This window comes from Pezoporus occidentalis, unplaced genomic scaffold (genome assembly GCF_034315485.1).
Source record: "Pezoporus occidentalis ecotype Australia unplaced genomic scaffold, CSIRO_AGI_Poc_V1 ctg34, whole genome shotgun sequence".
NCBI lineage: Eukaryota > Metazoa > Chordata > Aves > Psittaciformes > Psittacidae > Pezoporus > Pezoporus occidentalis.
This window is the reverse complement of record NW_026915376.1, coordinates 2854741-2998919: the sequence shown is the minus strand read 5'-3', so window position 1 is coordinate 2998919 and position 144179 is coordinate 2854741. Positions and strand designations below refer to the sequence as shown.

General features: G+C 40.9%; 2 protein-coding genes and 2 long non-coding RNA genes across 7 annotated transcripts; 1 reads left to right on the top strand and 3 right to left on the bottom strand.

Annotated features, from left to right (window-relative positions):
• Nucleotides 1-37175: 37175 nt before the first annotated feature.
• On the bottom strand, nt 37176-40152 carry LOC134169206 (uncharacterized). The gene is made up of 2 exons (XR_009966815.1): nt 39959-40152; nt 37176-38559 (listed from the first exon to the last, which is right to left on the bottom strand). It is a non-coding gene; the product is annotated as an uncharacterized LOC134169206 (long non-coding RNA).
• Nucleotides 40153-60323: 20171 nt separating this feature from the next.
• On the top strand, nt 60324-109242 carry RMDN2 (regulator of microtubule dynamics 2). Of its 4 annotated transcripts, none has more exons than XM_062629545.1 (11): nt 60324-60466; nt 61000-61466; nt 68003-68195; nt 69119-69221; nt 71327-71387; nt 84569-84644; nt 86329-86406; nt 95305-95403; nt 97094-97147; nt 97242-97322; nt 108542-109242. In XM_062629545.1, the coding sequence occupies exons 2-11, from the start codon at nt 61012-61014 to the stop codon at nt 108593-108595; spliced, it is 1254 nt and encodes a 417-aa protein (XP_062485529.1). In that variant the 5' UTR covers nt 60324-60466; nt 61000-61011; the 3' UTR covers nt 108596-109242. The 4 variants fall into 4 exon arrangements, 2 of the variants coding, with proteins under 2 accessions (XP_062485529.1, XP_062485528.1); XR_009966811.1 differs by lacking the exon at nt 60324-60466 and adding an exon at nt 107894-108051 and having other exon boundaries at nt 60528-61466; XR_009966812.1 differs by lacking the exons at nt 60324-60466; nt 97094-97147 and adding an exon at nt 107894-108051 and having other exon boundaries at nt 60526-61466.
• On the bottom strand, nt 103918-106351 carry LOC134169205 (uncharacterized). The gene is made up of 2 exons (XR_009966814.1): nt 105485-106351; nt 103918-104371 (listed from the first exon to the last, which is right to left on the bottom strand). It is a non-coding gene; the product is annotated as an uncharacterized LOC134169205 (long non-coding RNA).
• Nucleotides 109243-128997: 19755 nt separating the features above from the next.
• On the bottom strand, nt 128998-136089 carry LOC134169203 (cytochrome P450 1B1). The gene is made up of 3 exons (XM_062629543.1): nt 135186-136089; nt 133415-134425; nt 128998-131784 (listed from the first exon to the last, which is right to left on the bottom strand). Exons 1-3 carry the CDS (start codon nt 135203-135205, stop codon nt 131172-131174), a joined length of 1644 nt encoding a protein of 547 aa, XP_062485527.1. The 5' UTR covers nt 135206-136089; the 3' UTR covers nt 128998-131171.
• Nucleotides 136090-144179: the final 8090 nt, after the last annotated feature.

Genomic DNA, 144179 nt, shown 5'->3' with positions numbered 1-144179 from the left:
TTGCTTTTTCTTTGTTTTTTTTTCCCCTGGACAAAAATACTCTCATTTGAAGAATATAACTGTCATTAACCCCTTCTCTCCCTTCTTCACCATATATAAATATGCTGTCATCCTAGAAGACTACTTGGGAAGCAGCAGGACTAATCTTTTTAAATGTGTAACAGCCTACAGACTGGTGATTAAATACAGGCAAAAAGTACCCTGCTAGTGTTGTTAAAGCCTAGAATAAGAAAACTCCCACTTAGTTCAGTAGGAATTTTGCCTGCATTAGCTGAGTCCAGAACGAGGTGTTTGGGGAGAATTTTGAAATATTTTAAATCCTATTCTGTTTGAGCTAAATTATTCTTTTTGAATAACCTCTTAAGCAAACTGGAATGACTGGAACACATATTTTAGAGAAGTCAGATGTGTATCAAACCTTAATCAACAGGCTTTCTGCTGAATGGCATAATTTGTTTTTCTTAAGTAACCGCAATACTTAACAGGTTTTTATTTGGGTTCTGGTATGTTTAATGTTGGCTTTCTTCTTTTTCTTTTTTTAATCTTGTTTACTATAGGTGTATTACGCTTACACTTATGTCTGTAAAAACTACTGGACTGGAACAAATAGAGTCAGTTACTAACATCTGCCATTTTAATAGGAAGACACAAACTGTTTTTATTACAACATTTCCATTACTTACAGCAGCCAGAACTCTGAAACCTCTAAGAACAGCTCCTTCTACTTGGTCTAAATTTTCAGGTTTCTACACAGAGACACATGGTAACCCAAACCAGGTCATACATTTGCATTGATATCATCTGATCATGTAATTTAAAAAAAAAACAAAACACAATAGGCCAAAAGTTTGTCACAAGCCCTCCTCTAAGTGCATACAATATAAAATCTAACAAACCTTCCCGGGTCTGAGCTAGCACTGCATACAGAGCAGAAAACCACACCACTTTCCAACCATTTGTTTATTCAGCCTGTTTGAATACTTACAAAATCCATTGCATTATTTTTGTATTTGACTTAGGTTTTCTGTTCAAGGCTGCTGAAAGACAGAAAAATGTGAAATTGCTTTCAGATATCTATTGTGCTTCAATTTTGATCTGATTTGTAAGAAGTGGGAGTCTTTTTTCCCATCAACTTTGAGTTCCTTGCAAGTATTTCAGGTGGGTTTACCAATCTTCAATTTAATATTGGAGCCACATCAGCTTAAAGCTAGTACTCAGCTTTGGATTTCCAGCTATGTGTGGCCATCTTGAGTTTCTATTCTTGAAGATATAACTTTTCTACTCAGTTAATTACATTTTTAACTGGACTCCTAACTGATGTGCCAATCTCAGTTGCATATTTTATGCAGTACAGGTGCAACTTTTGGAGGAAAGACCTTGGCATCATCGAAAAATGTCATGTAATGACTCGCTCATGACATATCCAACTATAAAAAGAACTACTTTAAAAATGCATCATTGAAAAATAATACCAGAGGAGATTACAATAAATTCCCCAATGGATTCCATCGCAAAAGGAAGGAGCTTTAGTCAGTGTTTACTCATAGCCAACCAGTTCCTGAAGTCCTGAACAAAGATTTACTCAGGCTCTGACTTGGGAGAATGTGCACGTGGAGATGTGGAGGCAATCCTTCCTGAAGGGATGCCACAGCTCTCAGCATTTCCAGTGGTGTAGAGAAGGGAGAAAGGTATCAGCTGGCAGAAGACAGAGGAAGGGATCCTATTTTTGCATCTCAATGTTTTCATATTTACCTTAGTTTGGCCTTCTTGCCATTGTGTCGTGTTTGTTTCAAAAGTGACTCAGAATTAATGGAGCCTTTCAGGAGGATGTCCAGCAACTTGTGATTCATGACATCCTGCAGAAATTGCATGCTGGTTAATAGTACCCTCTCTGAGCTGTGAAACATATGAAGTGCTGACAAATCCTTCTAACCTAATTCCATCAAAGACGTATTTTGTCATGTGCAGCCTTTCAGACTAGAGGTCTATCCCCGCAAAAGGCTTCCGGAGTGTTTGGTGGCAGCTCAAAGGCCCCACAGAGCCCACCCTTACACACACACTGATCTGCAAGAAATAAGAGGGTTGTATTTAAGGAGCTTACACACTTGGATTCTATGATATCTGAAAGACTGTTGGATTTTTAAAACACAAGCTTCCAAATTAAAGGTTTAGTCTGGAAAGCCAGTCACCATTCCCAGCACTTCCTGCTGTGGGGCAGTCCCAGGAATTTTGCCCGGGAGTGTTATCTTATGGCCCACTTGAGTTCAAAGGAAAGTTTGTTGACTTCAGGTAGCTTTCTGCCTGGCAATATGCCTAATAAGATTTACAAGTTTGAAGCATGTTGACGAGCAAGTTATTTATACCTAATTTTAAATTACACTGTTACTTAGGGTGAATAAAATGACACACTATTAACAAATTAACATTATTAACACCTAGGGAAATTGATTTTGAAATATGCAGCCTCTTAGAAGTGAAAAGGAAATTAAAATGCTGGAAGGAAAATGCCATTAAAAGCAAGCTACTGTAATGGTGCAGCATGTGAGCAGGTGGGCTTTATAGTTCATTATGAGTTCCCATGGAATTTGCTGGAACTTTGCTGCTGAGATTTGGCAAAATGTGCCCTTAACAGAAAGTCCTGCCTGGACATCAAACTGATTTATAAGAACATAATAGCAATGACATTATTATACATGCCTTACAGTTCGGGGGATTTATCTTCTGTAAGGTAAGAATGTTTTAGTATCCTCAACAGGAATTACCTGAAAGGAATATATTGACCAGACAGATAAATACTGATCTGAACTGTATTACCTCACAGCTCAGTAATAATTTCTGTGGGCGGGCACATGACATCCGACACTAGAGAAGGATGAAGAAGCACCGAACTTCTGCATTCCAGCACTTCTCATGTCAGAGTAGTGTTGCCATTTGCTGTAAATAGCTGTGGCTTCAGCTGAGCAGTACAGGATATTGTAAACTGAAACACTTCCTAAAGAACACAATGCCTGCACAGGTGCAGTGGGCCAGCGGGATGACATAAAGAGTTATTCTGTGACGCTCATCCTCACAAATATATGTGTCTCTTGATCCCTGTGGCCATAAGAAACCTTTTAGTCACCTTTTCTCTTAGCATTGAAAACTTCAACATGTGAAGAATGTTTTCAAACAGGATGACAAGGCTACATCCTGCTCGGATTTGAAAGGAATTGATTGCAAAGAGCAGGCAATAGCCCATAATATCCTTCCTGCTCAGTTGGCCCTCCTATCGCTGCTGATCTCAATATGGGGAAGTCCCAAATAAATAGGAGCTTTAAACTTCCTCTGTTGTGCCGCATTCCTATTTGGCATCTAAACCTCTATTATTTGCTATCCAATGGGGAGACAAATGGATCATCGATTAGCTCATGGTAGGTTTGAATTGAGGAATGTGAGTACGTGAAATTGCAGCACCATTAGATCACCCTGGGCTGATAGCTGCTACAAACAAACCTCATCCACTGTTTTTCAAGACTCTTTCCCATTCCCTGTGGAGCACAGGTATCCCCAGTCCCTGGTAGATGCAGCTGGCACATCCAGGCTAGGCTGTGTCTGAGGGCAGAGACCTGTTTTGGTACCCATTCAGGATCCTGGCCTCCTCATGGCATCTCAAGGTCTTGTGCTGAGCACTTGGCAGCTCTCTCCTCAATTTCCATGTTGCCTCCAGCAGAAACCCAGGGCAGGGAGGAGAGAGCATGTGTCTGAGTTTACCTCCAGCAGGCAGCTGGGAAGTGTCTGGGCTGTCCTCACCCAGGGGATCGGAAGTGCTTCTGGAGCCACCAGTTTAGACAGGCCTCAGGCTGGTTCTACAGTGATCGTTTGGTTTGACCGTGAGAGTCACCCCTCACCAGGTTCAAAACATGAGCCACTCCTCACTCTTGTTTGCATCTCACATCCAAGGTCTTTTCCCAGTGTCCATATGATGCTTCTTGACCTTCCAGCAGTAATGACCACATAGTAATCAGCCTTTCTGTCCCTTCAGTCCTTACCTGTAATTAGGGAGATATTGGTGAGTGGAGAGTGGGTGGCAGTGGGAAGGCAGGAATGGGGCATTGCCTAATTGCTGCTTGCAATCAGTGCAAGCAGTCTTTGCTCTGATGGTGTGCAACCCTGGGGTGTTTCACACAGGGACTCCCTCTCAGGTGCCGGCATCCTTCTGGCCATGGGGTAAGGATCTGCCAGGAACAAAGTGAGGGATTTGCTGAGGACATGGGGGGAGGGTCTGGCAGAAATTCACGGTCTGGTCAGCCACTGTGAGGCTCTTGCTGTGGGCATCTCAAAGGGAAAGCAGGGGCCGGATTAAATCTGTGGCTGACTACACAGATTTATGTGTTTTCTCTTAACTGTTTCTGCAGTTACCCAGTACGTGTGTGACTTTTATGAGGGCGGTTTGTTCTTCCTCACAGTTCATCCATGCCCTATGTTTTCACAGTGTTGTTTTTTTTTTTATCCAAGTTTCACACAGTGAAAAGAGAATTTCATGATATTTTGTGGGACAACAGACTCCAGTAGTAACTGTGTCTTTTGCTAATATGCTTTTTTGCCAGCAACCAAATGTGACTATTAGTATTCATTTCCATAACGTAGGTCTCATAAAGAAAATGGCATAATCAAATATAATGCAGCATTTTGTATTGCTTAATTAATGGAAGGGAAAGGCTAAGACAATTTGCCACTTCATCATCCTCTAAATTAAAAGTCTGGTGCTTGAGGCCTCTAAGCAAGGCTTCTATTTGTTACTATTAGAATAAGAAAAAAGGATTTGTTGACAGGACAAATTTTTTTAGAGGCTGATTCTGCTTTCGTTAAGGGAAGTGTAAATTAGAAGGAAACTCCACAGGTATCAGGGGAGCTGTAATGTGAAAACATCAGTGATAATATCTGGATCTTGGACACTTATAAGAGAAGACGTAATGTTCATGTCTGTCCTATGTTTGTTGATAGTTGAGTTTGAAGAAGAAGGTGCAATCCAAAAGTTTAGCCTGACAGTGATTGCTTAATTCCCATTTTCTTTTCCAAATCATGTATGTCTAGATTTTCTGCTATCTTGTATATGGATAATTCCATAAATTCATGAATAAAAGAGGTAATAAAAGAGTCTGAACTAAATACATAACATAGTTCTTTTTCTGTAAAAGCAAGTCCTTAATATAGCAGACTAAGCTAAGGTACTGACACGAAAATCAGCTTTTCAGTGAAGATTAATATGCTTTTTTAGCATTCTCAGTAAAATGTCCTGGATCACCAAATGTATCAAAGGAAGCAGTTAATTATTTTTTTAGCAATTGCCACGTGGTTCTAGATAAAAGGCTTAAAACTGGACTTTGAAGGTATTCTTGTTGTTGTTAATTGGAGGGATGACCTGGATCAGAGCTGATGAGTCATTGCAGGAGCCTGCTGGAATGTTGCTCCAGCTGCGTATCGGGATCCGCAGGTGCAGATTTCTTGGCCTGAATATTCAAAATTAATAGGGAGGCACTCAACGTTTAGCAAATTCTTACTAGATAGAGAATGTTTTCTCTGAATGAGAAGGGTATGGTAGCCAAACTCCTCATGGCAGCATGTAGTACAGATTACAGTATGGAAATACAGTGATTTCTGACGTGCTTTGACTCTCTGCCTTGCCTTATTTTTTAGCAGTCTAAACACAATAATGCACCAGTGAGCAGGTCCCAGTACCAGGAGAGGTCTTGAATGTTTTCCTACTTTTTTTTTTTTGCCATTTTTGCCTCTAGAGTACACTGAAAGGAGAGTGAACATCCTGAGACTGCAGCCAGCCAAAAGCAGGGGGACTTCTCACCTGCAAGTTTCTTGTGGAGCAAGGGGAAAGCATGTGTAAAAGATGTGAAGTATTGCCACTCAGTTTGTAACCAGAGAGTCTGCAGCCAGATCCATTGTGCTCTGCAAAGGACTGCCTACAACATTCAGCTTATGCTACTGGCAACACATTGCATTTCAAGTCAAAAGCATTGAAAATTCGGTTTCCTTTTAAACACCATGCATTTTTAAAATGTTTTGTCGTTTTTATCACGTATCTTGTAAGGTGTTTGGTTTTCATTATGAACAAATACTGAGGGAATTTCTCAGCATGTCTTATCCCATTCCTCCTAAGATTTCCTTTAATCCTAAACAAGAGAAATTATAGTTGTTTGTCTTTAATAAGACTTTCCTGACCTAAGCCACAGAAAAAGGTGACTGTAATCATGGAAAATTTTGATGTGAATCTGAACTGAATATGATTCAGCTCTAGTAATTAATACATGATATAATCAGACTTTTGATTACATGATTTGATTAGTCAGTAGGAAGACATGCTTATGCAGAAGGACTTGAAAAGTTTTTATTTTCATACTTTCTAACAGCAGTAGCATGCATTAACAGCTGTGAATGATACAGCAAAAATGACATTCCTGGCATGCCCCCTGGTTTCGTGTTTGCTTTCTGTTTCCCATCATGTGCCCTCTTCCTGCCTGTAAATCTTGCCTGGGCAAATTTGGATCACTTTCTATATTTGTCTGGGATTTTCAGACTTCCTAGAGACTAGTTATTGGTGAAAGGTCAGATGCTGTTTTGCATATGCCTTGTACTGACACATGAGCTGACAGTTTTGGATCTAGCTGGTATACAGAGGTCGAAGAAAACCATAATGTGTGGACACACAGTAAGGATATATATCTCATTCATACAGTGCCTGGCGGTTTGGCAAGACTGGAATATACCCCAAGTGCATTATGAAGCTGTGCAATTAGTTTGATACTTGTAGGAAGAATCAGCTTTAGTTACTGGGGTGGTGTTGCAGAATTAGTCTGTGGAGGGGCAGTGGGTCTAGGAAATCCCAGAGGCAGATAAAGTAGTGTCACACAGAGATAAAGCATCTGTGGTGGAGTTCAGCCGGTGCTATCCTCAATTGCTATTTAATTAAATATAATTCTGTACTTTCAGTTAATTAGCTGTGGCTTTCTTGAGTGTTTTCTCAAAGACAAGCTCTCAGTGGAGATTGTCTCGTTCCTCACTCGACTTGGCTCCAGGATTTTTTTCAGGACTATCAGAGATTTTGGACACTGCCACCTTTTGTGACTTAATATATTTGTGAATACTCATTAGACATTAAATTCCTTTTGGGATTTCAAAGAACTCCCAATGATCCCCCATGACAAGATCATTCATTCCGTGGCCCGCTGAGCATATGAATATATGACCTTCCATGGTGTAGCTGAAACACTGAGGTACAGTTTCTTTTTCAAGTCACTCACCTTAACTGGAATTTAGAATAATCAGATATTCTATGTTTTAGATTTATGTAATTATATAAGCACCACTAAGACTACAAATAAAGCTTCAGATCATTGTGAAACAGCGATAACAGTCCAAGAAAAACTCCAAGTTACCAGAAGAATGTTCACTTATGGAAGGAAAGATAAATATTTCAAAGACTCACATCATAATTTTAGCTATATCTGAAAGAGTATTTTTTTTTTCTCAGTTTATCTTTTACCTTTGGTAATTAGAAGTTATGGTTCTTGCCCTGAGGAACTCCAGTTTCCATTTAGCTTTAATTTCAGTGCATGAATGGAATGCAGCCCTCTATGCAAAACACACATGCCGCCCCATGGCTTTCTCATCACTGAAGATGTGCTTGTCTGACGTTTAAAAAAAAAAGCCCTGCATTTAGGATTGTGCAATGTCCTTCTCTTATGGATGTATGGAATAGATTTGTGCATAGATAGGGCTGCTGGTATCATCTCCATGTAGGTAAGCTTGCCAAATATATGATTACCTTTTAATCATGATTGTGTTTATACTCATTACATGGTTTTGCTTCATTAAGTTTCATTCTGAATTTTCAGTTAAGAAAGGGTTCCCTATCCATTCGTTTCCAGAAATAATGTAATATAGGAACAAAGATAAATAAACATTAAAAATGGAGAATCATCTTTCGCCAAGATTACAAATCCTAAGGAATTTATTAATTTTGTTTGACTAAAATGTTTTCTTTAAAATAATAACTGCTTTTATAGCACACCAGCTCTCTTCTCACTAAGCTACTTCAGGATCTGTAAAAGCAGTTATTCTAACAGATAGATAGATCATAACAATTAAAATTTTATCATGCAGTTTATTTCATGCAATTGAAGAACTCGGGCATCCAAAAGTTGCAAGATAGTTTTCCCCCAAACCACAAGATTTAAGTAATAAAAATGTTGATGCTGTTTTTATTCCTTGATGTTAGATATACTTCCTTTGACCTTCTACCTAGTATGTGTCAAACCTTGCCCTAAAAACAGCGCATAGTATTGTGTTTCATTCTCCCTAAAAGCCCACGATATTACTGGGCATTCAGCAGATCTCTCTGACATATCATCAGTTTCTGTGCAGTTTTACTAAAATCAAAAGTAATTCTAAATAAGAATCATTCCATATGTGCATTAAATTAGTCAGCACATTTTTTCTCGTTAATATAGTGTCTGCTTACACATACACATATTAGCAGTCACTACTATGAAGATTTAATGCTGTTTAAATATAAGCTGCATACTGCATTTCTTCATTTAGCCTTGCCAGTCCCAGCATTTTGCAAAAGAGGCATCAAGCCTTGAGGTCAGCCTGCAAATCACAGTATTAATAAATCAATAAATATTGTATTCTGTCTTTTTTCTTTGGCCTTTATTTTGCATTCTTAGAATGTATTTGACAGCAGCATGTGTTTGTGCTTTTTGCAGCACAGAATTACAGGAACTTTTTATAATGAAACATGGTAAATATCATAGCACTTCGGGTGAAAGGCTGGGTTGGCAGCTGTGCTGCTATTGTAACCTCATTTAAAGCTTTTCTGCTTTCCTCCTCTGCCAACTATATATAAAGACACTTAAAATGATGTAGGAGGAAACATGTAGCAGGCTGGCTACAAAAGGCTTGAGAAGCTGTCACAAAATGAGTGTCTAGCTTGAAAAAGAAGTTTGTCATTTTAACTATAGATACCACATTTTGGTATGTACTTAAAAACGGAGTGAGGAAATCTAAATGAACAATGAATACTGGACTGAAAAAAAGATTAAAAAAGCAAAACAGCATATCTTAAATTTTTGGCTAGTGTCTAAAAACGACATATACACTGCACTTAGCATGGAAATAGGCAAAGGAGTAAGTTAGAACTTCTAATGCTGCTTGTAGTCCAGACATACAAATGATTGTAGGTCATTTATGTTATATACAAACATTGGAAACCACTCAATTTTGAAAAATACAGTAACAGGCCAGGGCAAGATTGCTTCCTCCAGCAATAGCTAATACCAATTTCTGCTGGCTGACGTTTGCCTGGGACATCAGCGTGTTGCATAAGACATATTCAATAAAACATAAAAGTACAGAACAGTCACTGAGAAGTTTTACAAGAAGACATGGAGATTGACTGGTATTGAGTTGGAGAGGACTCTGTGCAGGCTCTGGTATGCACACATCACCCCACCATGTCACAGCCATTCATAAAGATCTAAAACTGCAAGCCCACAAAATAGCTAAAGTACCCCTAAAACCCCATTCCTCAGCTGAATGTTCTGACTGGACTAGATGACCTTTGAAGGTCCCTTGCAACCCAAACTGTTCTATGTTTCTGTGAAGCCTGCTGAATGCCATTGAATTCACCCAGGAAAAGAGGTATTGCCCCAAGTGTGGGGGTTGCCTCGGCATTTTAGCTTAACTTAACTCGCACGTGGTGTGGGGGGAATCACATTTTAAAATTGTAATGGAAATGTGTTTTTTACTCTCTGAAGTTTGGTGCCAAAATCAGTCCCGTTCTTGTGGTTAGACAAACCTGTGCCCGCTAGAGGGCTCTTTCAATTGTGTCAGATTGAAAATTTGACTAAAATAGTAAAATAAAAGTACAGTTACATGGACTGCTAGAAATGGAGTCATATCCTAGAGCTTACCTGGAGATAAGTACTGATAATAGTACTTAGCCTTTTCTTTATTCAAAGCACACTTGATTATCAACTAATTACATGCTGGTTATCAATTACCTACTAATTTATCCTCTTTGACATAACAGTGGCTTCCATTTGATGCATGGAGTAATTTGAGTAGATCAGATTTACCCGACACTGGATTCTGATTCAATGATGCAGTAAAGATCAGACTTTAAATTTCTGAGCACATTGTCTTCCCACAGGCAAACTGTAATTTGATAAATTTCTATAGTAAATGCAAACAAATCTTTTCAGTAGCCAACTTGCACTGTAGAGAATAATTTTAAATTCATCTATTATGGATTGAATTTTATCTATCTGACCCTGAAATTCGCAGCCTGGATTTTCTCAGAGTTTACATGGTTTCTTCCACCAAGGGAAGGTGGAGAAAAATTGCTCTCAAGTCAAAAGTGCAGCATTTTGCATTCATTGTGCTATTCCAGACAAGAGGAAGTGATTCCACAAGTGATGTGCATCTCTGGACATGAATCCTTATGCTCTAATCTCAAGCTGCAATGTCATGCACCTTACATGGTAAGACAGATGGAGTACACTGCATTGCTCCAAATGTAAACTCTGGAAAACGAAGACTATAAAAGTGTGGTTGAAGCTGAACCCGGGACGCAAGGCACACATCATCTCCGCAGTGCAGAATTACCTCTGCCTTTCTGCAATGTTGGCACTACATGCCAGAAATGCAATAGCTTTACAAATGACATGGGGACACTTCGGGAACCAATGCCACGGCAGAGCCCTGAAGGCCGAGCCCTTACCTCTTCTCTTTGTTCACAGAAATCTCCAGTTGAGGTCAATTACACTGAGTAGAAGACACTTCTTCACACAAGCCATCTCAAAGTCTGTAAATGTTACTTTTCTCCCTTTTTCCTGCTCTCAACATTACTTCTGGATTTCTGTGTCCTTTTGATCCTCACTAAACCTTGGAGTCCTTTCTGCAGGATACATCCAGCTCGCTGATAATTTCTATGGTGGTAGTAGAGCTGGTATACCTCTGCAGGCACAATCTACAGAACTAAGTGTTGCCAAAAGCCTTGTTTCATGTACATGTATATTTCCTCTCTTGCTGCAGTCACAGCTCTGGGGAGCTGTGCTCAGTTTGCTCACCATTCTCTACAGTTAGGTACAGCCCAGTGGCTGCAGCTGGACTGAATGCAGAGAAATACTTCAGTTTAAACCACTAGAACACAACCCCAGTAAAAGCAATTATTTCAGCACTTCTACAATTTACTTTCCAGGTTTTGGACACCTCTGAAATTAAGTGAGACCAAGGGATTTCCCTGAGGAAGGACAAGCTGGGCCAGGGAAGGTGCTCCCAATTCACAGCCCATTTTGGTGGCTATGGTGAGCAGGGGAGGATGAGGGAACAGGTTCAGATACAAATAGGGTGTGTGGAGCTGCCCTCCCCTCTCAGCTCTGACTGCTCAGTGTTTTTTCACTACATTTGGCTCTTGCAAAGCAGGAACTTCTGACCTAATCATTCAGCAGCTTTATTTGACCACACTCAGCCTCTCTCTTTAGGAAACATGATTACTAGGTCCTAAATGCTTCCTACAGCCTTTCATCTTTCCTCTATCTAATTAATGCTAATTTCCTTGATGGTACTCCTAAAGTACAGTTGGAGCCTGGATGTAGATTACAGAGCACTCTACAACATCAGCAGTAAATCAGACAGAGATTGTGAAGCACATATAATATGCATTTCCTGAGACTTGTGAAGGGTGGGATTTTATCTTGCAGTGCATTAGTGCCCCTAAGATTGTGTAACACTATAAGTCACTCAGTTATCATGACGCTTGGTTGCCTGGAAATCCTCTTCCTCTACTCCATATGCCTATTTCATTTTTGTAGACAAATCAGTTTGACACATGTTAACCTGGGACTATAACTTTTGTCTTTCAGACAGTTTTCACTGAGTGATTTTTCCCAAAGATGAAAATGTATGGTAAGTATGCTGAGAGAAATGAAGAGGGACTAAAATCATCTTCAGGAGGATTACACTAGTATTTTGAATCCAGAAGTGTACCTAAGACCCAACAGAAGAATGCATATTAAAACTACAAAGGTACACTCAACTTGCACTGTAACAGGCATGATACTACTGAATCCATGAAGAGAAAATTATCCTCCATTTTAGAGTTACTTGCCTCCAGTAAGAAAAGTATATGGTTTAATTTTCAATGTGATGTTAGACCGCTTGGCTATATGACTTAAGTCAAATCATGCAGCCAGCATCATTCCATGTATTATTGAGAAGTCTGTCACATGGGGATATCTGACTGCTTGCACAAGCACATTTCAAGGTATATTTGTCGATGTACATGCAGAAATGCAGGTAGAATTTGGAGGTCAGGTTCTAAAGACATGTCCTAAATGCTCTAAAAGTCAAACCTATCTGGTTCCAATAGCCACAGCGCTTCATCATCTGGTCACTTCCAGTGATTGAAAGCAGATATGAAACAAGATTCTTTTGGCTTAGTAGTGTTTTGTCATCCCCTCCTACTGATTACCCAGGGATCTGATCAACCCAGGGAATTCCCACAGATTTCATCTCTGCTATTCTGAACTGTATTTCTTTGCTGGCAATCCATACCACCCAGTACAATTTAGAACTTCATTCACATTACTGGTATAATTCTCAGTTAAAAAAATGTATATTGAGCTTTCTCCAGAGATGTTTTTCTGAGCTACCATATATGAAAATCAGTTCATTTTTTTCAATAAGAGCTTACCTTCACTGACTACAGTGACCCAAACACAAATTATTTTCATTGTAAGTTATGTTACCCACATTGTACAAAACCTATGTGTTATTTAGTTTAAAATCCTCCTCCCTTTAAATGCAATACAGTAGCTGGCACTTCTACTGAAAAATTCATTAAATATTTCCATATTGGCTTCCAGCTTGTCTGGTGTTTTTGCCTGGCAGAATACAGTGCATCTTTGTGCGTTATTAATGGGCTGAGCTTCTGGACAAGGCCGTGCTTTTTGCCACTGCAGAATTTTCTTACAAACTATGCACTATAAAATGGACAGAAACTTTCATACATCCACAGGACTATTTTTGACAGAATGAGTTAAGTCACTTTCATTAAACAAAAGTTGAAATAGAGATTTCTTCCCTTCGAAGTATAAATGAAATATTTTAAAAAAATCCTAGGCATTTTAGCAGTTGCAAAATGGGGAGGAATGTGGGAGGCTGCTAGTCTGCAGATCTGGACTTTGGCCTGTACAAGTCCTCCCTTTCTTTTGACTCTAAGATGAAGGATAACGGTATGAACACTGCATATGCAGAACTACACAGAAAGGTTGCCAGACGTGGGTGGTGCAGACAAATCACTGTCAAGCATTAGAGACACCTTTCCAGGAGGGCTGCAGGCTCTGGGCTGGGAAATGTGCCATTTGCAACAGCACTAGGAGCCTTGTGCAATGCTGATACATCACTCAGACACTCCGGAGGTATCCCATGACCTTAAGGTTGAGTGCTGAAATACAGCATTTCAATACTAGGTACCCTCACTGCCCTGACGCTCAGGAATCCTCTAGTAGAGCAGTGCAGATGTCTCTGAGGCTCAACTAAGACCTTTCTGTACTTCATAGCAGGCTCAGCACAAGTGGTGGAGGAGAGCAGCTGTGCACAGCCCTGTGCCCAGTGGGCAGGAGCTGGTTGAGCTGGTTCCTCTCATATGGAGGAGTTAAACAAGAGGCTTCCTTGGCTGTGCATCTGTCGTCTTAATCCTTACTCCTACAGCTGAACATGTCTTCTGAAATGAAGGCAGTACAGAAAACTGTCTAGGAAATGTCAGCTCTTTGAGATCTTTATAATGCCAAGACAGTTTTGGGGAATCTGCCAGATATCGTCACCCCTGGAGCAGAAATAAACATGTGCCTTGTTCTCAGATGCAATATGTCATAAACCTGGGTAATGTGTAAAACCGCTGGTGAAGAGGGAGGTGCGCTATTGAGCCAGCATGTAAATTGTTAGGGAGGTAATGACACGATTTCCTTTGTGCTGTCTCCCTGGTAGGGGGCAGCTCTGGCAGACAGACATAGAGGAATTTTCTGAAATTAACTGATCTAAATTTGCCAAATGAGACCATGCCCTAAATGACAACAGGAAGGTCTCATGGAACTGAATATTTTATTGGCAGCATTTCTGGCTTCCTTCATTTCAGAACGATTGGGATTGGGATAAAACCAGACACAGACAGACAAATTGGTCCCCTGAATCTCATATTTATGAAGTTTAATACAGTAAAAGACCAGGCAAGAGTCACTCCTTTAAACTGCCTCGGTCACATTCACTGAATTTATGTATTTAACTACCAACAATCTGAATTATTTCAAGTGTGCTCCTTTTCTGACTTTCCATTCACATCCATCCAAAACCTATCCTTCTACTCAAGACTTCTAGGTTTTGAGTGAAGAAGAGTGAAGGTCTCCTTCAACTCAGTACAGGATGAAAAATTAGAGAGTGTCCCTAACCTTGACCAGGTCACAGAGCAAAAGTCATATAAAGATGGGAGACTATGTCTTAGGAGTTTTAGTGTTAATTTAGTGGGAAGGGATGGGGATCTGACCGATAAGGACTTGTATTTCCTGACTGCTTGGCAAAAGTGAATCTTTCAAAATGATTTTGTGCACAGTGGCTGCCTCATGCTTAGCAGTCTTATATCCTGGAATGAGACATAAAGAAATGAAAAAGGAAGCAGCAGTGGTTAAGAACAACAGGATATGAGAATGGGGGTTGGAGGGTTTAAGCAAGAATAGTTTGGAGAAAGTTCTAACATCAGGCCTGCAGTGAAGGGAAGAGCATGTCTTTGATATCAAAGTTATTTTCCCCTTTTGCTGAAAGTTCTTTTCTCAGAATTGCAAGAAAATAACATGATTTTTAATCTATGCTAACAAGTTGAAAATCCAGATTGCTTTTTCCTTCAGCTGTGTGCGCTCTAACACCAGCAGCCACATTCTGGGAGCAGCAACCAAAGCTCCGGTCCACGCTGCATGTTCTTCAGCACCACCTACTGGCACTTTCCCTATCTACCACTTGGGCATTGCGTCATCTGTAGCCCTTGAGACACCTTCAGGAACAAAGAAAACAAGTTAAATCCTCCAAAAGACTGTCCATACATAGTGAACTTAAATACTAGCATGGCTGAATTGTGCTTAAATAAATTTTTGGTTTTATTAGAAACATAGTACAAATCCATCAACTTAGAAGCTGTGCAACTGAGCTAATGGTGGTACATGTGCCCTGACAAAAGCATAATGGAGGCCAGTTACAAAAAGACAACTCCTAGCAAAGCAAAACCCATGAGGTGATGAAAAATCAAGATGAGCTTACCTGGGCAGAGAAATAATCCACAGGAAATGTAAGAAGATATTAACCTGTGAAGGAGCTTTTGGAAACAGGGACTGGGGACAGTACGTATTTCCTGAGATCTGTGCCTTAAGAATGGTATTCCTGAACAGGCTTGGACTGTTATTCTCAAATTTTGCAATACTCCTGTTTAAATATAACGCTGATTAAAAGGGAGGGATGACTGCTTTTAAGAATACTTTAGATAAATAAGCTCTGACCCCTCTGACTTGAGCAGCTCTACATACTCCTTCAGTGGGACAGATCTGGCACTGGGTTTATTGGCAGCCTGTACTGTCTTCAGAAACAGTGACATGAAAACAAAAAGGAAAACAAAATTTGGAGCACATCTTGCAGACATTGTAAATCAGTTCAACTCACCAACATCAAAAGCACTTACTGATTTGCTGAAGTGGAGGAACCTTTCCCTCTGTTTGACGCCTTTTCTGCCAGTGGAGTAAACCTAAATTGAAGCAGCCACTGGGTGATTCCTGAAATATATTCAGTAAGTTGAATAGCGTTCAGTGCTAATTTCAGTATTTATTTCACTGACAAAAGATGGCATGCCAAAGGTATTCTAGGTAGCCATGACTGACTTGTTCCTAATGTTCCTGAACATGAAAAAACAAGAGAGAAAAATGGCATGACAGAATGTGCTACTGACACATTGAGATAAATACTCATTAAGCCTATCTAAGGTGTTGGGGTTTTTTGTTTATCTACAGCTCTATCTTCACAGATTTATAATAGTTCAGTGAAGCAGTACAGAGAGAAAAGTATATTCTCCTCAGCATGGAAGTTAACCTTAAAGTCATCCAGTCCAATAAAAAAAAAGTTGCTAAAAGGCTTCTATACACAACCTTCTATTCACAATCTTTTCTTTTAAAAAACTTCCTTATTAACATTATATGGAATTGCAATGTGAACAAAATATTGACAAAATTAGCATTTCACAGCATCAGTTTGCAGTATCTATTTTGACGGCAACACCTTCTGAATCATGTTTCAAAGTTGTCAGTTTGGCCTCTTGAGAACAAAATTTAGGCAAGCACTCGTTTAGCGTGAGTGCTAAATGAGAGCTATTGTTTCAAACGTAAATGCCTCCAGTTGCTAAAGACAGGATAACTCAGTATCCTTTTGGGGATATAAAACACCCAACAGGCTCCCCCATTGCAGTACCATTTAATGAGGTTTCCAAATTTAGTCATTGTAGCAACTCTGAGCTCAGAAAGTTGCTACCGTACTTAACTGCAGATCTGAAGTTGGCAACACACTGTTCCAGATGGCTTTTAGACATATCCAGGATGCCCAGCTAGAGTCAAAGAGAGTTTGCTGAACATATGTGTGAGTTGCTTGTCGATTTTGAAGGATGTTGATAGCATCACACTTCTGGCAAAACACGAACTACTTGTTCCCATTTAGAAGAAATGAAAGCCTTGAGAACTGTTTGTTTTGGATGACAGAGGGTAGAATGTGCACCAAAGAATTTCCTAATAGCATCTGTAGCTGAGGTAGAACAAATCCTACTACTCTGGGATAGAAACAGAAAACAATGAAACCCCACAGGCAAAGTGCTGGAGCTGGAATTTGGCTGGGATTTAGAGATGTAATGATCCTCATATCTCCTTCTAAGGGCTGCAACTCAGTGTATCAGGCAGTGTTACAATTTGGTCTTCAAGTGCAATCCAAAGTGCTAATTCAGAGCTACCATGTCTTCCATCCTCTAGGGACAAGTCAAAACTTGACATTAAAGGAAGGTGCTATTCCTTGGTGTGAGGGTACTCAAAGATAGCTTCAGAGGACTGTAAGAGTTCATACCTGAGCAGATGACCTGTGGCAGTAACAGATTTTAGCTCATGTTTCCTTCCCATTCAGTGTTTTACACATGGCACACACGTATCTTTTGCTGGTACTGACATAATAGGCTCTGCATGCAAATGTAGAGTAGCAAAGCCCAGAATAAAACTAAGGAAGAGTAAAATGTGCGTCCCACATGCACACGTGAGGGACAGGTTTTTTCCGTGTGTATCAACGAACTTATCCAAGAATGACAATGAAAGGAATGTAACTTCCTGTTAATAAGGCCAAAAACTCATGGCAAGGAGATTTTATAAATAATCCAGTGCCAAGACTCCTACATTCGGTTTGTGTGGAGACAGCTGTGCACCCAGAGGGTGCATACACAGAAGTAAAAGAACTTCTAGCTGGACCTCACCCCATGCTGGGGGCCCAGCCAGCCAGTGTCCCCTCCCCTCAGCTGCCCCGTGGTAAGACCTGCATAGAGGTGTTTGCCCTCCTGTCCCACGTGAAACCCTCAAGCAGTTAGCTGTGTTCCACAACTGGGGTGCAGGTCAGACTCCAGTCCAGAGCAAGCTTCATGTGTTCTTTCAGAGGAACTCATGTGCTGTCAGCACTGAACATACACCAGTTCTAGTGAAAGCTACATCCACTGCTGAAGTAGCCACTGAAAAGGTGGATGGGGAACCCTAAGAGAAAACTCAGGTGATGGGTAGGGTCCTAAAGCTCGGTAAGCAAACGCATCATTATAGCAGTGAAGTAACCATGCTAGTAGCTGTATCCTGTATCAGTTCAGCTCTGTTTTAAATGTGAAATAGTGGATGACTCTCCAGAGGAAATAAGAAGAACCAAGCATCCAATCACCTGCTTGAAGAAGCACAGCGAAGTCCAAATTTCTGGGTAATTCAACTATGCTGTCTTGCTGCTGGGTACCTGAACACCATTTAAAGATGCAGGGTAATTACAGCTGCGTCCTAGTGCCAGATGCATTTTGCTGTTGATAGATAGGATACAGGAGAAACTGGAACAGTTCTTTAGGAAGCAGCATTAATAAGAGAGTGGTTGAGGAGATTCTGTTGGGAGAGCATGAAAAACACTGCCTTTGGGAAGAAAGTGAAGTTGGAAATTTGTATTTTGAGTGATGGGTAAAGGGCTAAGTCTGGACTACTTGCAGAATATTCTATAGTCTTTAGTCACTGGAATTCAATAAACTAGTATTCACTGAGTTTTAACTAGCAATTTATCCTTCTGTTAGTCTGCAGAACTGCCTCTCAGTTTTCAACAGGCCCATGTGCCCTCTTGCTCCAAGGCAAAGGAGCCCAAAGGAATGCCATTTGGGGCTCTGCAGGAAAAGGAGAGGAGTCAATAAAAAGTATATGCAATGCCCACTTCAGTCAACAGTGCTATCAAGTGTGATTTTATGAAGCTGGAGAATATACAATACCATTTCATATTTATGTTTTAATGAGCAGATCATCTTACCCCAGAGGATTGTTCAGAGTCACAAAGAAAACTGAATTTCTTACAGTCATTGCAACTGTGCTGTAATACATACTTTAGTCACAGTGTACAATGATGGCAAATCACTCTCCTGCATATGTCATATACAATAGAATTATAAGTTACCTAATGGAAGTTTTGTCTCACCTGCAGTTGTTTCATCTATTTAGGATTATATTTGGGGAACAGAGAAGAATTCATTCAAAAAGAATAATCCATTTGTGGAAATGAAGAGTACTGATTATTGCATAAAAGTTACCTGCAGTAATAGCAATAGAGTAGAAGACACCAGTGCTCAGTACAGTTCTGCTTGTAACTCCTAGAACAGGTATCTGAGGCTGTTTCAGGCTGATGATGCCTGTGAGTTATAGAAGACTTACAAAAATGAGCCTGTAGGCTTAGCTGAAGCATTAAACCTATGCTTAAAAGCCACTAACTCAGCTGAAACTTTTACTTAGGCATTCAAGCACACCATCCAATATACAGCTAAGGCACAGCACCACTAGCGTATCATAGCAACTGGACAAGGTAATTTCAAAGAACTCTGAATTTAGAGAATGTTTTGTTTTGCTTTTATTTCCTAGCTACCTGTAGAGATTGGCTTTTTGCCTTGCCTTTGACTATGCTTCATTAGCTCTGAATAGGAGCTTTATTGCCTGTGCTTCATTAACTATGAATTGGAGCTTTGAGTCTCAAAGGGACAACAATCTAGCATTTATTAAGCACTAAAATAAAATATTATCCTGAAAAAAAATATAAGCCAATCAAACTACTATTTCATTGTGTGACAACATTACTGCAAAGTCCAAAGCACTTATTCAGAAAAGTAGTCTCTGTCTTCAGAAACAAAATATTTTCTTGTTAATTCCATGGTTCTACTGAGCATTTTCAATAATACAATTTTTGATTTTATTATGTTTCTAGAGAACTGGAAAAATGTTCATAATAGTTGGAGCTACCCTGCTAGGATGGGTAAGTAAACAAATTTTGGCAAACTAAGTTGTTTATTCTTCTTCTTATAGTAAGGTAATTACAATTCTTGTATAGGGTGAAGAACAAAGACTTTCAGAGGTATTCAGTAGATTTTAATACCGAAGTAAGAGCATGAGAGTAAGCTTTAATGATGTTGATCGATTCAACTTCAAAGAGTGAGCATACTGAGGTAATTTAATCAAAAACTGACAGAATACATGGCTAGGATAGGCTCTTGCCTGGTTGTTAGCCAAGGCAACACATAGATAGCCAGTCTGTAAACCAGTGATGTGAGTCTTCTTGAAGCAAACCAGTAACAAAAATGCTAGCGTTGAAAACTTCAGCCAGAAGGGAGCTACTTTTTATTGGAAAGAAGAGAAGATCATCAGACAACCCTTGGCTACTTCTGTGCATATCATAGTTTTAGCTGAGAAAATACCTTCTGATATGGTCCATGTACCTCAAATGCAGACTGGAAAGCTAAAAGCCAGTTTAAAGGCTGCCTTCTCTGAGACAGGAAACAAACCCAAGCAGTTGCAGTTTGACTAGGAATATAACTGTTGAGGTACTCTGATAGAGACTGGGAGGACTGGACATACACTGCTAACCAGAAGGTTACAGGCAAATTTTCCAGCTGTGACAGATGTATCTCTCACCCTATTAACTGGGAGAAGGAGAGAGACCAGTGCGTTTTTTAAAACAAGGCGTCCTCTCTCTATTTTACCTAAAGGTACTCTCCTAACTACAGCAGTCATACTGCATTCTAAGCAAATGCTCTGACTTTATTCATATTCTCCCAAAAGTTTTGCTTTTAAAAGATGCTTTTGAACAGAGGCTTTTATGGGTCAAATCACAATGGTGTCTCCAGAGGGCTGTTTTCTGTTGCTTCGTGAGCAGTACAGTGGAGTCAACATCCTGTGAAGCATGCAGTGAGAGCAGGAGCAGGCTGAAGGCAATTGGGAAGAGAGGCATGGCACAACTCTGTAAAGACAGGGATTATACAGTGCTGCACACAGCAGTAGCTAGAGAAAATGGATTTCTATGAAGGAAAAGGCCAGGAGAATGAGATCAGTGCTTAGGGCAAGAGAAGTGCCAGAAGAAATGTAGGGGTAGCCTAGAAGGTTGTCCTGTCCAATGTAGCAACTGGTGGTTTCAAATATACATGTGAGATAGAAAACCGGAGTGTAATATCACTGCTTAAAATTGAATGCACTCCTGCTGAGCAGGCCTGTGCAAATTTTGTGCACCCCACCTCTCACTTGCATGGCAGTTGGGCAAAGAGCATGGTGCTTGGCTGACCCTGGGCCAATGCATCTCGAAGAGTTAAAAGTTGAGTTCCATCAGATGGTGGCTTGGTGTCACACGAGGTCTTGGAAGAGGTATAAACCAGGGAACAATAAACCCAAAATATATCTGTGAAATATTCATCAACAAACATACTGAACCAGATTGTGATTATCCAGAGAAGGGCTGGTACATCAAACAGCAGCTTAGCTTTCTGAGGAGGACAGCTTGTTGAGTGTGGGGTCTTTGGCAGCCTTTTTTGTGGGAGACAACAAAAATTGCCCAGAAGAAAATACAGAAGTGCTATTTTCAAACAGCTCAGTGACTCCACAGAAGCCATTTGTGGCTATGATTTCTCTCATATTATTTTACTGCATTTTTTTTTGTTTCAACAAGAAGTATATTGTGTGTTTGCATGTGGTGAGCTGCAGATGTGCTGGAGAAGAGGAAAAGTTAATTTCAAACTTGAATGTTGAAAAACTTCACGCAGTGTGAACTTATTTTCTTTTTAAACTAAACATATATTTGTGTACGTTTAAAAAGTGCTGATTTTAACTGGTTTTGTTTCTGACTGGGGAACCCAAAGGGCAGTCATCTGAACAAATTTTTGCTCTCTCTGAGCTATTATTACACCTTAAAAACCTGAACGGTTCCAGTGTGTGAATTTGAAGGTAATTTGACAAGACATGTGGAATCTAAGGTAGCAGAAGTGCAGATAGAGGCTCATTTGAAAAAGGTTCAGGGTATAACCTGACCTGAAATGCCAACTCAGCAACAAGGTGCCACAAAAATTTCTTTCCAAACATTGTGGCATCAATTAATGCCAGAAAACCTCACAGAACTTAAAGAATGTGATTGAGAGATTCAGAGTAAGATCCTGAATTCTGCTTCAAGCTCTGGTGGTGACAGTTTCTGGTATGTCTACAGAAGAAAAAAGAAGCATCATCGTTATACAGGTAGGTCTGTTTACCTTGCCAGCAAAACAGCATGGGTGACAATAATAATGAAGACTCAGAAATCTGACATATTGGCTAATGACAGCAACTACACTAACAACTCTCCAAGAATTCTGGCCATGTATTTTGCTTTCCAACATGTCCCAAAGGCTAAGCCACCGATTCTCCTTGGCTGTCTTCCGCCCTTGCCTGCTGATGCTAGCCCACGTCTGCCAGCACAGCCTGCAATCACGCTCCCGCAATTTGCTGTGATGCTACTATCACAAAGAACATTTAGATACATAAATTTAGATCTCTAAAAGAGGGAAATGCATTTGCGTTTCATTTTTATGGTTATCTGAACCGACTATCATACTCTGGTGAATTAATCACAGTGCTTGTTTTGGTCACAGGCAGCTGCACACTCCCACACTCTTTCCCTGTATCTCTCCCTGTCTTAGAATACACTCTCTGTAATCACTGGGTGGCCAGTGATGTTGGTAAATGAAAGGGGCATTTCATACTGAGTACACAGAGATGGGGAAGTGTAAGGTAAATGGGTAATTTAGAAATAAAGACTAGGTAGATGTTCTAAAGCAATAGTTATGATTTGTCATCTGTAAAATCCTCTCACCACATCTAAACCAAGGAGTGTTTTGGAACACCTGCACTTTGCTGTTGGAAGCTCATTTGAGCTGGAAAATTCTTCCTCCGGAGGCAATTTATTACCCATGTAACGGATGCTATTCTGTTAGATGTGTAGCATACTGAGGTTTGGCTATGAGTTTCACCCTTTCAGCACAAAGGGAAAATATGGAACTTGTGGGTTTAGAAGAATTTCTTATTGATATGGAAAACTGAGAATTTAACTGGGAAATTCTTTGATTAACTCCTGATATTGTTTATGCAGGGAAAAGACTGTTAATGTTGGAAATTAAGTACAAATATATTCGATAACAAACTCCCTCCTTCAAAGGCAGCTCAAAATGTCTGTCTTTCAATTGGCTGCTATCATGAGTTTACATGTTTTAAAATTATACAAAGTTACATATTTTACAAATAGGAAACGTGAAAGCCTGAAAGGCTAAAAGGGAACATTTTCTCTGTCCTACTGCTGTGGTTTTAGATTGTTGAGAACAACTAAGAACCCAGCAACTCTGAAAAAAAACATGTTGAACTGTGCCTTGAATTACATTAAATCACTCGATTTTTCTACAGATGACTTGCAGTATATTTCCACACTTTTTGAACACTTCTTTTGAATGTGTGCCTACCATTCTGACTGAGCTAGAAGATCAGAAAAACTCCAGAACTAGAAATCTATTCACTCTATCCTTCCTTCCTTTAAATCGTTTTTATCTGAAAAGGTATTTTAGTTTAATTTTGCATTTTAGTTTCAGTAAGCACAGGAAGACGGGAATGACTGTGCTCATTTTGTGTATAGGATTGTTAAGGAATTACCATAGTGCTCACATCCATCTGGTACCTGAGATTTCAAAAATTTATACAACAAATTGTGAAATACGCTGCTGTGAAACAGTTGTGGAGATGTCACCTGTCTTTGAATTTCAAATGTTCCAAAGTGTTTAGGATTTGTATTCCTTGTTCTAGTTTGCCTCAAACCGCACTTAATTGTAGCAGTTTTGATGTTGTTCTTAGTTTTGAACAGGACTAGCGTATGCTTGTGAATCTTTTTCTTTTCTAGTGAAATGTAAGGTTTGTTTTGTTTTAACCGTGAATTAATAGAAGTTAGTGAACAAAACCATTGCTCAAGGTAAATCAGTTTGGTATTTTCCTGGTGTTGATAGCTGTAGCCCAGATAAGTTTTTGTCTTGAGGTCAATCCCATATCAATCCTAAAGGAAGGACAAGATGTGTGCAAATGTTCTAGGGAAGTGTCAAATCTGCAAAGACAAACAACAGGTATTACTATTTCTGCTGTAAAGCTTAAGACTATATAATGGAGAGTCATAGAATCATAGAATAGTCAGGGTTGGAAAGGACCTTAAGATCATCAGGTTCCAACCCCTCTGCCATAGGCAGGGACACCTCACACTAAACCATGTCCCCCAAGGCTTCGTCCAACCTGGCCTTGAACACCGCCAGGGATGGAGCATTCACAACTTCTTTGGGCAACCCACTCCAGTGCCTCACCACCCTCACAGGAATGAACTTCCTTATATCCAATCTAAACTTCCCCTGTTTAACTTTGAACCCATTACCCCTTGTCCTATCACTACAGTCCCTAATGAAGAGTCCCTCCCAGCATCCCTATAGCCCCCCTTCAGATACTGGAAGGCTTCTATGAGGTCTCCACGGAATGACAGGCAGTTTGTGCAAGTGCAAAGTGGAAGGAAATATCTCAGAAGCCTGCACCAGGTCTTGCAGCAGATAAACTTAGCCATAAAAGGGTTGCAGAACCATTTATGGGCTCTTGGGGTTAAGGGTTGAACTGGGCATTGGTGTATTCATAGAGTTTGTTGCTACTGGGAGAAAAGGAATAACAATAGTACACAGTACTGGTCAAATCTATTTCTTGAAGGTGGTCAATACTGAAAAACTATTAGCCCAAAGGGCAGGAATGTGGTGACATGGAAGTGGTTTATCAGAATTGTATCGTTCTATAAACAAAGTTGTGTAACTCTGGTTTCACAATGACTGCTTCAGACATGGCCTTTCCACTGAAGTTCAAACCTGGTTAGTATGGAAGAGACAAGTTGTACTTCACAAACTGTTTATCAAACAAATACAAAATGTCAAAGCTATAGGTTTGTTTAGCTTTTTTTCTTTCTTTTTTTGATTCCCCCCCCTTTTTTGATGCTGTATTTACAAAGTGAATTTCATGTTGACTGGATGGATACTTTAGCATTCATATTTGGATTATTTGAGGTCCTTTTCCAAGGCTTATTATCAAAGCAACTGATTTTCTCACAGCTAAGGTGACTGCCCCATTCCTGTCACTGAGGCTCTCTAATCACTGCCTTCCAAAAACCTTGGTCAGCAGAAAACAAAAAGAGAATGAGACCATGATATGAACAGCAGGGTTCCCTCTTCCATACAAGCCTCCATCTGTTTCCTGATTTAGACAGGAGTGGGGAGAATTGAGTCTGTCTGGATTTTGCTCACCCACCCTCCAGTTCTTACTTTAGTTTCTTTCGTCAGCTGTGCAATTGAAAACACTCTTCTTCCAGTCTCTCAGCATGAACAGCAGGAGGTATGAGAATCCTAACACATGAGAATGCCAATTAAACCTCTATCCTGTATAGTTACCTTATCCATCTTTAAGTTGCTCCTTCCATCTTGGCTGTAGGTTCAAATGGGACCTTGTCTTGTTGCATGGAGCTGGTGGCACAAAGCAGCTCCAAGGCCAGTTTGGGACTGGGACCACAGACCTGATCTGGGTACAGCGACTGGAGTCACCTCCTCATGCCTGAGCTGGACAGTGAATGACTTCATTTTTCTCCACTCAGCATTGTTTTCTGTACTCCCATTCAACTGTTCTCCTGCTCCCCTGATTAGGGCTGCTCTTGCAGTCCTAATCCATTTGCACACTCTTTTGGGTTGGAGGTGGCCACTAGCCTTGACAGGTACAGAGCACTCATCCAGACACCAGTAATTCTTCCAGGTTTGGACACACAGTAAATACTGTATATCTGTGATTAGTATACAAAATGACCATGTGATTTATCCCAAGTCACCAAAGATGCTGATGGTAGACCCCCAATTCCAACATCCCAGGTTGCTTCCATAATCTACTTGGTGATTTCTCCCACTTCTGTGTTCACATTACTGCTGGGAAGGAAGTGGTGCTGGGGCTGCTCTTCTGCCTTACTCATGTGATGGGAGCTCCTTCCCTACAGCTCCACTATTGCCTCATGTACCCCCCCCCATACAGGGCAGAGCTTTACCTCAAATAAACTTCTTGACATTTAGTAAGTAAATCTCTGATCATCTTACAGCACTCTTGTGCAATGACATAAAAGTTGGTACACATTTTTTCTTTTATGAGCTTACCTCCAGGAAGATGAGAAACCACAAGGAATCTGAGAGCTTTGAACATAGGCTTTGCATGGAATTCCTACCTTCTCACCCGATAAATCCTTGGAAACAAAGTTATTTTCATATATCCCCAAAGAATCTTTTCATCAGATTGCTAAGATCATGAATAGCTTTATTGATGAGAAATGTTGCCAATTGCCTGATCAGCAGTGAGGAAAAACAGTAGCACTATTTTTTGGCCAGATCTTATAGATATTTTTTTCCTCACCATGAAACCTGCAGGCTTGTCTCTGGCACACATGAATGAATTAACTGTGCAGCCCTTTGCCACTGCCAAGATCCTTCTTATCGTGCTTTGTAGATGAAAGGATGAGGAATCTATGGATCTGCTTTGCATCTCTCACTGCAGGCAAATGTCCCCTTTATCACCAAGAAACACGCCGAGACTCAGTTAAGATTTAAGGCACATTCTTGCTGTGTTCAAACTCAGGTCAGAGCTCAGCAGGCAGTTGGCAGCTGGACCTAAACCTCATGACCACTTTAGTCAGATAGGCAGTATTTAGTCATAGTGAACATACTAAGCTACTGTGACATTGGCATGTTTGTCTCTTTTTGGTGTCAGTGCTTCCAAGCTAGTAAATACAGTTGTGAGTCTAAGTCTTGAGCTGGATTTTAAATTCCACAGCTAAACAAAAGCTGTGTCTTCGGTATTGAGGTAGTCTCCTTATCTTGACTGGAAGGTTAGTGTTTTCAAGAGGTTCTGTAAATCAGGTCATTCGGAGACATCTGTACTTACTATGTACCTTTGAAAATTCGGGCCACTGTCTTGAGAAAGTAATGTTTGATCCACTGTAAAGTTAGTGGCACACATAACATCTAATACAGAGAAGGGGCTTGGCGGAAGACTTCTTGATACTTCAAGTACTGAATTTATACTCAGCAGAGACAAAGTGAGGCCCCATCTCTACCCCTGCTCCTATGTCAGTTGGCTATTTACTTCCAAGAGGATTGCTTTGGTCTATTCAAATTGCATGAAGATTTGTCTCTATCCAAAATACATATGGATAATAGTACCTAATCCACTAATAACTATGTATTAACAATGCTTCAGACTTAAGATGAACTTTTTCAAAAGCAAGTAAGTCAGTTGTGATTACTATCCATGTAGTGCCACTATTTTTGATCTTTTACATTATGTATCAGGGACCACCATGGTGGGCTTGCTGAAGCTCATCTCTAACATGCCTTATGATGAGAAAAGTGCTTTTAAAAAAATTTGGAATCTTTTCTACACTTTTCTACATATTCCCTTTAAAATCACTGTTCTATTGCAACCTCACTGCTGAAAACAGCTTTCCTCTTTCCTCTTAATGCAAAGGATAACTCAGAAGGAAAGATGCTAGCTGCTTTTAAAATGCACAGCATTTGAAAACAGAAATAAACAACATACATGGCAGCTTTGGCATTCCCACACCTCACAAAGGGGTGACCCAAAGTAGCATTCAGCTTTGAAAGTAGCTGAATTTTGAGGGAAGAGCTAAATCCTTATTTAACTGGCAGTTTCCGGGTGAAGACGTTGTGCTGTTTCCTGTCTGTCAGCTTCCCCTTGATTCTTTACCTATCTATCTCGCATATTTACAAGATTATCTACAGGAAAAATTTGACGCAAAAAGTGGCATGGACTTTTATTATTGTCTTATTTTATGTTAAAGCAGCTTCTGAGTGGTCTTACTGAAACTGGAATAAACCTGGCTGACATTTAAGTAAGTGTCCAGGCAGTTTAGTTTCGCTATAATAGTTTTAAAAAAATCTGTAAACTAACCTGACTGTAAGTGCAGGCATTTGGCTGTTCTGCTGTAAGGATTGTTCTTTGCTACTTAATCTCTGCTAAATGCAGCAGAGATGGTTCTGCAATTACTGAACTAGTGGGTTTCAAGAGCCCCAAACTTGCTTATGTTGAGAAGAAGGAAGGTTTTAGCAGAAACTGTTTTAAAAACATGCCTCAGAGCAGCAGGAAGAGGGATGTGTCGCTCTGCAAGTCACAAAACATTATTTAATTCATAATTTTCTGTACTACTTTTAACCTCTGACTCTATGTGCAGCTTCAGTGGGTACAGACTCCAGCCTTAATAGCCAGGGTCCACTTCATTACTGCTGAAGAATATGGCCTTACCAGCACTCCATTACACTGAGCAGGAATGAAAATATCCTAAAAGGTGCCCCAGCATAAGGGAATGGGAGCGTAAGTGTAAATAAAGCAGAGGCTGGGCAGACCAACAAGAAATGTTTAACATTCCACGCTCTCCACAAAGGGCAGGTCAAGGAAAGGGAATGAGTGGTTGGGATGAAGCACATGCCACAGATATTTTTCAAGTACTGTTCGGCAGAGTATATCTGGTCACGTAAACATCCACAACAAACAGAACTGTCTTGTTCTTGAACATGGCAAACCTCCCGAGATTCTTCTATGTATGCAGGAGATGGCTCTTACTATCCAGAGAAGCCACAGCTGCTGAATTCACAACCGTATATTTGAATTCATAGCACAAATAATATTGAAATCTGTAACCAAAGTGCAAGATGGTCTCAGATGTGAGCAGCTGAACTCTTTCTTGCTCATGTCCCAGTCAAACCAACATATTGTCAAGCTACATGTGTACTGAATGACTCTGGGCAGGTAGGATGGAGAAGTGAACTTGTCAAGTCATAACTCAGGGTTTGCAGGAAAGCTAAACCAACATTTATGACAAATGAAAGGGCCAGACTTCTTATTCTTTCTTATTCTCAGCTGCAATCCAAATTAATTGCATGGCAATCAGAGTTATTAACCTTGTCTTTTAATTTATGTAGACTTAAAGAAACAGATTTAATTCCATTTACAGCTTAAGTCATCCAGGGCTTTGAATTTGTGAGGCTGTAGTGATGTAAAAGTGGTATGAGTCCAAAATGATGTTTATTTATGTGAAACTTCACCCATACAATGTCTAATAGCAGTTGGATATGTAGATATGGGTCTTCAGAAAGCTGCAAAACATTCAACAGAAATAAAATGCTTCTGCAAACAAACCTTCCTGTTTCATGAATCAGTGACTACTCTATCCTGAGAACTACCATGCATACATATAGAAGCAAAAGCATGTCACTAAAATAGCTACACTCAATAGGGACAACATAAGCTGGATTCTGCAAACAGTGGTGTGCAAAAGAGTACTGTCAATGTCAAGAATGCCATGAGGAAGACATATGCCCACTTCCTTATCTGGAGACTCTTTTGTTAACTTTGTTTGCCCTGCAGGATAGGACCACCAACAGCTCTTGAAGGGGCAGAAGTCCTCCCCAAGTGTACTATGAGTTCACACCATGCCCCAGCTATTGCAGATACTCAGCAGTGGCAAGCAAGGCTGCCTTGGTTGACAAAACCTTTTATTCATGGGGACAAAGGGAGAGGTAACTGCACTGGGACTACAAATCTTTACTCTTACAGATTGCAAAGGAACAGAAGAAATGGAAGAGCTTTCTTAATCCCACTTTGCAAGACTTAGCATTAATAGTTCTCTATAACACCGTAAGATTTCTGGATGTCATGCTTATAACTACTGCGTTAGTGCAGGGGAATGATGTAGCTCTACTACCTGGGACAATCACAGTACCTATTTTCCTTTTTTTCCTCTTCTTTTTCTTTGGATAAGAGTTAATATTAGTAGCTATTTGGCCTCATATGCAGCTTCAAAACCCTTACTGGGTAGTTTGTATGGTGATCCAGAGAGAGGTAAGCTTCCTGGAGCTTGAGAGTTTTGCAGAGATTTGATTTTTTTGTTGGTGGTTTTTGCTCTTTTTTAAGATGGCAGGGTTCAGAAATCTCTCTGGAGTTCATGAACCTGTTCTTCCTGTAACTGAAACCCATGTTTTTGTCAGGGTTGATTCAATTTTTAAAATAAACATTTTCCTATTTACAGTGAAAGCCAGTGCCATGTATAAGGAGTAAAATAGCACCCTTCAAAATCCATGTGTCCTGGGTGGGTGGCCTATACACAGGATATGCATGCACACAAAATCTAGCTTAGAGTAAGAGATTTTTCCTCTCTCCCCATCTGTTCTCCCCTGCCTACTCTCCTGCCATAATTTCTGTCATCTTTTCTCTCAGCTATCTGCATATCATCAACTGCAGTATTTTTTACAAATAAGTTTGTGTCATTATTTTCAGTTTCTTTAAATGGAAATTGAGCTCAGTACCGTTAGATTTCACCAGTTTTTGTCCAGTTTGGGCATAAGTAGAGTTTACTTTTCCTTAATGAATTTGGGTGTCTGAACTGGGATTACCGACATGAACAAGGTGATAAGAGGTTCTTACTGCTTAGGTGTGTCATCTATCCAGCCTGAGTTACCAACAGCACCTACAGACTTGAAGCATCTGGACTACCAGGTTTCTCTGCAGAGATCCAAATGTGGAGAGAAGGGACATGCCACTCTAATGTCTGCAATTTAACCCTTACAGGAAGGGAAAGAGAGAAGCCTCTGTGTTACAAGTGCTCTCCAGTCTTTATGCCTGAGCTCCACAGTTCTTTTGTGCAGTGGAGTATCACTGTGTCCCATCACTCTCCGAGAAAAGCTCCTCAAGGACAGCAGGATTTTTTATTTCCTGGACCGTGGTCATTCACGTTGTATGAAATTCCCATTCACACTGGGGAAAATTCCATGACGGGATCAAGAGCAGCACAATCTTAGGTATGCAGTCATCTGCCAAGAACAGACACATTGATTTCTTTCATAAAACCATGGAATTACCCTTTGCAAAAGGGAGATAAATCATTAAAAGCATGTTAGGACATCAGGCAGGAAAATGTAAATTACCATACATAACAGCATCTGTTCCTGATCAGGTTTCATTCTTTGATCTTTAGAAAGATGGCTATTAATTAACAAGGTCAACACTAGGCTTTTTCTTGGTAACAATGCTCCTCTGACCCACCCACATAATAGATGGCTGCTTGTAGTTTGGCTATGCTAAGCTTTTCTGGGAAGGATTCTTCAGACAAATGGGATAACAAAATTACATTAATATAAACAGCTTTGAAGTTAGGCCATGTCTGTAGTAGATAGAGGATCCATTAAATTGACAACCGTGAGGCTGAAATACTAAATAAAATGAGTTCCAATCATACTGAGATCGCTGGTATTGCAACTGAGGTTGCAATCACTGCTTGCAACGTGGTTATCTATCTGCTGTGCCATGTTCCATAAAAAAAAACCAAACAACATAAAAGCCACCACATTGCAGGCTCCAAGACTGCTAAAATACCCCTGTTAAGCTGTATTTCTGTCTTGCACTATTGGCTGGATTGAAAAGCATTCACTGAATGCACTGGATAAACTGTAGAGTCCTATTGATTCTTGTGTGACTGGACTCCCCCGTGATGGATTTCAGTATCACACCATGAGGCTGGTCTCAAATCCACAACAGGCAAATCCTAAAGCTTAGTGCCAAACAATGCGTCAAGAGTAAAACCTTGGAGGCACAGTATATGCTAGAGCAGGGTCTCAGTAGTCTCCAGTGTGCTGTTCCTATTTCCATGTTTTTGGAATTCAGCAGCAAACTGGAACAAGTTACACCTGTACTTTAATTGTGGATCATAAAATGTACAGGCAGCATCTTTCTTGCTAACAACATACCCATATAGTCATGCACTGCTTTTTTTCAGTGAAAGTCCTAACAACCTCTATGGAGGGAGTCTACTGAAGGAATGGAAAATTACCTTGATTTCTCCTAGGTTTCACACAGCAGTAGAAGTCTGGGGTCTGTGATTATGTCTCTGCCTACCACAAGACATGCAGAAGACCAGTCTATGTGAATTTGCATATATGTTTGACACAGGCCTAGTATGGCCCAAAGTAATTAGGATTATAATTGCTCTTTCACACTTTTCAGGGCTGAATGTTCAGAAAATTAGGCACATGCCACCTTATCTAACTGCTAATGTGACTTGACAACAGAATAGCTCATCCTCTCAAAAAGGGTGTGTAGTCCAATACAGGGACATTTCCTCCTAGCTCAATCCAACAGATGCTTGTTATAACATAAGCCAGTGTTAATCTGTTCATGAAAATGTGAGTAACAAATTGGGCTATTTATTATTGCCTCTCGGGCTGCTTTGACAGAAATAGAGTGGGGAAAACTTGGCATCACATACAAAGCTTGCAGCCAACAACAAAATGGCTGACTAAATGGTGGGAGAGGAGTCAAAGCAATATACTCACGAGCTGCAAACATTTGGAAAATATGGACATCTGTGGTCTAGGCTTATCTTACAGCAACTGCAAAGAATCAGGTCACTGTGCGCATGTGTCATCACTTGCACAACTGTAGTACTGTATGTAAGAGTGAAGTAAAGAGTATGTAAAGCAAAATCATTGCTCATTCAATCCTTGTGCATAATGCTGCAATGAAACCATGGCTATGTCTGGCTGGAAGAGTAGGAAAAATGTAAACCCAGCCGTCACCGGTGCATTGCTAAGGTCATAGTGCAGCATAGTTGAAAACCGTTACACTGGATGTTGCAAAGGGAAAGATGAGGTACTTTTAAGAATGATCCTGCCTGTTCCTTAGCACATCTTGCAGAATCATAAAATTGTGTCCCATTTTAAGTATACAAACTGGCCTATGGCTTTCAGCTGGCTTTTCACCAATCCATACAACCAGTTTATTCTCCAGGACCTGTCAGCATCAAGGCTGAAATGCTCATGTCTCTGTGGCCACCTGCAGCAGGAGGGTACCCCGGCAAAGTGCAGTGTCTGCCTCCATGCTCCCCGCTCCACTACTGCCTCATCCCATCCACAGCCACACTTACACACACGTTACTTCTGGGTATGACTCCCTGCCCACCTCTTTCAGGAGGAATGTCCCACTGAACTGGGATGCACCGGACTGTGCAAAGTTTATAACTGTATCTCCATAGTGAAACACTTGCATAATGTGCTTGACGTGGTAGAAGAAGTATGCTAATGCCTCAGCAACCTGAGCTGCACTTGTTCAGAGAACCTAGCTGGAAATCAGCGAGCGGTGGTAGGAGTTGTTTAATCTGATTTTTGCAATTCATAACTAGAGCAAACAGGCTTGACCTTTAGGTGATAATAAGACGCATTGTCAGAGCTGTATCTTACTTTTGAGTCCTTTGTGGATTACATCAAATTATTGACCTTAAAAAGGGTTGAGATGTGTAAAAAGGGTTGAGATGTGTCCTTTTCCTAAGATGTTACTTTTCCCCATATCTTTCTCCATCTCTTTTCTGCAGTCCCATAAGCTACTCTTAAAAGAGTTCAGAATTAAGTAGCAAAGCTCAGAGTGTTCCTGGTGCCCTGCCTGCAGTGATACTCAGGTGCATTACAAGTGGGAATGGAGAGGAAACTTCTAAGAAATAAGCCCAATTTTTCCATGAAGTGTGTTCCCTCTGTTGCTGGGGTGGAGGTGATAGATTCCTTTCTTCTTCTGTGGACCTAAGCCCTGAGTTTATAATAACAACCGTGCAGGGATACAACATACATACAAATACTGTGTCTTCTTTTACTTTCTCTGTTCTCCCCCACATCCACAGCACACAGACAGCACTGCTTGGCCGTCTACTGGGACTCTTAATTCTCTGTCTCTAAAAGGCTTAATCTTTTCCTAGGGAAAAGGAGGCAAATAGGTAAAAAATGTGGGGATGTATTTGGAAGGGTGATCCCTGTAGGTCTTTCTGCTAGATACAATTCTGCGTGCTACTACAGACTAGTCCATAGCAGCAACTAACAACAGGGACTTCTCTGTATCCCCTTCTGTCTGAACACTAAGTACTAAAAACAGATGCTAATTGTATGGTTCCAGAGAAAAAGAAAAAGAGCATGCTGGGGTGACTCAGGACATATTCCCGCTGTTGTGCAAGGAAAAATGGTATTTAGATATGTGGAGATTTGTCTGTGGTTAACTGTGGCTTGTTGGGGGCAGGAGGAGGTTATGCATGTATATGCAAAAACTCACAAGCACCACCCTGAGCTATTTTAAGTCTTGGAGATGAAACTGGTGATTACCTACTAAGTTGTTAGCAAATGACTATTCAATGCCATGGTGGGACAAGCTGAACTCAGTGACAAATGAAGAATGGGACAATAAACAGAATTTTATGTGTTTCTTTTGAAGCATAAAACTTGCTGCAAATTACATATCGTTAAGCAAAGGCATAAAAACTTATTGGAAAACAGAGGGTGGCAATGCTTAGACAAAAATGTAAATGTGACTCTGGTGCATATATTTTTACCTGAGGGAAATCAATGCCTGTGAAAGCACTCAAGACAAGAATGCCTATGAAAATGAAAACACTCAAGGCAAGAATTTATTACCCTATAATTATATTTTTTATTGTATTCTTGAACATCCAGTCAAGTGATAGGAATGCTGGGCTCTGGATCACAGTCACCCTTCTTTCAGTGCTTGACTATAAGTACTGACAAGGAACTAAGGAGAGCATTTTACAACTTAGACACTTCAGTTTATAATTAGGCACCTAAATAGTTAGCATCATTATCTTAGCTAATAAGCACAGGAATGGAAAACTTCTTTAGAAGAGTTAACTGAAGTTGCTTATTTAGGTGACTTACAAGTACCAAAGCTTGACAATGCTGTCTATAACCTTCTCGTGCCTTCAGTTACTTCGATTGGTGGGCCTGTAAAACTTCACTTGTTACAGGACAACTCACGCTACAGATGTTTTTTGTCACTGTAAAGCTCCACATGTTGGAGTCAGGTTATTAACTGGCAGGTTTTTGTCACTCTGCTGTGACTTATGTCCATAATAGACCTGCAGCAAACATTGGCTCCAAGCAGTTAGCTTCTCCAAACTCTTTTTTAATTATTTTCTTGAATGCTTGAATAACGAAAGTCATCATGGAAGGGTAAGCCTCTTTTCCTTGGCATGGTCCTTCCTTCTCTCACCTGATATAAATTCAGTCTTTAGGGCATCTTCACCTTTTGGACAGGCATAATTCTTTCTCAATAATGCTCTAGGCTGCTAATAAGATTGTTTATACAGACTGGAAGTGGTTAGCAAGAAGAAGACCTATTTTTACATCCACCAAAAATGAAAATTATAGCTCATGACACCGCTTTGCAACCTAAGCCTTTTGATTACGAGGTCTCATTTGTTGCAATGAACTGTCAGGTTCAATGCTGAATGTTACATTATTCTTCAGTTCCAGCCTCCACGCTGCAAAATCCTGAAGTAATCCCCTCAGAGCAGACAGAGCTCTGCTGTCAGGACGAAGTCTGGAGTGAAGTAGAAGCAGCAGTGGTACACTGGAGACAGCTCTCCAGGACTCTGCAGCAGTGGGAAGCACCCTATGTAGGCCAGGACCAGAAAAGCAGCATCAAGCACCCACTTGCAAGTGGTCACTACAGAGCTCCTGATGACAGAAGGCCACAGCTTGCTGGTCTATGGCTCTGCACCCCACAGTGTAACTGTCTGTGGTCGGAAGGAATAACCATGTTGGGCATGAAGAGATGCATTTATTTTCCTATAATGCACTGTCTGTTGGGGCTCAGTACGAAGGTGTAATCTGCACATTTAATTTAATTCTTCAGGCACCTGTGCCCTGAATATTTGTATGCAATGTCTCTGTCAGGCTTGAAGAAGATCTCCAGTTTCTTTGCCTGTGCACAGCTAGGGGACACTGGTGTGTCTGGCAAATGGAGAACCTGATGTATGAAGAAACCACGATAAATTGCTTCCAAACTTCAGCTAATTCATGGCAATTGCAGGCTCAGAGTCAACATTGGCATCCCACTGAGCTAAGGGCAGACAGGACCCTACCCATGATAGGGTCCTCTGGTATTTGGGTGGTATCTGTATTGTCCTGCCTTTTTAAAGCTCCAGGTGCTGTGGTCAAGATGATATTTGTAATTGTGAGCTTTTGTTAAAAAGAAAGATAGTAATTTAAAAGCAATAGTCTTCAATATGACAATGAGAAGCTTGAAAATGTAAACTCTAAGTGTCCTCAAACCATGAGGAAGCAGAGGCAATTCTTTTTTTTTTGTATTTAGAATTTTTAATCCAGCTTTTGGTGGATGCCCCACAATTGGCTCAGTTTCCCTCAGTTGTTTGGCTTTCCCTGAACATGTCCTGTCACTGGAGAGCAGTTTCCAACTTTGTTTCTCTTACCAATGATGCTGGAGTAGGAGGATTTGCCACCGTGAAACTTATGTTTGCACTGGCCATACCCTGGCTTCTTTTTGTGGTTCTTTCCCTCCTTCTTGCTAAATACTTCAGTTTCTACTGCCAGAAATAAGAAGAAGGGCTGAATGAAAGGTTTTGGTGTGAGTGAAAAGCAAAGCTGTGCCATGACAAAGGGAGCAGAGCTGGGAAGTGTGTGGGGGAAATGGAGAGGAGGAGGAAGCTGAGACATCAGGAAGCAGTGTAGGTCTCAAATACTTTGTGTCATTGAACCTCCAGCACTTCCAAGACAGAGGTCTCTCTACGTTCTAAACAACGTTATTTTTGCCTGGTTACTATAAACCAATAAACAGGAAATGTGTTATACTAATAAACAAAGGACAGGAAAAAGGAAACACCACTGATCAAACAGGAACACAGCCTGGGAACACAAAAAGGAACAAACAAGAGTTACGTTTTGCTCCATTCTTGCTCAGGACTGCGAACGATAATGAGTATGACCAAGCACAGGACAAAAAAAAAGAGACAGTTGTGGTAGGACAGAAACGAAGATCAACATTATCAGGGACAGTCTAGTTGATTGCTAGGAGGGAGGATGGGAGCTCCTGACCTTGTGCAAATTCTAGCTGCTGTTCTAGCTCTCACACAGGGGAGTTTTACAAGCTTGTCTGTATATGAAACGCTAACTACCCAACCTTAGATCAGCCTCTTGTCTTCTGCACGCATATTTGTATCAATAAAATGAAGCTGTACTAGGATAAAAACATGTACAATACTCAGCAGTTGCCAAAGTTAGACTATGCTTGTGTTGGATGGAAAGCAAAAATATCACTTCTTTCATTTACATATACATACATTATATATATATGTATGTATGTATTTCTTTGTGCAGGAACATCCTATTTGCAGCATTTCTAGGATTCACTTCAAGGCTAGGGAGTACCCTTTAATGCATCCTTTGTTCCTTTTTAGTATGTTTGTTCTGTGTTTTAGCCACAAAACCCTCTTTAGAAAACAGAATGTTTCTGTAGAGAAACTTTAGTCAAAAATAAGTCATAGGGTTCTTCTAAATATTGGTCCATGTGGTTCATCCTGAAAACAAATCTACTTTCTTGGAAATAGTCCGCTACAAGTTTTATTCCATTATGATTCACTTAAAAATCCCATGGCTTTATGCTACACCTAAAATATAAAGGTGAATAATGGAGAATCATTTGGATTTACATTATACAAACAGGGTATTCATAAACAAAATGGTTAAATGAGAAAATGAGCTTCCAATAGATTAAAAACGCTCAGCATTTGAAACACCTGATTGCTCTTCATTAATGGTCTAGATAATGAGGCAGACCGTACCATCAGCAAGTTTGCAGATGGTACAATACCAGGAGGAGTGGTTGGTATACCAAATGGTTTTGGTGCCGCTCTGGGGGACCTGGACAGGATGGAGAAATGAGCCAGCAGGAAACATACAAAGTTCAAAAAAAGGAAATGCAAGGTCCTGTCCGTGGGAACAAATAACCCCATGTACCAGTACATTTGGACACTGACAAACTGGAAAGCAGGCCCTAGGGATCATGGTGGACTTAAGCCAGGAATGTGGTGGTACCCACTGAAAGGACAATGGGTACACACTGAAATGCAAGAAATTCCATCTAAATAGAAGAAAAAAAAATTACTACAAGGGTGATCAAACACTGGCACAGGTTTCCCAGAGAGTTGTGGAGTCTCCACACTTGGTGATATCCAAAAGCTGGTACTGAGCAATGTCCTGATCCACCTACTTTAACTGACCCTTCTTTGAGCAAGGGACGGTTGGACTTGATGATTATGAGGCCCCTTCAGAAGTCAGCTATTTTGTGATTGTGTAAAATTCACAGTGAAGGAGAAGGAGAATATGCTGCAGCACACCTCTGACTATCTCATTTCTGAAGGTACCCAAAAAGCCAGGAGGTGATGCTGAGGAGTGCTCTGGGGGTGACTGGAGAGCTGACATTAACAGGGTCCAAGCAGTTGAAGAGGTTTCCTTCACCAGACATCCCAGATGGCTGACGCAGGAGGAAGCTGGTGAGGAAAATTATGGGTTCTCGAATCAGAGCAAAGAAGTGCAGGTGGAGTCTCAGCAGGCTGTTTGGAGGGGTTACATGCTGGCATAGTAGCTGGTAGGGATGTGGCTGGCTCCCACTGTGTGCCTGAGTCCTCTTAGGGCTCCTGAATGAGTACACAGTTGTGTCTAGTCCAGATGGATGCTCAGCTTCATGTTGAAAACAGTCGTGGGTCTGGCAGGACTGCTTTCTCATTCAGCTCCGGCTAAATTGGCTTTAGTCGATCACCCAATTCCTACCAACCATGACAAAATGATTTAGATACTTCTCAAGCAGTACAGCAAGGATAGCTTTGGAAAGTACTACTCAGCATAAGGATGGCAGAAGGATGGGCTGAAGCAAACCCACCCCCCTTGTCTGTTTGGGTCCTTGTGCCAGAAAATAGTGCCACAGAGGTCTAGAGGAAAGAGACAGGGTTAATACTCACCACCTGCATGACCTTCCTACATGGTAGCATAAAGAAAGGAGCGAGACACTGCTCCACCAGAGACCAGGGTATCTATGGTTTCCGGCCTAATGGTCCTAAGCAGTGGACCGTCTGTAGCTAAGACCTATATTCCTCCATCAGAGAGGCACATGTGTGCTTACTTTATCATGCTCAGGATAGAGGAATTGCTTTGCTTCTCTGCCAGGAGCCTAACTCTGATGGGCTGTGAGCACACTTATCTAGATCTGCATCTTCCCTGCAAATGCCCCAGCTTCAGTCAACAGACATGCCTGTGACTGGCGTTAGAAGTTGACTTCAGGTGTTGACCAGCTTCAGCACAATTAAGTTTTTTCCCTCACCACTGAGTGTTCTGTTTGCCATACTGGTTTGTGTTTCCAATACAAATAAAAGCTATTGGAAGAGCGGCAGGTGTGGAGAAATGAGAGGTTCAGAGCAGACAGCCCTTCCTACATGACAGATCATTCCATCAGACAAAGGGCCCAGTCAGACTGAGCAAATACAGTGTAATTAAGCTGATTTAGCTTAATTTGTGTTTTAAAGAAAAGAACCTATAGTTGTATAATGGCCCATCCTTGCTAAAATGGCAGCAACAGGCCAAATCTCAAGTTTTGCCTGTATGAAACCATGCTGAGGTCATGAGCAGAAACGCAAAGTGTGGTGGGCAGGACAGATCTCTCATGCCAGTCACACAAAATACCACACACGGTCCATCATAAGGGTATCAGCACATATCGCCAAATCTGGCTGTGGTTTAAAATGCTGGTAATTACGATTCTAAGACATACGAGCCAGTTCTACAGTTTTAATAAAGGGGCACATTTTCCTTCAGGCCATAGTTTCAGTCCCTGCCTTACCTGCTAAAACTTCTGATACTTTAGGTTTTTTGCACACACAAAGTGCTGAACACAAGTATGAAGAATTTCGGTAATAATTGTAGCGCATTCACACTGGCCAAGCGCACAGCAAGCAAATCCTTTATGCAGCCCATTTTCCCTCGGTGTCATTAGTAAAACTATTTAAAGTTTAATCAGTCTTTTCAGCTCTTGGCTAGGCTCTCATTCTGATGTCTCTAATGAAAAATTCCCCAAAGAAGTTTTGTGCCACTAAGCTGATACAGGTGCAATACACCAGCTCGCTAAAGCAAATTATTCTGACTTTGAAAACCTGAGATATTTATTCTTAAATCCAAATCCTAAAACCTTTAAAAAACAAACGTTAGAAGTAGAAACCTGGGAGTAAAGCAAACCAAAGCCTGCATAAGTTAGTCTTGGCAAAATTAGTAAAGAAAACAGAACAAAACAAAATACTACCAAGAAAAGGGGAAACCCATGAGCATAAAGGCACTCACAGTGTAATTTTTTCAAAGTGGATTTTCACCAAAAGCTCTACATAAACTGAAAACTTCATTAAAACAGAAAGCTTGAAAGGCTTTAGAGGACACAGCTCTTGTTTATTATGTGAGACTGTGATGTCAGTCCAGGTGGATGCTGTAATGGAAATACATTATTTCAGTCCAGTTTCTTTGAAGATTAACCCAACGTCACAAACTAATCATGTCATATAAAACCCGCCGGCAATGCCAGGGTTGCTTCCATCTAGAAAGCCCTAAGACTGTATGGACAGTACATAAACTGGCCTACAAACCATTTGTGGGATAGTGTCTCAGTAAATGTAGGTTAAAACCTTTTGATGCTTATTATCAACAGTTTGGAAAAGAGAAAAGGCCAAGTTTTCCAGAAACATGCATATGGCTGTCTTGAGCATGAAAAATAGTCTCCAGGCGTGAATGGGATCAGTATTTGCACAAACAAATACCTGAGGGCATGGGACCTGCATGTCAGTCCTGAGCTTGGTGCACACGTCATAGACGATGCAGGCCATTTAAAAAGCAAAGCAAACAGCATCTTTTGAGGAAATATACCATAACCCCAAAGTGGAGAAAAGGAGAGAGGGGAATTCACCTGAGACCGGAAACTCTCCCACATACCTCTCAGCTTGACAAGATTTTTATGAGAGGCTAAAGAGAAGCTCCTCCCAGGAGGTCCCACAACAGGCGTAAACCAGCCTCCAGGATCCAAACGTCTCAAGAACTTGTTCGCATAAGCCTGTTACCGAAGAAGATAAAGCAGAAGGAAAGAAAGTCTTGATGTTGACTCGAAAAAAGGAGCATTTTCTTTCACGACAGAAGAGTTGTGATATGGTACCTCTGGCTATTGCTGCCTGGGAAAACCAGTGTGAGGAAATTCTCTATTAACGTCATCTGTTGTAACTTCACCTGGGTTGAAGGAATTGCAATGGACCTTTATTGAGGTTCGGTCACTATGCACTTAGAGAACTCTCACACACATGTACACACAAGAGGCTGCATTTACTCATTATGGTGTATGCACCACAGCCACAACATACTTGCATTAAATGCAATCTTTTGCTAAGGAAGTCCTTATTGCAACAATGCAGGAAGGAAACCTCTCTCTTGCAAAGCATGCATTTCACATTTCTAACTCAGGCTGGGAGGAGTTCTCTGTGTTCCCTCAGCTCTCCCTGCCCATGTTTCCTCCCATGTCCTGTACTAACAACTAATAGCACGGAGTGGATCCACTGCTCCCAACTGGTACCTTGTCAGACACTTTGTAAGTAGTCCTGGCAGTCTCCTGGAAGTTGAAAGCTGATTTTGAAACTAGTGGAAACTGCTGAGGGCCAGGGCAAGGCTCTGGGGCAGCTGGGGACCTAACTCCATGCTGGACGAATGCATTTACATCTCAATATTCATCACCATGTGCCTTTTCCTCAGCACAGGTACCAAAAGGAAGCCTGTTCCTTTTCATGAGAGCAGGGTATTGTCTTTCTTTTTCCCCTTATGAGAAGGGTGCTGGTTATTCTACATATCTGAAGGTTCCTTTTTTTTTTTCTGGGTGGGGGGCTGGTAGGGGCAGACTCTCTTCCAGAGGTTGCACTGGTTAGGTGAATCAGGAAGAAACCCCTTTGCTGAAAACACCGTGTGTCAGACCCTAAGACAGCAGGGACAGAAAATGCTTGGAGAAGCAGACCTGCAGGTTATGTAGATCTGCTAATAGCTTGTTTAAGAAGGGCTTAAACATGTAACGGAGTGGACATATCCACACCTCAGTAGTTACAACACACTGAGAGGCAGTCACTTAGGCAGGCAGACAACTCTAATGCCTCCCCAGGCAGGTGCACTGGAAAAGCCGCTTGGGGATTTGAGGGCTGAATTCAGGTAGCTGAAGTGGCAGGTGGAGGCCTCAGCCCCTTTGGGACTGATCCTCTCATGGTTGCTAAAAGTGCGGTAAGGAACTGAAATTTTTCTGCATGAGTGAAAAAGAAAATGTGCTGTTAGTGGGAAAACAGCGGTTACAAGTCTGTGGCTTCTGCAAGGCAGGCATTGTCACAAGCCCAGGCAGCAGTACCCACCACAACATTTAGGGGCAGCTTTATTCAGTTCTGCCACTGCACTCTGGTGTGCATGAGCTCTCTGAGGACTTAAGTGGCAGCGTGGAGTACATTCAGACTTTAGCTAGCCCCCAGAATACCCAACTCTACAGGTAGTTTCCTGATCCAGTTTTTCTCATCACTGCGGGACTCTTTGGCTCTGGTTTGTAAAAGCTAGCATCAGAGGAATCCATGCATTAGCTTTTTGTTCTGAATTTGTTGGATTTCTTTCTGCCAACAGCAGCCCCCTTGCAGAGTGTCAAGTTTGTTAAATGCTTGTCTAAACCTGCTTCCACCTAAGTAAGTTACCACTGAATTTTGCTGACTGAGCGTTTTTCCTGATCTATGAGGAGCCCAGGTTTGCCAGGTGGCTGGAACTGACCAAGACAGCCTGGGTTTCCAAGTGAGTTCTGACTGCCTGGGCCATGGGCCACTCCAAAGTAGTAAGTAAGTCACTCTTAGGCTGAAGTAGACAGCAGATGACATAACAATGTCACAAAGCAATGCTTCGTTTTGGGTTCAAACAGATTTATGAAGTCCAGGGACACACAGTACGAGCGATACTAAAAGCACAAATCGTGAGGTCTTTGATAATTCAACAGCTTTGTAAGTCTAATGACTGTTGATAGGTTGTACAGACATACCTCAAACTCTGTTTATAATTAGAAATGTTCATAGAGTTATAGAAGACATAGGTTGGTTAGGAGCTTCAAAGACCACATGTAAAAGGATACACATTTGAAAGCCAAATGCCATAAGCCGTATGCTCACTGTGCATATCATTCTCAACTGTGCATATCACACTCAAATCATCTACTCTGGAGATAAGTAGCAAACACATCTGCAGTTCAAAGCCAAAGGTGAAATTGCTGTAATTTTTAAGTGATTTTTTTTATGATTTATTAATAAGGAATAGTGGCAGAATGTCACTTGTGTCATGGCCAGCATAGGGTGTGAGTTGAGGGGAGAGAATGCTGGGCACAGCATATCTCTACTCAGAAGCTCTTTGAGTCTCAAGAGAGCCTGAGAGCTCTCCTTCCCCCAAAATGTTAATTCATTTGTTGCTACTAACATAAATTGATTTTTCTCAGCATCTCATAGTAGCAGGTATGCATTTGCTATTACATCTTTGTTAGACATTTAATAGCTGCTGTCCTTATTTTTTTCTCAAGATACTTCTTTTAACAGAAAGCAAATAGAGTTTTTAAAATGTTCTCTATGTTTCTGCTGCCATTTTTGTGTTTCCTTTCTTTGAACTAAACGCTCATTCCTGACCAGTTCTGTTTCCCAGTGTCCCATCTGAACATCATTACACTGTGGATGTATTAAATCGCCTTCTGATCACCTCAGAAGGAGGGGCTAGTAACATACTACTTTCTTTAGCTTACACTTATTCAAAGAAAAATAATATATTACCTTAGGGACCAATTTCTTTTATTCTGGTTATTGATGCTATCATCTGATACCCATCAACGAAGCTTTTTATTCTGTGTATCTCCATGTACAATACAATTGTCTGGAGAATCTGTGTGAGCTTTTAAAAAGAATTAAAACAATATACAACCTCCTTTATATGTGATAGCAAGTGAAAGCCTTGTACGATGAAAGCATCAGTATTGGTTTGGTTTAGTTCCCAGATGTGCATATTCCACTTCTCCCGTAACTCTCTAAAGACCTCAGGCTGGCTCAGTATAGCAAGTCTATTAAAACCTCCCCAGTGACATCCATGTTACAGCAGAACTGCTTGGCTGCTAGAAGCATTCTGGAGTTTGAATGCTTTCCTGTTTGCGTACTAAAAAATGCTGGATGCTAGGCTGTGACATCACCTTGTCCCAAATCCTATCTTTATGGTTTCAACTGCTCTACTTTCCCATGCTTTTAAGCTCCTCTAGCAGCTTGTTGGTTCAGTGGAGAGATTTTTGACTCTTTCGTCCAAAGTCTAACAAGCAAACACTGGTGATGTAGCATGAGTGGAGGGCTTTATTTGCTGAAGCCTGCCTCTCAGGGGGAGTTTATTGGCATATTTGAAGAGCTGAGGATGTTTTTGTAGTGTAGAAGCCAAGTTGACTGTGATAAGACCCTGTGGGGAGTAACACCACGGTATTTTCTGTGTTTGGTTAAACTCTTATATCTGGGAGTAATTTAAAATGATGATTAGATTTTATTGAAGGCTTGTGATTCCATTTTCTCAAGAGGCCTATGAACATGAGGGTATTCTCAGTCTGTGAACAACCCATACTCCAGTGCCAGCCTTTAAAACAAACAAACAAAAAAATCTGCAAAATCTCTTCTAAGATAATTGTTGAGATTCCAAGGCCTTATAAATTAATTAGCTGTCCAAAAGGAAGAGAGGGTGAAGTCTAGGAGAGTCACTGACCTCCCGTAATAGTGCACTGAGCAAGCCAGAGGCTGATCCAAGGCTTACTAAACACAGTGAAGGGACTTCTTTCACTCCAACAGGAGTCTAAGGACTCTGCTACATCAAATGGCACCATGAAATATAGAGAATTGTGACTCAAACTTTATGACATATTACAGTCATTCAGTCACTTTGGATATTTGGAAGGAATATCAGCTTTATGGACAAGAACAACAGAGAGCTGGAATTTTATATATGTAAAACTATCTTGTTCTAAAGTTGTGGAATAGTAGAAGTTAGCAGTGGCAATCATCAGCTGAATAGTAATAGGATTCTTGCTTTTGTTTGTCCAGCCAAGACAAATGGAAAGAGCCCACAAATATATAGGGAAAAATTACTTCCAAATTCCTGTCTTGCCTTGCTGAACAAATGTTTATACGGAATGTACAACAGCAGCATGTTGTGCAGACCAACCACTGTGCTGTGACTGCCACCCTGTTAAAACTTGCTGTTCAATATATAGCTAGCATCCAGCTAAGAAATACTGACCCTGAACATTATTTCTGTTGGAAACAACCTTCAATGTCTGTGTCATTTGCATGACTAACCCAGGCTGTTTTCTTGTGACAGAGCAAAGAGTCAGAGAAAACTCTCTACTTTCTGAAGTAGAGAGTGTAATCTTGTACATACGTTAACTATGAAAACACAAATTAGACAGCCTCCATAGTACTTCACTAGCTGTATGTTGGATCTTTTCGTGTGCTAAGTTCCTCTGTTTCCATAGGACCACAATTTCACACTAGTTGTGTGTAATTGTTTTAAACAGCCGTAAAAATGGAGACACACTAGGGAGAAGACGTAGGTCTCTGTTTTGGAACTGCTGCAATTGATGGGATTTTTATTTGTAGCATCAGTCTAAAAAACCTTTTTTAATTAAGACTGCTTTAAAAGGCAACCCACTCAGCATCTTGATTTTTGCAATATCTTAAAAGTTGAAAATCTAAACGCTTAAAGATGCACTTCTGATTTTCACATATTTGAAACTCTTGAGTACTAACTAAATAGGAAAAGAAAATTGTTCCTCAGGTTTTGCTTTGCTATAGTATTCCAGGATATTTTTGCCACATATGCTACCCAGAGGATTGGGAGAAATGGAGCTTCAAGCACTAGGTTTGGGGTGTGTTTTTTTTCCTATTCTAGAGCTGAGGGATCAAGCAGCAAGCCAAGAAACACCACAGAGGAATGTGTTGAAGGAATAGTAGTTCAGGTAGACGTATTAGCATGTTTCCTTCTATTGCACTATTAAATTCTGGAGCCCGGGCTTGCCAGGACTCAGTGCAGCCTTCTGCATAAGTTACAGCCCAGTGGGGCTCCCAGGTTCACTAGATTCACACATCAGAAACCTGCCAGCAACACTGCAGAAAATGTTACTCTTTCTTTGAAAACCAGATGCAGCCGACGGTGGTAGAGAGGCTAGCATTCATACACTCACAGTGTGCCCACGAAATCCCACCCCATCAGCTTCTTGCTGTCAGCAGTTTCAGAAACCTTTCTGGAGTCTCCTATAAATTATTATTTTTCTAGAAAAATATGCTTTCCATGGAGTTGCATAGGTTTTGACACAAAAACACAGACCTTTAGAAGTTTTAATTTTCCTTTAAAATGCTTTAATGCTTTAAAATCCTTTAATTTTCCTTTCATTTTTCCTTAAAATGAAGGTCTGTAGTATTTTTTTGCAGGCTTTTGATTACTTTCTGGATTTATTCCTGTTGAATTTTGTGAAATGCTTTCATAAGGGAAATAATTCATTAATGGTTGTAGCCCTTAGTACAGGCCTAAATGAGGAAGGGAAATCTGAGTCCCCTGTTGCTGGTGATGGCAGTACATAGGAAATCCTTGCTCAACCTTCCCACCCAGTACTTGGCACAGGACATGGCTGGAGAGCAAAAGGTTGGAGCCTGAGGAAGTGCTATATCTAAGGTGATTACAATTTATTAGGGCTACACACAAACAAACCCTCTGCACTAATTAGTGAGACTGGCAGAGAAGGGAGTAAGTTGCAGCAGAAAAGGAAGACAGGAAGGTGAGCTGATAACAAGAGTCACCCTAACCAGAAGCCTGAGGCACTGCTGTCAGCGCTGCCCATTTTCAGTCCCGTGGTGAAATGCAGGGCAAGTTAAAAAATTTGCTGCCCATTGGGAGCCACGGTCTCAACAGGACTCTGATTTCAGATGTCATCTCTAGAGACTTTATTCAAGAAGAAGGAACTTTAGCAAGGGAGATTCCTTAGAACTGTTAAAAAGGTTGTCCAGGGAAGTAAATACAGACTGTGTGGCTTTGAAGTACTTTGTAGGTTGTCTCTGTCGCGCACTGCTACAGGGAAGAACCAAGACTTTCAAGAGTGCAAAAAGGATCCTTCCTCAGACTCTTTCCTTTGCATTTAAGTATTACTTTTTCTTATGTCTGGAGTGACAGAATGAGGGTTTTCCTACTTCCACTGAGCCTCAACACTCTTAGTGATGGAAAATTGTCTTGTTCAATCTTTTCACAGTGGCTTAGTTGGTCTTTGGTTTTCCTGGTTCACTCCTGATTCTGTAGTCCCTGTCTACACCCAGTGTAGAGTGTCTTAAATTTTGTCTGCTGTTCTTGTTATTAGGAGCGTGATTGCAGTGATGAATGTTTATGAAACAGCTTGAGGAATTTCATCCTCCCCTGGTAAACTGTGTAGGAGATTGCCCTAACGGACAGAGAAAAATGCTGGACTGTAGCCAGAAGCTTGGACTTGCTTACAAAGACGCAAATACATGTTCAACCTTCTGGTATTGTGTACAGAAGTCACATTGAAAAAAAAATTTAAAAAATTAAAAAAATTCATCTCTCTTCCCACAGCCTAAAATGGAACCCGTGAAAGATTAATGGTTTTCACCATTTTATGGCAAATTACTTAGCTGCGACAAGTTTAATTCTGCCCCTTGACTTACAAAGTTGCCTTGCTCTACTTTCTCCTGCATATACCTCTAGCTGGGAAAATAAATCACAGGTGACTGTAAAAAGTGAAGAGAATTAAAAGATATGAAAAGAGAAAGTCATAAAAAGGTTTTATTCACAGGTGTAAGGATTCTGACCCGAAACAACAGGTTAAAAGCTGTAGCCCAGTTTTAACTTCCCTGAATAGTTTGCTTGAGCAAGACTTGCGACTTAGATTCAGCAAGCCATGATGTTAGATTTATGCTTGTGCAGTTTGTTTAATCAGGGCCTGGATAAAGACTTCAGGGTTTGAGCTGTTCTGAAGTCTACATGGAACAAGGTGTTCTGATCTTAAGTTAAATATGCTGTTGACCGGTTACTAACCTACACTGAAGAGAAGCGGAATCACCACGTGTTGTCTGGCTAATCTATAATGTTGCATTTGTTCTAAAGGAAATATACAGAGCTATACCAAAGAATGGCTACTGACAGGTAGAGAGCCTAAAAATATTCATGCCAAACAGTTGTTGAACATTTCACTGCTTGCTTAAAAGCTAGATGCTTAGCAGTTAGAGAGTTTCAAACAGAACCTCAGCATTACTGAGCTAGCAGCCAGGGTGCACTAGTGTCTTTCTCAGACTAAGAACAGTAATTGGGAACTATGAATGGCCTTCTGTGTTTCCTCCCCTCACTCACTGGCCTAGGTTAAATGTCCATTAACTGTATCCCTATGGAAAATCTTATGCGCCAGGAATGGAAAAGCAGCAACAGTCCCATGCAGCTGATGGAGCGATTAAGTTGATAGGTCCCCTCTGCCACTGCACCTCAAAAAGGAAAGATGGAATGCCTCTTTTTCCTTAGAGCACCTTATCCCTGCTGCTGCGTCGGGGCTGAAGAAGGATGGATTGCTCTTTCTGCTGTTGGCATTACTTGAAGTGCTCTGGAATAGAAACTGACTGCTCTTCCCTTCACTGGAGCCCTGAAGAACCAGAATTTTTCTTCCACACTTCTGAAAAAGACTATCTATCCAAAGTGGGATTACAGTGGAAATGTGGCCTTGATCCTGGCTCCACCACTCAGGTCTGCAGGCTCCCTGATGCATGATAGCTTCCCTAGTGAGCTGTCAAGAAGCCCAGAAAGCATGCAAACTGCTGACAGAGAAAGCCAAGTAAGCCTGCAGGGGAAGCAGGCAGCCTGGGATCCTGCCTGGCTTCTATCACAGCCAACGTGCTGCTCAGCAACCTGTCAATTACAGTTTGGGTTTGGGTTTTTTTTTCCCAATGGAGATTATTTTTGTCAGAAATTTCCAGCCAGCTCTGTTCTGTGTTGCTACTGATGCTTCAAATGAGAAAGCCAAAAATTGCCAAAGTAGCCACCCACTACCAGGAAAAGTGCATGCCCTTGGGAGACCTGGCATTACGGCAGGTCTGCAGTTCTGGCTGCCACAACCCAACCATGAATACACTTCAGAAATGTCAGATATTCCCTCCAGAATTACATATGCACAGTCACTCCAGTGTGACTTCCAAACAGTGCACATGCCTTTCCAGGTTTAAAGGGGGTTATGCAACACTGTAGTCCTCTGATCAAAAGTTCTGCTTCTCATTAGAGTCCTCGTCATGGTCAATATTCTTTGAATTTAAGAAAAGGGAAAGTGACTTCTCCTGCTATTTTTTTTTTCCCCAGAAAGAAATACATGCTTTATTATTAGACACCTAGCTGTTTAATAACATGCACTTGTCACCTTAGCTGACTGAAATGCATTTATAGCCAAGCTGGACAATAGCAGCTATCTGAAGTAACCAGAACAACCAAAATTACTGGGTCCAAAACTACAACCACTGAAGCTGGACTCCTAAAATGAATTGGGACATTGCTCCTGATGAGTAATACTGTTGAAGTGTTACAGTGAGTTTACTGGTTCAGCTTAAGCAACAAATCAATAATTGTTATTTCTTTACATTGCAACTCTTCATATACTGCCCTTTTCAGTATAAGTGAAACATAATGAAAATATGAAGCTTGCGCTTAGTGCTTTTTTTTCACCTTCTCATGATGTTTAGAAGTTCATGTAACAATGAAAATGGACTTAGAATCTAAGCAGTAACTTGACTTTTTAAACTGAAGTGCCTACAATGATGCTGTTTGAGATAATTTTTATTATGCTTTACTGTTTGAGATCATTTTTATTATGCTTTACTGTTAAACACCGATTAAGGTCTTAGAGCCAGCACAAATAAAGACTGCCATTGCCTCAAATGAATAAAGTACAAAAAAAAAAAAAAAAAGAAGATGCAGATAAGAAAAAATGCACTGAGAAGCCCATGTTTGTTTAGAAATACAGGTCAAGCTTCTCTGCTGCACCAGGCTGCTGTTCAGTACAACTATTCAGGAGAAGGCAGCCAAGATAAGCAGGGCAGCTCTTACAGCTTCGTGATTTTCTGCTCATCCTCCAGTTTCAGTTCAAAATAGGTTGCAGGACATCTTGCCAAAGGCCAAAACTAAAGTCACCCTTTTTAAGACAAAAGAGATAGTGATGGTCACATGGGCTGGCCTCCCATATAATACAATTCAATATCTGTCACCCATAATTTCCATGTCAAATGTGTCTTGCAACAGGCAGAGGTCAGTATACCGACATATGCACATAAGAGCAAAGCTCAGCATTCTGGATAACTGCTGTTATGCAACTTATAGAATCATAGAATCATAGAATCATAGAATAGCTAAGGTTGGAAAGGACCTTAAGATCATCTAGTTCCAACCTCCCTGCCATGGGCAGGGACACCTCACACTAAACCATGTCACCCAAGGCTCTGTACAAACTGGCCTTGAACACCACCGGGGATGGAGCATTCACAATTTCCCTGGGCAACCCATTCCAGTGCCTCACCACCCTAACAGGAAATAAGTTCTTCCTTATATCCAATTGAAACTTCCCCTGTTTAAGTTTGAACCTGTTACCCCTTGTCCTGTCACTACAGTCCCTAACGAAGCGTCCCTCCCCAGCATCCCTATAGCCCCCCTTCAGATACTGGAAGGCTGCTATGAGGTCTCCACGCAGCCTTCTCTTCTCCCACCTGAACAGCCCCAACTTTCTCAGCCTGTCTTCATATGGGAGGTGCTCCAGTCCCCTGACCATCCTCGTGGCCCTCCTCTGCACTTGTTCCAACAGTTCCATGTCCTTTTTATGTTGAGGACACCAGAACTGCACACAATACTCCAGGTGAGGTCTCATGAGAGCAGAGTAGAGGGGCAGGATCACCTCCTTCAACCTGCTGGTCACGCTCCTTTTGATGCAGCCCAGGATACAGTTGGCTTTCTGGGCTGTGAGTGCACACTGAAGCCAGCTCATGTTCATTTTCTCATCAACCAACACCAGTTTCTCACTGCCCAACACCCCCAAGTCCTTCTCCACAGGGCTGCTCTGAATCTCTTCTCTGCCCAGCCTGTAGCTGTGCCTGGGATTGCTCTGACCCAGGTGCAGGACCTTGCACTTGGCATGGTTAAACTTCATGAGGTTGGCATCAGCCCACCTCCCAAGGGTGTCAAGGTCCCTCCGGATGGCATTCCTTCCCTCCAGCGTATCAACCGAACCACACAGCTTGGTGTCATCGGCAAACTTGCTGAGGGCGCACTCAACCCCACTGTCCATGTCAGCGACAAAAATGTTGAACAAGACCGGTCCCAACAGCACCGGTCCCTGAGGGACACCGCTTGTTACTGGTCTCCAGGCAGACATTGAGCCATTGACCACAACTGTTTGTGTGCGGCCATCCAGCCAGCTCTTTATCCACTGAGTGATCCACCTATCAAACTGATGTCTCTCCAATTTAGAGACAAGGATGTTGTGTGGGAACAAGGATGTCATGTGGGAGATCTGTTCCCCTTTGAAGGAGCTTTTCTGTCCACAGAAGTTACAGGAAGCCTATACCTATGTACCCTGGTTGCACCCTTAAATTCAGGAGGAAGGAATCCAGATCACGGTCACCTTTGTTGCAGAAACAAGCTCTTCTTGGCATTTAAATTTTTATAGACTTTCTCCACCTTCACTTTTTCATTGCTTTTTACCTCCAGTTTTTACTTGTGATTATTCCACCTTTCTTCTGAGCGTCATTTCTACTGCTTCCATTTCTCTTTGATTTTTTTTTTTCCTAAGATTCAAGGAACACAACACTGAGAGCTGAATCTTTTTCATTAAGGGTCATCTTACATAGAGCCACACCAGGAGAATTACTTTCATTCTGCTCTAATCTAAGAACAAGAACAAACACCACAAAGATCTCTGCTACTCTCTTAACTAGTCCTGAGAGATCTGTACAGCCCATAAGCAGTTACAGAGGTACAGAGGTACAGAGGTACAGCCCATAAGCAGTTACATGTGGTCTTTTCTTTCTTCATTTGTATCTCCCACCCTTTCTACTACAACAGTCCCAGTTAGTGGTGCACCCTCAAGGTACACTTCCATGAGATGAGTCAAATCCATCACCTTTTTAATTCAGCTCTTATCCATGTGCTCCCACCTTTTTTTCCTCACACGGGGCTTTGCCTGGAGTGGATTCAACCTACCAGTGTGGCAGAAAACTCACTCAACAAAAAAGTGTTTTTCAGCCAAGTCAGTGAGTTGAGTGACCTAGTGAGCACTGGATTTGGTGCAAGGGAGGGAGGAAAAGCACACATTCCGGATGGCAGCAGGCTGTTGTCTGAGCAGCTTTGTTTCTTAATGATGCTCTTTCCTCATTGCCTCCTTTTTTCCAGATTTCAGACCTATTTTCTTTCTCTTACCTCTGCTTAGACAAAACTACTGAAAAGCAGTGACTAACATGTTTGTTCATATCTCAGTCTCTTAAGGCCAATTTGTTTTTTAAGCCATGCTCCTAGATTCACCCAAGGTACTCCCAAAGTGGTCAGTGGCTACCGACCCCATCCCTCCCTGCGCTTCACAGCTGGACCTGCAGCGGGACACAAGACACGACAGTTGGCTATCCCAGCCCAGTCCCATCGGGTGTAATCAGGGGTCTCACAGGAGGCGACTCTGGGGTGAGGATTCGTTATCACCCCTGGAGTGCAGGAACTCTAGGCACGTTGCGCTGCTGTTCGTCCCCGAAACGCCCCGCACAGCTCCCGTTCAAGTGAGGAACACCAGCGAAGCGGGGTGGACGGGTGGACTTTTCCTCCAGTACACACAGGCTCGTTTCCAGGGTCCTCACGGGCCGCCCTCGACCTCAGCAGAACGGACACCCCCGCGCCCCGCCGCAGCCACGAAGACGGCGCTGCACAGCGGGGCTGCCCTCACCGGCCTCAGCCGGCGCCGCGGGGGGCCGCCAGCAAAGCGCCCAGGCCGCAGAGCTGCCCCCGGGCTGCGGACACCTCCCACCGGCCCTCGGCCTCGCTGAGGGAGAGCGCCCGCTCCCGCCGCTCCCTGCCCCTTCCCCGGCCCGACCGCAGCTGCGCGGCGGCTCTCTCGCGCCACCAAGTGGTGCCGCTGAGGCGCGTCGGCGTCCTCAGGGCCCGCGAGGGGAGGCGGGAGGGGATTTACCTCAGGTGGCAATTGACAGCGCCGCGTCCTGGCGGCCGTGTCTGTGCGTGGGGGGCTTGCGCGGGCACGGAGCGTTTCGGTGTGTGTGGGGCAGGCGACTCAGGCACCTGGGTAAGGATGGAGGGCTCCGTACTCCTCCTGGCGCTGGAAGCGCCAACAGTATGTATGGCACAATCATAGAATCATCTAGGCTGGAAAAGACCTTTAAGACCGTCAAGTCCAACCATTACCTCAGGACTGCCAGGTCCACCACTAAACCATGTCACTGAGGGCCTGTGCGGTTTTTGAGCGCTTGGAAATTCCATTCACACCCTCATTTGGGAGAATACTGCAGTAAATTAAAAAATAAGCCTTTTTAAATATTTTTTTCTGTATTTTTGGAACATTATCTAATGCAAAATAGTGAAATCGCTATCTGATCTACATTACTGCTGCCTCACACACTGTTGTCACTTTAGAGTAACTCCTGATGTGTATCAGACTTGTTCAGTGTAGTGCTAGATTTAATTCTTACTTCACAATTCTCAGTCAGATTTTCAGTTATGTGAGGAATGCAGATCTGCAGACTCCTTTAAAGCATTCTAATTTTATTTTTTATTGTTTTAATGGAAGTATCAAAAAGGATTGGTTTGCATGTGGAAGACAGACCTTTTTTTGCTATTATCATACTTCTGTAAATTGTTTTCTTGCCTTTGAAATAAATGTGAGACCAAACCAACCTTTACACTCCCATTCGATTTTAAAAGTGACAGACACAATCCCGTTGAAATGAAAACAATTGCTTTGACATTGTTTTCATTTTGCTGGTTTGGGGGCAAGCTCTTCCATTTCTGGTTTTGACTTTCATAGGTGCTTCACTTGCTTAAATCCCACTTTCCCAATCCAAGGCTATTAGGTAAAACACAAAGTACTTCCTTTATGAACATGGATGATCTTGGAAAACTGTTTAGTAACTTGTGAAAGTGGATTATATCCATATGCAATAGTACTTTACGTGCTTGTTGACATAGAAACTGTATTTCCATGTGCATTTGAAAGCTGGAAAACAAAACATGAAAACAGAAAATGATGTTTCAATTCTTAGTACAATTTCCTCTTAAGGCTGGAATTTTAACTCTGTTCCCAGAAACAACTGGTATTTCAGTCTGTATATAAAAACATATGCCAATGAAAATGTTCCTAAAATAGCTACTTTGACCAAAAATCTGTTTAGGAGAACATTGTAATGTTGCCTGAGCTGCTTTTCTAGCTGTTCATCAGATTTGGATTTTTGAAACTAAGTATTGAGTCAATAATAAGTGGCAATAGAAGAAATATTTTCACTGCTTTCACAAACAGTACTGCTTATACTGTAGAATGTACTGGGAGGTATTTTGTTACTTCTGCTAAAATACAAAGTTCTAGGCAGTGAAAAAGCCCAAGTCTCAATCTGGACCACACTGAATAATGATTCCCCATATAACCTACTGCTTTAATCGCACTAACACAGGCTGGGTGAAATATTTCTAAATCAGAAAACCAGTAAGTCAACACAACAAAAACATGCAATCATTTAAAAGGCCATCATTACTATTCTTGACAATTGATGTTAATACCCTCTTTTACAAGAGGGCTAACTTTGTATTGAAATTGCTGCAGCCTTCTTTTCCCACAAGGTAGCAGCATTAGAATTATGAATGAGCAAGAGGCTTGTGAGCCCACCTCACCAAAATTCATAAAGGCTGCCTGGTATATTTACTTTTTAGTCTTTAGGAATTTGCATCTCAAAATTGGAGGAAAAGCTTCTAAAACACCAGGACTGGGTGCAAACAACAATTAAAATAATAACATCTACATTTACATTTTACTTTAACAGACCTGTCACCTGCTGAAAAAGGACATCAGGGGACGTGAAACAATCTGCAAAGCTAAAATGCTGTGTGTATAAAAATACTTGTGGGGGTGTGTATGTGTGTGTGTGTCCCGACTACCCCTGTAGCAATATTTTGCTGTGTAAGATAACAAGGCAGTAGAAATCCTGCCTTGTTATTTTATACAGCAAAAATCCTGTAACTGATCAGGAGTTTCTTTTTGCTTCCCCTTGGCTCTCCTATTTTCACCACCTTTCCTCATGCTTTTTGCTGCATTTATCAATTGTCATTGTCCAAAAATAACCCTACAGTGAAGGAGGAATCCATTTGCCAATGCACAGTAATTGCCAGGGGGAGGTGACCTCCTGCCCTGTCCTATCTGAATAATCTGTGTAACCTACATCAAAACCTCCTAGTATAAATATGTGTGTATAGAGTAATGGTTGGGCATTTCAGAGGCAAATCTCCCAATCGTGCCAGCTTGCCAAGCTTTGCTTCAGCCCATGGGCCAGGCTTGGGGCACATGATTTGCACTTTGGGAAGATCCATTGCAGAGGTAGACTCAAAGCACTGCAGCCACACAAGGGCACCAGATCATGGCAGATGGCAGATCAGTCAAACAACACAGGCCACAGCATGGATGTCATGGCTGCAGCACCAGTGGTTTTCCTACAGATGCATGTGTCTTGGTCCCCACTGCTTGCTAACATACACATAGCTTTAGTGGTCTAGATGGAAAATTCAAATCAGAAGGGAAATTTTCTATATGCTCACAAGTGCTAGCACAGAACAGGGGCAGAAATGATTGAAGAACACACCATGTCACACAGACAAAAGGGTTTTTCAGTTTGAAATTGCAGACATCCTAGGGCCATGTATTAGGTGGCACTGGAGGGACCAATCTGTGAAGCTCAGAAAGGGGCACTCAGTCTTTTGCAGATGAAAATGGTGAAACTCCTTAATATGCTCTGAAATAGCATATTGATAGGGAAACTGAAAAAAAATTATCATTATTATTATATAATTGTGTAATAAATCATTAATTAGAAGAAAATACATTGGGTGATGTGGAATGCATGTGTACACACACATATTTATAAAAAGTTTGACTTTTCAAGTTTAGACTCCCAAGGAATGTAAACATATGTATGTAAAATATATAAAAGCTACATTTATTAACACACTCTTATGTTTTTTCTAACTATCAATATATTTTTTCCCCTTTGGAGTATACCCAGGCACTCCCAGGACCAATTCTGTTCGTGAAGGAATCAGACAGCTGTGGGATTACGTCTAACGTAGCCTTGAGTTGTCAACAAAACATACACAAACTCTTTTGGGCTGCCAACTCTCATCTCTTACATCAAGGAAATTGACTCATATACCAAGGCCTAAAAAATTAACATAGCTTGCATAAATACATCTTGATAATGTCCTTGAGCTTCCCGGTGAGAAGACAAACCCAAAGAAGTAGGAACAGCATGTACGTGATTTTTTATTTTTGATTTTTAAATGCCATGTCAGCAGTGACCATTTGTACTTAGCTGAAATTGCAGCACAGGATCCTATCAATCAATGCAATAAATAAATAAACAGATGATTGTGTGTGTAGTTGAACTAATGAAGCCAGCTTTCCTATCAGTTTGTATCTTGTAGTACAATTCTCTCTCATCCAATAAAATGTAAGTTCTGTTTTAGCTTTCCCTGTCCTGGCAAAATGCTTTTCTGCTGTGCGGATTCTCAGCTGTGAAACAAGGGGTGAGCAATATTCCTCGTAGTGGAGGCACTAATTCAGGGCTTTCTCCTTTAAAAGATCAACTAATTCAAAGAAACTTGACAGAAGTTAGTTTCTCTGTTGAGTTTGACTGAGGTTGGCCAAATGTTGAAAAATATTGGAGATGATGCAGAAGTACAGTTACACTTGCACACACAGACATAAAGACAGTGGCAGTTCCAATGACATCTCCTCTGGGAACTATGCTAAGCGGTGTATCTTCATTTGAAGAAAACAGAAAAGATCAGTATGGCATTACCCATCTCCTTTTAACTCCAATTTATTATTTTTACATTATGGGCACTGGATGATTGTTCAGGGCAAGAGCAGTAGAGAATATTGGTAAGTCTGACAGTGAATGCTTCCTGTCCCTTTCAGGTAAAGTATAATTTTGTTTCATTTTATAGCAAATGATTCAGGATAATGCAGTACAACTTTACAGAAAAGTAGGCTTTCTGTCAGGTGGTTGCAAGTCTGGTCAAAGGTATTTAAGCTTTCACAATATCTGGTGATTTATTAACAAGATTTGATTTTACACTCACAACTGCTGAAGTAATAAGCATGAAGTGTTACTAACACATTAAAAGTTTTTGTATTCATTCCAAGCAGTAGATTAATATCTAGAGGTGGAAGGGGAGGAGGGGGAAGGAGGAATTTAGAAAGAGCAGCATATTAGAAAAGAAAATTTACAGCTAAAGAATTTTGTGTCAGTTGTGAAATAAGAATGCCTTCTATAGAGAAACGAAAACACCAGTAAATTAAGCTACTTCTTGGCTGGAAAGAGCATGCATCAGTTACTTACAGTGTAAAGGTTCTCTCATCCATTGAACACAACTGCTCAATAATCTATCTTTTCTAATATGACACAAAAATACTGTCCAAGTTCAACATTTCCCAACAGACCAGTTAAATGGCATGGCCTGGTTTCACACAAATAGTGCTGTAAGAAGGCTGGTGCCTTCAGGTGTCCCAGTGTTGTAGCTCTGCTGTGCTGAGCTCACCCCCAAATATCTGCCTGGGGCCAGGGGTGGAGGGAGGCAGGATGTTCACAGGGTCTTACCACCCTGGAGCTGCTGACCTTCACAAAACTTGTCAGAACTTTGGTACCTTGACATCTTTCTTCTGCTAACATTGCATAAAATTAAGCTACAGGTTCAGGAACTACTGGGTGGAGAAAGTGTTGTGGTACTGCCTGGCAGAAGGACAGACTGGGGATGTAAGCTTTGTCTTCTTGGGGAGTAAGGCTAAAAATACACTAAGAATACTAAAAATACACAGGGCTAAGCATTTTGTAACAGGTGGTGGTCTGGACTTACATGTTGTTTAGGACTTCAGGTACACAAAGTCTCTTTTGAGCTAAGAAAACATCCACATGCAGAAAAGCGGGACTTTTCTAAAAACAGTTGCTTGCAGTTTTTTAGAGCATATGTCAAACGTAGGCCAACTTAATTCTGTCAAATCTAGGTAAATTCATGTTTAGTTCTCCAGCTTGGAAAGCTGCTGTGTTCTGGCCAGTTTCTACATGAGTATAACAACTTCTGCACTTCCCCACTGCTCTGCATAAAATGGCCACAGGTGAAAAGCAAGCAAGGTGTTTGGGATGAGACAGGTGACGTGATTTCCACAACTGCAGCTGTGATGCAGTTCTCCTGGGCCATTATTCTTGAAAACAGGCCTACTTGTGTAAGGCCTGGAGCCTGAGACAGTCACTTTAGAATATCTTGGAAAAAACTCACTTAGGTTTTTACATCCATCATCTTTTGATTTAGCTTTGTGCTGTGTCTGCCCTCTGATTAACTCTTTTTTTTAAATCCTTTACTGTCGTAATTGGCTTATAGAAAGATTTTAGCAAATGGTACTGAAAAGAGAAAATAAAAAGAAAGGTTCTCTAACAAATTTTTATGACTGTTCCTGAAAATCTGAAATACCATCAGTACGGAGATTCATGTAGTCCTGTTCCATTTTAAACCACTGATGGACTAAGTCGCTTAGAACAATTACTTATGCCCTGGGTTCAGCAGTAGCAGTCATTTTTCTCCTTCTTAGTAGCTGGTGCAGTGCTGTGGTTTTGACTTTCGGCCTGGGAATGGTGCTGATAACACCGATGTTTTTAATTGCTGCTTAGTAATGTTTACTCTGACCAAGGACTTTCTGAGTCTCATGCTCTGCCAGGGAGGAGGGGAAGCCAGGAGGAAGCAGAGACAGGACACCTGACCCAAACTAACCAAAGAGGTATTCCATACCACAGCACGTCATGCCCAGTATATAAACTGGGGGCAGTTATCTGGAAGGGTTAGATCACTGCTCGGTCAGGCTGGGTAGCGGTCGGAGGGTGGCAAGTGGTTGTATTCTCTTCCCTTGTTATTTCCCGTATCATTATTATTACTGGTGGTAGCAGCAGTGATTTGTGTTATACTTTAGTTACTGGACTGTTCTTATCTCAACCTGTGGGAGTTACATTCTTTCGATCCTCCTCCCCATCCCTCTGGGAGCAGGGGGAGGAAGGGGGGGGGAGTGAGTTACTGGCTGAGCTTAAACCATGACAACTTATAATAAAATTTGTTCTCTAAAATAATTTTATTTTAGTAAAGTTCCCATAAATTTGAAGAGGTTTCCATTTTGAGTTTAAAAATCTCAAATTACAAACATATGAATATGTACTTATGTACTTTAATTTTTGTAACTAGGAAAACTGTAGAATACTGAAACAGTATTAATTTCTTCATCTTAACAAACCTCTGCCTTTCTGTCAGGGTTTAGTTTGGCTCATGTAAGGCTAGTTTCATCCTTAGGTTCTTAATGGAGAATTAGTTAGCAGATTTAGTTATTTGAAGTCTTTGTTTGAAAATAAATAAACATTAGACTGATTTACATTTGCTAATCTGCAGTAAGATTGAAAATTATTGAGTTCTTGGTACCTGTTTAAAGTACTTATTTTATTTTTTTTTTAACAGCACTTTGTAGAGTTTTTTAAGAACTACATTGTATTCCTTTGCTTCCAAGTGATACGGCTGAGGAAAATTACAATTGTTGAAGAACAGTTTCTTTCATTGCACAGATACTGTGGTTTCTGTGATGGTTTCCTTGAGCTCTCACACAGAAGAACATGAGTTTTAATGCTTCCAAATTCTGGCAGGATGCTGTGCATCCTGGTACCCTTCCAGAAGACTTCAGGAAGATGAATGGACACAGGGGGTTGTCTGTGATGATTCTTCTTCCACTCAAGGATAGAAACAGGAGTCACTGGAGGCAGATCCAGAAAGAAATACTGTCTTAAAAGAGAAAGAAGGGCCTTGTGAATATCACTGATACAAGTGATGTTCCTGATGAGATGCAGGAGCCGTAACTCCCTGCACCCAAGTTCTTCCATGGCTTTGAGCAACCTATAATGCACTTTGGTGAAATCACCTTTGGGCCCTTAGATGGCTAAAGCTGCAATGAATCTTTTGAGACTGCTGCTTTTGCTGGTAACGGGCAGAGATTCTCCGTAATTTTGCAGCTTCAGTTCTCCTCTAACGCTGTGGAAATACTGTTTCTCTAGAGCCTAGAAGTAGCAAAGCTTAAATTAGCGAAACAAGTGCCGACAGACTGAAGAGACACACGAGCAGGAACACCTATACCTGAGCAGAGTGTCCGAGACACGTCTGAAGCACCGCCTGGCGGGATTCCCAGCGCTGCGACCCGCCCCGGCTCATAGCCCGCAGACCCGCCCACTCTGGGGCTAGGAGGGCCCGCCCGGCTCAGCGCCTCCTCAGCCCGCTTGCCCGGCTGCAGCTGCTGCGGCCGTAGCCCGTCCTCCTCGATCCGGGTATCACCGCCCCGGGGCGGCCCCGCCGCCACCCCCCTGTGCCGCGGCGGGAGAGCTCTGGGACCGAGCGGCGCCGCGCTTCGGCTGGACTCGCACCCGTACCTGCCCGCTGGTACGTAACGTAACGGGGCGGCGCTGGGCCCGGGGCCGGCGCTGCCACCGACCGCGACCCGCGCAGGGGCGGGCTGCGGGGCAGGCGGTCCCCTTCGGGAGGTGACCCTTCGGCGCTGTGGGGTTGGGGCGACGGCGGGACACCCCTCGGAAGGGCGGTGAGGGCCCTGGCAGCCCTACGGCCTGGCAGCCCGGCTTCCGCCGCTGTGCAGCTGCGGGAAATCCGGTCCTAAGAGTTTCTGATGTTAAAACGACAAAGCCCCGAGATGCGGGAAGGTTCAAAGTGAAAGCTGCTGTCCTCCGCACGTGCCGGTGCAGTAGAGTCTGCCCCTCGCTCCCCAAACCCGTAACCGAGCCCGGTTTGCTGTGGCAGCACATTGTACCTTCTACTGCGGAATCTGCTGGAGTTGTAGCGTAACTTTGTGTCTGCAGTGCGCGCCAGTTGCTCCAGCCTTACGCTTTGGTGATGGGTAGAGTAGGAAAAACATCACAACATCTTTAACTCCGACTGTTGTTGTTGTCTCACAATTCTAGGAGAGTGCAGAAATGTCTCGCTTCGAAAATAAAGGACTAATACTGGGCATAATGGCAGGGACTGCTGGCATAAGCCTGATGGTGATTTGGTACCGTAAGATCCGAAAACCGGGTGCAACTGTGCGTATACCTGCGCTCCTAAATGCAAGTAACAGGCTTAGTTCTGTGGGCTTGCAAAATGAAGCTCCGAATGAGCAAGGAGCAGTAATGGTTTTATATGGAAGGCAACTGCAGATACTAGAAAAATTGAATGACTTGCTAGTGAGTGTGGATGAACTGAAGAGAGAGGTAAAATTTCTGAAAGAAGCTATTCCAAAGCTTGAAGAGCTTGTTCGCAAGGAGCTTCAAGGGAAGGGAGATGTTCAGAGAGTAAGCCCCTCACACAGAGCAACAAAGCGGAGAAAAGCTGAGACAGCTTCTGGTGCTGCAGAAACTACCAGCTCTGAGGAGGCGGAAAGTGAAGGAGGGTGAGTCAATAATATTTTGTACATACTACAGTACACGTGCAGCGCAAATTGCATCATTACCTGTGTGAAACTTTGTATTGTAAATAGGAGTCCTTTGAAAGTTTTCCATAGATCTTCTGTCATTTTTTTGTTTGGTTCTGTTTTTTTTCCCTGAATAGAGAAATAGAAGTTCAGATTAGAAATTTTTTTAGACCAGAAAAACCTGTGGGTGACCACCTCTGAATCTGCACTATGGTTGAAGCTGGCTTAATGCCAGGCCTAATACAGATTTTTTAAGGGTGCAGTATTGCTACATAGGTCTGCAGTGAAGGCAAAGTTCAGAATAATGGTGTAATTTTAAAAGTGATTCTAGTAATAAAATAGTCTCTGATGGTGTGTGTTCACATTGTACAAACTCGTGTGCTTTTTGTGGTAATTGTCTTCTGTGGGCCTTACAGATGAGTTATGACAGTGTTCTGCCTGAAATTATATGCTGTGAAAGCTATGTCCCAATGCAACGTGTGTATAAAGGGCAGAATGTTTATGTATTTGTTGTTGAATTACACTTTCTGATAGCTTAAAAAGAATTCATGAGGTATTTAAGGTAGTGATTCAGTAAAGTGGGAAGTTCCTAGTTTTGATTGCATCTTGTGTCCTGATGCGAGTTGAGGAACATGCTGAAGGATCAGATGTACTTGGAGTCGAGGAGGGGGACTAGATTTCTGTCTTTTCATTTGTTACCTAATATACTGACCACTAGTAATGTAAAAATAGTGATGACATTACTCTCCTGTAATTGCAACTTTGTTTTGGTATAATCAGAGTAGATACTTACATGCAGTTTAATAAGGGTATGTTTATAGCAGCTTAGTTTTTTGAGCAATCTCCTCAGTGTATTAACATGCCTGTGTAGGCAGCATTGTGTCTGTAAATTGCCCATCTTAAGCCACTTTTTTCTTTAAAGATACATTAATTAACTGTAATATTCTGAAGTTAGTAACATGCACCATATAATTAATGGAATTTTATTAAGAGTTTCTCCAAATTTATTTTCAGTTCCTGCGGGCAGAACTTCCTGTGTTACATCCCAGCCCACATGCTTCACAAGTTATATTTTGATAGCATAATTTGAGACCTGTCAGTTCTATTACGAACTTCTTCTGTATTTTAAGCTTAGAGTATTGGCAGCAGAATTAAAAGACATTCCTCCTTCATATGGTGTAGAAACACTTCCGTTCTATTTTCTCAGATTGTTTTATCCATTGGTTGGTTTTCAGAAGCCTTTATGTTATACATAAGAGATTTGGGGATGTAGATAAGGACCAGTTTATGAATAATCAGGCTCACTGACTCAATAGAGGGTCTATTCCACACCTAGCAGGTGAGCAGATCCTGTTTTCTCATCAGGAGAGATGCTTTGCTGTTTGGGAACTAGCCAAGGGAACTTGTCTGTTCAGGTTTTTCTGTGTGACGAAGAAGCTGATGGGATGATCCAATACAAGTGATTATAGTGTGCAAGTGTGTCCTTAAGCAAGGCCTCCACTAACAAGTATTTGTGTACAGTCAGAGGAAAGGAAGATAATTCAAGGTTATAGATAGTCATTTGAGTATGTGCTTTTTCCAATGCTGTTTTTTAATCCCTTTTCAAAAGAGGTGTTTTTCCTGCTATCACCTGGTACTTGATTTGCTTATTTTGCATATCTTCTTTAAATATAATTTCATTTCATTTAAATAATTTTGTCCTGGGTTTTTCTTGGGGGGGGGGGGGGGGGTGGTGGTGGTTTTGTTTTAGTTTTTTCCTTGCAAATGGAAATAGGTTGCTGATCCCAGTGTGTGTATAGTTGCAATATATACAGCTTTTTCTGAGGTCTTCTGTAACTTTAATGACAGTGGTACAAGTTCTGTGAGAGTTTGCTGTGAGAGGCAATAACAAAACATGTTTTTTTTCCAGTTAATGTGCACCACCACCTCATGTGCTGTAGGCATTACATCATGTGCATTGTTTTGTAATGTTCTGTGGTGAGTTCCACACACAATAATGCATTCCGTTGTCTGTGCACAACACAATTTTCTGCTTGTGTTAAGCACTTTTGCTTTTAACTGACGAGTAGGTACATGCTGAGAATTGACAGATAAAGTGAGCTTTGGAGTTGTGTGGACTTGTGCTGCACGATTATATTGGTTTTGAATTTATAAATTCTTCCAGAAAAGCTTTCACATGTTGTTGTCCGTCCTCGTCCCCCCCCCCCCCAGTCTGGTTTGGCAGACTTTTCATTGAAGGCTACTTACCATTGCTGATGGATACACACTCTGCTGGGTCATACAGTGCAAATCTGGTCCAGATCAGTCCAAGACATAGAATCATCTTTCTACTGAATTAGAAGGAGTAGATGAGACGGTGTTTGTGTAAACTTTTGTAAAGTTGTCAGGGAAACAGCAGGTGGTATTTGATCTGTCTAAAAGCTGAAGTGTTGTGAACAGATGATACCTGGCTAAGCCCAGTGTCTGCCAATTTACAGGCAATGTAACATGTGTTTTGAACCAGCAGAGCAAATTTATACCATGTAGCTCAAGGGTTTTTTAGTTCAGTACTAGGTGCTTGGATTTACCTAACCCCTTAACCACAGAGTGGAGAGTCCCTAGCACAGTTTCTGTTTGTTCTTTGAACTTTGACCAGTCCTTTGTGATCCAACAGAGCATTGATGGTTGGTCATTACTCCTCACACTTTCACCACTGTTTTTCTCTTTTAAAGAAAATCTGTTGTTAAAAAAGGTGAAAGCAAGTTGGCACTGACTAGACATTTTTTTAGGTTCTTCCATTTTCTCAAGTATTGGTCAATGTGTTTATCACATACAAATACTTATTTTTCTATTTATCATCCAATAAAACCTCTTGCAGGAAAATACCAGATAAAATTGCAGATGTCAGCATTCTATGAAATATTTGTAAACCAAACAGTAATGACTGTCCTTGTTTTCTGTGAATTTCTCTTTTGGATTACTGTCATCAGCCTTTAGACTCCTGGAGTTTTTAAATCCTCACTTCTGTTTGTGTTAGCCCTGGTTTTGTTTATGTATTTATTTTTAATATAGAATTGTTTTTCATAACATGCTTTTCTAGAATGAGAAGTATAAGCCTGCTAGCTGTTTTGTTGAAGTCAATTATCAAGTTTGTCTTATTGTACTTTTTTATTAAAATGTTATACTCTTATTACACTCTTATTTTGTCCTTAAGTAGTTGGAGGGACTTCCTATCTTCTAATAAAACTGACTTCAGTTCAAGTTGGTAAAGTGCAGCTTACCGAAGTTGTTAGGACAAATCCTAGCTGTTTATTTTGTAAAAGTCTGTATTGCATTCTTAACATGTTGTTTTCATGCTTAAAACACTTCAGCTATGATAAGGATCAGACGGCGAGCTAGTAAGAAAATGTCATCAGAAACAAAACAGAAATACATTCTTTATGCCTAATTTGCCAAAATGGTTAAAGTGATATTTAATATTTTACACTTAATTAAATTACCTTAATGTCACTTCACTTCCATGACCCCATAGCAATGTAGGAGTTTGCCTGGGGTGTGTGCTGTGTGACTAGTGAGGTAGGAGCTCATCACAAGTCAGTCCTGAAGCTCTTGGCTGGCATCTTGGTGCTTATCCTGTGGGAAATGCTGGAAGGCAGCAGTGTCGGCTCTGGAGCCAAAGAAGAGACAAGGAAGAGAGGACCCCCTGAAGGTGCTATAAAGTGATTTTTCTGAGGAGAGAAAGAAAAAGTCTAAAGGAATGCTGATGCATCCCAGGGGTAACTAGCATTCCATATCTTGAGCACTAGCAAGTGTTTGTGCTCCCTTGAATGTTTTGATATCTGGATAGTCACTGCAAACCAAACTTGGAGAAGATTTTAATAATTTTCTTCCCTTTGTTTGAGAATGGCATTCTTTCTTGGTTGTGTAGAAACTTCTGCCCCTTAGTGTAACTCGTGTGTCAGCAGGCACAAGGGTTGTATGGTTTGTGTGAGACCCCAGGAATAACTGGCATTACCTTAAAATGAAAAAAATCATTCACTGTTGTGTAATTCACACTGTTGTGTAATTCACCCACAGGTTGTTTTATAGGTACTGTTTTGCCTTCTTTAAAGCACACACTCAATAAGTAAATTGAAAACTATTGCATTCTCATTAAGGCTTAAGATGATGTGCTCCACATTAAAATTCTTTGAGGATTCATGAAGCAAATAGAGACGAGGTAGGACAGAATTTTCCAGGATGGTGGAGGTGAGAGGAAGTGGGAAAGAAATGACCTGTCCTCTCTGGTGTTTCTCGTCACAGACGTGGCTTGAAGATCATGTTTCTGTAGGAGAGGTGAAATAAGGAAAGGTTTAATGCAGTAAGGCCTGGTCTTAAAAGATTATTTATCATTAGCTCCTCTTAAATTCGATCATCAGTTAGGTAGTGGCCTACTTCATACTTTTTCCGTTTGAGTGTCTCAGTGAATATTCTTGTATAGCTTATGTGATGTCATGAATTAAAGTGTTTGGCCGTGATGCTTTGCTGATGAAACTCTCTGCTGGGCTTGTTTGGAGTGAAAGGACTTGGCTGTCAGCCCAGTATATATATTGGCCTTTATATTTTTGCTGGGAGAGTAACGTTTTCTAAAAAAACAGTTTGGCTGTTTTCTAACATTGGAACAGTAGTGATCATAGAAATTTTTAGCAGATGATTGTGCAGCAAAGATAAAGATAACATCAACATTGACTTCCAAACAGTGATTCCTTACTTTCATATCTACCTGTGTAGGCAGCATTTGTTGATGCAGTGCCCAAAGTCCTGTAACTAAAGGAGTGTTACAGTTGCAGTGGGGAATTTGAAATTGCCTTTGCTGCTTAGTTATTGCTATATTGTGTAATGCCCTTATTTTAGGTCAGTAATTGCAGAGGTTGAGGTGGTGGAGCATCCAAACCATGTGAGGAAAGGTGCTTTCAAAACATATTTCACATCATAGGATATGTATTGGGGCTAAAAGACTGCTACCTCCCACCAAATCCCTTTTGGTGACCCTAACTTTTGGTCAAGTTAGTGCTCTGAGAAATGCAGCCTATCTATGATGTTGCTCTGCACTCACTTCAGAATAACTATGGAAGAACAAGATGCTGTGTTGTAAAGATGCTTCAGAAAACCAAAATAAATGTTTGGTGATTTATAAATAAAGGATCTGCAGGACAGGATGTGTTATCAACTTCAGCATCATCAAGATTGTATAAAATCTGTGGGAATCTCTGAAGTTTCCCATCTCTCCTTTGCTCCATGTTGTTTTTCAGTTTGAACACGTACATATGGTTTATGTATGTATTGTTTTATCCAAATGTATTTTTTACTCCTTTCCCATACTACTGGGTTAATTTTGCAGCAAATCTGTCATGCCACCTCTAGCATTTCTGTGGCTTGATGAGCTCTTCATTTACAAGCTCTAAGTGTATCTGCTTGTGTTTAGTTCTGGTCACTTTCAAATGCTATTTAAAAGCCATATGAGTATTAACCTCCATTTGTATTGCAAACATTCTGAACTGCTTATTTTTCTGGGAAAGAAAAAAAAAAGGATTTTATATGTTTTGACTGTCATGGCTTGCTCCAGTTACTCAGTTGCTTCATGTGACTAGTTCATGTTTTTTTCTGCTCAAAGCTATCATTTTAAAAATCTCTGAACTTGGCAGCTAATACTTTTACATTTGTTAGTTCTCATCAGAACAGTATTTTCAAAAGAGGAATTGGATAAGATTAGACTTTTCTGTTCATTTTTAGCGCACAAGCAAAAAGCTACTTTTAAAAAATAATGCCATTCAGCTGCTTCTATATGAAATTAGAGGACCCTAATGTATGCTCAGCACTTTGGACAGTAAGGCCACCTGATTATCTCTGCATGGTCTTTATGGCTTTTGTAAATATTTCTTTGACCTTGACTGCCTTCTGCTGAGTAATTGTGCACTAAGCATAATGAATTAATATAAACTCTTTCCCAGTTTCAGATATTCTGACCTTCTGAATGTTCAAAAGAAATAAAGGAAGAGAGAACAGTGATGTTATTGCTTCTATTTAGATCTTAAAAGTGTGTAACAAAACACTCTGTGATTCTTAATAGCACTTATGGTTTCATTTGGAGTAAGCCCATTCCTATTTCAAAAAATAGGGAAATTGAGGTTGAGTTCAAGAGGTCTAATCAGGGTTACAGATCACATCCCAATATATATTAATGATTTCAAGCATTCTGTGTTTGAAACACAAGGATACATGTGTTTCTAATACGTATCTGCATTTTTTTAAATTCATTATTAGGCAACAGGACAGTGTTAAACGTGACTTGCCTGTTAAGTTTGGAATATGATTGTGCTGTCCCTTTGAAGGTAAAGGTTTAGTAATAATACTAATAAGCTTGATACCATTAATAAGAATAGAACACCATTAAGGTTGGCCAACTGGAAGAAATTGTGCTCTGAATTTTTTGTGTTTGAATTGAAAAAGGCTTTACAGATATTTTTAGAAAAGATGGTTACTTTCTGTGATTTTAGTTATCTTACAGCTCATACTGATACTGAAGGAGACTCTGAGGAAGAAAAGGGATGTAAGAAATCACCTGATGCCATTGCGAAATCAGAAGACGAAGAGTTGTTTAATTTTTTACAGCAGGTGGACAATTTGCACAAGGGTTCAGAGAATGACAAAAAGGAGGGCTTCAGACTGCTGCTTGAGAAAGATGACAAGGTATTAACGGGTAAACTTAATATTACATTGCTGTTAACTTGTGCTTTGTACTGCCTTTGAGAACTTCCTTAATACAAGCACTAAAATGAACACAGGAATGGAAGATGAAATTTTGTGATTATTTTTAAAATGCAGTAAAAAAGAAATATTTTAAGGTGGTGTAAATATTCATGTTGGGTGGGCAGAGAATTTTTGTTGTTTTATATCCCATCCAGCCTCAATAATTTTGACGCTTTTTTCTTTTATGTATGTGTTCTTGGATATGACAAAGTAATGATATTTATTTCAGCTGGTTTTAAAAGGGTCTGTGTGGCAAAGTCCTGTGGAATTAAGTACTAACCTGACCTAATGTTCTCAAGAAATCAGACTACGAGCCTGTAGTCTGCTTATACCTTAAAATTTACTTCGTGTAAATTTTTCCCTTGACTGTACTGTGCTCATAGGTAACTCCAGATAAAATTTCAAAGTGGCTTGATATTCAGTGCTTAATTCAGTGTATCAGTTTCTTCTGATTTGGCAAACATTACTTCTGATTGTATTTTCATTTACACGTTGAAATACCCAGGAAGGTAGATCAGATATTAATTATGACTGAGTGTGGTGTTTATGACACCCCCCAAATTAAATACACATCACATCAAGAATCTGTTGTGCTTTACTGGATTACCTTTTTATTTTTTATATTAAAAGAACTTTAAATTTGATTTGTGAAGTAAATCTCTTTAGACAGTCCAGGGTATTTCCAAAAGGTGTGTTTTGGCTGTGAATAATTGGTCAAGTGGTTCTTGCATAAAATAAAAATAATATAGAAGGATACAAAATAACCAAATATTTATGCCACATTCAGATAACCTACTGAAGCATTATGAAAGGAAACTTTTAATTCTGATCTATTTAGTTACCCAGGTGTCCTCTATTTTCAGTATGAAAACTGTGTGGACTTTCTTTGGAGACTTGCACGTGCTTATGGAGATATGTTTGAGATGACTACTGATGCTAATGAGAAGAGGAAATATGTTGCTGATGGTAAGCAGAGGAAAAATATATGTCTAGAATGTCATCTGAATGTAGTGAAAGATGTTTGAGCTTCAGTTACGTTTTCCAATCCAAGACATTTCCAGTCCAATAAATGGCAGCATCTGTACCATAATAATGATGTTTTGGGTAGTCAACTGCCACAGTATACAACTTCAGTCCATTGGAGAGATCCAGAGTCAGTGAAGGAGAAGTATTGTGGGTCCTAATCACATACTGTTCACTCTGGATGATCCTTAAAATCCTGTATTGTGTTGAGAATTGGATGGATACAGGATGTTAAAAAAAAAAAAAAGACACTGTCAGCATAACTTCTTAATTGCATCTTTGGGAGAGCAAGAGGAATAAATAAATTCCACAGGAAACTCGGGGTTTGTTTTCCTGTTTTCCTGTGGTAACAGAGCACTCCTGCATATCAGCAGCCTTTTCTTGTGGTGATGGTGGTGATAATACTTTAGGAATCTGGAAAAACTGTTGACCAGAAACAGAAGTCATGTGTGACAGTTGATGTTGCTTCCAGGCATCTCTCCCTGTGTGTCCTGCTTGACAGCTTAACCTCTACAAGGTCATGATTTTCTTCTTTGCAGTCCTTTGCTGCTCCTAAAAACATTGATCTTTCTTTCACTATCTGGATGCGCATTCACCAGAGGAATAGTTTACATTTCCCTTTTTTGTTTTGGGCCTTCTCTTTATTACGGTAAAACCTGTTTCTTTTCTACGTGTGTCACTTTCCTCCAGCCAACGCACCATTCTTAAAATAATCCCTTTTGCCTGTATCTGGGAATACTTCTCTGTCTCCTTTATTTCTTCATTGCCTCTCCTTTTTTTTTGAACCAAATTCATGTTTTCCAAGTGTATTCCAAGTTTTAGTTCTTATTTTGTGACTTTTTTACTGTTTTCTACTTCTTGTTCTATTAGCAGTGACAACATCACTGACAAAGCACTTTTGGCTGCCCTTTGTAAACCTGAAAGGCAGTGTCATACCTTTGTGCTGCGATTACGTATTCCATTGCCACCCACAGCTTGTCCAAGGTCCTTGTCCCTATAATTGTGTCATCTGAATACTCATGAAGACTTGCACTGTCTTAGCTATTTAATTGATCCTGGCTTTGCTTTAGTATTTGGCTTATTTGTATGGAAATCATGAAGTACAGTGGGGATGGACTAAATTACAACAGTAAACTCTGTTGTTGGATCCTTTGCATCTACCAGTGACTGTATGTAGCTTCAGCTGATGAAAGATAGTGGCATGGCAAAAGACAGGGAGAGATAAAGAATGGTGGAATGAAATTGGGTCTTAGGTGTTGAGTAATCAGCCTAGTTAAGCTCTTTCTCATGAAATGGTGGGTGGCAGCAGCCTTTTTCATCTCAGCTTTTGGAAGTAGTGTAGAGGGATTGAGACTGTGGGGGAGCTGGCAGTAGTTTCGTGAGTTTTCTCATTCCAGGGAGTTGGGGGCCTATGTATGCTGTTCTTTGTTTTGATGAAGTTAACTTGCAATACAGAAATGTCAGTGTGGTGTAATTGGTTGCAGCTGAGACTGCAAACAGCAAAGCATCTCATCTGAACTTACTACTGGGAGCGTGGGTTTGATCAAATCACTGACTGTCATCTTTATTCAGTTAAAAGTGGAGCTAAATGGAAGCCTTTGTGCTAGAAAGGAACTGCAACTAGTTCATTCCTGTACCCAAGATAGGAAACAGCTTTACTTGCTCTTCTGACAGGTGCTTCTTTAACCTGCTTTTAAGGGGTCTTCAGTCTTATACACAGCACGGCCTCCTTTGGCAGTCTAGTCCAATCTTTCCTGATTTAGCCTCATCTAAACTGGATTTTAAGAGAAAAAAATAAAATCACACCCATATATATGTGTATATATACATACATATATATGTATACATACATATATATGCACACATATTTACATACGGCTATAAATGGTGTAAAGCCAGGATGTAACATCATCCAGTTAAATGTTTAGAAGAATGGAAAGCAATTTCTTCTTTGCAGCTAGAGTACATGAGGTTGCTTCATTATTGGGAGTTGCATAAACCACAGAAAAGTGCAATAAACCCTTTAATGTATTGTATTCCATTTACAGGAAAGATTAAAGCTGAAAAGGCTGTACAGCTGGATGGCAGGAGTGCTGAGAGTCACCAGTGGTAAGTTTGAAAAAGTGTACCTTTTGCCGACTTGTCTGTCTATATCAGATCCAACAAAAAATCCCAGCTGTCTTTGGCTCTAAACAGCGCTCGCAGCGAGTTACATTTATCATACTGCAATTTGACGTAAATTTCATAAATGATTCACTAATAGTATTCATAGTTATATGGAACTCAATTATCAGTCACAGCTAAAAATTTCATTGAAGTATTTTGTGAAGCGTTTACTATGGCATATGAAAACTCAATCACCATACTTCAGTATGTACCATGGAAAGTAGAAGGGAGTATTTGCCTAAAACAATATATTATTGCTCAGAGAAGCCATAGTTTTTCATTTGCCTTCTCTTTCAACACTTGGCAAAATAATGACATTTGACCTCGTATTTTATCCTTTCTTTATAATAACCTAAATTCTAATTTAGATTTTAGATTAAAAATAGGCAATGAGGGGGCTATGGAAGTTTGAATTAACTTCTCAATTTTTTGTTTTACCAAATCATTTTTCTTCAAGCTTGGCAGTCAGATTAATTTTGTAGATCTTGCTAGGAATAACAGACTCTTCGCAAATGTAAATATTTTTTTATTGTATCAACATTATCAGGTAAAAGATAATTCTGCTGAGTTCTAGTAGATCATTTCTCTGTTTTACTTTATTAATCAATTTTATTGAGCTCCTGATTTCTAATATTGCTAGTTTTCCCATTTTTATTTCCATGTTCTTCATTAATTTTGTCATTACACATGTAGGGTAGGATTTCACTTAACTTTTACATATCTAAACCAAATCCTTTTATCCCAAGCTCACTTCACAATCTAAAAAGAAGCAGCCTTTTCTGGAGTGTAGTTCACCTGAGTCCATTTTAGCCATCTGCATTAGGATGAGATGAGTATCTCCTGAGGTTCAGTTGACAACATCTCCATTGCCAATAAAGGGAGCACATGTCAGCTATCTCAAGATTTAGATAGTTTGACACAGATGTTTTTGTTTCATTAGGTGCCTCTCTGACTTGGTCTCTCTTTCCTAAACTTCAAGAATGGCCATGTTATTGTTCCAGACTGTGTTCCTGTGAGCGTTGCCATATTTCTGATTCTTTTTTATCTTTCTGTTTATAACAACTAGTGATCTAAACACCTGCTTTGTAACAGTGACATGCTAGAACTGGAGTGCTGTGGGAATCTTGGCTAAGCTTCACTGCCACAGATGTATTTCCATTTGCTCTTTCCCATGTCTTGGAAGTAATGATGATGCCTGCCTGTAGGTGAAGCTTAGGCTCCATGTGGCTATAATCTGGCAGTTTAAGATAGGAGAATTTTCTTTTGGCCTTCCCCAGCTGTTTGTTAATTCCTGTCTGCTGGAGTTTGCCCTCTGCCAGCAGAACCAAAGAAGAGGAGCACCTGAGTGTCACTACTGAGTGTAAGGTGATTTGAACCCCATAGCTTGAACACCTGCTGAAAGCGGTTTACAGCCATGTCTGCTGTTTGACCGCAGCCAAGGTCACTTCTTCAGGGTAATGCTGGTGTACCCCTCTCAGCTAAAGCTATGTATAAACAACCACAAAAGCATATGCAAGCACAAGTCCTGTCCCTCCTTTCCAGCCCATGAGACTGACAAAATCTCCTAGCATAAATATTTCACTGGCAGAAACTACAGTGATAAAACATTACATATTGTTCAGGGAGATGTAGGTGGTCTGCTGGACTTCAGATGCAAGATCCTGTACTGGCAGGCACATCTAGCAAAGGAAGAATTATGAGTGTAAGGAGATGTGTTCCAGAGGTTAGCTCAGGAAAGCCTGTTTGAGAGGTTAAAGAGGAAAATCTTATGTTTTGTAAGCTACTGCTTTTTATAACAGGCAATGGATTTCTGTGTGGTTTACAGTCCTTTTTCTGGGATGAAAACTGCATCTGGGTCTGCAAGTGAATGAGAGGGTTTTATCACCACTAACTGGTGGCTTTCTAACTGTAGATGGACTCCACAGATTTGAATAGCTTGGTATAATTTTTTTTCTGAATATTTTATCTGCATGTCTGTCTTTTCTGAAGTCTTTCTTGATGCATGATTTCTCGAGTGTAATGCCCCATACTGTTCATGCTGCACTGAGGCTGTGAATACTGGGCACAATGGACTTCCACGATCCAGACATTTGTATGTTTTTTGTCTAGCCCACCAACTGTTGCTCAGTTTGTGGTCCCAGTGGATCCTTTTCTGCTGTGCTGCTGGTTAACCAGATTGACTTGCTTTATAACTGTACATTTCTATTTTCTTCCTTGGCGTAGAGTACTTTATACACGTTTCATTGGTTTCATGTTGAGTGCAGACTATTTCTAACATTTACTGAGGTCATCTAGGTTCGTAAATGCTTGCATTATCTCTCAGATGGCAGTTTTATTTTAGAAGTGTTTTGTTGTTAGGTGGGATTTTGAAATCATTTACTTCATTAATGTAATTACTAGAAGCTAACAGACCCAGCACAAAACTTCATGGAACACATATAATGATGCTCAGATTCACAGGAGCCTGGTTCTGCAACCATCTCTACAGGTGATTTAATCTAAACAGTATTTCCACAGTTAGATTTTGAAGCACATTGGGTAGAACAGAGTTAGAGACAACATAATGGTCAAGCTATACCCCATTTGTTGCATTCCTCTAATATTCCAGGCTTGCTCATTTTGTCAGAGAAGAAAAATACTTTTGTTTGATGCTGTTTGTTTCCACAAACTTATGTTAACTCTTTTGTATGCTTCTGCACTTAACAGAATAATTCACCCTGGAATGGTTAGGCTGTTTTGTCTGTAACCCCTGTCCTTTCCTTTCCTTTTTTTGTAGATAGCAGTCATATTTGCCTTTTTCGTTTCTGCTGAGGCTTTCTGCATTGCCCATTTTCTACATCTTGGTAGTCAGCTGTATGTCAGATCTGGATTGTTTGAGCCTGGCTAATGCAAATTTATCTTCCTGAACTCTATTTTACATGTTAATCCCCATGAACAGGAAAGAAGATTTCAGTGAATGTTCCCTGTAGAACCTGTGCTAAGTTGTATACAAACAGGTTGCCAAACCTCATAAGTAGATATTGCACAACGTTTCTGTTTGTGAACAGCAAACAGTGCAATACAATTAAGGTATGAAGAAATAATATGTGAAAATAATGTGAAATACATAGTGTGCAAGGACAATAAGATAGAAAACAAAACTTAAAAGAAAAACATTATAAATATTTATACTAAAATACTAGGATCACAAGCAGGCAGTCACTTACAGAAGAATGAAATACCAGTCTCACCCAAGATCAGAGATGAAGGGCAGTACCCAATTGCAGATTGACACCTAAATGTAGTGTCTCCATTGTATGTGTGGGCGAGGGACTTGTCCTTCACTTTCAGGGAATGGAGAGTAGATAGGCAATATGCGCCATTTGAAGTGCCAGGATATTTGTGTGGCATGGCAGATATCACACAGGACCTTTGGGGGTTTGTACCCTTCCAGGCCAGCAACTGGAAGAAGCCCTGGCCTATTTCCAGTGCCAGTAGGCATCAGTGTGTAGGCAGGGATACTGTGAATTGAATAGGGTCTCCACTGACTGTAATAGGAGGTCAGATACATAGATGAGAAGCTCAGTATGAAAGCAATCCTGTCTCAGACCAACATCCCTCCTCTTCATCTCACTACTAACATAACATTTTTTTAGGTTGTATAAGGTAAATAAGCTTAGCCTAAGATAAACCCATCTGTTTTTTTTAGGCAGTTTTCTCATTTTTCATAAAAGGTTATCTCATTGTCTATCAGTTACTGGTGAGGAAACTGGCTTTCTGACCTTGACTAAGGAAAGCTTTGGTTGATTTCTTTCTAACCTTCACTTTCTTATTTCTTAGGGGTTTTGATATTTCCTAACAGCACAACTGAGGTTTTAACTCATGTTTGATATAGCTGCTATCTATATTGTCCACTAATACATTACTTCTAATGTTCTCTTCAGCTATTAAATATATTATAGCTTGCTGAATGAGTGAGGATTAAATGATATGCCTGTTCTTTTCCTGGGCCTGTTCCTTGCTCTCTACTTACAGTTAACCCTTGGGGGTAGAGGCAATATAAACAAAGAAGAAGTTGAATTCAGCCTTGTTGGTTTCAGCTTTTGTCATGATTTGCTCACTGCTAATTGCTCTGTACTTTCATTTGTTTCTTTTCCTTCTGCTTTATTTATACAGCCTCTTATTGCTTCATATGTGTCTTGAAAGTTGCAACTTAATTTGTATTTAGCATTTTTATATACCTTTAAATATGCCATCCAGTTCTGAGATAGATATCTATAGATATTTGGATACACCTCTCCAATATCCACGGCTTAGCCATATGCTCTTATTTTCACTTTTAGACTCAATTACTTTTGAATTTTTTTGTCAATAGAGAATACCTCACTGGAGCTGAATTGGTCTTTAAAATTAATTCCTGCCTTTCCTCTGCATCAAAAAGGGTCATTTGTTGCTATGTTTTTTAATATTGTCTCTTAATTCTTCTATATAACATTTTAGAACATGGCCCTTTTTAATGGTTTTGTTTTCTTCATTATAAATGCACGTGGCGTGCATGTCAAGCAAGGATTTAAGGCTATAGACCTCTGAAAGTTTCTTTTGGAAGCTTATCCCCGCTGCTTGAAAGTTCTGTTTATCACACACCCTGACTGACATAACTGTTCCAGTAAAGCCTTAGTGTGGATGAGTTATACTGGCAAAAACATCCCTTTTCCAGAGTAGTGTTCTTCCTGCTTTATGAAACTGCTGTAAGCTGCCTGGGAAATAGGATGTATCTTTTGTCTTCACCAGGAGAATTTCATGGAATGGTCTCATGAGCAAACCCTTGCTAATGTATGCCCAGAGTTCAGCTCTCTCACTTTACTTTTCATATTTACATTGGTTAAGAACAAAAAAATTGCCATGTATCTTCTTAGTAGATTGCTGATTTTTTTTTTTTTTTTCTTTTTTTGTAAACCTGTATTATAAAATAAATCAACAATAAAGCTGGCCAGATTACCAGTCTGAATACTGACAAGTAATCAATATTCATCCTCAAATTAAATTTGTCAAAAGATATGCAGAAAGAGAGCAAAATACCTTGAAGTAGTCAGTCTGTTTTGGTAATAAACTTGTGCAGCTGTGAATAATTTTCTTCTCTGAATCCAGATTTATGAAGATGCACTCATATTTAATATGTAGTTGCCAATGAGATTGAAAAACCTTCAGCTTTTTTGAATGGTGATCTCTCAAAAACTGAAGAAAATGGAAACACTAGAAAGGAAAAACATAGCTGTAACCTTTTATTAGTTCTATGACCGCTGTAAAGAGAGGCAGAATAGATATTTGAAGTGAATTGTTCCTTTGTTCAGCTGGTGTCAGTTACTCAAGTTGTGAAGGAACTTGCTGGCAAAACTTAGTGCCAGCCAGTTGCAGGTTGTCTTGTTTTTCCCAAGCCTCAGACAAAATTGTTCTGTGGGTCAGTGATTCCCAAATGATGGCTGTGAATCCTCACATCTTTATCATCCAAATATTAATTGGAAGTGCTATGCAAAGAATTCGGTGCTACAGTTGCTTTGGACAGCATCACTTTACAATTACAGAAAGCACAAAATGTAGAGCTATGTTAATAGTACTTTTATTTAAAACTGAACAGTCACATTTAAATTATTTTTAGAGATTTGCAAAGAATAAAAGGTTACTAGATGTGCCCAGTGTTCATGACATTTACTTAGAAAGATCATTCTTTACACTGAGCTTTGGTTTGTTTGCCAAAAGCAAATTTAGTGCTGCCATTAAGTTTGGGTTACTCTATAGAATTTATCTGCTGGTAGGATTTGTATAGAATTATAGAATGGTTTGGGTTGGAAGGGACCTCATCCAGTTCCAACCCCTCTGCCACAGGCAGGGACACCTTCCACTAGACCAGGTTGCTGAAAGTCCCATCCAACCTGGTCTTGAACAACAATAGCACGTGTTTTATTTGGATTGGAGTGCAGTTATCAAGTGAAAACCTACTAATTTTAAGTGAAGACACCCCTGAACCACAGCTGCTCCAAGACTCTTCTCTGCTGTGTGTATGTGGGTTACACAGAAGTGCAGAAACAAGTTTTGCATGCTGAGGGTTGTCCATGCAAGCGAGTTACAGAGCTGACAAGTCTCTTACAGAGAGGGAACGAGAATGAATTGGCTTCATTGAATAATTGCCACTTACTTGGGTGTTTTGACAGACTTGTATTAGTAAACCAGAAAATGGAGATGGATATAATGATAGAAATCATATTAGCTATAGTTGTAGAGATTTATTATTCAATTCCAGGACTCATTCAAAATGTTGATCCTTACGTTCACATATAATTTTGTGCTGAGCTTGTGCCTGGGCTAGAACTGATGTTTGGGGAATCTTTGACTTTCTAGGATGACGTAAACTTCTGAGTGGACTTGCTGTAATCTATATACAAAAAAAAATGAAAGAAGTGATAGTCCCAGGTAGAATGTATTTCAGTGAGAAAGTCTAGATGGAGCTTGCAAAGATATTGAGAGGCTTGTCTGTAACAGTGGAGTACCTAGCCAGAAGGTGTTTTATATTACTTGAGAGATACAAAGTATACAGGAGTGTAGGAATTGTGTTTCTGCACAAAGTATTCAGAAATGTAGAAACTTCGAAATTGTGTGTCTTCAGAATAAAAGATTGTAAACTCACTCATAATAGGATAAAGAATTGGTTAGAAGATGGTTCCTAATAAAGTCTACTGCTGTTTTGACCCAACTTGGATTAAGATTCTCCTAGAATTCAATCAATGGATTCATTTTAAGATTAAGAGATTACTACCCTGATATAGCATGATAAAGTCAAATTCTTAAATCCATATAACTTGGTTATTTTGCAGAAACAGAAAAAACATAGTTCTTATCAAAGAACTTTCCTATTAGGTGGCATGTACATGCAAAAGGATTTGACAAACTTCCCACAAAAAGCGAACATCATGTAATCTCAGTGGCAGAATTAGAATACATAATTTGTCAGATTTGTAGGGTGCAATGGTATAAGAGTAAGTTTCTAGTGAAATAAAACCCTTTAAAATTGTAGATTATGTTGTAGGATATTATCATACTACTGACAACTTTTAAATGCAGTTTTCTAACTAAATACTTGTAACCCTCTGCTCTTATCCCTTATTTAGATTTAGAAAAGAGAGACAATTTACAAGCCACAGGCATCTGTTTCTGTCATACAGTCTTGTTTTTCAGGAGTTGATACCTTGTGCAAAAATACTTTCAATCAAAACTTGATATAACAAAGTTTCAGGTTAGTAGTTATTTGCCCTGTATTTGATTCATGGGGAGACCAGAAAAGTTTACAGCAATGTGTTGTTAATTATGCTCGATCTTAATAAGCTTTAAATTACTTACAAGAATAATTCAAAATTTTTAATGCAGAAGGGCAAATTCAGAAGCCATTTCTGAAAAGCTGTAGCTTGTTCTCTATTAAGAGGATCAGAGGGATGCATAGCTTCTGTGTATTTCTGGTTAGGCCATTTAAATGACAGAATGGTGGAAGGTCATGCATTAGGGCTGTGCAGTTGCTGGGATTAATGATTATATCTGTTAAAAGTCGCTTAATCACAATCTAGTAGGGAGTTGGATTGTTTTGTTTTGTTTTTGTGTTGTTTTCCACGGATCAGGTCAATGGAACATTTCAGTTCAGAAGTGTTGTTGCAATGCCTCGAGGTATTTGTGGTTCCTTCTCCAAGTTCTCCATCTGCTGATCTTTCTTCTTGGTGTGTCTCCCTCCCCACTGACGGGAGATAGTAGATGCTGGCACTGGTATGGTAGTAGCCCTTCACCAGGAACTGGGCTCAGGTCTGTAGTCCAGCCTGTGAGGAGGAGTATGATGCATCCTCTCGAAAAAGGTTCTTGAAATAGCAGTACGTTGGTGAAATGCTGCAGCATTCAAAAGGAGGTAGGTTTGATATGTGGAAAGATCAATTTGCTGCAAGGTTTTTGCCAGAACGGTCACAGAGGAAGTAATGCTGGCAACTTAAAGACCCCTATTGCTTTTTCATCAACAGCAACTGTTGTGTTACTTTCCCTGAAAGCTGTTGGTTTACTCTGTTTCCACATTTGTGAAGACTGTGTTCTGCTAATTTCTTCAGGATTGTATTTGCACTAAAGATGTCTGTTTTAAAAATAAAAGTTAAATTTCTGGAACTCAGAAATTTAACACAGTTGCAGGTTCCACAGAAATGGCATCCACATGTTCTACTGGTGAACTTCTGTGGATATGCATGAACAGCAGCATTTTTTCTTCGCATGGTATATTGTGTATGTTGCAATAAGTTATTGAGACAATTCTTAGATGTCTTTTTTTTAAACTAGTGCATGGAATTGTTTCCATATTTTTGCAAGCATCACCTGTACAAGTGTGTGCTACATCTGATGTTTGCCTGGAGGTCAGCTTCAGTGCTCTGGTGAATTTTTAATATAAAAACTATATTTCTGCCAGTTTCTACAAAGTAGACTCGGTTGTATTCCAAGAAGAAGAAAAAGGAAAGAAAATAAAATCCAAACAAAGAATTTCCAAAAAACATGAACAAAACCCCACCTAAAGACTCACTTTGCACCTAGGCACATTTTAACTTGTATGTTGGCAGTCTTTCACATTCTTAGCCACTGCTTCCATACCCTCACCACCACGAAGAAAATTATATCAAACTAATGCCTTATCTTTTCCATGGAAATTTAGTATCGGATGCATTTTTATAGATTAAAGGCCGTGGTAGAAAAATGACAGAAAAATTTGAAAACTGTGATCTCTCAAAGGTTAATGCAACAGTGATCATAAATTGTCACAGAAGTTGCAAAATCTGCTTATGTGGCAATTGGTGTCACATGAAGTCAGGTTATAAAGAAAGCCCAAGGGTCTGGCTCCGTTACAGACTGTCAGAATTCATAAGTGTGTGAAACTGGTAAGGGAGAGAGTCGTCAGCTAAGAAATAAGGTGGGATGCGCAGGACTCTGAGCTGTGCAGAGATGGGGTGACGAAGGAACACATTTAGATCTGGAATGGGAATGAACTTTTTTTCACTGAACCTCTTGTGTGCTACCCACACATTAGCCCTTACTCAGACCGCCTTGTATGTCAGACGTGTCTTGGGTGAAGAGGAGGGAGTGAAAGAGGTATGAAATATATTAATTAAATTATTTTATTTTAGTAAATATCACAAACTCATCCCATTCACAGAAGTTTTAGCAATTACAATTAAGAAAAATTTTGTCCATAATAGGCTGCTAAAAGAGAAAGACCTAGAATTCCAAGTGTAAGCCCTGTACCTACACATTTCCAAAGTCTACATGAAATAATAGGGGTTTCTGAAGTTGGGATACATGGAAGGGGATGTAGAAGAGGGAGGAACAAGCCTGAGAAGATGCATGCTATTTCTGATTTTGGGCCTATGAAATTTATTAGGGAAAAGGTAAAACTCGTATTTGAGTCTCCTAATGTGGCTCAATCTTTATTTGAGACTTTAAATCTTCCTCTAAATCCATCTCGTATGGAATAAACTGTGGTTGCCAGACTCTAAGTGCTGGTAGCATCTCCTGCATTTTTGGTACTAAAATTCAGGTTGCCTGCAAACGTGCTTAACAAAACTCACTGGATCAACCTGCTGTTCTTCCTTTTGCAGCAAGCAAGGTATGTCCCTTGCAGTTTTACCTTGTCTGAATATGTATAACAGTTCTAAAACACCAGAAGGGAAATTGTTAATTCATCTTGATTTGGATCCCTCTGTATGAGGGCTACATAAGCACTCTGCGTCCACCTCTGTCAACTACAGTTTCTTCTGAGTTTCAGTGACATCGTTTGCAGCAAAGGGATGTGGTACTGACTTATTAGAGTTAGTTTGGTTGTGTTTGTGCTTAGAAAAGGAATATTAATTGTGGATGATTAATCTGTATGCTTCTACACTGTTTTCAGTAACTTTCCTTACACCTGTTAATACTTTTTTAATGTTAACAGAAATACCGTGCCTGTCTAATGAGGTTATGATCGTTATGTTTATTTAGATGAACATGTCTGCAGCTGGTTTTTCACATTACCCAGGAGCAGCACTAGCTCAGCAGCTATGCCACTTCCTTGCAGCACTTAGTTGGTATAATTTTCTCTTTATTTTCTCTGTGAAGGTACTGTAAGTGGTATTTTAATCTTGCAGTTTGAAGGGTGTAGGGCAAGCAGCGGTGGCGAGGAAAACTAGGATCCATTGCTCTAACAAAGGATATGCGCAGTTTATCAGTTTCACGGGGAATTTGAGCGTTATTGTGCGATTATCTTTTAATTCACACCCCCCAATTTTTACAGTAGGGCGCAAGGTGAGGATGTAGCCGAGCTGCGAGAGGGCCCTGTGCTGTGGCTGCCTGCTGCCGTGTTCCTGTGTCACCACGAGGTGGGGCAGGTGACAACGGAGCGGGGAGCATGAGCATGCCCGGCGCAGCACAGCGGCGGCGCTCGCGGAGACCTGAGCCTCGGAACGGGTGTCGGGGTTGAACCAGCCAACAGCTAGTATTTGCACTTAGCGCCTTCCTCGTTTGCTTCTCTGTGAGGTTGCTGAGGCGCTGGCACAGGTTGCCCAGAGAAGCTGTGGTTGCCCCATCCCTGGCAGTGTTCAAGGCCAGGTTGGGTAGGGCTTGGCACAACCTGGTCTAGTGGAAGGTGTCCTGCCTGTGGCAGAGGCGTCGGAGCCGGGTGAGCTTTAGGGCCCCTTCCAATCCAGACCATTCTAAGGTTAATGTTACCCTTTGCATCAGTGAAAATAAAGTTTGCTTTGTTTTTCAGGTCCTTGAAAATTATTTAAAGGGCCTAAGAAGTCTTTTTTTGGGGGGGGGAGGGGGGGGAAATAAAACAAACCAAAAAAAAACCAACAGCAAAACACAAAACAACCTACCAGAAAAAACAACCCAAAACCAAAACACAAGCTAACCCACCCTTTTTTAAAAAATGGAATGACTCTCTGAAGTGCCATAGAAGTCCAAAAATTAAATAGTTGATTTATGTCACTTGCCTGTCTAGCCCAGTTCAAAAGTATGAAGTAAAAAAAACCCAACAAACCAAACAAAATGCACCCCAAAAAAAAACCCAACAACCTCCCCCCACCAACAAAAAAATGCTAAGACATGAAAGACATTCTTACTTTTTCCTTGAAAAAATAAAAAATTAAAATTGGTAGGTTAGCTTAGTTTTCATGCGTTGGAAGTTTTATTGGGATTTCCCTCCCCAGAGATTTTAGCTGTAAGTAGAAGTTTCTCTTTGAACTAGTTTAAACTAAGGCCTTCTTTCTTGTCACGCACAGACAGGGAAATACTGCAAGATGCTGGATTAGCTTGTTCGCTTTTCATTGTTTTCTTTTGTAGCAGCAATCCGTTTAGCTATGGTATGCTGAGTTTATCTGATTAGCACTTAATGAGTGAAGGGAATAAGGGAAATGTTGCATGAGTTACTTAATCCTAATAAAGTTTTCAGTACCTTCCCCCTCTTTCTAAATACCTGAACTTTCCTGACCCCCACCCCTTGCTTTTCCCCTCAGCTGCAGCTCATTCCCACACAAAAGGCGCTCCCCCTGCAGCTTTAACTGTCAGAAGTAGCGGTGCCATTAGCCAGATTTTGTTCAGTGCCCATTGGTCACAACATGCATCCTGCTCTACAGTGTTTGACAGTCTGTCTGGAGGTTTTACAGGTTCAGCTGCTGTTGTTATGCTGACTTGCATGCATTACCTGGGAACACTTACTGACTTAAAACACAACAACCTGGAGCACAAGTATTTCTATCTTAAAACCATCAGCTATAACTGTAAGCAATAAAATGGTTTCTTTAGTTCTATTAGCAGTGACATTTTAATAAGGATTCACTGGAGCCTGAATAATTACATTACATAAAGAAATTCAAGAAACATGAGGTTTAGTAATGCTTGAAAACCATGTGTGCTATACAGATTGAGGTTCTGTTACCATAATTATCTCGATAAGTTTCTTGTACAATTCATGTTTTTCTCTGGACTCCAACTTGTTTTCCCTCTTTTAGGATTAATTTTTAAATCACTTCATATTGCATTGTAAATTTTTTAATACAAAAGCAAAATTCTGAAAAATTTCTAGAAATAACCTGTATTAATTTATGCTGCTTAAATAGCTATTTGGTGGTTCTGTTAGTTTTGCAGAATTTTTTTTCAGAATAGATTTCTGCAAATCAGAATAGATTTCTGCAAAAATGCAGTTCTCTTAATACCAATGAAAATAGGTCAAACGATAGCACAACTGATGTCTGCAGGAGATTCCTTATACATGGTAGGTACTGTAGTGGTTGAAGTAATTAGGAAAAAGCTAAGGAAAAAAAATAGATAGTAAGACAATTCTTTTGCTCAGAAATCTGAATCTTTATAGGTAGGCACCTCTGAAAATATTTTCAGTTATACTTGTTTAAAAATACAAATTTTTAATAGCAATTATCTCATTTCTTTTATCACTATCAGTGTCCTGAATTTATAACAATAGTAATTATGTTAATAACTTTAGCAATAGGGGGCTAATAATAGCAGTAGCAATCCTGTTAGAGCAGAATGTGCATGTATGATTTTAAATAATTTTAAGGATATTTAAAGAATGCTAAAGGTGCAGGAATGCACCAATGTGCTTGAAAAGGGTCGAAGATGACTGTGAATGATTTTTGAGGTCTGCACAGTTTACTGCTGAGCATGTCCCAAGGATTTGTCTTCCTGGGTGAGGTACCGCACTGATGGTGTTCACGTTCCCAGTGCATAGCACTTCAGAGCACAGCCTGTACAGTTAAATTGCTGTCAGTACGGAGTCAGGCTGCAAATATTGCACTCTGAACTAAATGGTAGAAATTTCGGAGGAGTAATCCCTGTTTTATCACTTTGCTGACAGCCCAAATAGTGTCGTTTAAATTTCTTCTTGTTTCCATTATTGTTTTGTTTTGCTTTGTTTTTTGTCTGCTCCTGACTATGTACCACTCATGCCAAACTTCTATCCAGCCATCAAGATGGAAGAAAGGTGTTAATCTGTGAATTAGGTATTGAAATATTTTGTAATTTGATTCAAAGCTTTATTTAAATCATGAAAAGTATGTGTGTATGTTTTTCTTTTCCCCTCTCAGGTTTGCAATTATGTGTGGCTATATGTCTCAATTTGAAAGTGTACAAAACAAAATCAGGAATGGTTATCTCTTTAAGGTATGTTTTTGTAGGGTTTTCTGGGTTTTTTAAGCTATTCCTTTAAATTATTTCCTTATATAGTGAAAGACAGATTTTTCCAACACAGTAATTCAGCCTCGCAGGTCTATTTTAGTGTCAATGTTAAAATGAAAAAGATATCTTCATGTATGCAAATATATGCTTACAAAATACAAGAATTAAGGTAGGATTCTGGGAATAGCATTAAGATTTTTGTTTAATTTTGTAGTCAAAAGGGGGGGAGGAAAAGGGAGTAACAATTCTGGTTAGAAAATGAAACCATGAAGTATTAAGTGATGACCTAACGCAGTTCTGCAATCATCCTTCATGCTACCCTTAAGAAGTAATATTTGTTTTAACACTGTCTTTTCAAAGGTAACTGTGTTTTTTAGAGTTAGCAGTTTGTGTTATATGTGCTACTCCCTCCACTCCTTGTCCTCGCTGTTGCTTAGGCACTTTCCATCCCTTGCCCTCTCAGCCAGCATCCCCCCTTTCTGGGTGTCGGTGAAAGGCAGCAGATGTGTTCCACTTCCCAGGGAGTGCCAGGGATGTATCCCTATCACATCATGTCTGTGTTAGGGCTTGGAGTGTCACAGAGCTTTCCTACAAGAGAGCATTAATTATACATGAGCTGTGCCAAGAGATCTAAGCCCTGAGCTGGGACAAGCTGGGAACAACGAAGGGAAAATGACAAATAACGCAAGTGCTGCAGTTGTTTAAGGAAGGAATTTTAAAACAGCCTGCAGTGTTAGCCATAGCCTTTTCAGGGAAGTTTTCCTCTTCAGAAGTAAGTACTGAAATCCATATGAATAATTTGGAAATGTTCAGGATTTGGGGCATGAAAACATAGCTCCTCTCTGGATATTTTGTGGACAAAATGATAAAACAGTAGGCTCTAAGACCTGTATTACTCAGATATTTTAGTGACTGGCTTAATTGGGAAAACAGATATTGAGGGGCAGGGAATGGAACTTCAGAAGTAATATTTATTTTGTGAGGCAGATGCTAGTTAGGGGTGAAGTAACCGATTTTTTCTTCTAACTCAAGTTGAGCAATAAGAGCTTTCTTTAGTAAATTAGGGAGAGAAAGAAAGGTACTCATGATATCTAATGAAAATGGGTTTGGAAGAAGCACCTCATTAGATACTTTCTATGTGTTATGGTTTCAGTGTAAACTGAACTATTTTATTTTCTGAATTTCACATTATAGTAACAATTTTCTGTGTCAGGTACCATTTAAATGGGCAGTCACATTCCAAGGTGGAAGAGACTGTGTTTCAATGATGGGTGCTGGCATGTAAGATCTGTCAAAGAGAGTGATTGCTTTCTCCCTGATTTGGTGTGTGACAGTTTCCTAATACTAACTGTAAATAAAGTGAATTTAATGGAAGTTTTCGCCTTTTAAAGGCAAAAGTTCTTGAGTAATTTGATTGACCTTTAGAGCTGTGTAGCCATGTTGTAAATACAGCATGACTTTTGCATTGTGTGCGAAGTTGCTAAATCATGTTGTTTTTGGTGTCCCTCCACGAGGAAGGGGTTTGCCGGCTGAAAAATTTTTACGTTGTTAGAATGGAATCGCAGCAAAGAGGATTTTTTTATTTGTATATAATTTGCAGCAAACTGCCTAGAATGTAAACACACTCATAAACAAACATCGAAAGTGACTCTGATTTTCTTTCTAATAGGAGCATCTAGACAAAGCAATTGAACTTAAGCCTCAAGATCCTTTTTTATATTACCTAAATGGAAGATGGTGCTATTCAGTAAGTTGGATTTTATCTAACATATCTGAAATGAAATAGTGGGACTTAAGACAATGTAGGTATTTATTGAAGTAGATATTTTGAGCTAAATGAAGCACTACATTAACATGTCCTGAATTAACTTCCATATGTCTGATGTTAACTGCTGACCATTCCTTACATCAAGTAAGTTGTGCTTTTGTGTCCCTCATTGTTGTATTCAATTCTTATCTGAATGAATTAATGAAAAGTAATTGACATTTGGAATTTCAGTTCTTTTTCTGCCACAAACTTTCTGATAACATAGCCTTTTAGCAACTTTATTCCTCATCCATAACTGAAGTTAAAGGCATTTGCATGCCATGCGATTATGTCTGTGGCAGCAAGGATACTGTATTGGCTTGGTAAATTCCAGGAGAATGTCACAACAAAGATGCACACATAAAAATCTCTCTAATTTGTCCGAACATTTTGCAAGGGATACAGTTTTTACTATGTGAATGCAACAGGTGCTTTAAAAATTGTATTAATGATATAGTGGTAAGTGTTTCTATATGAAAAACTAAAGTAATTGGCTTACAAATTCAGCTGTGGACTAATTTTATTATTATTTTTAGAAAAATGGTGCTCGTAGTATGAGTTGGATTATTCTTAAGCTCACATCTTTGATGGTTCAGGTGGCTATCCTTACTAGCCCATCTCTAGCGCTGTGAAGAATCTTTCATCAGAATAAAATGTTCTTGCATAGCCTATGCTGTAAAAGATCATTGGGAGGTTTCTCAGAACAATAACTGCTAATGTGTAGTGACTTCCAACCCTGGCTTTTTCCTATAGCTGCTTTCAGTGCCAGTCACTACAAAGTGCCTGCAAACTGGGAAGGAGTTGCTGTGATAAATTGTAGACATTGTCTTTATCTGCAACAAGACTTAATGCAAAGTAATCTTTCAGCAGTTTTTTTCAGATCATACATTTAACTTTCAAAGAACTTTCAACAACTACATTTTTTCTCAGTTGATGTGAATAAGGAATGACACCAACTTTTTCAAAGAGCTTTTAATTTTGCTTTTCATCACGTTGTATTCTTGAATATCAGCATTAGCTATGCAAAAGTGGGTTGCTGAAGATTGTCCTAGGATATGCTAGCTATGCCTCTGAAGAGCATCTCTTTCACTAGTGATTCCTTAATCAATTTTATACCGTGTTGTGTCCAACAGCTGAATGCGGCTTCCATGTATGTCAAATACTCCCAGATGTTTTTCATGGCTTCTCACTTGAGCTGTAACTTTTGGAAACTTAACATGTAGTCCCAGTACACCTTGCTTTGTTCTTGTTGCACTGGCTTTTAACTCGTGTTTCATTTCAGTGACAATCACCACTTCCTGACTGAGTAATGCATGTAGTTTGTTGCACTGTATCATTACAAACTCATGTTTCACACTTGTAACATTTATGCAGGGCTTCCTTACTAAACATTGAAGTCATAGGTTAGCATTTGCTGTAGGGTATGACCTGACCTGCATTTTATTAAGTGAAACAATCCACCTAAACAGATGTAGCCACTGAAATACTTAAGTATTCGTTTCTGATTTTCTTTTTTTTTAATTCTTGCCTTCTATGACTGCCATGACAAAATGTAACTTGAAGCACTTAAAACAAGTTTGCATAGTACAAATAAATGAAAATATAGGACTGAATAAATTTTGTTGTAACTTCAGTGTTTTGCACACTTTCAGCAGCAGGATGAGGCCATCATTTGGCAATGTTAGTTTTGAGGCTCTACTGTGGAAGCTAGCTCTTAATCGTAGCCCAGTGAAGTTGGTGATCATAGAATCATAACCTCATTCATTTTATCAGACTGCATGAGTAGGTTTCTTTGCTGATCCTCTAACACAGGTTTTGGCTGTGCATGTAATATAGGTACATGTAGGAACTTGTGGAGATGTGGCAGATTCCTTGGTCCTGTTCTGTAGACTGTGCTGTTTCATGCTGTGGTAACTACCCCAAAAGTAGACTCTTAGACGTGGCATTGGCTCCAAATACATTATATGGGGTTATGATAGGGTGCTTGAAAACTTCATTTGTCACTCCTTCTCTGTACTGGTACCTGTAGATGGAGTGATGATGCTCCTCTTAGACCCTCTGTTTTTTCTGTTTAGTCTGGCTGCGGTTGAGGCTGGGAAGGCAGTGTTGTCCAGTGTGAGGAAATTAAAGAAGAAAAAGGGATGACTGAGGAAAGAAGGTTAGTTTTTACATACAGTCTAGCTGACTTTGGGGTCAAGTTAGAATTGGCCACAGTATTTGTTCTTTCATAAGTATAGCTTCTAGGGTGTTACTCTCTAATTTTAGTCATATATTCTTTTACTGAAACAGCTTAATTAAAAAAAGATACCTAGTATTTGATATTTTACAGGCTTTGGTAACACCTTGGGGAAAGCTGATGTACTTAAGTCTTCCTAGTAGAGTCAGATATTTCCTATTCATTCCCCATTTAATGTTGGGGGATCTTATTACTACCTTCTAGCACTGCTTTTTTGGGCTCACAAACTGAAAGAAAAAAATAAGTAAAGCATAAAAGAGTATAAAAGGGGATGCTTCAAGTGTTGTAACTCAAGGTTCCAGTTAATTTTCACAAATGAAGTTGAACAGAATTTTAGGTTAAAAGTTAAAAGTATACTGAGGACAAATGGAGAAGATTTATTGAAGGCTGAAACCTATATCCAGAGACTGTGTGCTGTACTAGTAAAAACTTTTGATTTGTGGGGTTTTGCCAGGATTTTTACAGAAATTTTGCCAGAGACTGCCATTTCTCATCTTCCCTCAGTGTAACACAGTACTTTGCAAAGAGCAATGGTATGGCAATGCCAGGTTTCTTTCTTAGCAGTTTTTCTTTCTGAGCCAGACCTGAAGCTGATGCCAAGTGTCCTAGCACCTTCCAGGAGGAAGGATGAGCTGCATTTTCACTGCCTTGCATCAGTGGGTATTTGCTTTTAGTGCACATCCAGAATTATGTCTCACCTTGTCCAAAATGCAAATTTTGCTGTTTCTTATTTCTGTTACCATTATAAAGCCAGGAGATACACAAATGAGGAAGATTCTGTTCTGATGTGTGTATCATCTCAGCTTTGTTTAAAAGTACTTCTGCAATCACAATCAGGTAGGCAAGATTTTCACTAATCATTTCATAGATGTCACAGTGGGCACAGTTTTGCCTGTGAGACTTGCTGTGTATGCAAGAAGCCACATACAATTCTAATGGTTTTCTGGTTTGTTTTGCAAAGGCGACAAGGGAGAAAAGACCCTTGATTTATTTATGCATTGAGCAAACATAACTGAACACCACTCGTAATGGATAACTCTAACAAGTATTGTTTTAATATTCCTTTTTTTCCAGAGCTGGTATGAACTTCTGCTCAGTGGTGATTTTTTCCCAGAGTAGCTTTAGTGAGAATTTTAGGAAAAGAAGATTACCATATAAGTGCAATGAAGATACTTTATCTAGTAAGTAAAGTAAACCAGTGTTTAGTATGTAAAAGAAATGTTACTATTCCAAAGAAAAGCAACAGCAGCAAAATCATTTTCATTTAAAATGTCTTTGGTAGTGGATGAAATTTTGTCTGCTTGGCCTTGTGTGACAAAACCAGGCTTTGTTAATTACATATCTTTCAGGGAAGGCATAATATTTTAAATACATGCTTGGGTTGGTTCATGCAATTTAAAATAAGTGCAGTGTTTAGAGCCTTTCTGGTTTCAGCTTTGTTGAGGGAAAGTAAAAACTACTTTGTTCTTCAGAGCAGCAAGAAATATTTATTGGAAGTCAATTGATGTGTGGTACATGGTCTATAGGAATAAGTTTTCTTTCCTTAGAGTTTTGGGTGCAATTATCTAATAATCCTTTACAATTATGTGTTTGTGGGCTTTTTTAGTGTTTTAATGCTTAGAATACTTTTAAAATGGAGTGTGTATCTAGTTAAGGCTTATGGCTACTTGCTGCTACAGGACTGGCACATAACAGTTAGCGTGTACTTCTGGATCTGGATCAGAGCCACCGATAAAGGCTAGTGGGATGTTAAAAATTAGATTTCTTGGGATTTTCTTTTTGATGGTTACATGCCATGTGTTGGATGCATCACTGGTTTATCCAATATCTGTACATCAGGGAACAAATTGACTCAGTTCCTTTGTCTGTGTGCTCTGTAAGTCTGCTCCCCTTACTGGAAAGTGAAAAGGCCAGGGAATTCAAGTTGTATAAATGCCTAAATGCCTGTGCAGACTGTCCTGGTTCCTTAGCTGGCAAGAAAGAGAATATTTGTGTTGGAAGCCAGTGTTTGAAAACTGCTGTCCAGTTACTTAATCTGTTCCAGAAGTCAAAACATTGCATAATTATTTAATATAATTTTACATTAATATATTGCAATGAAAAAGAAATAGAAACTCTCTGGGGACATTTAAGTAGATGCCATTAATATTTTACTGAAGCTGGATCAATGGGATGATTTTCCTTTATGAAAGACAACTGTGTGATCTGTCTTCAGTGAGCTATTAGCAAGGAAACATGGGAGGAGGAAATCCTTTAGGATTGTAAATCAGTGAATTGGCTGAATTTTCAATCCAAGTGAAATCTGGGATTTTAAAAGGACTGTCAATGAGCAGGGTTTTCATCTCATCAAAAGATGAGGAGACAGGAAAACAAATTCCAACTAGTGTTTTGGTTCATATGTGATTTTTTGCTGATCCTAGGCTAAGGAAGTGAAAGGGATTTTAGGAAATCCCTTTTCCCAGTACTTAGGGGAGAACAATATTTTCTGTCTTGGTCTTCAGAGGAACATGAGGCCTGGTAGGAGCTTGCTGGGTATGAACTTTATGGTCAGCTGCAGGCTAACTCTGTGGGTGGCTTTCTTCCATCTTTAGTACTAGTAGAGATTTGAGTAGAATAAATGGATGAGAGCTTGCTGTTTGACAGATGTAGATGAAAAACTTTGAGACAAGGGTCTGCTTTAGCTTTGGGATGCTGAAGAGTGGCCTCCTTTCCTTGGCAGAGGCCAGGATGTCATGGTCACTCCCTCCCCTCCAGCCCTAGGGAAGTTCAGGACTTGGTTGAAGGTCCCTCACGCCACTGTTTCCTGCTCTTGAGAGATTGGGACCAGCTCTCCTCATGGCAGCTGGGGAGCGATGTGCCTCCTGTGACCCAGTAAATTATAACCTGATATTCTATGGAAACACAGTGTTCCTTGCAGTGCTTTTGTGAATTTTCCGGCTGCTGGGAGGACAGATGTCAGGACTTTGGAGACCTAAAAAACCAAAACTCACTTTAGGTTTGGAAATCATCTCTAGGGCAAGGACAATCTTCATTCTTTAATTTTGTTGTGGTTGTAGCTAGTACTTGCTGGAGAAGCTGCTTTTATTATTTTCTGCTGTCCTATACCATTCTTGAAGCTTGCATTAAGTGAAATTATGGTTCTGCTGAAGCTGATGAGAGTTACATTCTCCTGGTTCTTGATTTTATATGGAGCTCCAGATACGCTTTGCACTATTTGGAATAACCTTAGAATCCTAGACTAGTTAGGGTTGGAAAGGACCTTAAGATCATCAAGTTCCAACGCCCCTGCCATGGGCAGGGACATCTCACACTAAACCATGTCACCCAAGACTCCGTCCAACCCGGCCTTGAACACTGCCAGGGATGGAGCATTCACAACTTCCTTGGGCAGCCCATTCCAGTGCCTCACCACCCTTACAGTGAAGAACTTCCTCCTTGTATCCAATCTAAACTTCCCCTGTTTAAGTCTGAACCTGTTACCCCTTGTCCTGTCACTACCACACCTAATAAAGAGTCCCTCCCCAGCATTGTTATAGTCCCCCTTCAGATACTGGAAGGCTGCTGTGAGGTTTCCATGCAGCCTTCTCTTCTCCAGGCTAAGTTCAACCTTGACTGCAGAAGTCAAATTTGCAGTACACTAGAGCATGTTACACCAAGGTTTCTGTTGCCTGTGCTTGCTTCCACCCAGAGAATGCTTAATAAAGTTAGTTGATATAGTAGAAATGATGTTTCCATTTCACTGGATGTAGCGTAAGATACTGTAATAAAGTTATTACAAATTACAGACTGTGCTTGTGTGTGTTTAAGCAAAGGGTGTAATTTCCTGTTCATCATTGTTGCTCCAGGACACAATTTTGTGTCTTGCGTAAAAGGGGGCAGACTGACTCAGGTGGGGTGTGGTTCAGCCGTTGTGATGGGATTCACCTCATCTGTCTTAAGCTATCCACAAGGTATAATTGTCTATGCTCCTTTTGTAGTTGAAGGGAAGAAGAGAAAGAGACAAGTGTTCATCCCAGACTAACATAGGTGAAGGGAAATTGCCTTTCACTATATTGACCATGCAAGGAACCTGGACAACTCATATAAGCAAGGCACTTCATTTATGGATGGCTGGAGTTAGCTGCAATGAATTCAAGCCAGTGGCATGTAAGGCTGACTGCTGAAAACATCCAGGAACTCAGACTATCTGTGTAACAAAGTATAATGCTGTAGCCAGCGCAGCTTACAGAAAACTCACTATTGTGCATAGATGCATTTCACTTTTAAACATTAAACGTTTTAGATTGGTGGGATTTGTAATATAAAAACGGCCAAGTGCATATATGTTTGCACTTTTAAAAGTGAATAATGCAAAGCAGCACCTAAGCCAGACAAAATAATGACTAAAACCTCAGTAAATCAGTTCTGATTAAATCTTGTAAGAAAAGAAAACAACTGCCAGGAAGAACTTGTGTTTTCAATAGGTAATTGTAACTCCACATGGAAAAACTGCAATTTTGTTTCCTCACTATTGCATAACAGCAGACACATGTGTGGTAGTTGTATCTGTGCAGTATATGTGCATATACATTCACTTTATTTCTTCTCTTCATCTGTAAGCTGCCTCTATCTCCATGTGAAGAACCTAGAAATACGGAAATCCCCTTCCTCTTCCAAAAAGACTCCTGCAGCAGTAGATTGGCATGAAGAAAACAATTGCAAAAATCCTTCTTATATTTCTTGTGGAATATGCCTCAGAAACTATAGAACAGCTGGGGAAGTTAAGTGTGTGAGGGAATTAAATACATACCTACAATTTGGAGTTTTAACCAGCATGCTTTCTGTGCAGCATTCTGTGCTGCAGTTTTTAACACAGTATGGAAGCACTGCAGCGCAGAGAGGGGAACCATCTTGTTGCTTCAATGAATAAGAACTGTGGGATTGTTAGAGTGCATTTGTAAACCACACTTAATTCGCTTAGAAGAGAATTCAACAGTGGGATATGTGTGTGTGAGAGAGAGAAGCATCCTTAATATTGTTTCTCTCTGGCATATAATTTTTAGTGGTTTTGTGGGAAAGACTTACTGTTGCCATTTAACAAATAAGGCATTAGACTCTGCTGAACAACCAGCAAGACTTGACCAGGATCCCTTCTGTCTCCAAGCAATATTGGTCTTATGTAGCTAGAGTCGTTTGAGGCAGTCCTACACCTTTTTCTGTTGCATGCTGGCCTGTATTTATACTCATTGCAATGGTATTTTGGGGGCAGTTTGCAACAAGAAATACATAGAGCTTGATATCTCTCTAAAAGAGAAGTATTCTGGTTGATGGCTGTGGGTAGTTATGTGTGGATGGATTCTTGTATTTTACCATAACAAACTGACATCTGCTGGGTTGCTGCATTTAGCAGTAACAGCCCTGATAAGATTGGGAAGCCAGGGAATGAGGCAGAAATAAACTAAAGCTATCCAAAGCCACTTTAATTTTTACAGCAGTAGGACAGATTTGAGTTCAAGGCTCAACTCTGTTATTTGAATTGCAGTTTCCTCTGAAAAAGAGCTGTCTCTTTGACTCATACTTCACTTCCAGCTCTCTCATGAGAGGCTCTCTTTCTTTGCATGTGTGTATCCCTTCTGTGTGTTGCCTCTGCATAGGCCAGGCCGTAAATTGCTATGGAACCTTGGTTTTTATCATTTTTAAACTCAGCTCTACTCTGTGACAGGAGCCATGAGTGCTGTGGTTCAAATACTGATGTGAAGGAATAAAGTCCTGACTTTCCTTTACAGATGTAGTAAAGTGTCTGAAGCAGGTGGCTTCACTTCCCCATTTAAACAGGCTCCAGTCTCATACTGCATTTCTTAGCAGCTCCATCCTCCATTAGGGATGTGAGGTGTGTTTTGCCAGGTTTGGTGAGGGAGCCAAATTCCTTATGGCAGTAACCAGAGCAGTTTCTGTTAGTTGTCAGTACATGTAAGGGAAGAAGTCATATATATTGTGTGGCGGTATCACAGTTGCCTACACTTCTTTTACAGCAGCCCATGTTTCTGAAATGAGATCTTTGGCAAGTGTTGTTTGTCAGATTTGAAGAGGAAAATATGAAGCTTATTTCTTAACAGTGGTTGTCACTAGCTTCTGTGTAATAAATGAACTTGTTTTACAAGAGCCAAAAGCGCTTATATTTTGACTGTAGCATTTCGTAATGTTGAAAAGTAGTCAAGTACGTGGGCTATCATGCTAAACTGAATGTCTCATGAAAACCTTAGCAGGTTTAAAACACTATTTCTGGCCTTAGGTTTTAAAAAATTGCAAGGTCTTATGAAACCTAAACTGTACTTCAAGCTTTATGTATTGGAATAGTCTCATATTAATGATGCTGATGTTTTGTCATGTATTTCTTAATATGTACATTTTCCTGTGAACAGAATCTAAAAATCTAAAAAACTGTGCTTTAGCAAATGGCCAATATAAAACATTCCTTTACAGGTTCTTTTGCAAAATAGATTGTATAAGTAGTACAGTGGCACAGGACAATATTTATTCCAAAACTGAGAAGCAAACCTAAAGACTTTTGAGATATACATCTCAAAAGAATATAAATATATATATACATGTTATTATTATAGGTAGCTCAGTTGTCTTGGATTGAAAAGAAAGTAGCTGCTGCTCTCTTTGGGACTCCACCAACTTCAACAGTAGAAGAAGCATTGCAGAATTTCCTTAAGGTAAGTCCTAGCCAAGGGTTTTCCTGTGTGACTGTTTACCAGCTGCTATATGTGACTGTTGTCAAGATGTCTTCTCAACAGATTATGTTCAGTAGTTATAAATCCTGGGCTCTCCTAAATACCAGAGCTCTGTACTAGTAAAGTATTTTTTTCTTTTCTGTTTTAAAATTAGTTTGCAGATGAGTGGCTAGCACCTATTGTCTCTTTCTTTAGTTTTAAGGAATTCTTCAGTGACTTGACACGTTTAATATTTATTGGACTTAATGTGAGATGAATGTAGCGGAGTTACGTATGCTGTTGAAACTAACCATAGCAATAACCAATGATTTGCCCATTTCCGTAGGAGGGTTAACATAAGCAAGGAAGACTTTGACATTGTGACACTCCTTTTTTTCTGAACTGAAGCTCTTTCCATTGAATTTCAGTAGAAGCCTTTCTTATTTGGGGAGGTGAAATTACCTTTATAGTGAAATAGAAAACTCTTGTCATATAGGTCTGTGTTCCTGGCCATTCTACTTCAATGCACAGTTATGAGAAAACAGCACATGAATAAAATAAATCTGTCTTTCAGTGGTTTTTATATGAATAATTTCTAAATCTGGAGCTGAAAAATACAGGTTTTTCACTTGACTGAATTCAAAGCATAAACTTCCATTGTTGCAATTGTTTTCAGACAGTTTCTCAAAGGAATTGAACAAGCATACTTTACTCACTATCAAAAGTACTTACTCTCTGTGCTTTTAGTATATTTAAAGATGGAATGATCTCCTGAATTTTTGATAACACAATATGTTACCGTCTTCTCAGTTTAAGAGATCTTTAAGGTCAAACTCCAGAGGTGGTAGAAATAATTGGAAGTGTTCCCTTTAGCTTCAGGGCATTTTGTGGTGGCCTGCAGAATAGCTGTGGTTTTAAGTCATCTTCTGCAACAAAAAATAAATTCATGTCTAAGACAACTGTTTGAGTTTCTTTTTCAGTTGCTTGATAATATGCAGTTGCGGTGAAAGCAGCATTGCTTTGGTCAAAGGATTACGGCTACTATAAGTTTCACTGATACAATTTTTCCTCTCTCAGATGCTGTTTGTTGATTAAAGATGCTTCTTGGTTAGTAGATAATTAAGATTCTCATCATTCAAGCTTCTACATCCTTGATGTGTTTTAAAAGGAAGACAATCTTGACATTTTTTAACAATCTGAACTTTTCAGAAGATGATAATGTAAAAAGAAAGGTGAACCTAGAGCTAGAAAGGAAAATAACTATAAAGTTGATGAATGCAGTTCATAACCCATTACACAAATCATGAATAGTTGTTGCTTGTTTATTTCTATAGTTGATTGCTATATTTATGTAAGGAAAGAAATATCTAGAGAGAGCAGTGTCTTACAACCTGCTGTGTAAGTGAATTGATCCAATAGATATTCTATAGAATGATCTGAGATCTTTACAAAGCATGTAGGGAGAGTGGAGAACAAGGAGAATAGAAATGTTTTGTGTTCAATATCGGCACCTCATGTGCCTAGTTTAGGGTTTGAGTTTGGAGTTTTCTTGTTTTCCTGGGATTTTTTTTAAGTGCTAAACAGCAGTACACACAGTAGGGATGATTCAATCTGATGTTTGTGGTATGCAGACCACATAAATCTCATCACACTAGTTTTATGTCTATTTTCTTTCCTGTTTTTTATTATTTAGGCGGAAGAAATGCATCCGGGATATTCCAAATGCAATTATGTGTATTTGGCAAAGGTAACCAAGTTCTTTTAAAAATTACGATTTGTAGACTCTGGTATTTGTTTAGTGGTCTGATTGGAAACAAAACATGGTGTTTTTTTTTTCCCAGTGCTATAAAGATCTTGGCCAGAAAAACAATGCACTGAAGTACTGTGATTCTGCACTGTCGATTCTTTCAGTTACTAATGAGGTGAGTTCTAAGAATGATAACTTGTTCTCTTGTGACTGCTGTCTTGTCTTTGGCGCCCATTATTGCACTGTCAGTAATAACGTAACATTTCAATTTTTCTTCTAAACACAGAACCTTCCTTTTTCCTCCACTCTCTGTTGGCTCATTTACAGTTGTCTATATCAACAGCTTTAAAAAAAATCTTTGGGAGCTGTCAAGGACTTGTCTGTGTCAGCAATTGAATTGCACTCTTTGTATTCAGCCCATTTCATTGGACTATCTTAAGCATAAACAGTTGAGTGTGTCACTCTAGCTGTACTGAAATTTTGCCCTAGACCTACTGTTTCTTAGTTGAAAGCATTCCAGATTTTGTCGCACAATCTCTCCTCCTAAAGCCTCTGGTTTGTGATTCTTGTCAAGGCCTCCAGGGCAGTGTGTTAGCTGCAGCAGAGGTAGTTAAGACTGCCTTTGTCCTCACCCACAGTGAAGCTAAGGAGGCACAGTTCTTCCAGTTACATTTGCTGAAACATAGTTTATTCTAAGAGATTATTAGATTCCTTTTTAGGCCCTTTAGAGTATTTTTAGTATGTGGACACAACATTTCTGCAGATATTTGAGAAATTTTAAGTGATATAATTTCTCAAATATAAACCAAGTCATGGCAGGAAGGTTCACTCTGATCTCATGTAGAAGCAAGTTCCATAATTACTGACCTATGACTGGAAATGTCTTACCATCCTACAGCGTGACAAGTTCAGACCTGAGCTTTGTCAGCCTAAGGGACCCCCTTTGAGCACAGCAGATGTGGTAGGGAGAGTGAAAGGTGATTCCAGAGACGAATTGGCCCTATCCAATGTGATTCTTTGAAGTTCAGGGAAAAGACCATTAAATAGCTCTGTAACTTGATTGACAATAAATGCTGTGTGGAGCACTAACATGTTTATGTCAAGTGTTCCTGCTGGGAATAAAGACCACTGCATGCCTCACCAGCAGCTGCTCCTGGGTGGCCTTTATTTTTGGCCCAAGTTACAGTATGTACCAATCATATATTAAGCAATCACTGCTTAAGTTCAGTGTTTCTTTGAATATGTATTGATACAGATATAAATAATCTCTTAACTCTAATTTATTCTTTACTTACTGTTGAAATGTACCTTCAGCTTGCCTATTGCAGAGCACAGAAAAGACTGCTATACATTATCCTTCATTTAGTACCTTACATCTTTGCATAAAAGGTAGGACTAGGGGTGTCAGGGAAAGAGCATACAACTGAAATCGGCTGTGCTCAGCCTGTTTTGTATATATCTGCACTGACTGTGCTGGTGATTTTCTTATTTTTCCTGTATTCAACTTACTACAGGCCTGGTAATCTTGCAATGAGCTCTTAAGATACCTGGTAAAATTGCAAACAAACATGTATTACAAAAGTTCTGATCACAGTATCACAGTATGCTAGAGATTGGAAGGGACCTCGAAAGATCATCTAGTCCAATCCCCCTGCTGGAGCAGGAACACCTAGATAATGTTACACAGGAATGTGTCCAGGCGGGTTTTGAATGTCCCTAGGGAAGGAGACTCCACAACCTCCCTGGGCAGCCTGTTCCAGTGTTCCGCCACCCTCACTGAGAAGAAGTTTCTTCTCAAGTTTAAGTGGAACCTTTTGTGTTCCAGTTTGTACCCATTACCCCTTGTCCTATCATTGTTTGCCACTGAGTAGAGCCTGGCTCCATCCTCGTGACACTCCCCCTTTATATATTTATAGACACTCTGATGGGCAAAAGACTGCCTGTGTTTAGTAAACTGCAAGTCATTCAATATATTCATAGAGACTCCTTGAAAAAGCATAGACATAGTTTAGATTTGGTCTCATCTTTGCTAACAGTAGCCAGACAAAATTTTAGTGACCGAAGGTAGTTGCTGAGGCTTCCCCTATAGTCGGTGGAGAGAGAGAGATGGGTCAGGTTCCCCATCCTGCCTCCCTCTGTCCCCTGATGGCAGAGAGAGATTAGATGTAGAGACAGGTGTAAGCTGTGTACCTGAGACACCTGGCTTCTAGACTGTGCAGCTGATGGGATGTGAATCCTGCCCCTAAATTCCAGTGTCATCAGTCTAAACATAAGCTGGAGTTCAGTGTGTCCTCAGACACCTGGAAGGGCTTAGTCCGTGGTAAAAGGAATCACATTCTTGAAGGACTGTCAGACCTGAGGAAGAAGGAGGACTCTGAGGTAAGAACAGGAATTTGGGAGCAATGTGAAGGGATTGCCATCCAGAGGGACCTTGACACGCTTGTAAGGTGGGCTGATGCCAACCTCATGAAGTTTAACCATTAAGTGCAAGGTCCTACACCTGGGTCAGAGCAATCCCAGGCACAGCTACAGGCTGGGCAGAGAAGAGATTCAGAGCAGCCCTGTGGAGAAGGACTTGGGGGTGTTGGTCGATGAGAAGATGAACATGAGCAGGCTTCAGTGTGTACTCGCAACCCAGAAAGCCAACCGTATCCTGGGCTGCATCAAAAGGAGCGTGGCCAGCAGGTCGAAGGAGGTGATCCTGCCCCTCTACTCTGCTCTTGTGAGACCTCACTTGGAGTATTGTGTGCAGTTCTCGTGTCCTCAACATAAAAAAGGACATGGAACTGTTGGAACAAGTGCAGAGGAGGGCCACGAGGATGATCAGGGGACTGGAGCACCTCCCGTATGAAGACAGGCTGAGGAAGTTGGGGCTGTTCAGCCTGGAGAAGAGAAGGCTGCATGGAGACCTCATAGCAGCCTTCCAGTATCTGAAGGGGAGCTATAAGGATGCTGGGGAGGGACTCTTCATTAGGGACTGTAGCGATAGGACAAGGGGTAATGGGTTAAAACTTAAACAGGGAAAGTTTCAATTGGATATAAGGAAGAAGTTCTTTACTGTAAGGGTGGTGAGGCACTGGAATGGGTTGCCCAGGGAAGTTGTGAATGCTCCATCCCCGGTGTGTTCAAGGCCGGGTTGGACAGAGCCTTGGGTGACATGGTTTAGTGTGAGGTGTCCCTGCCCATGGCAGGGGGGTTGGAACTAGGTGATCTTAAGGTCCTTTCCAACCCTAACTATTCTATGATTCTAAAAAAAAGCAGTCAGCACAAGGTAAAACCAAGTGCATGTGTGAAGGAATTACTGTAAAATGGAGATCTGGAATACAAACTGCTGATATGAAATGTTACCTCAAGTCCCATCTGAATTAGAATATTATGTTTTGGTTTTGTTATTGTATTAGAGAAAGACTATCACTGACTGGGGGGGAAACATGTTGGAACTGAAGTCGTTTAGGGCTTGAACTGTATGTAGGAATAACATTTAGTCCAGTCAGTTTAAGGGAGGGAAGAGACTGTAATAAAACCAAAGATACGTTGGGGAGATAGTAATAAACAGATGCTGATAAAGTGCCTGAATTGATTACAGCCCTGTAAAAGATGGTTTGAAAAAGAAAACGCAGGTCAGCAGCGTTACGAGGATTTCTTTGTTAGCCGCAGCACAGGATTGCAAGGTTGTCAGCACCATGGTGTGTTGTCACAGTCATGCAAAATCCATCATTCCCATGTGTAATCACAGTTTCTCGTGTCAGTTTTCTATTATTCTTCAGGCAGGGGAATTTCTGTATTGTTTTTAAATGTTGGCTTCTACTGGGAAACATGTATATGTATAAAGGCATAAAATCAGGAGCAGACTGAGAAACAAAAGTTGCTGGAAAGGTGCCACATTGAGGAAATGTATAGTATTTCATGATACAAATCATCCCACAGTATAAGTATGAAAAATAATAGTAGACAATGGTTTACTTTTTATTGCTTCTGAGCATCCACAGTTTCCAGTGATTTCAGTGGGAACCAGAGGTGCTCAGCATCAGTAAAATAGCCCATAGCTCATTTTAAACCTCTGGTCAAATTCTCAGCTGGTCTAACTCAGGGCACTTCTTTGACACTTTGTCTAGGATTCATTTCATGTAACATTTCAAGTTAAGTGATACGATTTTTGTCTTGAATGTTGTATTGCATCCAGTATCCCTTCTGTGCATCTGTTCTACCACTTAGAGAATATGTTTTTAATTCAAGGGGTGGAGGGGCTTCCAAACAGAGGTAATTCTTCTTAAAAGAGAAAAAAAAGTCAGATGGACAATTTCAACCCTATTATGAACCTGAAAAAAGATACCAAAGAAATCATAAGAGACAAGTTCTGATTGAACGAGTCCTCTAAGTCCTAATACCTGGTTTAAAAAATAGTTTGGCACATTTTTAATAATCAGTCTCTGCATTTTTTAATTTTAACTAATGTTGCAGTACAATGCACTTTTTATCCTCTCTAAACAAAAAACTCTAATGAATTATATGGTCTTTCCTTGGCCATAAATACTGTCATACTGTGGAGTGGTACTTCACTGTTGGAGGTGTACAGGGCATTAAGTTATTTTGCTTTTCTCTGGTTGCTGTCCAGGTGAATAACCTCAGGGTCCTGGGAAACATTCACCCCTTCATTAAAAGAATCCTAATGTTCAGGGCTGCTGTGAGCTATTGTAAAGGGCTTAACAGCTGCTCTGTTTATCTAGTAGATGTTGCATTACCCTTACTGAGACTCATTACTTTGTAGTGCGCTCAAAGCCTTGCTGAGTGTGACTACATGAAGAGCTGTCAAAACCAGATGTGGTGGACTACTGAGGTGGAAAAAAATGGTTTTTTAAAATTTGAAAACATGAGCATTTGTCTTGCATATAGAAAGACAAAATGCGGGGGGTGTGCTTGATTAAACACGTAGAGCTTTGCATGAAAGGGGAATAAGACACTAATTTCTTTTGTTGGGTATTTTCAAGGCTTGAAATTGTAGAAAATGATAATCTGAATGTAGGATTATAAAGTATAATAGGAAAGAAATTGTTTTGTATTTGCTCATCTGGAGATGAGCATTGGCATGGGAGTGAACTCTGTGCCTGTAGGACCAGTAAGCTCACCATAAAGGGATTTAACAGGCTAACAGAGAAAGTGATTAAAATGTCAAGGTTCTGGTCTCTATGACATTATTTGAAGATAAGTCTAAAAAGCAGCAGTTACATTACAAAAACTATAGTCTTGGAAGAGCCGAAGACAGCAAAGCAGGAAGAACGCAAAGCAAATCTATTTTCACTGAGAGCTGCTGAAAGTCTAACTTAAATTACAGATAAAAATTTCCTTGAAGCTGAGTATGTATTTTATAAAATTATTGGTGACTAAAAAAACCCAATAATGGTTTCAAAAACAATCCCTCCTTCCCTGCGATTACAAATTAAGGCAATTCAGAGTTGAAATTGACAAGTGGGAGAGATTTAGATAGTACAGAAATTGACCACTATGGTATTCACTTCTTACAGGTGATAGAATGGCAGGAAGCAGAGACTTGTTAAAGACTCTGCCTTCAGCCTCAGTGACATTTGAAACTCTAGGAAAGCCCACATGAAGGAGGAGGTAAATATAATAATGGGCAGGAACAATGGCTGAATGTTTGTGCAAGAATGCAGCTGCTGAGGAGAAAGCATGCCTGTAAGATTTCCTTACTTTTTTTTTCTTTTTTCATCACCACCATTGATCTCCTCGGTCATTAATTTCCATTTCTCATATTGTCCATAAGGAAATGAGTGGGGATACAGAGGGATGGAAGAGAAGGCAGAGTATAAACTCCAACACCCATCTGTTGTTTCTATTACAACAGACCATTTGTATACCTGTATATTTTCCACAGCAGATTTTTCAAGAAATCCCTGCTCTAGCTACCATAGACTAGTTGTATGTAGCAGGCCTTGCGGTGATATTTCTAACAGATCTCATTTGAAACTGCTGTGGTAATCTGTCCTTCTAAATAAGATTTGAAGGAGAAAAATGTAATGTACTTTTAAAGTGAAGGGTACAAATTATGACTTGTTTGTGAAAAAAAATACTCATGGAAACTATGTGAATAGTTTGAGTTAAGCTCAAAAATGGTTTTGTTTTCTCATCAAAAGGAACATTTACTTTCTCAATATCATCAGCTCAGTATGTTTTCAGAGGATATTTATTCCTTTAGATTTCATGCACATTTGTTCTCCAAATGCTAAGGAAAAGCCGGTGGTGCTTCAATTACAAAATAAGTATTCAGATTTGTGTTCATTTTGAATTCCAGGCTGTTGTTTTCCTCCTAATAATGTTTGTGGAGTTGAACAAGAATTTCCCAATAGCTACCACCAACCTAAAATGAAAGTATCTTTTGAATATATTTTTAAAAACTATTCCTTAATCACTGTTTTTACACTGAATCTGTATGCTTCTAGCTCAGGCAATGGGTCTTTTAAAAACTCACTATAAAGAGATCAGATTTCAAACTTTAAAATGCTGGTAAAAATAAGACATTTGTAAGAGAGCTGCTAAAAGATTTTGAGACCTCCTGTATTTTACATTATTTTGCACTTCAGAGAATACAGTCTGTTTTTCTCTGATTTTTCCATCTACATGTTTTTGAAGTTCTTGCCAAAAGGTTTGTTTGTGTTGTCTGCTTATTCTTTCTCCCGCTCCAAAAATAATTCCAAAAAATGACTCAGATTTTTTTTTTTGTAGTGTAATAGTTTCATAGATAAGGATAAAGTCTATCCTAATAAATATTGAGTTTATTATATTTATGATTTAATCCACTAGTATCACAAAGTACTCATTTCAACATCCTAGCAAAGGTAACACAGTTTTAGCATACACATCTTAGCACAGCAAGACTGATCAACAGGCGATTCCTCAAAGCATGGAGTGTTATCTTCTATGCTGGTGTGCTGGCAATGCAGGCGCAGAGTGGGAAAAATATTCACAGAGGTGGGGGTGCACTGCAGGATGAGGAGGTTCAGAACTGGTTTCCTATTTATGTAGAGTGGCCAGAGGAAGTCAGGCTTCCAGGAGTTTGAAATATGTTGTCTCAGAGTCAATATACAGGGTGAAAGAAAGCCTCAACAGGCATCTTCCTGAAGGGGCTGTAACTGGGCTAATCATGTTCAAGCTGTTTCAGTGATGACTGCACAGAAAGTGCTGTAGGTCCCAGCATGGTGGGGTCAGCAGCTGGACAGAAAGAGGGAAATGTCTTAAACACCAAAAGGTCCACACTGTGAACAATAGGAAAAGGAAACCAGAAACTTAGTCTTTTAAGTTGAAAAGAACTAGGTGGATAAAAATTTTACATGACTATTAATTATTCTAAATTAAATTCTGCCGTTCTGTAATTCTTCAGCAGTCGTCAAACTTTATTCACAGTCTTCTGGTGCAAAATAGTGTTTTTCCCTCTACTTGAAGGATAATCAGAAAATGTGAAATTACTATCAGCTATGCATTTTAAAGCTGTGCTTGCCTTGATCCTAAAAGCTTTGAGAAGTCACAGTTCTTCCTCAGAGGAAGATACTGAAAATAACGAAAGAACATGAAATGCCCTAACTTGTGACATACAGCTGTCATATAGGAGGTTGCATTGGTTTATTGAAATATCTAAAGGGAAAAATAGTATTCTGCAATTATATGCAATTTAATGCCCTACTACAGTCACACCATCTGTGAGAGTCTGTCATGAAGCTGTGAAGGGAGAGCGTATAACTGTGTATGATTTAAATTGTCCACAAGAGCTATTGCTCTTTAATTAGCAATCACTGTGCATGTTTTGGAGTCTCTTCTGTTGCAGTCCAGGATTTCTCCTGGAGCTGCGACAGAATGATACAGCTGTACCCGAAAGCAGGAGTGGCTCTCAGCACCTCATTGCTGTTACCACATATCAGAGCACAGCTTTGGACAAGCCTGGCAGCCCAGCTCATTTAACACACCATGCAGGCCCGCTGACTTCAGTGAAACCCTACGGGCTGCATGTCAGCTTGGGATCTGGCAGCAGTTGCACACAATTATGTTTTAGTTGGCCAGTGTAACCATTTTGGTTGCGGTCATGGGGGTGTATCATTCTGTGTTGACAGTTGGGACTTTGTCAATGAGTGCACATATGTGCAGTGCCTGGGTTGAATGTGTTTAGTGCATAAGGAAATAATTAGCAGAGATGGAAGGTAAAATCATTATCTTTCTGTCTCTGCTTTAATTGCCGTTTTAATTTTTACATGCATATTTATATGTGTATGTCTGTGTATACATTTATCAGTAAATTTTTCAGCAGACATTAACTGTCAAAATATGGAATACCTCCAGTTAAAGCCAACATTCCCTGTTTCCCACTAGCTCTCTCTTCCCTCTTGCTCTTGTTCTCAACTCCCTCTCTTCCCTTCTTCAGTCTCTGGCCTCCCAGGTCTTTTTTTCCTGTGCATATTCCCTGTGGATGATGAAACATAAAAGAAAAACAACTAAATAGAAAGAAGGGAAAATATAGTCACTGACCCTGTAATTTGAATACCTTTTGTGTAGCAGTTTGCAGAACATTTTGAACTCCTATTCAACTCTGAAAATGATATGAGAAGTGTTTAATAAATGTAAGCCTTGACAGTCGAAAGTCAAGTTTGGAAAATGACTGTGTATTCAGCCAGTGCTGAGCTAAGCCTCAGGGTGAACAAATGGGTCTGACACAAATATGTTTCATTCCTCCTGTGACTTGCACCTCTTCCTCTCCTTGCCATCTTCTAAAGGGAGATCAAAGCCTTAAAAAAAAAAAAACAAAACAACACAAAAACAAAAAAAACCAAACACAAACAGAACACCCTCTTCCCCCAGAAAACCACAGGTCCAAAAATCAGTGAAGAAGAGAGCTGGCCAAGTACAGGATTTATGGCTTTGTCTTCCCATTAACAGTCAAACTTCAGGCATTAATGAAGTTTTCATTCTTAAAACTAGAGACTGGTACACTGAACAGAGTTGTGGCTTCTCTCTCCTTCTAGCATGACATACCTCTTGGTCTGGAAGGACTCTATCCAAAGGTGACATAATAATTCACTGGCCATTCTCAGTTTTGTTTTTAATGCCATTACTGGTTTATTGTTTTTCAGTGCTTTTGACATCTGAGTTCTTACTGACTGGAAGCTGCTGGCTCAATTAACGCAGCCCGTTAAGTAGTTTGCAGCAATAGTTCTTTTTGCTTATACTGATAGAGTCTTGTTTGGAACTAGCAACTCTGGCGTCCAGAGGTTGGACGCTTTGCACGTTTGCGGTTTCTTCTCCAACTAGATCTTAGAACAATCATGGGTTTGTTCATTCTTTTTCCTAAACCCAGTGGAAGATTCAGGGAAGATTGCCTAATGTTTTTGGGACCCTTGCAACTCGTTAAAGCTCATTGCCCAATATAATCCTTTGCTTCTAAGGAGAGAGACAATTATACAAAATCTTTTGGAGATATGTTTTTTAAATGCTGTATCTTTCAAAGTGTGTAAAGAATCCTATCAACCCATGAAATGCCAAACACCCTTGAGAGATGAGAAAATAATTTTTGGCTTAGAAAAGTGTGAAAAGTAGGATCAGATACACTGAAACCTTGGTTCAGTGTATTTTCTTAATAGCAAGGGACAATAGCTGTCTTTTTACTGTTTTGCTTAATGGAGTTAGAATAGTTTTCACAAGTTGACCACAGTCAGTACAGAAGAGAATGTATTTTTCCTGAATTAATCAGTATATTGATACAAATTTTGAATTTCCCAGTTCTTGTTGAAAGCCACAGCCTGGTGCTCCAGGCAGCCTGTGGTGATGTGGAGCTTAAGGGGTGCCGAATTCAGTGTGACATTTCCTTCTGTTAGAGTATTTTGGCAACAGCTTACTGGCTTTGCAGTGTGTGCCTTTTAAGGCCTCTGATAAATGATTAGGCAGATAGTTTAGCCTGTTGTTGCCAGTGGGAGTAAGGCAGCAACTCCAAGAGAAGTGTCCAGCTAATGTATTAATGGCTTAATCCAGACCAATAATATAATATGGTTTGACATGTCTGGCATATGGTTTCTATCATTTCAATATTCTTCCCTATTCCTCCATGACATTATAGACAACTAACCAAAATAAAGAGAAGCAGGAATTTCTTCACCCATAAAATGTATTTTAAAATGTCCTGTATTTTGTTCCAGCTCTTTGGTTGATTGGATGATGAAGTGATCCTGAAATTCAGTGATTACTTCACTGTCTGTCTACAGTATTTTCTTTCAGAATTGCCTCTTTTGTTATCTGGGAAATAAATACTCATCTCTGTCATTAGAAATACTTGCACAAAATTTGTGACATGCAAGTGCTTTTCAGTTGCACTGCTAAGTACACATGGGTGCATGTTACTGGGTGTTTGGACCCTTACCAGCCTGCAGGTACAAGGTGCTGACTTTTTAGAAATGCGGTTTTAAACCAAGGTGCATTTTGCAAATAGAGGTTCTGCAGTGGTAAGTAAAGCAAACGGATTATATCCAGGAAGCATTTTAAAAACTCAGTAGAATAATGGAGTTTTTGTACTGTGGTTACATGTTCATATGCATGTACCTCTTTTCGAATGGATTATACATGGAATAGCTAAAACATATGTCACTGGTTACCTGTGACTAAGAGTCTGTGAGCTGGATTTGGTTTACAGAAAGCCCTGTGCAAACGTGTGCACTTAAGCATCAACCTGAAAGGAGCCTTTCCCTTCTGTCCTAGGAAGTATAATACAGTGTTGGCTCTGAGCACAGCATATTACTTGCCTCTTGCTCCACCACTGGGTTCTCTCTGCTATGAGCCCAGTACCGTAGGCAGAGCTCACTAACACCGGTATGGAAGGTACTGAGGGTGTAGTCCATCCATGCTGGTTATTAGAGGTAGGTATGGCTGTATGCACCAAAACTACAATCTGACTGATGTCATTAATTGCATTTCCCAATATTTTCTTGTCAACTGCATAATAAATCATTAGAAACATCATAGAAATGTCTTTAGTAAACCTGCACACATTTGGATTGCAAGATTGCGTGAAGTATAAGGCAAGGCAGTACTTCCTGCAAAGTACACCAGTAAAAGTTATGGCCTAAGCTAAAAGGCTTGCTGGTCTGCTAAGAAGGCTATTTGTGGCTAACCTTATAAGTGCTTTAACAGAGCTGTAAAGAGAGGGCTGCCATCTGGCTCTTGTTTTCACTTCAAACTTTACTTTTGCATTCACTTAGAAATTAACTTACTATGCAGTCTTTACGTTCTGTGGCAGTTACACTTGTGTGTTATGTCTGTTAGTAAAGAAATGTGGATAGGTGCATATTATACAAATGAAGGGATTTATCCCATCTAAGTTCATGCATGATTGTCTGTTTCTTTCAGGATAAAGAGGCCCAGAAAGACTTAGAGGCTTTACTTCTCACACTGAGGCTGTGACACTACGTGCTTTTTAACTCTTCATGCTGTGATAAAATTGCAAAACTGAGAATCTACAGTGACTGGGAACTGTGGGTGAATTCCAGCTGAGTGAATGGGAAAACTGTCATTGATTTTGGTTGGTTTGGATCATGGCATTTAAGCATCCGGTGATTATGTTATGAAAATGATGGATTCATTTTTTATTATTTATAATCTCATACTGAAGTTTAATTTTAAATTGCTGACACTGTGAGTCTGATTCTCTGAACATGAAGTCCACTGCTGGCAATGGACATACTGGGGGTTAGAAAGCAAAATGCATAGATCTCACTCTTTGTAAGATTAATTGACTAGTATGCGATGCCAGCATAGAACTGTCTGTAGCAAAACCAAACAAATGTTTCTATAGTAAATTATATTTGTATCAACTAATTTACGTAGATGTGTACAGAAGAAAATCATGAATGCCTATGTTTACACATTTTCCTCTACTATTATAAAATTAGAATCTTGTTGAAGTTAAAGCTGTTGCCTCCACAAAGCTCTTTTTACTTTAAACCTACTGTCAGTTTTAAATGAAAATGTGAAAACTTTACAAATTAAATACTAAAATTTTATTTTATTTGCAATATGAAGTACAATATTAAAAATCAGACCAATTGAAATGAAGTGTTTAAGATCAATCTGTTGCAGCTGTGGTGTTTAATGGATTTGTTACTGGACCTCCATCAAGTTTGTGAATCCTGGCTTTTTCTCTTTGAACAGTTGGCTAGCATGGTGGCACCAGTGTGTCTCTGGAGAATCTAGTCGACCATGTGACCGTCACTGACCATTATATCCTCTCTATATATAGCTTAACTTGTACTAGCCTAATTAAAGGCTTCCTACTTCCATCTGAGCATGTAGGACAGCAGTGTTTTCAATAAAATCTAACAGGTAGAGAACTAATATAGTTCACCAACAGACTGACAAAGAATTTACTGAACTCTGTAGAAGAATAAAGGCCTTTACTAAATAAAGAATAAAGGCTTTTATTTCAGGATCTTAATCTAGATGCAGGGAGTGTATCTGGAAGAGCTAAGCATTTCTGGTAAAGGAAATACAATTGGATAAGGATAACTGCACATTGCTTTGACATATTTGATGTGTAGATAACATGGACCAGTTTATGGCTAAGACAAGGAGGACTCATATGGCACCAATATATTGAACTAGCAGTTGGGGCTTTAATTTTGAACAGATGTGGAACAGTGAAATTAGCAAGCAGGAACTACAGTCACCTCAACAAAGATCTAAAAATCGGTCCAATGTGAAGGAGTATGAATACCTGTGACTGAAGCATCTCATAGGTAAGAGTGATTTTAACTACTAACAACAGAAGGCAATAGATACAGTAGACTGGAAGAAGACAAATATGTAGAGTAACATTTGGATTTAGCCTGACTCCATGACTCCTCATAAAATTCAGAGATTTCATAAACCATGGCTGTCTATTTCTTTCAAACATACTCTTTAAAAATACATTTTCAGACATACAAGCATTACTTTCAGATATCTCTGAACAAAATCTGGAAGTTCAGAACTAGTTCTGAATTCTCACTGTTATCTTCATGGTTTTCATTATCCTGATGATCTTCACAAGTTGAAATATGCATTGTAGTAATTTTTAATATTAATTCTGAGGGAAAATAGTTCCTATACCTATTTTTCAATTACAGAGTTCTCTTTTTTTATTTTTTTTAAATTTATTTATATATACACCATTTCAGAGAAAAGGAAAAATACCATATGAGATAAATCATATCAAATAATTCATCTGTGACAGCATAATTGACTTGTGAACAGAGAAGCTGCAGAGGTGACCCATCTTGATTTTGGTAAGGGATTTTTGGTAAAGACAGCTCGTGACATTTTCATTGCCAAAGCAGGAAGCATGGTTTAAATGGATCTACAAGCGTGCTTTGTACTTAGGGTTGTTAGCAATTCATTGTCACCTAGGACAATGTTAGAAGGAGGCCTTTACTTAGATCAATTTTATGCTAATCAATATACTTTATAAAATAAATTGGATTCTGCAATAGATACTTCATTTACAATCATGTATGGCCAATAAAGGCTAAAAGTGTATCAGAGAAATAGATTAGAACAAGAAGTTATTTAATTGTTGAAATTAGGTGACAAGTAAGATTTGCTTCATTCAGGGCAAATAGAAAGTATTGAACTGAACTGAGTAACAGGTAAAGGATGGAAGAGACCTGGCTAATTGTGGTTATTCTATGAAAATGGATATGCAGGTTCTGCTGAGTGGCAAACTAATTGTGGGTCAATAATATAATGTTTTAGTGAAAAACTAGATTTCCTACTAAGCTAAATAAATAAGCATTCCTCATTAAATTCACACAAAATAACCTTTTACTCTAATTACGCCTAATGAGGTTGGAGCTGGAATACTTTATCCAGTTTCAGGCACCGCACTTCAAGGAGCTTGGGGGCTAATTGGAAAGAGTCCAGTGGAGAGAGACAAGAAAGATGAGAGTGCTAGGCAATATAATTTTGTATGTAAAACTGGAAGAATTTGGTTTGTTTAGTCTGCAGGAGCAACGACTAAAGGAATATTCATATTTGTAAAAAGCTGTTACAGTGAAGACAGTAAAAAATACAGAACCAAAAGCTTGTTCCCCAAATCCCCTGTTCATAGGGCAAGAAGTAATTGCCTACCTTTAGATTAGGCATTTGGAGAAATAATCCTGATGGTAGTTTTGTAAGATCCTGCAGTACATTTCCTGAGAACATTATAAAATCAATTACACAGATTTTTAAACAAAGACAACTTTAAACATTGGCAGTGCTTAAGGCACAGTTCATCTTCTGGCAGAGGTTGGACCAGATGACTTCGTAAGATCCCCCCTAGCCTTCTGTCCCTGGAGAGTGCACAGCTCCAGGCCCCCTACAAGCCACAGGCACTCCTGCTGAGTTTCTGCAGTCAGTGGGATTGTGTCTGCACGCACTGGCTCCGCATTTGGGTCCAAACTACCTAATGAATTTGTACTGTGAAACATCTACCATCATGTTTCAGGACTTGAATTTAAAGATAGGCATCATACTGGCCTCAACTATTTATTTATCACACTTGTGGTTTTAATCCACATGTTTAAATTTTTAAAGTAAATTTCTATTTTTTTAAGTGAAATTACCAATTTTTCTTTTCAGCCTTTTGAATTAAGTCCATTCTCCTGTTAAAATTTTTGCTCATTACTAGTTATGTGTAGAATCACAAAGTAACATCTGGGAGAGAAAAGGCTGTTTTTAATTTTAATTCTAAATTGTCTTTCATAGTTTGTAGAAATATTCCTCACACAGGTAGGAAACTGCTGGTTTACACAGACAAGATATTTTGTGGGTTTTAAATTTTTTACTAGTTAGTGTACATAAGCATTCTCAACTTTTCTGTGTTTTTACTTTGCTAATCTGAGAACCTTTATATTTGGAGCATGTTCCCTAAATTGTTCTCTAATTGCTCATTGGAATAAAGCTTTTTCATTTAGTTCTAGGCCTAGGCTGTCTGTTCTCTGTGTCATATCTGCTGGAGAAACAGCAAGCATAGTTCCAGAGGGACATATGTTTTCTTTTTTGTTTAAAATATCCACAAGCAGACATTCACTTCCGTAGTTTTGTCTCCGTGGAGGAGCTAGAAGTTAGCTGTATTAACCCCTGCGGGCCTTGAAGCTGTATGGAGCAGATGGGGCTGCAGGCTGCTGGAAGCCACAGTGCCTTGGCCATGTTGCACAATATTTCCTTCAGCTCTCTCCCTGTGGCATCTCTTCCTTCGTCTTTGCTCCAGTACATGCGCTGTATATTCTCCTAGGGAATTCATCTCTTTATACATTTGTAAAAGGTGGGTTCAGGGGGTCTTTATCTGGTACTTGTGTTTCATTAAAGTTAAAATTACTAGTTCTGCCTTCCTTGGACAACTGAGATACTTTTGATTTCTTGTGGTGAAGCTAAGGGCTCTGTCATTGGATCCTGGTCCCTGTAGGATTGTCCCCCTGCAACAGCAGGCAATCACAAACTTAAGTTATATTGTGGAAATGTTTAAAATGATACACTCTCAAATTACTTTGTTTAAATTATTGTCTTTCCTTTTGCAGAATTTTAGGGTGATTTACTCATTTTTATGTTGTGATATCAATATACTAACTTGTGGAATAAATTAGGAAGCTGCCCAACAGTGGAGAGTAGCTGACAAATTAGAAAGGAAAGTGAAAATTCCTCTGTCCAATTAATTTAAAAAAAAAACAACCCTAATTCCACACCTGAAACCCTGTTAATTATAGTAGTAAAAGCCTGAACTAAAACAAAACCAACCAACCATAAAGAAAAATAAAGTGGCTCCCAGAGATCTACCCAAACGTATCTGCTTATCTGAATCTACTTATCGTCAGCCAGCACTACCTGAACACCTTCCACCTCAAGTACCTAGAACTGTAGGCAGGTACTGTGGATTCCGGCAAGGTCTGTGGGCTTTCTCAATTTTTTCTGTGCACCCTCAATTTTTTCTGTGTCTGTGGTGTTTTCTTTCAGTGGACACAATGGTCCTGATGGATACATTACCCCTATGCCAAATCAGAAAATCCTGCAGTAATGTGACAGTTAAAATTGTACTGCAGGAATCATGCCTGTGAACTCAAGGAGTAACTTTCCCTGAAAGGCAGACATTATTGTTACCTTTTTTTTTTTCCTTCTGACATAAGGTTATATTCTTACTTTCCACCACTTTCCCTTCTTAAAGACTCCCAAGTTCCTTGGAGAAGAAACAAATCAAGTGCCTTGACAATACAAAAAGAAATAAGCTTTTCTGGCCCCATCTATGTTTGTGTAACCCATGTGTGACACTGGTAAATGAAGCACTCGAACTAAAAATGTTAAACATTAATAATTCTTTTTTTTCCTGAGGAAATATTTTACTTATTTCATTAAAATAAACAAGCAGTCATTCTAGAATTATCTGTGGGAGCAATGTCCAGCATGAACTTGAATATGAACAATCTGAGCTCTGTGCTTGGTAGTGCTGCTGACCTGTAATGTGACTGGGGGATAAGCTACTTGGTTATGTACCCAAGTTACATGATGCAAACACTGTCTATCTGCTCTTCATGTCATCTTTATTAATTCTAGGCTGGTTTGAATTCACTATCTATATGAGTTAAAAAAATAGTCACACAATGCTGACTGGGAATATTGTAACCTAAACATGTCTTAAGGATATGGGACATGAACGTGGATGTACTTTTCAAGCTACAAAACTGAGTTCAGGTTTCTAATTCATGGATAAAGGTAATCAACATGGCTGATGAAATGTCATCCTCCAGGTGAGAAAGTGTTCTTGTTAGTCGTTCAGAAAAATGTAGCAAGTCAGCAAAATGGATTCAGCAATTTATTTGTGTTTTCCTAATCTCAGAAGAAGATAATCACAGAATCATAGAATCAGCTAGGTTGGAAAAGATCTCTAAGATCATTGGGCCCAACTGTTACCCTGGGGCTGTCAAGCCCACCACTAAACCATGTCACTAAGGGCAAACTGATCTCCCCTCATGGCTGCCCCTCATGGTTTCCAGGCACTGCCACCCCTCATTTGCTCTCTTGTAGTGGCCCACACTATATAACTGCTGCCTCTACCTCTCATGGCCACCCCTCATGGCTACCCCTGCTCTCGCCTCACAATCTCCCCTCACAACCACCCCACCACCTGCTTCATGATTTTCCCTCATGGCCACCTCTCATGTACCCTCACAGTCTCCCCTCACTCCTCATGGCCACCCCTCGTGATCTCCCCTCATGGATGTCCCTGCTGTCCCCTCACGATCTTCCCTCACACCTCATGGCTACCCCTATGCTTCCCTCAAAAAGTCATTTATAAAGCTTCTAACGGTGGCTCTGGGTTAAGGACCACTGGTTTTCAGATGCTAGGCCAGCTTACAGAGTGCCCAATAAAATCAAATCTTAAATCAATACTTTTAATTAGCTGCCCACCAGATATGATTTCTGTAAAGGACATTAATTTATTCTCTAGAGGGGGATGCTTATGTTCAGTCTAGCCTACTGAACACTCAAGGTTTGGCCAAGCATTAACTGATTGGAGAACACAGACCAGTAAGCAGTAAAATAGGCTTCACGTTTTAGGCCTCTTTTGCTCTTTCTGTCAGCACCTGAAGAGCTGTCGGGGAAGATGAAGCCTTGGGAAGCATTCCTGCTGCATTTCCAGGCTGGTTTGGAAGGCACAGAAGGCTGCTGCAGACACACTGACAGACATACAGCTGTACCTCAAAAGCCTATCTGCCAGCATGGCTGTGAGTGGCAGCAGCCCGGTCTCCTCACAGGTGTGGGCCAGCAGCCTGGCGAGGCCCGGGAGAGGAAGGCACACTGGACTGGGCAGTGGGGACAGTAGCCCAGGGAGCCTGGATCTGGGGCTAAGGTGGCCCTTGGCAGCAGAGAAGCAGGACTTTGAAATGTATGATTGGACTAAAGAGAGCCTCGGAGCTTGTGGAAGGTGGCTTTAGGTGTGTGAGCTGGTCATTCTGGAGCAGTGTTACTGCAGGAGTTTGCTGGAAGACGGGCTGAGCCCCCAGCTGCTGCTGGTCTGGAGGCAAAGGAGGCGTGAGTAGATATTCTGTGGGGCATCTAGCTTTACACTGCTGTGTCTGTGTGACACGCAACGGGTACTGTAATGGTGGGTGTTCCACAGGCCTGTGTGTCTGCTTGTGGCACCTGCCAGCATTCAGTTAAAAGAGAAAATCTGGAACCTGTCCCTGAGAAAGCTGACCAAAGGTACACAGGATCTGTTACCTCCTGAGGAGAAGGGCTGTTAAGCCTTTGGCCTGCAACTACCTACGTGCAAGAGTTCCCTTGTGCACAGCTTTGATTCCCCTCAGGGCTTGCACCAAGACCTGGGGGGATGCTGCAGAGCTGCCTTCTGTCACCACCACATCACTGGGACACTGGTGCCTGTGGCAGGGGGTAGTGAAATGAAAATGTGGTTTTAATTTTTTCCTTCAAAAAATGTTCAATAACTTAAACGTATATGGAATAAATACAAGGTATAAAAGACATTTCAAGTGCAGTGCCTGTGGACTGCCATTTTCCTGTGACAGGAGCTAGTTACTGTTAAGCAAATGAGTACTAAACTCAAGCTAGAAGTGTGAAAGCATTGCTGTAGCTCGATTTTTATGAGATATCTTTTAACTGGCAATATTTCACTCAGTTTTCTCGATAACTGCTTACAGAACTTAGTTAAAATCCTCCCCGACAGACCTGCATAGAGGTTGTGTGGTGGGTGTGAGGCAGCTGCTGCAAATAAGCGTGGCTCTGTCAGCAGCATTTTGCTAGGGGAACTACCAAAGATTCCCCGCAGCTGAGATCTGCTTCATTAATTGGCAGCATTAAAGGCAAGCTGAGGGGTGTTGTGTTTTCTTAAATTGTTAGGGGGTTGTTTAATCCTTAAATCCTTAGGTGAGAGAAGGAACTTGAATGAAGGAGTTTTTCTTAAATCAAATTGAGCAGCAGAACAGAAGCAAATGTTTAGTGTATTTACAGTGGTCCGAGGTAAAAGCACACAGGTTGATTAAGTTCACCTGCACGGCAACATCCTGATTTCTGTGTTGCACTGGCAGTAGAAATGCAAGGGATCCCATCCTATTTTAAATGTCATATTGTAATTACATGTGCTGAAATTGTATGGGGACTACAGTTTCTGTGTTTGTGTGTCTGTATGCATGCAAAAGTATTTGTGTGTGTATATACACATACATAAGTTTAAGAGAGGAATTAAAATAGATATAACTTGCTGTGTTTTGTAGCTACAATAAGCAACCCGATTACTTTGTGAATCTTTTGAAATTTCTATCGAAGTTTGAATACTTGAGAAAGATTCTTCCTGTACTTCCTTCTATAGCCTAACTTCCAAGCACAGCTTTAAAACTGCTTCATGAAAAGAATTGCCACAGTTCAGCACTTAATTTGACCTCCCTCTGAGAGGATAGACAGGAAGAACATCTGTTGAATACAAGGTATTGCTAGGTAAAGGTGAAAGATGCTGTAAATTCATCTATGAGCTATCTTTGCCTTGGCTTCTCAAACTGGGAGCTTTTGATCTCTAAAGGGTTTATGGATGCAGTAGGAATCAACTCATAGTCCATTATCCTCATCTCAAAGAGAAATGGCTGTAATTGGTATCCCCAAACCATCATGTTTGCTTCTAGAGAGCCTGTGGCTGAAGGGAAGGGATGGCAGGGGGAGAGCTCTATGTGTATGGAGGTAGGGCTTTGTTTTGATAGTGCTTTTTTGTAAGCAAGCATTATGGTTTGCAGAGAAATGCTCAGGGAGGTTTGCTTAATATCCATCTGTGTTATGTTTAACTTTCTCTGGTTTCCTGAACTCAGTACTTGTTCACTGAAAGTTAAAGTAACTCCTGTGGGAGTGGGAAAAGGAGAATTTCAGGCAAGATTGAAACAGTCTTAGGTATTAAATCTGAGGAGACTGAAGCCCATCTATGAACAGCTCCTGCTGAGATGTTAATAGCTGGTCTACTCACCTCTATTACACTGAATCTCTTCTAGTTTTCTTGCCAAAACAAGTGAGGTTTTCAGTTGTACTCCAAGTAAGGAGAAGTTAAAATGTAACCTTAAACCAGTGAGCTTTAGAAGCAGTATTACAAGGGCTCTGAAGTGCTTTCTCTGACAAGCAGTCAGGCAGTGCATTCAGCAGGAACCACAGGGCTGGCAGTAACTTTCACTGGAGACTATTGGGGTCCCATGGCCAGAAGAGCAAGTGTCAATAAAAATTAAGTCCTCAGCAGGGCTGTGTACATCTCCAGGGCTTCAGTTTCCAAGGGTTTTGGCAAACTCTGTTTTTCAGTGTTGATCTGGTATGATTCCTTCTCTCTAGAGTTTGCTTTGATTTTTATTCTGTGCTTTCTGACACACGGGAGTCAGAAATGAACAAATTTGGAGCCTTGGTTCAGCATTTGCTATCTGCCTTGGTATCTTCATTACTGTGTACAGTCTCCAATATATTTAATACTTGAGGCACACAGTATGTACAACTGAGGGGAGGTAACTGAGTTACTCAGTCACCATCTTACTGAACTACTTGTAATTACTTGCCTATTTTATCAGTCAGGATCCCTTCTCATTTCTAGCATGCACTTTTGCAGTTGAGTGGAGCACCTCTTTTTTTTTTTTTTTTCAGTCTCCTAAAGGCTACAAAAAATATTTCTCACTGGATACCTGTGAAACTTTGCAGTCAGGTAGTATTTCACTGAGTATAATTCTGATAAAATACAGTTGATGTGGGAACTCGGGTAGGAAGCAGCACAATTGCCCAAGTCCACATTTTCTTTTTTCCACTGATATACCAGATTTCCCAATTGTTTGTGACAGATTTCAAAAGGATATCTCATATTCAGAGACTGGTCAAGTCTGACCTTCTGCCCCTTTCTGGCCATGGGGCCCCAATTTTTGATAATGCAGGCAGCTGATGCATTGGGAAGATGCATGGTCTGTCAGCACAAATGAAATTCTCTGTTACATTTTGCAAAATAGTTTAGAAACCTTTTGATGTGAAAGGATCCCCTTCTGAGGATTGCTTCATGCAAAGCACTTTGCACCAATGTTTTTGTGCTGTGAACCTTTGAAGGGATCTTTTTAGATACAGTACTCATCTGATTCTTCTATTTTGAGAAATATTGTATCAATCTTTTAAGCCATTTCTCCTGTAGTTGACACTTGCCACTTGCAAATTGCTCTGCTTTCCTTACCCTTCATATTCTTCTTGATTTAAAACCAAACAACAAAGCCCTCAACTCAGGCTCTAACTCTATTCCAGAGAGGGATCCAGGTGCCCTGTGATTCAGTAGGGATTTTCCTGCAGATTTTAAGTGGAGCATTCTCACATGTGATTCTGAGTAGGGTGCCATGAAATTAACTGTTATTATTCTGGGTTTCTGTCACTGCTTGAAGGGGTGGAAATTGACAACAGATTAATGCCCTGTGAAATAAAGCCAGCCAGTGAAAATGTTCAGAGAACACTGTTTGCACATCACGAAAGTGACGGTTTCTAAACTGACTGTAAACTTAAGGGATGGGAGAAGCCAATGGGGTTTGTGGTGTAGGAAAGAAAACAGTATGCATCTACCACAATGTTATCAGATCGACAGCTCAGTAAAAAACTTACAAAGATGATATTAAAACCAGATTGAACATGTTAACTTTGAACTGTATTTTTCTTATGAGTTAACCCTTTTTCTTTTTTCCTTTTTTCTTTTTTTTTTTTTCCTTTTCTTTCTTTTCCCCTCAAGAGCATAGCTTTAACATTTCACTGATCTTGATTTTCAAAGGGGCATGTCCAGCAACTGAACTTTAAAAAAAAAATATAAATGCATCATCACTAGTCTTCCCTTAAAGAGAGACCACATGGCAGCCTGTAGTTCTATCCTAATAAGCAGACAACCCTGTGAGGACGCATGTGGGAGAAGCAGTGATGCTGGGCTACTGCTGAGTTGCCACCAATGTGGTTCCCTCTCTGACAACGTGCTGCTTTGTGGAAGCCCCATCCATTGTTTCAGTCATTGGAGTTCTCATTAGTCATACTGAAGAAAGCAGTACAAACTTTAAAAAAGAAAGCAATGCGAAACCCTGCCATGTGCCAGGATTCCTGCTTTGACTCTCAGCAGTTCCCAGCTGCTGTTCTACTGGGACAGAGGGGTGCTGAGAAGTCTCTGTGGTGCCAGGCAGCAGTTTCTGAGGTGCCTGGGGCACAGCATTTGTTCCAGGAACACCTTGTTTTGTTGATGCCGCAATTAAATGCTATGGGATTTTAATTTGCTATTTACTCATTTTTCATTTCCTTCATTTTTGGCATGCAGACCTAATTTTGATGAAAAGATTGCCCTGGGACATGAACACTTTCCTGGAGCTGAGAGTTGGATTATCAAAGCACTTTCCTAGGATCTCCTCCTTAACACCCGTCTCTTTCCCTAGGGAAAGGGTGGGCTTTCTGTAAGGCTATGGCTCCAAATGTGCATATAGGTTTCATGGTTACAGAAATCCCCAGCAAGAGATTTGGCAAGGGGCTTGACTGCATTGATGCGCTGCTATTACATTTAGCTCTTCTGTTTCTAGGCTGGGAGTGAAAACTGTGAGCTTGCTTGGGATCCTGGCCCCTGCAATAAGCAGGGAGAGGTGTCTCACAGCATAACAGTGAGGTGTGGTTCTCCTTGGGGGCTGCAGCCTTCCCTGTTAAAATACCTAACAGGATGTATGTCTGCATCCTGTGAGACTGTGTTTTCCCAGTTGATGCTCCAACCCTGGCAATGGCCCCATTCACTGGAGAAACTGAAGGGTCTACCATGAGGCAATGAAGAGACTTGTCTGCCCTTAAATCCCATTTTTGCCCTTGGCTTAGGTGTATAGGCCCTACCCTGAGTTGTTTCCCATGTTTGCATTTTGTTGGATGTTACGACTAGTAGTGTGCAATTTAAGGGATTATACTTAACTGTTGGTAACTGTGAGTTGGTCTGAAACAAGGTGGTCTACTAAAATCACCTTGTGTTTGGATATTTGCCATAGCATTATTTACTATTTCATGAAATGCAAGGGAGGAACAATCCAAATATGTATCTGTGGGGAAGATGCTTGGCAATATAATGTTTCTTCTGGGATAACTCCTTATTGTTGAATAATTATTGTCAGGGCTATGTCCAAATTCATTCCTCTTCCTCCTGCAAAAATATGAAACTCACCTACAGTACTTGTAGTTGAAATATCTTGTGCCACCACCAGAACAAGCTCTGTCAGAAAAGGTGGCCTTCCCAGCTGTGAAGTATGACATGCAAGAATATTCTTTAAGGTTTTTTCTCCTTGCCAGATTATATGGACAAACTCTACTACTCATTGGAATACTGTTACTAATAACTAAAGCTGTTTGGTTTTGGATATGCAAGTTTCTCAGCAGATTTGCAGCCACAGATGTAGATACCATGTTCATGTTCCCAGATTTTCTAGACTTTTACTCTTTAGACACAAATGCTGAAAGAGCCTCGAGTCTGGTATCACTACAGTCAAGTTGCCCATCTGTTCTCATGTGGTTTCTCTGCCAGCGCAGGATAGTTCTACAGATAGCCCAAGAAATTCATCATAAGTGTTAACAGCAATATAGGGACTTTTGGATTAAATTCTAAGTACCGTGCTGCCTATGAAACTACATTTTATATTCTGTTGTGAGCAAGGCTGTAGTTGGAGAGTGAAGAGGAAAGGAATTTGCTAACTAGGATGCAAACTGAAGCTTTTTAGGAGCTTAAACAGTTTACATGATACACCATTTTAATTGATGTAAACCCTTCCAGCAAGGAGGTAGAAGGGGATTTACCAGGATTGGAAATAATTAAAATCATGCTGAAACTTTCCTAACAGGTACTAAATGTGACATAGTGTGTGGTCTCACTGAACAGGGTTGGCTTTGCCTACAAATGGGAAAGTGCAACATCAGATGTTTCAATGCATGCACATGGATAAACAATGCCTTTATGGCATACTGCGAACAGTTTGATTTATGGCTCTTTAGATGTATCTTAAAATCTTGTTCTATGATGACTTTAGCAGAGCTGTCCAATTTCCAAGATGTGCTTCTGAAGCAGGATGAGGATTGTACCTGTTTTTTATTAACTGTATTACAAGCTAAAAATAAAACAAGTTGCAGACAGCTGACAGCAATGTGGACCCTTAATGTGTTTCATTAAAAATAATAATAATTCTCAGGGGCATGGAGGCAGAGATCAAGCTTTTTTTTTTTTTGTCTCCTGGAAGCCCTTTTGCTTGTCTGGGAGTGGAAAGGAACCTGACAGTCTTTGAAATTTACTGATATTCATAGAGATCACTGGAGTTTGTTAATAATGAACTTTAACCCCATGTTTTAATTTGTCCCTGGACAAAATAAGTGGCTTTGTTGTGCTTTGCAGGCTACTGCCAGAGAAGTCTTCTGGTAGTGTGTATGAAAGGATCCTGGGGTTGTATGTCAAAAGTTGACAACTGCAAGCTCAGGATTACAATGAGGGTGGTCTAGTGTTTTAGACCAGCATAGGAATATGGTGATTGTCTCTAATTTGTTATTTAGTCATGTCTGAATGCCTTCATGAAGAATAGACTCAAATGGTCTTGGGAGTTAAAGTTTCAGTAGAGAAATTCATTGGACCTCTGCAGGAGTGCAAGCTGGTTACTGAGCACAGGGTGAGAGCCAGTCCCTTGAAAGGAGCATTTTGAAAACTCTAGCCTGGCCAGAGCTAGACAAATGAAAAGAAATATTCTAAAAGAACACCACTGCTTTTTTTTTAATATTTTCTATGTAAGCCTATGCTACTACTGAAATCCTTTTCCCCAAAAGTCTTATTTCACTGAAGCCTTTTCAGATAGCATTGCTATTTAGCAGTCAAAACTAAAAAGGCAATAAACCACATGCATTTAAGCTGAAAACATGTTGTACCTCCTAATAAATTTGGAGACAATTTCTGTGGCACAGCTTTATTAAACATCTGTAAACAAATGGGTTTTTGTATAGGGCTGAAAATGCCCCTAAAAATCTGAAGTACAGTTTTGATACCTCTTTTGCTAACTCAACAGAATGTTTCTAGAGACTGGGGAAGCAAACCTTCTGCAAATGATTTTGATCAATATCTGAGCAAGGATGAGAGAGCAAAGAAAGAAGAAAAACAAGCAATACAAACCAAACATGGGAAAGAAAAAGGTCGAGTTCCAATTTCTAGTTATTTTTTAATTCCGTGGCCTGAAATCCCTTGTCCAGATTTGTGCTGCCATAAATTATAATTCGTTTCCTACCTTTAAAATTTAGTTTTCTGTATTGGAGAAATTTAAAAAATAGGCAGTAAAATGTAGTGGCCAGATTAGGGACAAGTGTTTGCAAATGTGTTGCTCCATAGGTTTTCCTGTTTTAAATCCTGAGTTCAGAGTACGACTGAAGACATGCCATACACATATCATTGTTCTCTTGATATTTGGAAACATATGAGAATAGCTGACAGTACTTTGCAAGGAATTTGGGTTTAAAATACTGCAGGGAAAGCTTAGATTCCTTGATTCATCATCATCACAATAAACACTGATTTCTGTGCTGAAACTCATTGAGCAAAATGAGTTTATTACCCATGTCTTAAATTGCATGGCTGCTTCACTTCCTGCTATAGGTAAGATTGCTGCAGATAGTGCTTAACTATTACTTCAAGTAGAAAAGACACTGTGGTGCTATTTAGAACTTTAAAAGGATTAAAACTTTTTAGAACGATGGGGGGTTTTCACCAGTAGGTCATACCTGTGTATACTGTCCCCAGTGGTTCAGGAGTGGTTCTTCGTTAGAGCCTTCACTTGTGAAGCATCCTGGCTCAACTCAGCTGCTGCAGGCAAGCAAGCACCTGGTTCCTGAAGTGGAGAATTCTCTCCCTCCCTGTTTGTGCCGGCCCAGGTCTTCAGGGAGAGACAGCAGCACATGCAGTTCCTGTTAGTTCAGAAAACAGAAACATCTGGGAAGACGTGAATGACTTACTGGCTCAGTTCAGCAGCAGGAAAGCCTGTCACAGATTGTTCTGGGCAGAGAGATCCTCTCCATTATGTGCTGAAGCAGAGAGCAAATGCACATAAAATCACATAAAATCCAGCTTAGAACAGCAGGAGATGGAGAGTAATGGCTGTCTTGTATGGCCTTTCCCTGTTGCTGCCTCTGTGGACACTTCCTAAAGGAAGGTGAATAGAAGGCTTTTCTCATCCAGTGGCAGTGGGATGTGCTGCTGAGGAAAAGCACTTCCTAGGACAACACTGTTTCCCAGGGTGATGCCCATATTAAGTTTAATGTCAAGAGGAAAGGAAAGTGAACTTGTGGTGAGCATATTATCTGCTATGTATTCACTGTGAAATATCTGAAGGAAAAGGCCTATAGTTTGGTGGGTAGTTATTATTTTGAAGATAAAATGACTAGATGGGCTCCAAGACGCCCTGCTTAATCAGGGGCTGGACCAGACAACATCAGAGATCCCTTCCCATCTCAACCAGTCTGTGATTCTATGGCATTACATAGTTGGGTTAGACTCTGCAACATGGCCTGGTTAAATCAGAGCGGCTTATTTCTTCAGTACCTAAGGAAGTATGTCCCAACAGTATAAGTCTTTGTTTTTTTCTAACCTAACTGCACCACTGAAGATGTTCTGTAGCTTAACATGTCTGTTTCTAAGCAGAACAGATCTAAATATCTGTCCCTAGCATATGGTTAGTAGTAAGGGAGGGACATAGTGCATCAATAGCCTGAACAGTAGGTGTTCAGTATAAGCAGGTGTCTATGCTCTCTGGTCAGTGGAGATAAAGAGCTGACGGAATGAACTGCTCTCTGAAGGGGCATATGTGTATCCTTATCAAGTATAACCTGTGGTCCCTGGGGTACCTCAGCAAGCTATTGTAGCTGGGGATGGGCAAATGAGCATTAGAAGCTGCTCACATTCTTTTTCCTGATTTTCATTCTCCTCCATGTGATGAAAACTTTCTCTGGTCTGTTATGTTAGTGTGTTTCCTTCTCTGTTTCGTTCACCTTATCACTTCTTAACTGCCCAATTTTCCCCATGCTTATTCCTCCATAGATACAGAATCTTCTTGGCTATTGAGCCTGAAGAACTGCTGCTCCTATTAGCATATGATCAAACCTGATTTCCCCAAAAGGCAGAAAGGTCCCTATTTAGAAAATAAAAATAAATATATATGACTTGAGTTCAGTGAAATAACTGATTAGAATTCTTCTGCCAGCTAAAGTTGTGTGTAATTCAGGGAAATACTAGAAGAAAAGAAAGGGATGACAAATCCTCAGGGAGGAAGTTGTTCATAATTACACGTAGACTGTGACTGTATATGAATGTAGGGATGCAATAAGCCTTGCCAACTGGATCTTTTCTAGGGAAAATGTTATGGTCTAATCAGTTTGGGGCTATAAGGAGAGCTAAAGAGTCACTTCATTAACTGACTTTTCATAAACCCAGAAGAAAGCATCTGTTCTCTTGAGAGCAAAAGTTAATATCCAGTCTTTATGTGTCTGTCCTGCTTTCACAATTTCAGATGATTGGCTGAAATGGATGCATGGAGCATTCACTTATTTCAAGAACTTCCTTACAGGTTGCTCTTCTGCTGTATAGTTTTATGGGCCTATACCTACTGAAAACTACTGTGTATGCTCAGCTCTGGGAAGAGATTAGATCTATTCACTCAAGCAGAAAAGTATTAGGGTAAGAGATAGCTTGTGAAGATAAGAAAGGAATCTTTCTGGCTTTCAGTAAGACATGAAAATATTTTAAAGTGTTGTATAGTGAATACATCATCAGCCAAATGCTTTGAATTCTGGCTCTGCTGATGACTTCAAGGAAATTACTACCTTATCCTTGAAATGCAGAGGCCAATATTGTCAGTGTGCTTAGATTTGTGTGCACAGGTATTAAGTATCTCAGTCTTAATGCCAGGAGTAGTATTTTTTCATACAAGGTTTCAGTTCAAGCATAGTGTCACTGGAGGATCTGCCTTATAATTCTCTGGGGAACCTTCTTAATTTAAATATTCATCTAAATAGGATTTTTTTTAACTCCCCTCCTGTAGGGGAATTCATCCTTGTTTAATTTTATTAAATATTTTCTGTGGTGGTTCTGACTGAAACCCATTGACTGATCTGCCCTCAGCCCACTGTAGCACAAGTGCTTGTCATATACTTGGAAGATGCAGGCTGGGCACGATTTTGGGCATGATGTTAGGCACTCATGAGAAAGAATGTTCATCCAGAGAAAGCTGGTGGAAAACACTTCCCATTTATTCCTGTGCCACCTGGAAGAGTTGCCCAGAAAGCTTCCCTGCAGGCATATTGTTCTGGAGTGTAGGTACAGGTCTTCCTCACTTCTGCCAGAAAGATGAACATAGTTATGTCTTGGAACAAGTTGCAGCATGACACTATGTCCCAGCAGCTATATACATAAATGAAGGTAAGGAAAAGGAGTTTTGTTATAATGAGACAGAAGTTCATTTAGGAATCCCATTTTTCATTAGCGAAATTACAGTGAAGTCTGAGTTTAATTTCTGGTGGCACTTTTTTTAGCTTGAATTCAGTCATTTAATTTTCTTGAACCACGAAAGATTAACAGCTTCACAATTTATTATTTTTCTCTGCAGAGTGAAAAAGTATGATTAAAAATAAAATATACAGTAGAATTCAATTTTCAAACTGCAGCTTGGAAGTTTTTCACAGAATACAACGCATAAAAGAAGCATGGAGTATTGTTTTGTGCTATTCTGCAGGTGTTTGCAAACCATAATTGCTTTGTCAAAAAGACAAAAAAAAAAATTGTGTGAAATCTTGGGAACAAGGGTGTCTCATACCACATCTCCACCTCAGTTATGATGGGTAGTCTAAGTAAGTGGAGAATGTTCTGGTTTTCTTAGAACAGAAAACATGATTATGTGAAATCCCATTTGTTACCATGAGAGGATTAGAAACCTGTCTCTACATGGTAAATGTTACGCTCTTGCCAGAGCTCAGGCTGGGAGAAGGGAGATTGTGGAAGGATGAAAATATACCAACATCACTGAAAATATAACAATAATATCAGAGGATAAAAGCAGTTCTGGAGCATCCTGCAATATATGTGTCCTTCTTTCCCTATGGGACATTGAACAAGCCTAGATAAAACTGAAGACATAACTATACAGCAAACTGATACTAACCTATTCCTGGTGAGCTCACCCAAATAAATGACACTGACCTGCTCTGGGTCCTCTAGACCCATAGTGTTTGGTGTAGTGCCCACTCCTTCCACCACTCAATGTCAACAGTAAAATTTCCCCAAAAGGTCTTTAGACTGTTGTGGCCAGACTGTCTATTCCTCCCGATTGTTCTTGGCACTGGGGATGCTGAGGTGAGGGAGGATGACAGACTCTCCATTGCTTTATGTTGTAGACAAGGTTGTGTTTTCAAGTCCTGCAGCCGGTATGGTGCAACCTGATCCCTCATATTTAGTTCCTAGGATCTCCTTTCCATGTTTGCTGTCTCAATTCTGTTACTTGAGTTTAACAGGCAGTGAGGAGTTACTATTTGGACCTCATTTGTTTGTCCAAAGTTTTTTGGAAAATAATCACTCATTCTGTGTTCAGCCTGGTGTGAAGGTAAGCTTTGGTTCAGGTGCTCTCAGTCTGATGTTCCCTGCTGATGTGAGGGGACGTCTTTAATGCTGTGTGGATTCTTATCACTCTAATCCTGAGTGTGCGTTCAAGCAATGTAAAGTCACTCCCCTGGCATTCACTTCATTCTCCCCCCTCTGCACTCATGCAGCTGAAATGCCTTGGCATCCTGTACCTTCTGAGGTACCCATACTGATGGAGCAGTGTCCCAGGCATCCAGCACAGATAGTGTAGGGAATTGAGACTCTTGTTTGATTTGCTTAGTTCTAGCTTTGTGCTTTCAGGCTGGAGCAAGATCTGCTCTGACTATTGAAGGTCGGGGCAACGCTAACAAAACAATTTTTTGGTGAGTGGAGCTGTCTGAATCGTTGGCAAAAAGCCCCAAAGGTGGGCCATCAAGGCATCCACCACAGTCATCTTAAATGCCTCAGGCTATTTGTGCTTAAGACTGGGCTTCTTTTCACCTGACAATTGAGTGAGTAGTCCTGGTCTGAGTACGAATGACTGGTACTTGGAAAAATTCAGCTGCAATAATGCAGGGTGGTAAACAGTGAAGAAGTTGCTGAAACTTGAATCATTGTATCTGTGTTACACTTATACTAAAATAATGACATCATTCATAATCCAGCCCTTTTCTTCACCAATGAAAAAGCGAGATCCACCTTCAGCCTTATCCCAAGTTGAATCTGTTATGTGGACAAATGAGACTTCTGAGTAAAATTTAACCAAGCTGAAAATGCAGCAAAGACAAACGTTAACTGCTCCTTTTCCATGGATAATTCCTCCCCTTTTCTGAGGTAAAATGTAAACTCCCAATTGCTTAGTCTCTGATTGCTCTGCCTGGGTAATCTGAACCAGCCTCCTACAGGAAGACCTATGCATCAGTCCCTGGCACGCACAAAAACGTACTGGGTCTGATGCAAAACTAGTTGAAATTCGTTGTTGTGAATTTGCATTTAGCCACGTTTGTGCCATGACTATGCTGGTACTGGCAGCTGTTGCACAGGTCCTGGGCTGACGCCCCTCTCCTCTTTCGAGCAGCGTTTTTTTCTCAAGTTCTGATGAGTCTTGTTCTTATTGTTATATTATTGCTATTTATTTCAGCAGCTCTGAACTGACTCCTGCTGAAGACAGCAGTCTTAACTCTTAGTTCACGAGGAACGTAGTGGTACACTTGAACAGTATAAATGTATGCCATATCAACTCTGCTATCTCAGCCTCCTTGCTTCCCCTCCTAGTTATGTAGTAGGGTGGTCTGACAACTACTAGTTTTCCAAGAAACATATGCTTGTCCTAACCTTGTACTTCCTGTTTTGTGGGTTTAGTCTTTGTTGTTGTTTTTTTTTTTGTGGGTTTGGTGGTTTGTTTTTTCTTTAATCCCTTAACTTGAATGAAAGATGGTACTAAAATTTGGGGAGATGGACTAAGTATGTGTGTGTGTGCACATACATGGAGAAAATGAGCATGAGATGACATTTGGCTTTTCTGACCCATTGAAATCACTACAACACGAGCATGAAGATTTGTAAAGTAACAGTCTTCTCTTGAATACAGCTGCTTAACTTCTTTGTGCTTTATTTCACAGAGAAAGAGCAACATGCATCTGTCTAGTATTGCTGTGGTGACCTCCACTCCCAGGATGGTGAGGGAGGCAGTGACAATGCAAACACAAGATCTCATGAGATGTGCATGACTTGCTGTTAAACATGACCTTGCCTGATTCTGAAAATTATCAGGAGTATATGGATGCCAGCATTAGTTACAGGAGGGGAGAAAGAGGAAGGAAAATGAGTCTGTGGGGTTGAAATAAGGGGAGGTGAAGATAAACTGAAATGCCAGAAAGAACATAGCACGGGAGATTGTGTTGGCTGGGGAGAGATTAGTAAATCTTAGAAGAAAGCAGAAGACATGAGAGAATTCAGATCAATGCTGAGATGAGTGGCAGGGAATAATCTTTGGAAGGAGCATAAGCAAGCTAAACATGGATGGCAAGGTATGAATAAGCAGGCAGATCTGAGAATCTGTAAAGGCAGTGTGGAGAAGAAACCTTAAAATCTAGAAATGGAAAGAAGGTGGAAAGTATATGAATAACTAATAGTACTTTCCAAATCAGACACAATAATTTTATCTTGATGTTGAAAGGCCATAAATAAACTAAGCAAAGAAAGTGTAAGAATAATTTTATTTAGTATTTTGGCAACATGATACATTTCAAAATGACCATAAAAGTTAGCTTGCTGAGCAACTGCATACACTCTAAATGAGCGCTACTACATTTGAGTAACTTCACAGATTAAATGAGGCATTATTTGACCAACAGCTAGGTAGTGTGTGACCCTGCCAGACATAAGCAATGTGAATGGAAGTTGCATTAGTAGCCAATGCATAAAGCTTTTGAAGAGTACAAAATTGCAAAACTGCTTTTATTAAAATATGAATAATGATTCTTGTGTTAGAATAATCACTTGTAGGTTACATTTCTTTTTTCTTTTTTTAATAATACTTACAAAGGTACCAGGAAAATTGTTGTGCTAGCATTTGATCTAATGTAGATCTCCATATGAAAATGCTGAGTATCTTATAAAGCTTTTCACAGGTATAGGCTAAGTTCTGGGCTATCACACTTGTACATAATTCAGAAAAACACCTGAGGTTACTCTATGTGTATGTAACAGAAAGCTTTTTCTGTGTGCCACGTGAAGTCTAAACAGATTCTAAACAGGTACATTACTACTGTGGGGGGTTATGGAGCTGTACTTTTAGGCTTGATTAGTGAAGCTTCTGCTTCAGAAGGATTGTGTTGTTAACCCAGCTCTTCCCAATGTCAGTGACAGTTCCACCACTGCTGCAATGCCTAAGACTGCCCATCTTTTGGAAGACCTGGTGGAAATCTTTACTTGCTTTAGGTCTCAGCAGAGCTACTCTGCTGTCTAGCACTGCACCCTTATTTTTCTAGCTCTACTAATACTTTGTTTAGCACTAAGCTGAACACAGGAATTCATGTGAGATACTTTCATTTCTGATGGATTTCATATCTAACTGAAGGTGATCTGCAGCTCCAAAGAAGCGCCCAACACTTTCAAAATCAAGTACTTACATAAGGTTGTTTGCATTTTAGAGAAATACATGCAGTTTTGTGCACACAAACATTAGCCAGAGACTCAAAGCCATAAAACTTCATGTGTGTGTTTTAGTTTAAAATAATAGTTTGGGGTCATTTGGGGTATTTTTGATTATTTTTTTTTTCCAGTTAATGGGTACAATAATTAGGACATGTAATATTAGCTTTCCTTCTGTGATTCTGTTTCAAGCAATTTGTACTAAAACTACATTGTTAATTTTTGGATATACCATTTCCCTCAACCTAAGAGAATGACAAGTGAGCAGGGGTGTATTTGCTGTACACTTTACTTGAGGCTTGTGGCATCAAAGTTTTAATATAAAAAAACCCAAACTCCCCTTTCTGAACATCTTGGTGAATGCGGGTTTGACTTGGCTTACCTATGTGCATAGCAACAGGGATATTAAGTCTTTACTAGAGAAATACAAACTTCAGCTATACCTTTATAAGGCTTTTTAATTCAAATATCTACATTGTTAATGAATATGCTAATGAACAGATTAGCAATTGGTTTGTATCACTCTTGCCATTTGGTGACATCAAATCTGATCTTTCAAAACTTAATAATGAGTTACTAAATTATTAAAATACAAATTTTATTTTCAGATGTGCTCCTTTCTTAGTCTTCTTTCTTAGTCACTTATGTAAACACTTTGGAATGCTGAAGGCAAGACTACATTGTCATTTTACTGAAAATCATTTGAACATGTATTATTGAGGCACTAATGTACATCCAAGCAGTCACACCAAGTGAATTCAGAGGCAGGCTGCAGTGTTCTGAGCAACCCTTTATATAATTATTATTACTATTTTATTTAAAATAAATGATTTCACTTTGGGATGTGGAATCATCAAAGGCGAACTTAGAGTTAAGGCACAGTACATGGAGACAGGGAACAGACTGTACAAACAGTTCCTGGAGATGCTCCAACCAGTCAGTAGATAAAAAACACTTTACAGTGGCAACTTCTGTGAACAAGCTAGGAAAAAAAAGGCTTACTTTCAAATTGTGTATGTTTCATTATGTACTATATCAGACTGTTCTCATGGCTTTCCTTCTAGAATTTAAGAGAGGACTGAGTTACACCTTGTGCAGTTTTCCTTCTTGCTCTTGCAACTTGTAATATCGGCTATTTTCCAAAAAGATAACCAGAACAAACTATAACTTATTTAAGTCTAAAAAGAGAGAGGGATTATCTTTAGATGCAGGGTTTGTTGCTTAGGCATTTGCTGACAGCTGATTTTCACTGGCTGCTTTCTCTGCTTGCAGTCTTTGGACAGCCTGATCAAGCAAATCCATAGTATCTCTAAGCGTAACATTCAAGGTAAATGGCTTAGGTTTAATGGTCAACCCATAGGTAAAGTCCATTTTAGGGTCCTCATTTGGATTAGCAATAAAATTGCACTGATGCACCAATATGGAGGTAAAGAGAAAGAGCTGCACCTTGGATAACTCCTCTCCAATGCATCGACGTTTTCCCAGTGAGAAAATCATCACGCTACTAGTAAGGTCTTTATTGATGAATCCATTCTCATCCAAGAATCTTGTTGGATCAAAATCCTCTGGGTTGGACCATTTTGCTGGATCGTGATTCACTGACCACTGATTAATAAAAATCACTGTGTCCTTGGGAATGAGGTAGCCCATTATGAAGGTGTTGGTTGTGGTGGCATGTGGGATGGTGACAGGCACAAAGCTGCTGAAGCGCATGGATTCATACAAGAAAGCCGTGATGTAGGGCAAGCGAGGCTGATCCTCGGCACATGGCAGACGGTCTCTTCCAACAATCCTATCCACTTCTTCTTGCATTTTAGCCTGCACATTCGGATACCTGCCATTTCAAGTAAGATGTGTGTATATACATAACACTTACAAAAGATTTTCTCAAAAACAACCTTTGCTGTCAGTGTGTTTTCACTGACACCTCACCCCTAACTGAAATCATGCAGTTTGAACAAAGCTTGAATATATTTTGCAGGAATGTGTAGACCCTCATGGAAAATGTTATGAGAGGAAAAACCCAAACTTCCCATGCAATGGTAGTGTTTTAGATTTGCTCCGTTTTCACTTGAATACCACAGGGAATCGATTCTCAACTTAAAAAATTAAACTTAAAATGTGCTTAAATTGAATATCCTGATCCAATTTTGAGAATTCATTCTAAACCTGAAATTACTTGTCTCTTGTAAATTCTGGGCTTTCTCTGGGAACTAGAACTTGGGTTTTCCAGCTCTGTACATGACTTCAAAAAGTCAGCACAGTTTGTTATCACTAGATATACTGCACACATATGTTTCAGTTTAAAAACCTGCCTACAGGTTTTTAAACTGAAAAAGCCCCTGCTAATAATTGTTGAAATAGCTTTATGAACACCCCACTCTTAAGTTTATGTACACTTTCTCTAATTGATATCAAAATATGTTTTCTTTATAATCTATTTCAAGATGACTGGCTTGAATTCTGGATAGTCTGGAAGACTACACAGTAACCAGACAAGATCAAGATATTAACACATTTTGGTGACTTTCTTTTGCTTGTCTAAAAGCAGGCGTTCCTCCAAGGAGCCTCTGTTTGCTTAAACTACCCAAGTTTGGCTTTTGTGTCCTTGCCTTTTCCTCCTGCAGCAGAAGTGCATATGGAATGCTGGGCAAATGTAAGAAACAAGGAGAAACCCAACAGTTTATGTGAATTCCAAGCATTGTACCCTTAGCTCCAAGTGTGAAATATCTGCCTGGCTTCCAGCTGGGCAGATAATGTTTGTGCAACTCTATAAACTATGCAGATGATGAAGAAAAAAGCCGGGTTAGGGAAGGCGATCAGTGTTACGGCTTTTTCTGCTAAGCTATATCCCCAGCTATGCTCCCCCCCCCCGATGCCCCCGCCAAGAGCTGGTGGAGGGCAGTGCGCAGGAGACTCTCCGCGGGCACGGCCTTTCCCCGCGTCACACAAGGCACACGCTGCTGGCAAATTAACGTTAATAGCGGGTTTGTAAACTGGTGCGCCAACTCTTTACGTCTCTTAAGCGGTTACCTATGATCTCTTTGATCCGGCCCTGGTAAAATCTGCTGCTTTTAGGCTTTACTCGGCTGCCTTTTTGCCATGTTCTCTTTACGCGCTATTACCCTACAGCCAAACTAGGGTTTGGTTTGCGGGTTTTTTTAACCTTTCTTCTCCTTTTTTTTTCCCTAGCTGCTTCCCCAGCGCCTCCGAGTGAGTGCGCCGGCGGTGGCAGCGGGGCTCCGGCAACACCCTCCTCAATGCTGCGAAGGGCGACGGGTCCCTCCCCGGCTCTCTGAGAACCGAGCGGCTGAGGCGCTCCCGCGACGGCTTTTACCGTCGAAGCGGGTTTGCCCGTGCAGCGCCATTTAAACAGGGGCGGAATGCCCCAAGGCTGCAGCTCTCCCCGTGTCCTTCCTCCCCGGGCAGGTGGTGCTCTCCGGATCCTCCCCGCCGACACCTACCTGATGAGGAAGATGAGGAGCCACTGCAGGGCGGTGGAGAGGGTGTCCTGGCTGGCGCCGAAGATATCGGTGACGGTGGCAGGCACGTGCTCGAGCTGCAGCCGCGGCTGTTCCCGCTGCAGGCGGATGAAGGCGTCCATCATGTCGCGGGGGGCGGCCCCCGGGCGCAGGCTGCGCTGGTGCTGCAGGAACTTGCCGCGCACGAAGCCGTAGAATTCGCGGTTGAGGTCGCGGAAGGCGCGGTACGCGGCGCGCACGGGGCTGGGAAAGCGTTGGAGCCAGGGCAGCGCGTCCACCAGGCTGCCGGCGCCCACCGCCCGGCCGAACTGCTCGTTGCGCCCCACGAGGCGCAGGAACTCGCCGTCGCCGTGGCTGTAGCGGCGGCCGAAGCACAGGGCGCTCATCACGTTGGCCACAGCCACCAACAGGACCCGCGACGGATCGAAGAAGGCGCCGCCGGCGCTGCCGCGCACCAGCAGCGCCACCAGCGCCCGCGCCTCGCCCAGCAGGTGGCGCTCCAGCAGGCGGCGGGTGCCGGGGCTGCCGGTGGAGAAAGCGCGCACCGTGGCGTGCGCCGCCCGGCGGTGCAGCTTCCACAGCTCCGAGTAACCGCCGAAGGCCAGGCTGCGCCCGCCCGACACCAGCCGGAACGACGGGAACGGCGGCCGCCCCGCGAACGCGGCCCCCTGGCGGACGAGCGCCTGGCGGATGGCGCTCTCCCCGTTCAGCACCACCACAGGCCAGCGCCCCAGGCGCAGCTGGAACACGGCGCCGTAGGTGCTGGCCAGGCGGGCGAAGGAGAGGTGCGGGGCGCTGCCCAGCTGCGCCGCGTTGCCGATCAGGGGCCAGGGAAAGGGTCCCGGCGGCGCCTGGCGCTGGCCCTGCCTCCGGTGCTGCTGCAGGAGGAGCTTGCCCAGGTGGATAGCGGTGAGCAGACAGAGGAGGAGCAGCAGGGAGCTTTGCAAGGGGGGGATGCCGCCCAGGGTTTCCCCGAGTTTCTCAAGGGCCATGCTGCAAGGGAAAGGGAAGGGGAAAGGTCAGCGGGCAGCGGCCTTGCAGCCACATCCCCATCGCCCGCAGGCAGGGGCGAGCGGGCAGCGCTGGCTGCCGGTTCGGAGTGCGCCTTTCTGTGCGCTCCTCGTGTGCCTAAAGCCTGCCCGGATCCTGTACGAAAAACCAACGCGTAATCGATAATCAAGTGGCAAACTGTCAGTAAGGGATCCGAAGCATATTTGGCGGCCTGGCTGGTGCTTTTATCCCCTGCCCCCCTCCCGGTAGGTAAAGTTTGTGGCAGGGGATCCAAAAGGTGACGGCTGAGAAGGGCAGAAGGGGAGGCACAAGGATGCTTTGCCTAACGAGCCTCTGCAAATGCCGGCAACCGCCGCGGACTGGAGACAGGTTCAACCCGGCGCTGCGCATCCCACCGCCCGCGGAAATACCCGCTGCGAGAAACGGGCTCCCCGCGCCGCCGTCAGAGCTTCCTCACTGCTCTGGAGGGGAAACCTCCATACGTGGCCAGCGAGCCCGCTCTGCACTGAGCCCTTCCCTCTTCCCTGCACCTCTGTGCCAGTCGCGGCAGCGCAGGCTGGCGGCCGGCGGTCCTGGGGATGGGCTGCGGAGGACGCCTGAGCTCCCGGCGCGGCAGACCAAACTTCCCATACCCGTATCCGGGGACCGCCCGCTCCTACCGTCTGTTCCAGCCGTTCTGAAGCAGCAAGGGGAGAAAGGGGTGAAATACATGGTCACCTCGGCCGCCCGTAGCAGAACTGACCTGTTGCACGCTCCTTCCATACGCGACCTCGGGGAGGATGGAGAGGAACCGGGCAGCCGGCGGCAGCTCTAACAGGCAGCCCCGAGAGGAGAGCGGCGATGGCAACGTTCAGATCCCAGCCTCTGGGAAATTCATTAGGAGCCCCGGGTCCTGTCACCCGCAGCTTGGCAGGTCATGTGCAAGCAAATGCCAATTGCACCCGATCCCAGGGCAGAGTTATCACCTTCCCAGCACTTTTAACCCTTGGAAGCTCTCACCGCCGGCAGGCACCTGCCCGGAGCAGCCCCGCGGACTGAGGGCCAGCGGGCTGCGGTGCCGGGGCGGCCAGCGAAACCTCGCTGCAGGGAGTGAAGGCGAACGGTTCAGAGGGCGCGGGGAGCTCAGCCCGTTGCCCCCAGCCGGAGCCGTCGTGTCCGGGTGCTTGGCACAGCAACCCGCGGCTTTAAATCGGCCGGGATCCGCGGTGCGCGGCGCGGTGCTGGAGGCTGTTAGACCCAAGGACAAATCGCCGCTGCCTGGCCCTTCCCCTGGCTTGAGGGGTCGCAGCTATTTGCCAGTTGCCTTTGGGTCCCCGCCAAAGCGGAGCGGCTGAGCCGCGGATGCTTTTATGGCCAGGGCCAAGAGTTTGAGCAGAGGAGGTGCCGGGCGGGGAGCGGGTCGGCGGGTGGGCTCGCAGCCCTCTCTGTCGGGAGGCAGCGTCTCGCCTGCATCTTGGGGGCTGAGAAAGCCGGAGAGCTTCCCCTCCTCCGCCTGTCGCCTCCCCGTTGCGTGCGGAGTTTGCATTGCGTGAGCTGGGGCTGGAAAGCCTCCAGCCATCTCCTCCCCGGGCCCCTACCCCTCCTCGCAGTACCTGACACCGGCTCGGGGGGAAGGAGGCAGGGAGCGCCGGGCAGCTAGCACCCCGCCAGCTCCGCTGTCCTCCAGCCCCTCCTCTCCTGCTCGTGGCGCTTTTTGACCCTTAAACTGGCACCTCTGCCCTCTCCCCCGCCTCTGGGGCTTTCCGGCGCACCGGGGAACCCGGGAATGCAAAACCGCCAGGCGTCAAGGAAGCGGTTCCCCAAGAAATCAGAACGCTCTTACTTTGTTATAATCGCTTTTCCTGTACCAACCAGAACTTAAAAAGGCAACATTTATTTCAGATTCTCTACAGTCATGTTATGAGAAGAAAAGATGTTTTGGTAGCATTTAGGGATTAGACAAAATTAGATGTTGGGAGTCAGCCCAGCTCAGGGTGTGAACCCAGGCCTGGCTGGGCTGTTACTGCTTCTCTCTGTGCTAAAAGGTGTAATCCTGGCTGCTGTCACTGTCCTAGGCACTTCCAGTCAGTGGTACTGCCTCTTGCTCAAACTAGCATCAGACATATCTCTGTATGCCTCAGAGCACACTGTGCTTCTTCCTGGTATTGCCAGTGCCAGAAAAAGTGAGCTTCTCTCTTCTCAGCCCCAGCTCTGGGTGAACTGGAAGGATCCCCCAGTCCAGCTGGCCACACGGCCCAGCTTCAAGGAGGAGCAAAGACAGCTCCATCCCTGTGGCATTAAGGTTAGGACAACCTTGCAAAGAGGTTAGCACTTTGATCTCTCCATCACCCTCAGAAGGCTGAAATTCAGTTTCACATGCTGTAACCACTCAGCTGTGGCAAAATGGCTCTCTGTCAGCCACCCTTCTTCCTTCCTTCATTGGTCCCATGTCAAACAAGAGATGCGGCTTCTCCCTGCAAAGAGTGTTCTGGGCACCGAATCTGCATGGTAAGGGCTATCTTGGATTGGTTATCTGAGGTCTGGATTACAGTGCTGAGCATTTGCCATTGGAAGCAGGTAAATTTGCCCTTTTCCTGGTCACTGTGGTAACCAGTTGCCTAAACCCCAGGCATTACAGGTCTTGTTAGTAAGTCCCTAAATGCTTTCTTTAATTTTAATGCAGCACATAAACTAGATGTACTGCAGTCAAAGTGAGAAATTGACATTTACTCTGGAGGAAGCAGAGCAGATTCCATTCCAGCTCTCATGTAAATCTGAATTTATAAAGAAACAGTGTCCTTAAGGAGGCTCAACTCTGGTTGCAGTTGGTTAAGAGGAAAAACACTTTGCCATGGGGCTGCTGGAGGCGGCATGCTGTGCCACTTCTGACCTCTGCTGCAAGTGGCCCTACACCCACCTTGCTGTTCATCATCCATTCAGTGAAGCAGTGTGGGTCCAGTGCACTGTGAGCTTTGCGCCCTACTGACACTTTTTCTCAACATCATACTGTAAGTGGGATTTCTTTCTGGCTCCTGCCAGGCAACAGAGAGGAAGGAGCACGCTTCCACTATCAGGACCTGTTTGTAAGGCATAAGCCCTGGAATTACAAATCCTGGTACATATTTTTTTGGTGTATGAATTAGCATGAATTTATTTTCTTTTTTTTTTTTTTTTTTACACTTTTCTCTGGTCTTTAGGAGTTCTCTCACTTACATAGGAGAGAAAGAAAAATCTATGTTAGCTATTTTGTTCTGTTGCAGTAGTACCATCTGGCCACCCTATGCCATACGCTGTACAACAACAGTCTGGCCTTACTGTTGCATCTATTACAGTCTGAGTATTATTTTAACTGTAATGAACAGTCACCCAGGTGTCTAGGCTCTGAGTCTATGTGACCTTGATTAGTTCCTTACAATCAGGCATAGCTTGCTGGAAGCATTTTATCACACCAGTGATTTAATGTGGTACAAAATGCAGGCAATGGATAATCAGGCCCTTGGTCTTTGTTATTCTACAAATTGGCCTCCTGCTTACCTTTTCAATTACACTTCTTGCTTCTTTGGTTTATAGAAGCACAGCAGTTCAGAACTGCCCTTAGATTATGTGTGGTTTTTTTTTTCCCAGTTCTGAGCACTTAATTCAGATGCAGGCTCTACTGAAGCCAGTCCCAGATTCCTGAATCATAGTTAGTTTGGGTAGGCATTGAAGACTGAATCACTGAAAACATACACCACCTAAAGTGAATTATTTCTGAGGCTTAGAAAACCCTACTTGGTGTAAGATATGGAAAAGGAGTTGAAGGGGCAGAAGCAGATGGGTTTGGGATTAAGGGGAAGGAACTCAGGCCTATTCTGCTAAAAATCCTGATTGATTTGTCAGGAATGCTAGATGCTGGGGGCTAGTAGCGTTTGTGGGGACATCAGTACCTCTGTGACTCTAAATGAAGGTACTTTTTGTATGAGGACAAAAGTCCATGTACAGGTAAAAGTTTGATAAAGGAGGAGTTACTCCACCTGGAGAGTCTTCATTTGCCCTTTGAGAGGAAATTTTTATCTCTGCCACAGTCCTCCTTTTTGAGGAAAACCAGCTAGCCCCTAAGAGATCTTTACTTACCTAAACAAGGGTTTGCAGACTCGGTTCTCAGGTTTGCTGCTAACTGTGGCAGCTGTTGGCTTCTCTTTTGGACACAGGCAAGGTATTCATAAATCCTCATGAGCAGCAACTGGAATTTCTCAAGAACCTGACCTTATGCCATTTTCTTTCCTTCTTTTTCTCTTCTTTTTTTTGCATCTTTCCATGGAAAGCCTTCCCACACTGGGTTTCTTTGTCCGTTTCCCATACCTGGGGCTGTGTTTCTTTTCCTTCTCTCTCTTAATTTTACAAAATCTCAAGGTGAATTATAAAACAGTTGAGCAACGTTTTGTTCTGGGATTGATTCAGTACTGGGCTTGTACAAATTGTTTACAGTTTATAGAGTGATCCAAGTCATTCTTCATTAAATAATCCGTTGGAAATACTGTCTCTGATTGTCTGTTTCTGAGTGTTGCACAATACTATACAAGATGAAGGAACAAGTCTAGTAACTGTAAAACACAAATCACTTGGAAACCTAAACAAATGTAATATCCTATTGTTTCAGGCTGCTTAAAATTCTGCAGGTGTCCTTATATACCTCTGCAGTTTGACTCTAGTTTCAACAGTACGGCTGTAGTCAGGAAAATCACCATTAAAGCAATCCGATTACAATCAGAACCTGTAAGCCTCTGCTTTTACAACAGCTCCCTCAGATTATGTTTACACTGCAGTCCAGGAGGATGAAGAGTTACCACTATGCTTCAAGTAGTTTCAGATCTAGGAGCAGAAGATCTGTGCCAGCCACTTAATCCAGACACAGGGCCAGCCCAGGACAGCTGGCTCCACAGCCATCATCTGTGCTTGCTGCTCTGCACCATACAGATGTGCCCGCTTGCTTGGGTATCTACATTGATACTGATACGTCTACATGATACTGAATTGCTCAGTGTTTAAACTAACCTGAAACTGAGGTACCATGAGTGTGTATGATAATGAGATAGTGTCTGATGCAGGATCCTGGTTTTGCTCAGTTTGGCAGCTTTCCTGTTATGCTAAGCATGAGGCGTAAGCAAAATAAAAGGAGGCACATCCTCAGTGCTACCCAGAGTGCTATGCATACACAGGAGCGGATTGCTGCAGCTCAGTGATTCAGGGTTATTTATTTAGACTGCTCACTATGGCTTAAAATAAAGCATTTGTGGTATGCTTTTTAAAGCATATGTATTTGTGGTTGCCTGTCGCATTGCTATCCTTCATTAGCTTTGTGTGAATGTGAAGAGTTCCTTGGACTTTCACTCTTCCCTGCATTCCCACTGGCTTTGCAGCTCACACTTTCAATACTCCCTTGCTGTTGAAGAGTCTAAGTTTGGCTCCTAATTATGAGCCAAATTCCCCTAGATGCTGTGGGAAGTCAAGAAACCTCCCAGTACTTGCTGGGGCTCAGTTCCGTGCTAGTCTGAATTGTAACCTCTCCACCTCTGCACTTTCCACATTACTAGCAAATTAAAGGTATACATTGTGGTCTGTTTCCACACAGGTAACACAGAGTTGATCCCTTCATGGCTACCTTTTGAGAAGCTTTTTTATACTGCCTTCTGCTATGAGCCAAAAGAGCAAACTCTAAATTACACACTGTTGGGCACTCATCCATGGTGTTTTTGTGTGTCTTACTACTTTTACTGTACAAATGCTCTTTGTAAAGTACTCTGAAAGAAGTACTCTGAAGAAGATGGACAAAATGTCAAAAATTAGGGAAGTTTAGATACTGCTTAAGATGTGCATAATTGTATCTATCTTCAACATGTGGTATGTGGGCAAACTGTTGTGCCTGCTCGCTCTCCCTCTTTAGCAATGCAGCTCCCTGGGGCATCTAGAAGCTTTGCGCCCTCACACTGTTCCTGAGGTTTCCGGGACCAAAAGCTGTGTTGCCAAGCTCCATCTTTATTCTGAAGTATAGAAACTTTATAGCCTCTATGATGTGCTAGGTCACTCTGAAGCTTAATAAATGAAAACCTTGCTTAGGGACAATATTGTTAACATGTTAACAAGTGATAATATTATATTTCTTATTTGTTTTCCAGACTTTTTTAGATGTTGTATTAGTAGTGGTGATACAAAATTTGTAGTGTGATTGTTTTAATAAGTTGAAGGTTTTAGTATTTGCTATTTTAGAAAACGCCAGTGTGCTTGTGTGCTCAGTGTAGTGACGGATGCTAGCTCAAAACAGCCCTGGACTACAGCTGAAAGCAAAGTCGGCTTTACTCACAGGCAGGAGCATATTCTGTAGGGGTGAAGGTTTTGAAGATTTACTTTTGAAATTCTACAAAATCTTTACTACAGATGTGCAAAACACGACTTTTCAGAGTTTGGAAGTTTGACAGTTATTAAGGGAAGAGCAAAAGACACAAATGTGGGAGAAAAGACATTACCCAGATGAATGTCAAGTCCCTTCTTGAAAGCTTGAGGCTAAAAAGCTTTCCCACCACCATGTTTAATATGAACACTTATTTTTCTTGTTCTCATAAATGGATTCAACTGGGTTTGGACTGGACATTTTTAAAAATTACAATGTAAAATATGGATTGCCTGGGGAATTGAAAATATCAGGCTGGATGATTGAATTGGACAAAGTTATAAGTGATGGAGGACCAGGAGTTTTCAGCTAAGGGAACTCTGTGGGAGTAGATACCATGACTCTTCTGCAGAGAGAGGATAGTGAAGCAGATGGAATGAAGAAACTTACAGTTCTTTGATAAGAACATGGGTTTTCCTGTTGTGTTCTAGGTTTCCTAGCTATTAGCCCAGCCTGTGAATATGCAGCTCACCACTTCCCAAGCAATAATTTCCCATGATACAAGTATTGGTTATTTGGGTCTTCACTCTGTACTGCAAATTGTCGTGGTTTAAACCTGGCCAGACAGCTTGTTCACTCACTCCCAGTGGGTGGTGCCGGGCTGGAAGCAATCGAGGCCCGTGTCCCCCCCACCCCGGGGGCTCTCCCCTTCCCCGCTCCCAGAGGGATGGGGAGCAGAATCGAAAGAGTGCAACTCCCATGGGTTGAGACAAGAACAGTCCAGCAGCCAATATACAACACAAATCACAACCGCTACTACCAGTGACAACAATGATAAGAGAAAATAACAAGGGAAGAGAATACAATACCACCCGCCGAGAAACGAGTCTGACCCAGAAACCCCTGTCCTTCCGGGTAACTCCCAGTTACCCCCCACCCCGGTCATGACGTGCTGTGGTATGGAATACCTCTTTGGCTAGCTTGGGTCAGGTGTCCTGTCTCTGCTTCCTCCTGGCAGAGCATGATACTCACAAAGTCCTTGGTCAGGGTAAACATTACTGAGCAACAACTGAAAACATCGGTATTATCAGCACTGTTCCCAGGCTGAAAGTCAAAACACAGCACTACACCAGCTACCAAGAAGGAGAAAAATTGACTGCTACTGCTAAACCCAGGACAGTGTGTACCATTCTTTGGTGCCTTGACAGCAGAACAACTCATCAGAATGTTAAAATAGGCAACACAGTTTGAATCTAGTAGCCCCTAGAGCAATCCAAGTTGATCTTCAGAATTCTTCTTCCTTCAGAGAATAAGCGTGGCTACCTAATGGGAGAAGCAGGTCTGATCTAGGGAAGGGAGCTGCACAGAGCTGTGAGCAATACTTTGTCCTGTTACCTCCAATCTTGCTGCTTAAGGGGGTTCTTGGACTTGGCTGCAAATGTCTAAGAGTACTTCAGAAATTGATGCCAGGGGTCTAGTACAGTGTGTGTACAGACATATATGCTTTCTCTTTTGGAGTCAGGCTGCGACTGCGGCTGAAGCATAATGTCAAGTGCAGAAGGCCTGTCTTGGCTACCTGTGTTCATCTGGTGTTTTCACAGGGCTGGCAATGTGTATCTACGTTCAGGTGGATACTCAAAACTTGCTTATGCTATCAGGCATGGACTCTATAAGGTCTGGGGTAATTTCTTGTCCCAGAGATTGACATTTTATAACAGGAAGTTTTCAGGTTTTTTAGTTTTTTTTTTTTTTTTAATGTTATCCTTAGTACTGCTCCTTCCAGGTTTTCAGGTGCTCTGAGAGAGCAGGTGGTGCTGGGCACAAACTGGTTGTTGAGATGGAAGCTGAACCAAGCTTGAGCATAATAATTCATGCATCATGAGGGCTTTCCTTCACTTTTAATCATGAAGATACAGGCCTTTATCTGGGATTTCCCAAAGAAGATTCATGTCACAGACCTAAGAAATTTCATGTCAGTCAAGGAGTTGCTTGTAAATGTCACACCTTAGATGGCGCTTCCTAAATGGGCCAGGGAACATGCTCACCCTCCTCCCTTCGATTACTGCAGGTCAACAAAATATTTAATAGTATTTGTGAAGAAGCTACAGAATGATAGATTTTCCACCAAAAACGCTGGTTTGGTCACATTGGCATTGCTGAAGTATCCTGTAAAGTGGAAATGTGTGAATCCAAACCACAATCTTTAGTGATTTGGGCTGATGAAACTCAGCTGAGGAGACACTTGCAAATCCCTCTACATCATGGCATTCTTGGCTTCTTCTGCTCTGCTGTGCAAGGGTGTAGTGTCTTTGCCTCCAGCGGTAACTGCATTTCAGTGGTAAATGAAATTACTCAAAAACTAGGGACTGGGATATATGTGGGTAATATTCTAGCCTGTAAAGTTATTCGTGCTTTTCCCTGGGGTATGAGAAATGAGAGTTGGTTGTTTGCACATTTTTTAATTTGAAGAAAGAGTTGGAGATAGTATATTCAAACCAAGGGGAATAAGGGAAACTCCCTTTGTGGTATTTGTGGTCAGTGTTGGAAAAATTGAGGTAAGGAGATTTTGACGGTATGCCATGTAAGGGCTGTAGTATTGATCAAGACAGTTGACTTCTCCTGTAAGAAAAATAATAATAATAAAGATTTCCTCTAGCTCCCAGTAAATGTGTCAGGGAGAGAAAACAGTCTTGACACATACAGATTGCTCCTAGCATTTGGAAGAAAACCTGAGGAAGTTTCTGAGCCATTCAGGTCTTCTAACCTTCAGCAGTGGCAGATCAAAGACCACAAGGGAAACAGACTGCAGATGCCAGTCAGGGCAGGTTTCTTCTTGTCACAGCACTCCAGGAAGAGGCATTTGCTAATGTCTGTTAATCTCATGGCACGCCAAGGGAGAAAGACCTAAAAAATGTTGCCATAAATTCTTCCTTTCCCAAGCAGCCCACACCCAGGTTCAGGGGGGCTGCACAAAGGCTTGCTAGCTGCCTCCAAAAGGGAGCGCAGAGCAGGAGCCCATGCCCTCCCTGGGGCAGCAGGGCGGATCTGGGTTCACCCAGCGGTGCTGGCTCCATTAGGGAGTAGGGGATGCAACATTGCATTGGAGGGGCACTATCATGGCAGAGGTGAAAGCAGTCGTAGCTGAGACCATGAGAGCAAAAGTTGCCCAAAGAAGAAAGCTCAAAGTCCATCTTGGCTCCATATATCCATCTATCTCCCATAGAAACTGTCTCACCCTACAGTGAAGGAGGAAGCGCAAAACATTGTGCGGCACTGTGGGGAAGAGATAGCAGTGGAAGTAATAGGGTCCTTTTCCAGATGCAGGGAGAAAGCAGGATTAGGTACAGCTTGGGGCTCTGTAAGGGATGGCTTTGGCCAAAAGCCAGGTTT

Coding starts and splice junctions, on each gene's coding strand:
- LOC134169203 (XM_062629543.1), bottom strand. CDS start 135,205: ATGGAAGGAGCGTGCAACAG. Junction 134,426..135,185: donor ATGGAAGGAGCGTGCAACAG/GTCAGTTCTGCT, acceptor TTTCCCTTGCAG/CATGGCCCTTGAGAAACTCG. Junction 131,785..133,414: donor CTCCTCATCTTCCTCATCAG/GTAGGTGTCGGC, acceptor TTGAAATGGCAG/GTATCCGAATGTGCAGGCTA.
- RMDN2 (XM_062629545.1), top strand. CDS start 61,012: ATGTCTCGCTTCGAAAATAAAGGACTAATACTGGGCATAATGGCAGGG. Junction 84,645..86,328: donor GGAATGGTTATCTCTTTAAG/GTATGTTTTTGT, acceptor TCTTTCTAATAG/GAGCATCTAGACAAAGCAAT. Junction 97,148..97,241: donor ATTATGTGTATTTGGCAAAG/GTAACCAAGTTC, acceptor TTTTTTTCCCAG/TGCTATAAAGATCTTGGCCA.